Consider the following 139,367-nt stretch of genomic DNA (forward strand, 5'->3'; position numbering starts at 1 on the left):
CATAGGGGACAGCAGGGGGGCTCCTAGGAGTTGGGGTGGCTCCCCAGCGCTGACCACCTGGCCCACGGGGGGAGCCGCACTGTGGGAGGAGGGTGGCCACACAGGCCCCACAGCTGGGGGGTGGCACTGGGCGGGTCCCCAGCCCCCATCTGGCTGGGAGCAGCCTTGCCTGGTCCTGGGGGGCGCAGGTACTGGGCCAGGTCACAGGCTCCTGCGGGGGGGGGGGGGCTGGCCCTGTGGCCGGTATCTAATTAGGGCCTCCTAGCTCCTGGCCACTGGACGCCGTGTCCCTCCCCTTCCCTCTGCCTTCAGCCCCAGGGCTCGGCAGCCCCGAGTCATCTGGTCACAACCTGCCCTGCTCCTGGTTAATGTCATTTTTTGCAAATTAAATCATAACGCGCGATTAGCAGGACCAAAGGAGGCGGCCACGTCCATCTGCGGCCACCGACAGGGACAGGCGGACGCCTGCTCCTCCTGGACATCTCGGGAGGCTTTGTGCCCCCCCAGTTGGTCCCACAGGCCACCCTTGGCTGAGTCTCCGACCTTTTAGACGAGGCCCTGAGTGGCTGAGGCTGGCCTCCACCTTGCCATCCTCCTGCCTCAGCCTCCCGAGCCACGGGGCCCGGCCTCCTAGAGATTCTTGAAAGTCCCCTTGGAACAGAGCCGGGAGGGGTGGGGACACTCCTTGAGATCACACAGACTGAGACAGACAGACAGACAGACAGACAGACCAGCAGCTGGGCTGGGGCCATGCGGTGTTTATTCACAGCTTCCAAGTGCCGTCCACCTGGGCAGGGGCTGGGCCACCGGGCAGGTGCCAGCTCTGGCCACAGCCCTTTCCTAGGCGGGGGTGGCCGCTGTCCCAGCCCTGGTCCTGTCCCTGTGCCGCAGCCCCGTGGGGTCGGGGGCAGCCCGGGAGGCGGAGGCACGTCTGGTTTGGCACACGGTGGCCTGGCCAGCGGAGGGGCCTGCGGGTCACCGGGTCCCTCAGGGGGCCTGGACCATGCGTTTCTGGGTGTCGAAGACGTAGCGCTTGAAGGACAGGCTGAGGGTCACGTGTGGCGGGGGCTCGGGCCGCTCGGGGCCCTCCTCCTGGCGGGCGGCCTCCCCTGGTCCCCCGCGTCCCCTCTTCTTGAGGGCAGGCGTCAGGATCCTCTTGGCCTCGGGGCTCAGGCCACCTGCAAGCACAGAAAAGGCTGGTCACCGCCACCCCCAGAAGTCCCCTTCCCTGGCCGGCTGCACCCCGCGTCCCCCGGGCAGGGCCAGGCTCTCGGTGCCACCAGAGGCCACCAGAGGCCCCGGGAGGGATGGAGGGGAAGAGGTGGAGGACACGGCGGAGGCCAGAGCACGGTCCCCTGGAAACCTGGGGTGCCCTGGGGGGTGGGCACTGTCCTGCGTACCCGGGTGGCATCGGCAGCCCTCTGTGACCCAGGTTGGTGACACATCCCCCCGGCCCACAGGAGCTGGCCCCGGAGGTGGCCGGACCCTGGACTGGCCTGGGCCCAGTGTCCCCCCTCACAGAGGCCTGGCACCCACCAAGTGGCCACCACCCGTGGGTGACAAGAGTGGCCGTGTCCCTGACGGCCGGACGCGCTGAGTGGCCTTGGTCCCCGGGAGCCACTCGGCCTGGCCCACCTGGAGCCGTGCCCTGTGTGCACCCAGGTCCCCTCCTGGTCCCTCAGGTCCCCGAGGGACCACACCAGGGCCCCATGGGGGGAGCCCACCGCGGGCCCCGGCTCTGGCCTGGCTGGTGGCTGCTGTGACCCGACGGGGACCTCACCCCCCTGCTGTCACTCGGCTAAGGAACAAGGCGGCTCCCCAGGCCACAGCGCAGTCCCTGGGGTCACTGTCACACACCCCAGTGTCCCGGGGTCTGCTCCCAGGCCACCGCGTCACGGGGCCCAGGAAAGCGCGTCCTGCCATCTCAGAGCAGTGACCGGTGGCCCGGTGTCCTGGTGCCAGGTGGAGGGACAGGAATGCGCCCAGGTGACCGGAGCCCCACAGGGACGCGCCTGTCCCCCCTGTAGACCTCCTGGCTCCGGGGACCGCGTCCTCGGGCCTGGTGCCACCCCCCGCCCTGCACAGGAGGGACAGGCTCTGACTCGGGGACTCGGGGACCTGCCCTGCGCCGCCCCAAGAGGCCAGCGGCCCACAGTGGGCCACTCTCCTCACGTCAGGCACCCAGAGTCCCCCACAGCAGCCCCGGGTCCCCAGCCTTCCCAGGTGACAGGGGGACAGCAGTGACCGTCCCCCTGCCCCCAGAAACGGGACCCTGTGTGAGGAGCAGGTCACCCCTGGCCCCGAAGGTGCCCGTCACCTGGCGCCCCTGCCCACTCCCGTCCCCCTCAGGCCCAGGATGCAGGGGTGGGGACGGGCTGCATGACCCGGGGTGACACTGCTTCCTGTGACTTCCCTTGGGGACACTCTCCCAGGGCCGGTGGCCTTTTCTCCCGGTGACCAGCTGGACACAACGGCCCGCGGGGTCCTGGCTGGGGCAGGACAATGAGGGGACGCCACTGGTTCCCAAGCCCTGGCCTCGGGTGCCACCCGCCACGGCCACCAAAGGCCAGCAAATTGTCTGGCGTCCCCGCTTTCATGTTGGGGACAGCCGGGGGGCGGCTGGCACCTCCCAGTGGGAACCGGACCCTGGTGAGCAGCTGGGGGTCACCGGCCCCCTCGGTGGCCCCACAGGGACAGGGCTGTGGTGCACTTCCTGTGCCGTCACAGCCGTGGTGACAGGGACAGAGAGCTGGGGCAGCCTCAGTGGCCGATAGGGGTCATGTGCCTGCAGGGCTGGTGGCTGGGCCCAGGCTGCACAGCTACAAGGGACCAGAATGTGGCCGAGCAGGACAGGAGGAACCTGGGGACAGTCGGCCAGGCACGAGTGGCCCTACACAGGGCCACTAGAGGCTGCGTGTCCCAACCTAGAGGCTGCCGTGGACAGCCTGGTCTCGCAGGTGACCAGCTGGGGAGCATCCTGGGCAGGGACTGGCCCACGGCCCTACAGCAGTGTGTGAGGCTGGGCGTCGAGGACAGGCACAGGGCAGAGGCTCGGGGACACCGGCCTGGCTCCTGACCCAGCAGCTGGGCTGCCACACTTTTCTTTTTTGGTCCCAGGAATTGAACCTGGGGACACTCGACCCCTGAGCCCCGTCCCCAGCCCTATTTTGCATTTTATTGAGAGACAGGGTCTCGCTGAGTCGCTCACGGCCTTGCTAAGTGGCTGAGGCTGGCCTCCACCTGGCGATCCTCCTGCCTCAGCCTCCCGAGCCCCTGGGATGACAGATGAGCGTCACCGCGCTTGGCTTCCAGCTGGGGGACCGAGAGGCGAGGAGGGTGGTGCTTAGCAGGTCCCCTGGAGCCAGCCAGGTCCTTCGGGGTGCTTCTGAACCCCTCTGGGAGGAGCCACAGCAGGTCTGGACCGTCCCAGCCCCTGGGTCAGGCTGAAGTCTCCTGAGGTCGCCTTTGGGAGCCACCGTCTTTAACGTCCTCGTCCCTGCCTCTCTGGCTGGGTGTGGGTGGCCCCCCAAGATTCCTCCCCTCCTTTGCGGCGAGGGACCCCGTGTGTAAACAAAGATGCAGTTTGCTGTGACAAGATAAGGTGATCAGGCCTTATCAGACCTGGGCGACACTGTCCCCAAGACAAAGGAAATCAGGGAGCCGGCGGCGGGCGGCCCACGCACCCCTTTGATTGGGAGGAAGCGGAGGCTGGGGCGCCCGCACCCCCATTTTGATGTCTTAATGTTGTTTAAATCCCCCTTTAATTTCTATTAAGCCTCTTAGCACAATGGAGGAGTCTTCAAAAACACAAAAGGCCCTTTGCTGAATCCTTCCCGCCCCACGGAAACCGAAATGGGGACGCGGGGCTTTGGAGATTGGGGGGCGCGTGGGGAGGAGAACGGGGGTGCGGAGAGGAAAGGATTGTTATTTTTTTAAGGCAAAAAGAAAAGCATTCTGGGCCGGGCAGGAAGGGGCCAGTCTGCAGAACCTGGGCTCCATTTGCAGAAGCCAGGGCGGCCTCCAAGGAGGACATCTGCGCCCTAAAAATTTTTGGGGGGTACCAGGGATTGAGCTAGGGGGCCCTTGACCCCTGAGCCCCGTCCCCAGCCCTATTTTGGATTTTATTTAGAGACAGGGTCTCCCTGAGTGGCTCATGGGCCTCGATTTGGCTGAGGCTGCATTTGAACTCATGATCCTCCTGCCTCAGCCTCCCCAGTTGCTGGGATGCCAGGCGAGTGTCACCGTGCCCGGCGACGGGGCCCTCAATTTTGAGTCCTTCTGTGACTAGCCTCTGGGAGGGGCAGCTGGTGGCCGCTGGCCAGGGCTCTGATCAACTGAACACAATCAAAGGTCAGTTTCACACTGTCACCCGCCTGGAATGGCGTCACACCCACCTGACGCTCCCAGCATGCTCATCCCCGGGACGTCACCCTGTGTCTGGTGGGAGCCCAACCAGCCGGCAGGCATAGGTGCACGGACAGACAGATGAACAGACAGACGGACCCCACCCCACGGCCCCCGGGGTCACACGAGGAACCTGGTGGCCGTGAGAGTGGACGCTCACCACGTCCTGACTGGGCACCGGGAGCCACCCTGAGTGCCCGTGGCCAGCAGCACTTTGGTCCCACAGCCACCCCTGGCGGGGGCAGGGATCACCATCCATACACCAGGAACCAGGCACAGAGACGCTCAGGAACTTGCCCAGGGACACACAGCAAGGACAAGTGGGTCGGAGCGCCAAGGTCCCCGAGGCACCACTGCCCTGTGCCTCCGGGAGTTGACTGATCCTGGCTCCCGGTGGCTGTGAGGTGGGCCCCGGGGACGTGTGAGCACAGACAGGGGATCTGCGGGTGCAGAGGCACAGAGACAGTGGGTGACGTGTCCCCAGGGCCTGGTGCAGCCTCCCCAGGAAGGAGCAGCAGGTCACTCTGTGCCTCTGTTTATGTCAGGAAGGCAGGGGACCCCGCCGTCGGGCAGGGGGGAAAACGGAGGACCAGAGACTCGGACAGACTGCTCAGTGGCTGAGGCTGGCCTCCAAATCACAGTCCTCCTGCCTCAGCCTCCCGAGCCACTGGGGGGACAGGCGTGTGCCCTGGTCCCCGGCTGGGTGTGGGCATCTAGAAGACCTGTGTGTACACGGCAGCGCCTCGCCTGCTCAGGCCTGTCCCCACACAGCTGCCACGCCACTGTCACACAGGTGGTGGGGGGGGGGGCCGCCCCGGCTGCTCCTCGGAGGGAGGGGATGGTGGCTGTCCTCGCCCAATGGCCTTGAAGGCCACCTTCCTACCTGCACGATGGTGAGCTCAGGTCGGCCGCTGACGTGCCAGGGCTCATGCAGACAGACGGACAGACGGACAGACACACGCCTCTGGAATGAGGACCCTCCTGGGGCCAGGGGCCGTCTGGCCAGCCTTAGGTCATTGCTACAGGAATGTGACCAGGCCCGGGGACTGTCCTAGAGGTGGCCCCGTGCAGGTAGGGTGCTGGGGGTGCCGGCGGAGAGGGCCTTCACGTCCACAGCTGGAGAAGGGTCACCAGGCCCAGGGACACGGCCAGGTGACCCGGCTCTGGGTTCTGGTTTTTCGCTCAGTCCCCGTGGGGGGCTCTGGGGGTCACAAGAGCAGCCATTCTGGTGACGGAGTGGCAGGTGTGCAGGGGGCGGGCCTGGCACACACAGGTGTTTTAAATGCCCACACCCAGCCGGGCGCCATGGCGCACGCCTCTCCTCCCAGCAGCTGGGGAGGCCGAGGCAGGAGGATCGCAAGGTGGAGGCCAGACTCAGCCACTCAGCCAGGCCCTGAGCAACCACCTGTGGCCCTGTCCTGTTGATAGAAGTGGGGACCACTGGCCTGGTGCTGCCCAGGGCCCTGAGCACAAGGTCAGGTACCAGCCACACCCCTCTGTGTGTCCAGGGGCTGCTCTGGCCCCAGTCCCAAGGCCGAGGCCACACAGAACGTCCTGTGGAGGACAAGCCACGGACCCCAGCGCTGTCCCCTGCTCCTGGGGCCTGCCCTGTCCCCTGCCCTGGAAACCAAAGCTGGGACCAGAGGCAGCCCCGGGGAGCGGGCAGGGGAGGGCTGTCTTGTGGCCTCACGAGAGAGACAGCACTGTCCCCCTCCCCAGGGAGCCGAATCTTAATGTCCCCGCCGCTCCCTCCCCAGGCGCGTCCCCTCTTTAGCAGCAGTTAATCTTCAATTAAAATACCTAGAGCCGAGGCGCAGAGCGCGGTTGAAAAGGCAGGGCTTAGTGACAATAAAAGAGAGAAGGAGATTCCACATATGAAAAATGTCACTTTCATGAGTTGGGAAGAAAAAAGAACCATCCAGAATAATGTGGCTGAACAAAAGCTCGGAGCTGTCATTTCCCAGGGCCCATGTGTGGCCTCCTGATTACTGCGTCGGGCCTCTTCCCGCGCACAGGGAGAAGCGGTGACCGGGGCAGGCCGATGGGGAACGCAGGGTGGCACTTGGCTGGTCCCCACGCGCCTTCCTGAAAGCGGCACATTTTTTTTTTTGGGTGTTGGGGATTGAACTCAGGGGCCCTCAACCCCAGAGCCCCGTCCCCAGCCCTGTTTTGGGTTTTATTGAGAGACAGGGTCTCACTGAGTCGCTCAGGGCCTCAATGTTGCTGAGGCTGGCCTCCACCTTTCGATCCTCCTGCCTCAGCCTCCCCAGCCATGGCGCCCGGCTGAAGCTGCAGAGGTCCTGTCTGCCTGGTGGCTGTCCACCCTGACCCCAGCCCACGTGGCCCAGCGGGTGTCCAGTTCCCAGCACCAGGCCGGGGAGAGGAGGTGACTCCAGTGACCACGTCCTGCTGCCTGCTGACACAGGCCGGCTGTGTCACAGGGGACATGTGGCCCTGAAGGACCTACGGAGGGTGGGCACTGAGTTCTGTAGCTCCCCCGGGTACTGGGGAGGCCGCTGCAGGCCCTTGGTGGGGGGCTGAGGTGCCAGGGTGGGAAGGGGTGGGTCTGGCCTGGCGCCGGGCAGAGTGGCCGGGTGTGGGGCCCGACGCGTGGAGCTCCTCATCCGAAGGACGCCCCACTGGACACGCCACGCGTCCAGGGCAGCCAGCGAGGGGCACCTGGGTGGGTTAGGCCCCCTGGACTCCAGGCTCCGCGTGGCTCCCAGGCCCTCAGAGTCCAGCCGAAAAGGAGCGGCAGGTCCTGGAGGACCCCAGCACCTGGGCGTGGCTGGGGGCTATTCGCAGGCCAAAGGCTGACTATTGATCTCTGATCATTTAATCACAGGTTAAATATACTAAATCACCCTGATAAATCATGTTTTATTATTTAGAAGAATCAAGGTCATCGAATAAACTGAACAACTAGATAGTGAATGAGTTTAACCAGAGATTAGAGAATAATACGATTATCCATAGTGGAACCTGATCGGATGATGTGATCACATCACCCCACACATTTAATGAGGTGTCACATATTAATGATATATTGACGACCATTAATCTCTATTAATAATAATCATTGTCATTAATAATGATTTTTATTAATCATGTATTCAAGGTAGCTCTGATCTAAATGCATTTGATTCTATAATCAATATATTCATAACGTCATTGATCACGTGGGGCATTACTATATTATTAATGCATTTAAATAATAGTTAAGATAAATGATTTATTATTTATTAATGAATTATTTATTTATTATTCCCTGTTTAGCTACGTGAGAGCGCCCAACGTCGGTCCTGTCTGCTCCCCTGGGTGCCGTGGGGACAGACCCAGTGACCCCCAGGCACGGGACAGGGCTCCGCATCAGGGCCACGTCCGATCAATGATATTGATTGATCAAACATGTTGACATGTGAAGGACCCTATTTCTACTTAGAATATTATTTGATCATAAATGAGCTCTTCAAGTGCCCACGTGGGTTGTTTAAATGTCACCTGAATGATGGGGACAGTCCCTGGGGACAGTGTGCGGGGCCTGTGGCTGGGCCACCTCTGTCCCCGGTGCCCAAGGCCAGTCCCACGACAACCCGAGGCCCTGGCCTGGGGTCTGGAGGGCTCCAGGTGCCGGTCCCCTGCCCTCTCTGGTGGCCTGGGGGCTCAGGTCACAGGGGTGGCTGTCTGAGGGGCTGAGGGTCCTCCCAGGGGACCCTGGGCTCAGGGCGCCTGCAGGGGTCACCACAGGGACCAGAGACGCCCTGGGGCAGCGTCAGGTGGCCAGGTCAAGAGGGCTGCAGGCGCCCTGTGCGGGTGGCCCCTGCTCTGCCGGCCCACGGCGAGGTGTGGCTTGTCCCTGAGCGGGCCACCCCCAGGGACGGGGACACTCCAGGTCACGAGGGCCAGCCCATGGCACACAGGGCGGTGTGGTCACCTCTCCCGGCCCCAGGGAGGAGCAGCCCCATCGGCCACCGCAGCCCAGAGGGACGAGCCCTGGGGTCAGGCCAAGGCCACCCCCGCGTGGTGGCTCCCCAGCAGGGCGCGGCGTGAAGCCACTGTGTCCAATGCAAACCAGACCCTCCGTCCCCCCCAGAGCCACCCAGTCCCCACCACAGCCTCCCCTATTCCGTCACTAGGCCATGTTCATAAACTGGGGCTTGGTGGCCAGGCCACCAACCCCACCCAGCAGCGTGAGGTTGGGGCGGTTGGGGGCTGTTCCAAGGACCCAGGGCCAATCCCTCCCAGGGACACCGAGAGAGACCCGGGCTCTGGGCCTGGGTCCCCTGCGGACGGGCGGGGCAGGCTGCTACATGCTGACAACACCCGCTCCTTGGGAGGCTGAGGCAGGAGGATCGCCAGGTAGAGGCCAGCCTCAGCAACTTAGCGAGGCCCCGTCTCAGAATATAAAATGAAAAGGGCTGGGGACGGGGCTCCGTGGGGCAGTGGCCCTGGCTCCCATCCCCAGCCCAATTAAAAAAGTTGCCAGGTGGCCCTGAGGACCCCCAGGAGACCAGCAGCTGGGACCGTCCGCCTTTACTCAGGACAGTAAGATGGCCGCCCGTCCACCCCCGTCTTCTGAACCAGGTTTCCGGAAAGGGCTCAGGGACAGAGCTGGCAGAGTGGCCTCTCCCCGTGTGGTGTGGGAGACTGGGGGGGCCACATGGCTCAACAGAGTGTCCCAGGCAAGGGGACACTCATAGGGCAGGGAGGCCTGGCCAGGCCGGTCCGTTCCTGGAGGGCAGCCAGCCTGTGGTGTGTGACTGGGTGGGGACGTGGCAGCCTGGGCCAACACCGGGAGACGCATGCGTGACATCACAGGCACAGAGTGGCCCTGGGAAGTCCTGCTCACTGTAGCCAGAGCTGCCCCAGAGCAGGGCGTGGGGTTTGGTTATTTTAAACTGGGGATTAAACCTGGGGTGCTGACCCCTGAGCCCCGTCCCCAGCCCTTTTTAACATTTTATTTAGAGACAGGGTCTCGCTGAGCTGCTCAGGGCTTTGCTAAGTGGCAGAGGCTGGCCTCCACCTTGCGATCCTCCTGCCTCAGCCTCCTTAGCCACTGAGATTGGAGGCAACCTTGCCGGGCCAAGGTACCTCTAGGGATTGAACCCAGGGGTGCTGACCCCTGAGCCCCGTCCCCAGCCCCTTTTTCTATTTTATTTAGAGACAGGGTCTCGCTGAGCTGCTCAGGGCTTTGCTAAGTGGCAGAGGCTGGCCTCCACCTTGCGATCCTCCTGCCTCAGCCTCCCAAACTGCCAGGATGACAGGCGGGCGCCACTGCACCCGGCTTAAAGCACAAAGTTCCAAGGCACACTAAGGGTCAGGGAGAAGAGGCACAGAGTGACCCCCGGGTGGTCAGGGGACCTGGGGAATCCAGGCTAACTGGAAACGCAGGCTTCAGAAGCAGGAGATGGCAGGAGGGTGGGGGCGTGGCTTCCCTCAGGGCCTCTGGGGAGTCCAGGGGGCCTTGTGCAGACCTCCTCCTGGCCTGGGCAGCCTGGCCTCTCAGGCAGGCAGGAGGGACTGTCCCCCTGTGGGCCCCTCTGCTCCTTCTCCCACTGACCCTGGGCAGGCCCTCTGCGGGGAGAAGGCTGGGTCCCTCCCTCTCCCTCCTCCCTGCACAGGCTCCTCCTGCGGCTGGACCCAGGGAGAGGGCAGGAGTTGAGAGAGTGACCAGGATTTATGGGCCGGGCCTGGGGGGCTGGGGGGCTGGGGGGCGGGGAGCGGGGGCGCCTTTGGCCAAAACAATATTTAATATTTTTTTTCAGGGCAGCTACAAAGCCAGGATGAGGCTCTGGGCCCTCAAACAAGCCCATAAAATCGAAAAATATTTATCTGGAAGGGTGGCAAGTCCCATAAAAGTTTTATGAAGGTTTTACGGTCACCCCTCAGGAAGCTGGCCGCTCGGTCACCTCCCTCCTACCCCGGGGGAGCGGGCAGCCCAGGCGCAGGCGCACCCACGTCCACACACAGGTGGACACGCAGGCCGGCCACAGGGAGGGCCCCTGCCCAGGTGACCTTGGGGCCTCAGCTCTGCGTGGCCTCCCCCTCTGCCAGGGCCCAGGGTCACAGGCTGGCTGTCCTGTCGGGGTTCTTTACCGGGCAGCCTGGGAGGGTTTGGGGGGAAGCCAAAGATGACCAGGGCTTTGCTCAGCTCCGGGTGAGGATCCCCAGTTGGTGGGCACAGTGGCCCACGCCTGTCCTCCCAGGGGCTGGGGAGGCTGAGGCAGGAGGATCGCAGGGTGGAGGCCAGCCTCAGCCAAAGCAAGGTCCCGAGCCACTCAGGGAGACCCTGTCCCTAAATAAAATGCAAAACTGGGCTGGGGAGGGGGCTCAGGGGTCGAGGGTCCCTGGGTTCAATCCCTGGTACCAAAAAAATAAAAATAATAAAACAACAATCTCCATTTTAGAGAGAAAGAGGCGGCCTCAGGGGCGAGGCCTGCCCGGGCGGCCCAGGAAGTGGCTGAGGGAGCGGCAGGCCCAGGCCTGTCTTCTGTGCTTGGTCGTGTCCTGAGGTGGTGGACAGAGTCCTCCAGGCCTCTCCCAACAGGGCCCACTAAGCCCGTGACGTCCCCCACGACCTGAGCCCAGCCACAGGCCGTCTTTGCCTTTCCACTCCATTCCTTTCCTACCCCAGGGCCTTTGCACAGACGCCTGCCCCTAACGCCCTCCCTGTCCTGTGGGTGAGTTCTGAATCGCACTCCATCTCTGGGTGGACACTGCCTGCCAGGAGGGTTCCGTACTCCCACAGGCCCAGGAGCCATCTTGTCTTGCCACCCTGTCCCCTGCCTGTCACACTCGGGTGCCTGGAAGCACGTGCTCTGTGGCACCGACCCCACCGCCGTGGGAGTCCCAGTCAGGGCTGGAGCACTTTCTCTATTTTATTGAGAGACAGGGTCTCGCTGAGTGGCTCAGGGCCTCGCTAAGTGGCTGAGGCTGGCCTCTATCTTGCGATCCTCCTGCCTCAGCCTCCTGAGCTGCTGATAGGACAGGCACGCATCAGACAGCCTCTCTCTGGGGACCCTGAAGCCACGGTGGCCGCGTTTCTCAGGGGCTAGTGCAGGCCCTGCCCAGGGTGAGGCCGCTGGCAGATGGTTCCCGTCCTGGGTGCTGTGCTGATGCTGACGGCAGATATTCCTGACGCATTGTCTTACTCCATCCATCTTGGTGAACGCTCTGTCTCGTAAAATTGCTTTAATTATGTGATTTTTTCGGGTCTATCTTCCTCATCTGAGTTATTTACAGTGTCATTGTCCCCCTTGCGAGTACCACGTCTAAACATTGTTCTAACTGGGCCTTCGATGGGCTTTGTATAATTTTTACAATCGCTTTGAAAAGCTTCGATGGCCCGGGAGGAGGCTGGTCCCTGGTGGGGGGACAGGACACCCCAAAGTGCTCTGTCTGGGCTCAGGGACTCCTCCCCCAGGGTGGCCTCTGGGAGAGGCTGGTCCTGCTCTGGGGGCGGGGTGGCTGCTGGATCGGGTTTCAGAGCTGCCGTCCCCACAGACCCCAGGGCCAGCCCCACCCAGGGCCAGCGGGTGGGCAGGACGCCTGGGACGGACGGGGTTTGTTTGGCTTTTTGGAGGGATTTTGGAAATGTCACCTTTCACCCCTCACCGAGTTCTTCTGCAGGGTCCCCGTGGGAGCTGGGGCCAGCTGTGGGGACACGGTCCTGGGAGTGACCCGGGGGTGGATCCACAGTGACCCTCCCCAAGTCCACCTTGGACCTCCCTGTGACGTTGGCTGGGGACAGGGGTCGGGGGGAAATCTGGCCAGCAGCTGAGGACCCCTGATGGGGAGGGAGGCTTCAGGCTCGAGTGGGCTCTGGGGGGACGCGTTTGTCCTGTGGGGATCTGTGGGTCGGGGGAACTCTGGGCAGTCAGAGGCCAGGCCCTGACCTGTCCTGAATGTCGCTAAGGAAACATGGACATGGCCAAACGGTCCTGGACTCGTTACCAAAGAAATACAAATAAAAGCCACGTGCAGTGGTGCATGCCTGTCATCCCAGCGCTGGGGAGGCTGAGGCAGGAGGATTGCCAGGTAGAGGCCAGCCTCAGCCATTTAGTGAGGCCCTGAGCCACTCAGCGAGACCCTGTCTCTAAAGAAAATAGAAAAAGGGCTGGGGACGGGGCTCAGGGGTGAGCGCCCCTGGGTTCAATCTCCAGGACCAAAAAAATAAAAATAAAAAAATAGAAACAGAGAGGCCATTTTCCGTGTATTAAATTACAGGGACAGACACCACAGGGGCGGCCTGCGGACAGAAGTACAAGACGACGTGACACTTTGGGGACTCTGTGGCAGGCATTCTCCGGCAACTTTTAAATGACTGTGGTTATTTTCTTTGTCAAAATCAGAACAATCTGCCTGCTGAGAATCTGTCTTCAGAAAACCCCCGACGTATTAAAAAGGAGATCGACAGACAAAATGTCCCCAGTGACGCCGCCACAGCAGTGACAATGACCGAGGCTGGGGGTCGCAGGGGCGGGAACCCTCAGGCCCTGGGGCACCGCACAAGCCCATTTCACAGATGAGGATACGAGGCTCAGTGAGGCCCAGTGTCAGGGTGCTACCCTGTGGGGCGCCCTCCCTAGAGACCCACAGCGTGGGGCAGTAAGAGGAAATGTTCACAGGGACATTCACTGAAAGGGACGAGGACGTCACCCCAGAGGATCCAGCCACCCAGAAGAAGTCTCTGCAAAGCAAGGTCAGAGGAAGGGGGAGGCTCTTTCCATTTCTCTAACATGGACAGAGGAGAGATGGGGACGAAGGGACGTCACTTCCCATGTCACAGAGGAATGCACGACCAGGGACACCCCACAGCAGGTCCACCCCCAGGAATGGGAAGTCACACCTGCGTGTGCACCCTATTGCCACAGACAGCTTAGGAAGAAAAAGTGAGAAAAGAAAAAAAAAAATGTTCTTGAATGAGCATCACGGCTGCTTTCAGGTTTTAAAACAAGAGTTTGTGGTTGCTTTTCTTTTTTCCCCCAAACTACCTGAAACATCTCATTTGGAGACAGATGCTGAGGCCAGGCCCTGACCCCACTGTGGGAGGTTGTGCCTCTGTGGCCAAAAGCTACCCCAAGACTGAGTTCAGACCAAACTGGGACTTTTGGATTTCATATTGGGCTTGGCAAGACAATAGGGAGAACTGTCAGAGGCAGAGGATGGAGGGCTAACAGCGTGGGCTCTGGGGCTCCATAGCTGTGTGACTTTAGGTCTCTGTTTCTTTGTTTCTAAAATGGAAATTTCACTCATTAGTACTATGGTACCCGCCTGTCATTCCAGTGGCTCAGGAGGCTGAGGCAGGAGGATCGCAAGTTGGAAGCCAGCCTCAGCCACTTAGCAAGATCCTGTCTCTAAGTAAGATATAAAAAGGGCTGGGGACAGGGCTCAGGGTTAAGTGTCCCTGGTTCAATCCCCAGTATAAAAAAAAGGGGGGACATCAAGCTCAGGAGGCCTCCTGTGAGTGGTTGTGGTTGGGAGCGACATGTTCTGGATTTGCATCCCAGCCCTGCTGCTCACTGGGGACGCTCTGGGTGCCTCTCTGAGCCTCGGTCTCCTCATCTGGAGAATGGGCCCACCTGCTGGGGGGCTGCGGGGGCCAGGCAGGTCTGTGGAATCGTCCATCTCGTGAGGACGTGAGGTTCTTCTCTGCCTGGGGACAGGCCCCTCCCTGCAGGGCGCAAAGCGAAGTCCCTCTGTGTTGTCACCTCTGAGTCTGTCTCCCGGAGCCCACGGAGTTGTGGTCAGTGACGGAGAAGCTCATTCTAGGTCACCAAAGTGGTCACGTGGGGTCCCCTGGACTGTGCCTGTGGCTCCGCCGTGCGCAGTGTGGGGCGGGGCCTGGAGCCTCCTGGGTCAGCTGGACGCACTGTGTGTCCCCTGTTGCTAAAGGAGGGCCCATGCCAGCCTCCCAGGTGGCTGCTCCAGGAGCCCTTGGGCCTGGCAGAGCCGGCCACACCCCAGCGGGTCCTCGCATGGTGGAGCTGTGTGGCCCATTGTCCCAGAGAAGCAGGTGACGCAGAGCGACTGCGGGGGGCCTTCAGCTTCTGCCCTGATTGTCTCCAGGGGCTGGTCACCAAGGTGTTCCCCCCACGCACTGTGGCTACTGGAGCTACTGTCCCACCCATCCCTCGGCTGCTGGCCAAGGTGACCCCGAGGCTGGGCCACTGAGCTTTTTCCTGGTCCCAGGGACTGAACCCAGGGGTGCTAACCCCTGAGCCCCGTCCCCAGCCCTTTTTATATTTTATTTAGAGACAGGGTCTCGCTGAGTCGCTTGGGGCTAAGCTGCTGAGGCTGGCCTCCACCTTGCGATCCTCCTGCCTCAGCCTCTTGAGCTGCTGGGATTGCGGGTATGTGCCATGGTGCCCGGCCAGTTTGTTTTTAATTGGGAGGTTTTATATAAAAACCAAATAAGATAGAACTGAGGCCAGACATGGTGGCACATACATGTCATTCCAGTGGTTAGGGAGGCTGAGGCAGGAGGATTAAAAATTGGAGGCCAGCCTCAGCCACTTAGCGAGGCCCTAAGCACCTCAGCGAGACCCTGTCTGTAAATAAAATATAAAAAGGGCTAGGGACGGGGCTCAGGGGTGAAGCACCCCTGAGTTCCATCCCTGGTACCCCTCCAAAAATAAAAAAAAAAAAAACAACAGAGGATGAGGCTGGAGGACAGACTCCGTTTCTCCTCCATCCTGGCCTCCACCATACCTGCTCAGCCTCCCAGGCATCTGGCCTCCCAACCCAAAGAAAGAGGCCACTGACAGGAAACCCGAGGGCCCTTTGCCTGTCCCCAGCCTGCCCTCCTGAGCCAGCGCTGGGGCCACTGGTGCCCGAGCCTCTCCTGGCTCCTCCCAGTCCGGAGGCCGCAGCTCCAGCACCTGGACTCCGCGCCCCACTTTCCAGCCTGCGGCTCCCCACGCTCCCCCGCCCTCCCTCCGTCACCTGGCACCGGGTGACTCCGGCTTCCTGAGGATTCTTTCCCAATTAAGGCGCCTCCAACAAGGTCAGAAGGAGGATGGGGCTGGGGGTGGAGGCTGGGGCTGGGGGTGTTGGCTGGTGGCAGGAGGAATCCAGAGTGATATTAACAAAGAGCTCGGGGCCACCCGAGGCCACACGCTGCAGGGGCAGCTGCCCGGGAGGAATGTGCGCTCCAGAGCTCGGGCTGTCCCCGCGCGCCCCGTGCCCGGGCCCCCACGCAGCGCTGGGGGCCTCCTCCAGGACCTCCCTGCTGGAGTCTGCCCGAGGCTGGGGAAGGGGAAGCCTCCCTCCCTGGCCACGCCACGCTCGCCCTGGGGACTGTCCTTCGGGGGAGCTGGCCCGGGAGGAATCGCGGAGTCCCCTGGAAGGCGCAGGCTTGGGGTCCTTGGAACCTGAGGACCCGGCCCCCGCCCCAGCTCCCAGGGAGGTGCAGAGGGTTCTCAGGCCGAGAGCCACCCGCCCTCGCGGGGACAGCTCTGTCCCCAGCTCCCACCCAAGCTCACAGAGGCCCAGGGCCGTGGAGCCAGGGGTCACCGTGGAATGCATCGACCTGCTCCGTGTTTGTGGCTGTCCCTGTCTGGGAGCTGGACCTCGCTGTTGCTGGGACGGCCTTGAACTTCAGGGTGTGAGTGATCCCCTCGCCTCAGTGGGGGACAACAGGCAGATGCCAGCACATCCGGGCTTTTGTTCTCTATGTTTAAAATTTAATAACATAAACTTCACTTTGGGGGATAAAACACTGGGTGACCCACGCTTGTCACCCCAGCAGCTCAGGAGGCTGAGGCAGGAGGACCACAAGTTGGAGGCCAGCCTCAGCAACTCGGCGAGATCCTGTGTCTAAATAAAAAGACAAAAAGCGCTGGGGACGGGGCTCAGGGGTTAGCGCCTGGGGGTTCCATCTTTGGTACCAAAAATCAAAACAAAGGACCAGGGAGCTAGCTCACTGGACATTCAGGTGAAGGGCCCTTTGGTCCCTCCCATGCCATCGAGAGCTGTGGTGCCACCCCCTGCAGCCGTGGCCACCAGGGCACTCCTGCCCCAAACAACTCCCAGCCCTCAAACACACCAAGCCCACTGTCCCCTCTGGACCCATGAGCTGGCCCCGCTGTCCACAGAACGTCCTTTCCCAGGCGGTCCGCGCGGCTCCGCCCTCCCCGCGGCTCCGCCCTCCCCGCGGCTCCGCCCTCCCCGCGGCTCCGCCCTCCCCGCGGCTCCGCCCTCCCCGCGGCTCCGCCCTCCCCGCGGCTCCGCCCTCCCCGCGGCTCCGCCCTCCCCGCGGCTCCGCCCTCCCCGCGGCTCCGCCCTCCCCGCGGCTCCGCCCTCCCCGCGGCTCCGCCCTCCCCGCGGCTCCGCCCTCCCCGCGGCTCCGCCCTCCCCGCGGCTCCGCCCTCCCCGCGGCTCCGCCCTCCCCGCGGCTCCGCCCTCCCCGCGGCTCCGCCCTCCCCGCGGCTCCGCCCTCCCCGCGGCTCCGCCCTCCCCGCGGCTCCGCCCTCCCCGCGGCTCCGCCCTCCCCGCGGCGCTATGGAGCCAACCTGGTGCCTTTCTCAGGTGGATGGATTAGGAAACACAGTGGAATATTACGCAGCCTTAAAGAAGACTGAAATGATGGCATTTGCAGGCGAACGGATGGAGCTGGAGACGATCATGCTACACGAAATAACCCAATCCCCCCAAACCAAAGCCAAATGTCCTCTCTGATGTGCACATAAGGGTGGGTGGGGGGCACAGCAGTTCACTGGATTAGGCAGAGAGGAAGGGAGGGGAGGGGACCGGGAGAGACACGGGAATGAATGGACGTCCCTTTCCCATGTTCACAGAGGAAAACAAGACCAGGGACACCCCATAGCAAGTTCAGCCACAGGAATGGGATGTCACACCCCGTATGTGTGTGACATCTCAGAATGCACACCATGGTCCCAAATAAGTAAGAACAACAAGTTAAAAAAAAATGAGCAGTATGCAGGGAAAGAGCCATCACCCCGGCCACCCCTACACAGAGAAGGGGCCAAGGTCGGGTGGAGTGGGAATTTGAACTCTGACCTCAACCTTGACCTTGTTTAGACCACGCCCAACTTGGCCAAGGTGGGGTAGAGTGGGAACTTGACCTCTGACCTTGTTCAGACCACCCTGACCCCTGACCCCTCCCAGGCCCCACCAGGGTGTCGCGGCCTCCGGCTCTGGCTCTGCCCCCCCCCCAGGGTCGGGAAGCTGAGCCCAGCCCTGGCGCCCTCTGGGTGGCCCCCCTGTGCCCTGGGCGCCCTGGTGCCGGAGGGACGGCCCACTCACCCGGGACGTGGACCTTGAACTTGCCACTCTGGCCGAAGGCGCTGTCGATGACGCCCAGCTCCCCGGTGGACAGCTGGACCCGGAGCCCCACGAAGAGCTGGATGTTGGTCTCCTTCTTGAACAGGGAGCGGCCGATCACGCTGCAGTCGTCCATCGCCTGTCCCCCACCGCCCCAGAGAGGGCGTCAGGACAGGCCCCAGACAGCGGCCTGAGGAGCTGAGCCCACCCTACAGGTGGCGACACCCACCCAAGTAGGGCAGAAACCCCAGCGGGGAGCCACAGAGTCCCTGTCACGGCCACTCCCTCGACATGAGCATGCTGTGGGCAGGGATCAACACGGCCGTGCCCAGGGCAACAGCTGAGGACAGCAGGTATGGCTCGATCAAGGTATCCAGGGCCACCTGACTTCCTGCTGTGCTCTCCCCCTGAGCCTGTCCCCACCTTGGGGACCCGAGGTTGACTCCCGTCCCCGGACCTGTTCTGGGTTTCATTTAGAGACAGGGTCTCGCTGAGTGGCTCAGGGCCTGGCTAAGTTACTGAGGCTGGCCTCCACCTGGCGATCCTCCTGCTTCAGCCTCCCCAGCTGCTGGGATGACAGGCGTGCCCTATGGCACCCGGCTCCCCAACCTTTAAAAAATTGTTTATTTTCTTCTTCCTCGTGCCTTTATTGTGTGCCACAGGTTTACAGCATCATGGGTTCACTCTGACATGTTCATGAGCGCTCCATTCCCATTCCCCGCCGGCCTCTGGGCTGCGGCCTCTACCCCACTGGTCTTTCTTTTACTGATTTAGTTTGTAAGCGGGTACATTAGTGTCCCCTCTTTTCTTTGGGTTATAAAACATGCACTTAGCAAAGCCAAATGCCGGGGATGTCCCCTCCTGCCCGGGGACCTGCTGGGACACGCTCAGTGTGCCGACTTCAGGGAGTCAGGACAGAGACCCCAGGTTGGTCTCAGTGCCTCTTAAACAGGCGCCAGGGCTGGGGACACAGGGCGCCCGCTGTCGTTCTATGTCCCCAGCTGTCCCTGCCGTCCCATGGTGGTGGCAGGGTGGCCCCTGACCTGTGCCACCACGAGATTCTGGAAGCGTCTGGGGTCAGGTGAGGAGCGAGGGGCTTCCTGGTGACCTCCTGGGGGATTGGAAGGGCCACTCTGTCCGGTGGCCACGGGGCAGGGGGTGGCCGTTCAGAACAAGCTCAGGTTCAAAGGCAGCGTCCTCCACCCCTGAGCCCCGGCCAGGGGACACCATAGTGCCCAGCGCACGAGGACCTGCTGCCACCTTCTGTGCCTGCATTTCCACTGGGGACGTCAGGTGGGTGAGCAGGCCCCCGTGTGGGCGTCCCCTGCCTGCGAAGGCCCCCACTGTCCCTTAACAGCAGCTGACAGCATCTCTGCACTGTGTCAGCCCCACAGAGGGGACCGAGGGTGGCCATGGGTGTGGTCACCCCTGGGGAGGAGCTGAGGGGTCCCCCAGGCAGATGTGTCCCTCTGGGGCCCTGCTGGCCCTCGGCACCCAGTCTCCTAACTCCTGCCCTGGGGCAGAGGAAAGGTGGCCAGTGTCCTCAGCCGTGTCACCATGGGGTGCCCCGGGGCGCTGCTGAATCTTTAGAGAAGCCCCCTGGGGTCTGGAGACTCGCAGGTGTCACACAGCCAGGGAGTGTGACAACACCACGTTCTCTTTTTTCTATCCCAGGGACGCTTACCCCTGAGCCCTGTCCCCAGCCCTTTTTATGTTTTGAGACAGGGTCTCGCTAAGTGGCTGAGGCTGGCCTCCAACTTGTGGTCCTCCTGCCTCGGCCTCCTGAGCTGCTGGGATGGCAGGCGTGTGTGCCGGTGCCTGGTGCAATACCGCGTTCTAATTCAGGCTGAGAGGAGGGGACCTCTTCTGCGGCTTAGGTCACAGCGATGCCCGTCGTGCCCAGAGTGGCTTTCTCTGTCTTTGGACTCCCTTGAGCTGGGAGGAGGAGGAAGATGAAGAGGAGGAGGAGGAGGAGGAGGACGAGGACGACCTGGTGCTGAGAAGACAGGGCTTAGAAGCTCTTAAGAGGTCCTCTCTGGACCTCAGTGTCTTCCTCTGAGAAAGGCCGTCACAGAATCAGGGCTGCGGAGGTCGGTCGGGACACCAAGACCCGGTGACAGAGTGGCCTCAGGGGCGTCCAACTCGGGGAGAGGCTGATGTGAAGAGCCAGGTCCCCTCTGGGCGGATCTGAAAGGTGCCCAGCGTCCCCTGGTGTGCGGAGCCAGGCAGGGGACGGTCACGTGCTCGGTGCCCTGTGCCCCGCGCTGCCCACGGTTCTTGGGCCCGCTGCTCAGTGACCACTTGTCACCAACCACAGAGTCCTCCTGGGGTCAGACCCGTGGTCCTCTGGAGCAGGGTGGCGGGGGGTGCCGGGGTCGAGGATGAGCCCTGTGTCATGCGGTGACTCTTCCAGGTCACCTGAAAGTCACCGGAACTGGAAGATTCAGAAGCTCTGTGGTGACGTTTGGCATCCTCAGAACATTCGCTGCCTCCTCCCTCCCAGGGCAGGGCCGAGGCCTGGCGGAAAACAGAGGCCCGGGGCAGCCCCAGCACAGGGCTGGCTTCTGGGTCCAGCTGCTGGGATCCTGGGAGAGCCGCTTCACGCCTCTGAACCTCAGTATCCTCTTCTGAAAAATCAGGCAGCCCGGTGCAGTGGGGCCCACGCCTGTCATCCCAGTGACTTGGGAGGCTGAGGCAGGAGGATCGCAAGGTGGAGGCCAGCCTCAGCAATTTAGTGAGGCCCTGAGCAACTCAGCGAGACGCTGTCTCTAAATCCAAAATAGGGCTGGGGACGGGGCTCAGGGGCCCCTGAGTTCAATTCCACCCGCTGCCCCTGCCCAGGTTGGGCAGGGCCTCTGTCCACAGCGGGCCTCCAGGGCCAGCCTCCGCTCCCCACTCCGCCCTCCGCGTGGCCATCAGCAGGCCCCACAGAGGCACATCCCCCATCAGGGGCAGGTCAAGAGCCTGAGGGACAGTGGCCAGGCGGCTGGCCTTCCAGGGAGAAAGGGAGATGACATCTCCCGAGCACCTGCTGGGCCAGTTGGGCCACCAACGCGTCTTAGAGGAGAAACCGGTTCTGGGGACAGTGGCCATCTTCTCCAGAGCTGGCTCTTCCCACCGCCCAGCGGCCTGACCCGGGTCCATGTGAGCGAAGCCATTTCCACAGGAGGCAGGACCGCAGCTTGTGACCAGCTGGACACCAGGACAGGCCACGGCTGGGCCTGGGCCAAGACACCAGGTGGGTCTGACCTCCCCGGGAAGGAGAGGCCGTTGTGACGTGCTTCAGGGGGACCTCGGCTTGCTCAAGTGACCTGGGAGGCCACCAACCTTCAGGCTGCTTGCAAGGAGCCCAGGGCCAGGGGCAGCAGGACAGGCCACAACGGGCCGTCCCCTGGGGCTGGGCGCAGCTCAGGAGGAGGCCGGAGGCTGGCTCAGGAGGAGGCCCGAGGCCGGCCCAGCCAGGGGCAGCCAGGGGCAGGTTGCCTGCGGCCAGCGCCCTGGGCACCTGGGCCAGGCCATCACCAGCGGAGCGGCCAGAGCCGGGAGCCAGGCGGCGGGGGGACAGCGGACTTCAAAGACACCAGGGCTCTGGGTGGCGTCAGCGCGTCCACACTCAGTTGGGCCCCGCCGCGGGCTCCTGCCGCCCAGCCCTGGGGCCCTCCCGAGTGGCGCCAACGAGAGGTGGCCGTGCCTGGCCTGACCCCGGGGGGGACGACAGCCTGTTGTCCCCACCCAGCCAGGAGCCCTGGTGTCTGGGCCCCGAGGAAAGTTCTAGAAAACAGTCCTGTGCTACCCACCGGTGATCAAGGGTCCCTCTGGGCAGGGACACTTCAGGGCCTTACATGGTGTCCCTGTCCCACCCCACCCCACAGGGGGACGTCCCCATTTTTCTAATAAGGAAGCTGTGGTGGCCCGGCTGTCCCCGGCCCTGGCAGCTGCTCTGGCCGTGTTCCCAGAGCCCTGGCCACGGCTCCGCCGCGCGGGTCCTGTCACCAGCTCAGTCTCCTGCCACACCTCCTGGTGCCCGCCACCCCCTGGGCCAGCCTCCCAGCCGGTGGCACCACAGCCAGGTGAGGCAGAGCCACGGGACCAAGTGGGGCAGGGAGGGAGGGGGGGCATGCAGCCCAGCGTAGCAGGCCACCTGCTGTCCCTCTCTTTGTCCGCTCCTAACAATCCTATGGAAAACAGAGGCCGGTGGCCCGCGCCTGTCATCCCAGTGGCTGGGGAGGCTGAGGCAGGAGGATGGCAAGGTGGAGGACAGCCTCAGTCACTCAGCAAGGCCCTCAGCAGGTCTTTTAAATACCCCCAACCAGCCCCAGGGCACCACGGCGCACGCCTGTCCTCCAGCAGCCATGGAGGCTGAGGCAGGAGGATGGCAAAGTGGAGGCCAGCCTCAGCCACAAAGCAAGACCCTGACTCTAAATCAAACATTAAGGGGCTGGGAGGTGGCTCTGTGGTCAGCGCCCCTGGGCTCCATCCCTGGGACCTTCCTGGCCGCTGACACCGTTGGGGCCCCGTGGACCCGACCGCCCTGCCCGAGGAGGCCCAGACTGGAGGCTGTGCTCACCCGCTCCACGAGGCCTTGCTTGTGCTTGAGCTTGTAGACCCTGAGGGCGGGCAGCGCGCTCTCCGCGTAGCCCTTGTCCTGTAGCCCGTGCAGCAGGCGACCGTGGAAGGCCAGGCGACACGAGTTGGCGTGGATGTCCGCGTCCAGCCGGGAGCCGATGACCAGGCACAGGCGAGGGCAGGTGACCGGCCTCTCGAACTCCACCAGGGCCCACTGCTGCCGTGGACAGCGGCCCTCGGGGGCCTGGCCGGCCCTGTCATCCGCCTGGTCGCCCTCGGTGGCCAGGTCCCTGCTCAGGTAGCGCTCCTGGAAGAGGTACTCCTGAGAGAGGTCGAAGGAGTCCACCTGGGGCTCCTGGTCGAAGCGCTGAGGCTCGGGGCTGAAGAAGAGCAGGCGGCCCATGACCGTCTCGTGGCCCAGCGTGATGTGGAACTTGGCCTTGGTCAGCAGCGGCCCCCGGAAGTAGGGGATCTTCTCCACGGAGATGATGGCCGCGTGCAGGGTGGGCAGCGACTCGGGGGTGCACACCAGCCCGCGCTCCAGCAGCTTGGGGTCGAACTGGGTGACGCAGATGCCCAGGCGGTCACCCTGCATGGCCGAGGTGACGGGCGTGTGGAACATCTGCATGGACTTGACCTTCTTCACCACCTGGCGGGGGAGGCAAGAGGGGTGTGAGACCAACAGGGCTGCGTGGGGGGACCCCGTCCCGACATCCATGATCCCAGAGGAGGCCGAGGCAGGAGGATCACAAAGTGGAGGCCAGCCTCGACAACTTAGCAAAACTGTGTCTCAAAATAAAATTAGGACGGGGGCAGGAAAGAGGGTCAATGACAGGAGGTGATCGGACAAGGAGGCCACCAGGGACACAGCTCAGGTGGCCGGGGAGTCACATCTCACGAGAGGCACCCTCTGCCATGGTCACCAGGTCAGCTGCCTCCTGCCCCCGGCTGCCCACACTCCTCTGAGCATTTTTATTTTGGGTGCCAGGGATTGAACCCAGGGGCCCTCCACCCCTGAGCCCTGTCCCCAGCCCCTTTTTCTATTTTATTTAGAGACAGGGTCTCCCTGAGTGGCTCAGGGCCTTGCTCAGTGGCTGAGGCTGGCCTCCACCTTGCGATCCTCCTGCCTCAGCCTCCCCAGCTGCTGAGATCAGTTGTGCACCACCATAATGCCCAGCCTGTTCCCAGTTTGTGTGATATTTTATGTTTTAGTTGTAGTTGACACAAAACCTTTATTTTATATATTTATTTTTGTGTGGTGCTGAGGATCCCACCCCAGGCCTCACACGTGCCAGGTGAGCCTCTACCCTGAGCCCCAGCCTAGTCCAGTTTTCAATTTTTGGCTGGAAGATCACGGAGTGGATTCCATCTCTCACAAAGACCCCTCCCCGTGTCTGTGTAGAGGGTGGGGAGGGGACAGTCTCAGGGTCACCGCCCTGGAGGAGAACAGCAGGGTTGGTGGAAAGGCGAGCTCAGTTTTACCACATAAATTAAAAGCTCTATCATCAGGCCTCAGACCTCAGGTGTGGGACATCCCCCCCGGCCGTTGGTGCCATCTGATTGTTTGACTTCTGCCCATCAGATTTGGGTCTTTTGCTTGGAAATCCTGAGACGGGGATCTGGCTAAAAACCCAGCCCAGCCAGGCTCAGTGGCCCACGCCTGTCCTCCCAGCAGCTCGGGAGGCTGAGGCAGGAGGATCGCAAGGTGGAGGCCACTCTCTACAATTTAGCGAGGCCCTCAGCCACTCAGCGAGACCCTGTCTCTAAATAAAATCTAAAAAGGGCTGGGGACGGGGCTCAGGGGTGAAGCATCCCTGGGTTCAATCCCTGGTATGCCCCAAAAAGTCACCATGACAAAGTGTACATGTCACTTTGCACACAGCAATTTCTCCGATGTAGACCCTGGGAGGGGACCCACTTGTGGTGGGCACGGTCTACTCTTCCTAGAGGCCACTGGTGGTTACTGGTGGCTCTCTGCAGAGGCTGGTTATGCCTCCTCAGGGCCTCGCTAAGTGGCTGAGGCTGGCCTCCCACTTGCGATCCTCCTGCCTCAGCCTCCGGAGCCGCTTGGGAGGCCCAAGTTCTCCAGGAGCCTTCTTTCTGTGACCAAGGGACAGTCCAACAAGCATCACCGCACTCTGCACAGGGTCAGCCGTGCTGGGCACCCTCTGGGATCAGCAGACGGACGCCTGGGTGAGTCGGCCTTGTGTGTCGCAGCCTCGAGATGCTGGCGATAAGGGTGCTGGCCGTAATGAGATTGGGCCTCTATGATCTATTTTTCATTCCATTAATGAGCCTGGAAGCCCCTGGCTGGGCCAAAGGCGAGGGCCGGGGCCTGGCAGGTTCCTCATTACTTAATAGAATGTAAATCGAAGGGGAAAAGACACACGAGGTTGACACTAACGAGCTGATGGGGGATCAGTTACTGGACTCCGGGAGGCTCAGGCTGGAGGCGGGGAGAAATGAGCTCTGAGAGCCCGTCTGGCCGGGCTCATCAGCCCTGGCCCATCTCCCTTAATAAGGTTTCAATTTAACCTCCTGATCCCCCTCCTTGGAGCTGGGCCTACAGATAAGACCCTGATGCATCTAATCGCATCTCGCACAAAAATGCAAACCCGGGCTCTGGGCCTCCAAGGAGGCCGCTTGGGTATGGGGGTCCTGGGGGCTGCCAGGGCCCCCCATGCTGGGCCAGAGCCCAGGTTCCCTGGCAGGTCCCCCTGGGGCTGCAGTCAGACGTGGGTGGACCCCCCCCCCACAGACTCGGATTTTGGGAGGACTTTGAGTCATTTCAAGAGGTTCAATGACATCGTGGTCACCCCCGATGCCAGCATCTGGGGGTGACTCTCAGAGTCTGTCCCTGACACTTTAAGTCTTTTTTTTTTTTTTCCTTTTTGGCAACTGAAGTCTTGACATTGAGTTGAAGACCCATAATCCTATTTCCTTCCTTTGACACCTCTGGAGTAATTACCTTCAGGAGTTCATTTTTTGGGGGCTGGGGACGGGTGGTACCAGGAATTGAACCCAGGGACCCTCCACCCCTGAGCCCTGTCCCCAGCCCTTTTCATATTTTATTTAGAGACAGGGTCTCCCTGAGTTGCTTACGGCCTCACTAAGTGGCTGAGGCTGGCCTCCACCTTGCGATCCTCCTGCCTCAGCCTCCAAAGCTGCTGGAATGACAGGCTTGTGACACCTATGAATTCCTATGTCCCCTTCATCCTCATACACAGTATACCCATGGCGTGTCCTTGAATAGCATATGTACTCCATTGTGTATACAATGGTACCACATTATTGTTTAATTCTCCTCTCTCTGACATCTGTTCACATGTGTGTACGTATTTTTGACTTCCGTATAGTATTGCTTTCTATGAAGACCCCACCTGTCTTTTACCCATGTCCTTACTGATATGTATGAAGTTTGCTGATTTTCGCTATGAAAAATGTCACCATGCTGATGTGTTGGCCCACGCCTGTCATCCCAGCATCTTGGGAGGCTGAGGCAGGAGGATCGCAAGGTGGAGGCCAGCCTCAGCCACTTAGTGAGGCCGTAAGCAACTCAGGGAGACCCTGTCTCTAAATAAAATGTAAAAAGGGCTGGGGACGGGGCTCAGGGCTCAAGTGCCTCTGGTTCCATCCCTGGTACCCTCCTCCCCCATCAAAAAGTGGCCATGGCTGTCTCTACTGCTCCCTGCTCACATCAAGGTGACACTGCGTGGCAGCTGTGTGCGTGGCACCTTGTGGTCTCACTGGGTCTCCCCGATGGCTCTCTGCAGAGCCAAACAGGCCGCTCCCCACCCGACCTGGCGCTGAGGGTCTGTCGGCTGTTGGACTGGGGTGGCCTTTTCCTGTCTCCACGCGTGTCACCTGAGGACCAGGGGCCAGTCCCTCCTAGGTGGGGTCTCTGGAGACTGAGGCCTCCCAAGTCCCAGGGCGGACCCCCCTGGGAGCCAGGCTCGGCTGTGCCCACTCGGCTCTGGAGGCCGACACCAGACACCGGGCCAAGCAGGGAGCCGACCAGTCCCCGCCGCAGCCTCTCCCGGCTCAGCTGTCCCCGGGCACCGGGCCAGGGAAGGGGTCTGGCAGCTCTCAGCAGCCCTCCCTCCCACCTGGCCTCTCCCCACGCCTCCGAGACAGGAGTCATGTGGCCAAGGTGGAACGAGGGCTTGTTCTGCACAAAATTCCATCAGGCCCCAGACAAAGGGCCAATTGTCCCCTGGGAGGGAGCCAGGGGGACCCGTTCTCAGAGATCCCCGTGTAGATGCCAAAAAATGACACCCCCCCCCCTAAGATCCGCTCTATGGAGTTCTGTCTGTCTGCTGAAAAATGTCACCATGCTGGGCACGGTGGCACGCACTGGTCAAGCCAGCGGCATGGGAGGCCGAGGCAGGAGGATCGCAAGGTGGAGGCCAGCCTCAGCCACTTAGCCAGGCCCTGAGCAACTCAGCGGGACCCTGTCTCTCAATAAGAGGCCCCACCCCCAGGGACTCGGGGAGCACTTGAACGTCCTTTTTTGGCAGGGGCCTGGTCACAGTGGGACGGGTACTGCCCACAGACCTGCAGCTACTCCGGCCTCTCCTGGGCCCTGTACCCGGCTCGCCTGCCCCTCGGGGGCCCCAGACAGCCCAGGTGACCTGGCCGCGAGGCCCACACCCCAGGTGGCCCTTCTTAGACCCCACAGGGGCCCTGTGTGGGGCTGGTTTCTGGGGTCTCCGGCGCCAGCCCCCATGATCCCCAGCCCGGTGGCTGCCACATGGTACCCCCCTGGGACGGAGGGAGGGAGGGGACCTGGCAATGTCCCGTGGAAGGCCCCCTCCATGGCAACCTCACAAACAAACCCTGGCCGCTAGCCTCCCAGCCGTTGCAACAATAGGAGGCCGTAAAAGTGACAGGAGCTGCCAGGGAGCTACACGTCCCCCCCAGCCACCCTCTGCGATTTGTCCCCCATAAAACTCCAAACTGAATCACGCCAACGTGGCTCCGCGGGCTCCTCACAAGGGGCCTCGATTGTCTTAACGACCCTGGGCTTTTTGGGGGTAAGGAATCTGTGGGGGGACCAGAGAGCACTGTGTCCCCAGGGCTGGGCCCAGAGGAGCCTCTGGGGCAGCGGGGACACGGCAGGACCCCACCTGGGGCCCCCAGAGGCTTGGCTGGGAAGCCACGGGGGTCTGGGTCTCCAAGGAACAGAGAGGCCCCCTTCCCAGCCCCCAAGAGACCCCCTGCACCCAGTTCCCCACTCAGCACAGGACCCGACAGGCCTCCCGCTGGGCGGCCAGCTCCTAGCTACGTCAGCAAGGCCCCCAGCAGCCTCTGGCTGTGGTCTTGGTGCTGGGGAGGCCGGGGCAGGAGGACCGTCAGTGGAGGTCGGGAAAGACGGGGTCAGGGGTCGGGAAGATAGGGGGTTGGCTCAGGGGAACAGAACGCTGATCCCTCCAGAGCACGTCCGCCTCCTCTAACCTGTTGCCAAGGTTACCCACCCCGGGAGCTGTTGTTAATGAGCGTCCCCCGGGGCCTCCTTCCTGCCCGGACCCCGGATCTCTGTCCCCTCTGGTCACTAGGCAGGATGGCAGCAGCAGGCAGGAGAAGAGAGGAACCCCAAATCTATAGATGGGCAGGACACCCCCTCCAGGGGACCAGCTCTGGGCCCCCGTCTCTGGGGAGGGGTTTCCTCTCTCTGTTCTTTTGTTTGGTCCCAAGTATTGAACCCAGGGTCACTTAACCCGTGAGCCCCGTCCCCTGAGCCCCGTCCCCAGCCCTTTATATATTTTATTTAGAGACAGGGTCTCGCGGAGTTGCTCAGGGCCTCGCTAAGTGGCTGAGGCTGGCCTCCACCTTGCAGTCCTCCTGCCTCAGCCTCCTGAGCCACTGAGATTGCAGGCAACCTTGCCTGGCCAAGATACCTACGGGGATTGAACCCAGGGGTGCTGAATCACTGAGCCCCGTCCCCAGCCCTTTATATATTTTATTTAGAGACAGGGTCTCGCTGAGTTGCTCAGGGCCTGGCTAAGTGGCCAAGGCTGGCCTCTACCTTGCGATCCTCCTGCCTCGGCCTCCCGAGCCCCTGGGACTCCAGGCACATGCTAACTAAGCCTCTTTCTAATCCTAAAGTCAAAACCATCCTAAGGTCTGTCCAGGGGGCCGGGGTGGCCTCTGGGCTGAGAACCTGAGACAGGGACACGCAGGGAACTGGGTGCTGAAAGGTGTGTCTTTCCGTTTTTCTGTCTGTCCCTCTCTGGTTTCCAAGTTCAGCCTTTAGTATCAGAACAAAGAAAAACGACTTGGAGGAAATGTTTCGGGCCTGAGCTTCAAGCTCACATAAATCACCTGCAGTGAGTTCCACCAACAATGGAAGGCGGCCTCTCACGCCCGGGCCTCCAGGGGCCAGCAGGCAGGTGGCCAGGGCGAGTGTCCAGTGGGGCAGGGAGAGGAGGGCCCAGAGTTGGTATCAGAAAGAAAAAGAGCGACTGTTCCCTGCTGGGTGGCCTCCCCTCCTCCCCGGGGACCCCCCGGGACAGCTCAGCTCCACAGAGAACCACAGAAGCGTGCACTTCTCACCCGATGGAATCTTCTAGAACAAAAGGACAGGAGTAACACAGTCGCAGGGTGTGGCTACTGACTGCCCGCTGCAAGCGCGAAGCTGCTCAAAGTCCCAGGTTGGGGGTTTAAAGATTCAGGACCCCTGTGTGCCCTGTGCCTCCGTCGCTCAGGATTATTTTCCTGTCACAATCAGGTCTGGGCTCCGCGGCTCCTGGGGACAGGGAGGCATCCAGTTCCGGGGAAGGTGGTGGCCTCTATCCCCTGGCCCAGACCCCAAAGGGTTTGCTGGGACCTATTCAGGGGAAGGGGTGCGGGCACTCCCAGGTCAGAGAAGGGCCCAGGACGGTCTGAGCAGCACGTCCCAGCCCCTGCCTTACAGAGGGTGACGTTATGAATGAGGGCCACTAGGACCTTCGGACTCCTCATCCTCTGCTCTCTGAGGAACGTGGCTGCTCCAACAGGGGCTGGCCTCCAACAGGGCTCCTGCCCAAGGGGGTTCCCAGAGTGACCTTCACTCTCTATGTTCTAGCACGGGTGACGGGGGGCATGGTTTCAGCAAGAAACCCCGCATCAGGTGTGGCTCCAGGGGTCTCTAGTAACCCAAGGGGTGGAATTAAGACTGGTCGGGGGGCAGCGGGAGCTACGGGGGGGGGATGTTTTTTTTGTTTTTTCTTTTTGGTCCCAGGGACTAAACCTAGGGGTGCTTAACCCCTGAGCCCCGTCCCCAGCCCTTTTTTATTTTATTTAGAGACAGGGTCTCACTGATTTGCTTAGGATCTCACTAACTGGCTGAGGCTGGCCTCCAACTTGCGATCCTCCTGCCTCAGCCTCCCGCATTGCTGAGGTGACAGCGCCTCTGAGGCTGGGGAGGCTACAGACCGCTCGCCATCACAGGGACCCTGGGCAGGGCCTGCCCCCTCCACAGCTCCCATATGTCCATCAGGACAGTGAGAGTCCTGGTGTAGTCGGGCAGGTGGCCCCCAAGAGATGACAGGAGGTGACACAGGTGGCTGGAGGGCCCTTCTGGGGGCAGGCAGGCAGGGACAGGCCAGCACACTCACATGCAGCAGCTCAGAGCATGGGCCCTGAGGCTGGAGGGGGACCTGCAGGGACAGGCTGGGACAGGCAGGGCCTACACAGGCAGCAGGGCTCTGACCAGGCCAGTGGCCTGTCCAACAGGAGAAGCCCAGGCTGGCTGACTTAGGACTGTTCCCGAGAGTGAATAATGGGACAGAGGCCCAGAAAGGGAAAGGGACAGGCCATCAAAGCGATATCCTTTCAGAAAGAAGAGAAATGACCCAAGCATGGTGGCCCACGCCTGTCATCCCAGCGACTGGGGAGGCTGAGGCAGGAGGGTCACAAGTTGGAGGCCAGCCTCAGCAAAAACAAGTTGCTAAGCAACTCAGTGAGACCCTGTCTCTAAATAAAATATGAAAAAGGGCTGGGATGGGGCTCAGGGGTTAAGTGCCCCTGGGTTCAATCCCTAGAACTCTCCCCTGCACAAAAGGTGACAGTGACTAGTTCAGGTTTTGCAGGCCACACAGCCTCTGTGACCTGCAATCAGAGGACTTTATTTAAAACCAACCAAAACAATCAGGCAGTTGGCTGAGCTTTGTGACCTCCTGCTACCTACTGAGGCCCCGGGACAGCAGCTCACCTGTACCTGTGTCAGCCAGATGCACCTGACCATCCTGACCAATCAGGAGCCAGACTGTGTCACCCAACCTTGGTGGCAGCCGCAGAGCCAGGTGCCCCTGCAGAGGAGGCCTGAGGGATGGCAGTCATTTCCTAAGCACCTGTCATCTTCTGGGTCCCCTGGCAGAGGTCGGTGGGGGGCAGACATTTAGATTCAGTCTCCGCATCTGTAACCTGGATGGGGCAGTGGGAGCCGGGTCCTGCCCAGGAGGAGGACACCTGGGCAGCCCTGGTCGGCTGGGCTGCGGGGATTATTGTGCTCTGTCTCCTAGGAGCCGAGGACAGGGCAGGGCCACTTGAGATGACTTTCAGAAGCTTAGGAGCCTAAGCCCCGTGGAGCTGCCAGGGGCCGGGCGCACAGAGTGGGTCCTATCTGGAGTCAGGATCGGCCCATGAATATACATAATCCCCAGGTAATTCCCGCAATCTCAGCGCCGTAATGGAGCCACCTTGGCTCACTGAGGCATGAATATTTACTGTCCCCTGGCTTTACTGCTCTCGATCTGGGTTCAATTTTGCAAATTAAAATGAAGGCCGTGTGGATAGAGAGATTAGAGGGCAGCCTCAGAAGGCTGCTGTCCCCCACCAAGACAAAGCTGGCTTCTGCCCGCTGGCCCGGGGCTCTGCCTAGAGGGGGCAGGAGTCACAGAAAGTGGGACAAAGGATCTGGGGGGGTGTCAGGTGTCAGGATTTTGGAAAATACAGCAGGAAGAGGAACAGGCGGGGATGTCCCCAGGGCTTCCCCATCTGGCCACTGAGGACAGGTCCTGAGGATCCACAAGATCAGGGACTGTCCACGCAGAGGTCTAGGCCTGGGCTTGAGCCCAGGGCAGGCGCCCTTCACCTGGCCGGCCTCGGTTTCCTCGTCTGTTAAATGGGGGCGCACGCCTCCTCCTCCCCTCCCCAGGCGGGTGTCGCTGGGCTGCCTGGCCCTGGACACTCGGTCGGTCAGCTGCCACTGCTGGCCACGACAGCCACCAATCAGCGCCTGGGGTGGGGCAGTCTCTGGGCCGAGGTCGGGGGCAGACTTGCCAGGTCCTGGGATGAGGCGGGGGAGGGGCGGCGGCCCGGGGTCCCGGGAGGGAGGGCCCCAGACAGCGGCCGAGAAGAGCCGCAGCCCGGGGACACCCTGGACACCCGGGCCATCCGCCCGCCCCACGAAACCAGCTCCTGGGAAGCCGGACCCGGAGACGGGAAGGGCCACTTGATCTGCTGCAGCCAAGACACCAACTGGAACCAGGCCGCCCAAGCTCGGCCCAGCCCGGCTCTGCAGAGGACAGCGCTGGCCCCTGATGAGGTCCCCAGGCGGGTCACGGTCCCCTGGCTGGAAGCGCCCGCTCCCACAAGCACAGGCCGGCCGGGCACACCCTCCTGTCCCCTGCAGGGCCCGTGTGCCGTGTGGCCAGGGCTGTCCCAGCCTCCAGCCGGCGAGGCGCGGAGTGGGCGCGGTGGCCCGGGAGGGTGCGCCCCGGCCAGCAGCCGGTGACAGCAGAGCGTGCGCGGAGGGACGTGCAGCAGAGGCCGGTGCCCCTGCAGGGCCCGCCGCGAGCTCCAAGTGTCACCTGCTACCAGGACAAGGCCACCACGAGACGGTACACAGGGCTGGGCTGGGCCCTGTCACCCCGATCCCATCGGGATCCCACGTGGAAGAGGGGGACCGAGGGGGAAAGAGGCTCCAGCCAACTGTCCTGGGCAGGCGGGGGACACCAGCCCTGGAGGGCGGAGCCTTGTGTGGCTCAGAGAAGCCCGCATCAGGCACACTCAGCCAATCAGAAGAGGGAACGCGGGAAATAGCAAGTACACAACCAATGAGAGCCTGGGATGCAGCGAGTCTTCAGCCAATGAGATGCAGGAATGCGGCACCGGGGAGCCCTCAGCCAATGAGAGGCAGGAATGTGGGCACCAGCAAGCGCTCAACCAATAAGAGGCTGGACTCCAGCAAGTACTCAACCAATGAGAGCCAGGAACGCAGTGAGTACTCAGCCAATGAGAGGCAGGAATGCAGCGAGTACTCAGCCAATGAGAGACAGGAACATGGGCACCAGAGAGCGCTCAGCCAATAAGAGGCTGGAACGTAGGCACTAGTGAGCACTCAACCAATAAGAGGCTGGAGTCCAGCAAGTACTCAACCAATGAGAGCCAGGAACGCAGTGAGTACTCAGCCAATGAGCGGCAGGAATGCAGCGAGTACTCAGCCAATGAGAGACAGGAACATGGGCACCAGAGAGCGCTCAGCCAATAAAAGTCCAGCAAGTACTCAGCCAATGAGAGATGGGAATGCGGGCACCAGCAAGTACTCAACCAAGGAGAGCCTGGAATACAGTGAGTGCTCAGCCAATGAGAGACAGGAACATGGGCACCCGTGAGTGCTCAACCAATGAGACAGGAATGTGAGCATGCGCGAGCGCTCAACCAATAAGAGGCTGGAATCCAGCGAGGACTCAGCCAATGAGAGGTGGGAATGCAGGCACCAGGAAGTAGTCAACCGATGAGAGGCAGGAATGAGGGCACCAGCCAGCGTTGAGCCAATGAGAGGCAGGAATTTGGGTACCAGCGAGCGATCAGCCAATGAGAGGCGAGAAAGCGGGTCGAGGAGCATCAGGGTGGAGAAGCGACGAGGTCCTCGATCGGGGGCTGTCACTCCCCTGGGGCGCGCAGGAGGGCCACCCTAGCGGCCCCACCCAGCACCGGGGACCCCTGTGCCAGGGCTGGCGCCGAGCAGGGAGCCTGGTACCAAAGGGTTACAGGCTGCGCTCGCTCGTGGGCGGCCGTCCCTCCTCCTCCCGGGCCCAGATGTGCCCCGCACTTCAAAAGGGAGCGACTTGTAAAGTCAGACTCAATCGCGGCCTGGTCGGGGGCGGCCCGCGCGGCTAATCATTCCTGCATGTGGCTGACGGGCGGCGGGCGATCGGCGGCTCTGACTTACGGGGAGGGTCGGGGCGGCCGCCGTAAATCTGACCGCTCCTCGGCGGAGATGAAACGCGCTCCCCGCTCCCCGCTGTCGAGGGCCGCGGGAGGGAGAGTGATGGCACCGAGCGCTCGAGGGAGGCTGGCCCCTGGGACGGATGGAGGCCGGTGTGGGGGCCCCCAGCCTGCTGGCTCGCGCCCCGGGTCCGTGCAGGCTCAGGGCGGGCTCCCGGCCCCCACATGCCCCGCTCCCCAGACCTGCAGGCCCGCGAGACAGCCCTCTCGACCGCCAAGAGGCGCCCAGACTAGGCTGGGCACCCAGGATGCTGCCCCGAGCTGGTTCCATAGCCAGAAACAAGACAGGCGTGGACCCTGAGGCAGGGGCACAGGGTGGTGGTCCCTTCTGTGGGGACAGAACGCAGGAGGTAAACAGGGGAGTGGAGCCGGGCAGGTGGCCTATGCCCGGAATCCCCACAGATCGGGAGGCTGAGGCAGGAGGATCGCAAGGTGGAGGCCAGCCTCAACAACTCGGCGAGACCCTGTCTCTAAATAAAATATCAAAAGGGCTGGGGACGGGGCTCGGGGGTTAAGCGCCCCTGGGCTCAATACCTGGGACCAAAAGCAAAAGTTAAGGTTGCAGGAGTTAGGAAGTGAAGGCCCCAGTATGTTCACCATGAAAATACTAACATGACCTTTACATAGGAGAGGCTCTCTATGTGTTTACTTCCTAAGTATGTGTCTGAGGATGTGTAGACATGCTCCATTTATGGGCACAACAAGAATCTGAAAAGACAATCTAGCATGTTCCTATTGGTGAGAATTTTAGGGAACTGTGGCCTTTAACTTGAGGTACCAGTGTATTCATTTATCACAACAAGCATGTGATGTTGCTGTAACTGAATGAAACAATTAAAAAAAATCAGGTTGTTTTTCTTCTTCTTTTTTTTTGAACCAGGGATTGAACCCAGGGGTGCTCAGTATTACTGAGCCCCATCCCCAGCATTTTTTATATATCATTTTTAGAGACAGGATCTTGCTGAGTTGCTTAGGGCCTTGATAATTTGCTGAGGCGAGCTTTGAACTTCAGATTCTCCTGTCTCAGCCTTCTGAGCTGCTGGGATTACAGGTGTACACCACTGTGTGCAGCTAGAAAAATCTTAAAAAAAAAAAAAAAAATATATATATATATATATATATATATATATATATATATATATATATATATATATAAATTATGCACCAGGTGTTATGGCCCACACCTGGCATTCCAGTGGCTCAGGAGGCTGAGGCAGGAGGATCAGGAGTTCAAGGCCAGCCTCAGTGAAAGTGAGGCTCTAAGCAACTCAGGGAGACCTGTCTCTAAATAAAATACAAAACACGGCTGGGGATGGGGCTCAGGGGTGGAGTGCCCCTGAGTTCAATCCCAGGTTTCCAAGGAAAAGAAGCAACCAATAAAATGTCAATTTGCTGACACACGATCAAAGGCACAAGAATGGGAGACAGTGGTGCTAACTACCATCATAAACGGGAATATAATACTAAGTAAAAATCAAATACAGTGACTTCTCACTGAGCAACTATGTGACACTGTCATAGGAAGGTGAATTCAGACAAATTCATACCTGAACCACTGAAATTATGGCCAACATTTTCCCGGTTAGGTAGGTAGGCCTCGCTTTTTTATTTTAAATTTTTATTTTTTTTTTTTAGGGGTTGGGTAATCAGTTTGAACTCAGTGACACTCAGCCACTGAGCCACACCCCCAGCCCCTTTTTCTATTTTATTGAGAGACAGGGTCTCGCTGAGCTGCTCAGGGCCTCACTAAGTGGCTGAGCCTGGCCTCCAACTTGCGATCCTCCTGCCTCAGCCTCCTGAGCTGCTGGGATGGCAGGCGTGCGCCACCGAGCCCGGCTTGCATTGCTTTTTTAAAAAGATATATTCATTTTTTCGCCGCAGTTGGACACACAACTTTTATTTTATTTCTTTACGTGGAGCCGAAGATGGAGCCCAGGGCCTGGTCGGTGCTAGGAGAGCGCCCCGCCCTGAGTCCCCGACCGGCCCTTGCATTGCTTTTATTATCAGAAAATAAAAAAGGGCCTGGGGGTGGCAGGAGCTGGCCATCACTGACTGGTCGGGTGGCCCCAAGGTCCCCGAGAGCACCCCCCCCCCGCGCCCTGCCCTCCATGACAGCAATGGGGACCTGGGCCGCAGGGGACTTGGACAGACCACGGGCTGCACCAGGTGTCACCGCGGCTCCTCCTCCTCCAGGACTCAGTCCCCTCTTGGGAACCCGGCAAGATCCTCGCAGCCCGCGGCCATGGAGGGGCCACCGCGCGCCCACTTCCCAGATTGGCAAACTGAGTCCCTGAAGCGGTCTCTTAGCCCGAGTCACACAGCGAGGCAGGGGTGGCTTCCCAGCGACCCAGCACACGCCACAGGGCTCTGTCCCCGTCCCAGCCCCGGGCCTCGCTGCCTCGTCCACGTCCAGGGGGGTCCAGGGAGTCCAGCTGGGACTGCGCGTGCGCAGGAGCCTCCGCCAGCCACGCCCCTGAAGGGCACCGAGAGCCTCCGCCAGCCACGCCCCTGAAGGGCACCGAGAGCCCCGCCAGCCACGCCCCTGAAGGGCACCGAGAGCCTCCGCCAGCCACGCCCCTGAAGGGCACCGAGAGCCCCGCCTTCCCGGCCACCGGCCCAGGACACCAGCCCAGGGCGGAGCCTCGGTGCCCGGTCCTCACCCATGCTGGGGTCGCCCAGGGCCGGGGAGGGACTTGGGGACACCACGTCCCAGACGCCCAGGGCCACCCTCGCAGGAAGGAACCACCGGGTCCAGCGCCCAAAGCCTTGGACTTGAGAACCCGCCTGAGGCGGAGGAAGAGGAGGCCAGGACCTGGAGCCCAGGAGCTTGGAGCAGACGGGAGGCCCACGACAGGCCCTTAGCGGACACCCACCCCATGGGGGACACACGAGCCAGCACCCAGCACGTCCGCACCAATCCCATTCTTACCCAGCGGTTACACAGTGGGCAGCCTGTGACCCCAGTGACTCCGGAGGCCGAGGCAGGAGGATCGCAAGATGCAGGCCAGGCCGCACAACTCGGTGAGACCCTGTCTCAAAAGCCTAAAGGCTGGGAGCAGCACCAGTGGTGGGGCAGCCCTGGGCCCCAGGCCCAGGATTGTGGAAAATACATAAATAAATGAAAGAAAGGAGAAACCACTCTGTGTTCTACACCCAAAAAACTTAAAATCACGACAGGGACACGGCCACATCAGTGTTCATAGCAGCTCCACTCACAATAGCTGAGCTGTGGAGCCAGCCTAGGTGCCCTTTAGCAGATGGACGACGGATAGAGAAACTGTGGTCTATATACACAATGGAATATTACGCAGCCATCAAGAAGGATGAAGTGATGGCATTTGCTGGTCAATGGATGGAGCTGGAGACGATCACGCTGAGTGAAATAAGCCAGTCCCCAAACTAAAGGTTGAGTGTCCTCTCTGATGTACAGATGCTGACCCCCAACAAGGCTGGGGAGGGGACAGTTGAAATCCATGGGATGAGATGAAGGGAAGGGGGGTGGTTATAGGAAAGTCAGTGGATGGACGTCACTTTCTTCGCCCTGTGACCTGAGCAGAGCCACGTCACTACGACCAGAGGAGTGGGTAGCTCGGTGCAGGTACGTGCCACCCAAGTTGGTTCCACGTCACATGGAACTGGACAGTTTTAAGAAGCGGTGACCCCAAAATGTCAGCCGAGGGCTGTGGGAGCCCAGAGCTCAGCTCACCCCAGACCAGGCCCAGGGGCCAGTTCTCCGCCCAGGGGACTCGCAGGGCAGGTGTCCTCTGGCTGCTCGGGGTCCCCCGCCCCGGGCCTGGCTGGTGGTGCCCAGCGTCTGTAGGACAAGCAGGTCAGGACGCGAGGATGGTGGCCGCCCGTCTCTCAACTGCTTCTCATTAGCTGGGACATTCCTCCTGTCAACAAGGGGGACGCCTGTCCTCTGGGGAGGCCCCGGGTGGGTGCCCGCCACAGACAAAGGCTCCCCTATCCCCCGGGCGGGCAGCAGGGTCCCTCTGCCCCACCCTCCGCCTGTGGAAGTGGCCAGGACTCCAGAGAGGGGACCTGGCCAGCTCTGGGGACACCCGGGGGCGCCCGCCCGTCTGTGGCACCCACTGACACGTCATGGTGGCACCCGGGTCCCTCCTCAGAGTGACCAGGACAGCGCCCACTTCAGGGGGATGAAGAAGAGGCACCGGAGGCCGCCCACCCTGCCACTCGGGGGACGGGTCCTCTGGTCTCTGGAGTTCGCTCCAGAAGCTTCTGCACCCACAGCCGACGGAGCAGAGAGGGGGATGAGGTCCCCAGGGCGCTGGACAGTGAGGGACGGCCACCAGCCAGGGGTCTGTGAGGAGCTGGGGGCTCTGGGTAGAAAGTTCTAGAACGTCCTCTGGAGAGGCCCCAGTGAGCAGGAGGAGCTCACAGGGTGATGAGAAGGAGCAGGGCCAAGTCTGTCCTTAGGAAAGGGACGGGGGGGGGACAGGAGGGGACAGGTGGGGACAGGAGGGGACAGGGGAACAGGAGGGGACAGGAGGGGGCAGCACGGGGCAGGACGGGGCAGGACACACGACCCCACACCCCCCAACACTGGCCTGTGAGGGATCGGTTTAGTCTTAGAACATTCTAGAAGGAAATAGAAGCACAGAAGGTGAAGTCCCCAACACAAGGTCACAAGAGGAAGAGCGCTGCCAAGGCCCAGGGCAGTGGGTGGCGGCTGGGAACAGAGACCAAGGCTGGTCCGGGGGCCGGGGCCTTCCCATGGGGTGGCCAGAGGCACGTGTGGCCACCAGGGCACTGGGCCTGCAGGACCAGGCCCCAAGGTCAGGGGAGCCCTGTGGGCTGTGAGTGGGACAGGACGGTGACGCTAGAGGTCCCCCTGAGAGGGACCAAGAGAGGCAGAGGGAGGACCCGTCATTCCCCACGGGCCACTTCAGCGACCACAGGACGACCCCGGGCAGGACCCGCGGGCGGCCTTGAGCATCTGCCCAGACCTTGGCATCGAGGGGACAGTGCAATTAGGGGACGCTCACGGCTGACCCCCTTCCAGACACATGAGCACCCTCTCAGGCCAACCTGCCCGCCGTCCAGACCTCACCTAAAACCTGCCACGGGGCTCGCTGCGACACCCGAGTCACCGCTTGTTGACTTGGTCTTATAGTCAGGTCCCATTCCTGTGCAGCGTGTCCCCAACTGAGACTCGTTTCAGAAACCCGGGCACAGTGCTGCACACCTGTCCTCCCAGACTCGGGAGGCTGAGGCAGGAGGATGGTCAAGTTTGAGGCCAGCCTCAGCAACGTAGTGAGACCCTGCGTCGAAATAAAAAAGTAAAAAAGACGGGATTTCACTGCAGGGTGAAATGTCCCTCGGCCCAATCCCCAGCTCCAAAGAATAAAAAATAAATATAAAACACAAGCAGCTAAGCTAGGCACAGGGGGCGCACAGCTATCATCCCAGCGGCTCAGGAGGCTGAGGCAGGAGGATCGCAAGGTGGAGGCCAGCCTCAACCACTGAGCCAGGCCCTGAGCCACTCAGGGAGACTCTGTCTCTCAATAAAATCTGAAATTGGGCTGGGGGCGGGGCTCAGTGCTCTGTAAAGACCACTGATCTGGGCCTGCTGGAGCCGGGACTTAGCTTCCAGAAGGTTCTCATTCCAGCTGATGTCCCCCCTGCCCCGCCTCCTGATGTCCCCAGACACAATCCCCCAAAGAGAAGTGCCAAGAAACTGCCGCCCTCCGTTCCGCTCAGTGCCGGGTGTCGGCCCAGCAGACTGGACTCTGAACTGGGTGTCCCTCTTCCCCAGGTCTCTGGCTCCATCTGGTGTCTCCAAGTGTCACCAGGAGCCGAATCTGCAGACGGCGTCCACAGGGTGCCTGGGAGCCCCCAGGAAGGCCCGGGAGGGCAGGGCAGGGAGGGCTGCGGGTGGCCTGCCCCACACCTCGCAGCCAGGCTGCCCCCGCTCTGGGAGGACACCCGGGCGGGAGGCGCTGGGCAGGAGGCTGTTTGCTTGACCCCTGAGCCCACCTCGGTCTGGATCCAATTAAGTACAAAAGGGAACCGAGTTACCAGGTCACCCTGCCGGCTGCAAGTCATCTTAAAAGCCAGAAATCATTTCATGCAGGGTGACCTGGGTTTCCATGGTGACGTACCTGGTGAGGGGCTGAGTCAAAAGGATAAGGAGATTGGAGTCAGAAAGCCCTGGACCAAGCCAGGAGGCTGAGGCAGGAGGATCGCAAGGTGGAGGCCAGCCTCAGCCACTTAGTGAAAAATATATATATAGAGAGAGAGAGCGAGCGAGCGAGAGAATGTTTACATACCCCAAAGCAGGACAATAAAAACACACAGGGCACAAATGGCAGACAAGGCAGAGAAACATTTTTCTAACAGAATAAATGATGAGTTTGAACTGAGTGGTCCCCACACATAAGCAACTTTCGATCTTGATAACAGAGAGATTCTTCTTGAAGAGGCCCTGGGGCTTTTCCAGAACCATATATTAAGCTGTGGAGGAAAAGTCTATAAACCGAGCAGCTGACAAAGACCATATTCATCCTGCAAAGCAATAAAAACCAAACTCACGACAAAACCCGGCGGCAGAGAGAGACCCAGGACTTGGAAATGAAGGTTTCCTTGTGACCAAGCCCTTGAGTCCGAGAAGGAGCCCAACAGCAGTTGGAGAATATCTGGGATGGAACTGTCTGCAGGGGACAGCAGCAGGATGGACCTGGGGGGACAGCCTCCTTCGACACGGTGGACGCCCTGAGCACCCCTTGGGCAGGGAGCTAGTGAACAGCACAGACGACCCCCCAGAGGAGCGTGGAACAAAGCCAAATGTGCAGCTCATTCAGAGAGAAATAGAAAATACCAGAATGGACAGACACAGCAGGAAGCAAGTCCTTAAAAGAGAGGGAAGTAGTGAGTCGGAGGGTGCGTGGCTGTAATGCCAGTGAGTCTGGAGGCTGAGGCAGGAGGATCGCAAGGTGGAGGCCAGCCTCAGCCACTTAGCAAGGCCCTGTCTCTAAGTCCACATTGGCCAGGTTCTGGAAGTGGCCCAGGTGCCCCTCGGGACAGGGGGATGAAGGGAACGTGCTCTGTACCCACGATGGAGTTTGACGCAGCCATAAAGAATGGAATCCTGTCATCTGCTGGTCAGTGGGTGAGGCCGGGCGACACGACGTTCAGTGAGACAAGCCAGACCCAGAAGGTCAAGGGTCAGATGTTTTCTTTTATGTGTGGGAGCCACAGAGGAAGGCAGAGGAACCCAGGGCTCAGTGGTGCAGCACTCGCCTGGCAGGTGTGGGGCACTGGGTTCGAGTCTCAGCACCGCATCTAATCCTGTGTCCGTCTAGAACTTAAAACTTTAAAGGAGAAATAGGAGAGGTGTGGAGGTACATAGGAAAAAGCACTCAGAATGAGATGGATGTGAGTGGACACACGGAAAAATACCTCTAAGATCACGATGATAAATAAAAGACGAGCGTTGCTTCTGAGTTTGATTTTTACAAAATAAAATTGCTTCTGGGAAAACTTAGAAACACGATTTATTTTGGTCCCAGGGATTGAACCCAGAGGTGCTCAACCCCTGACCCCCATCCCCAGCCCTTTTTAGATTTTATTTAGAGACAGGGGCTCACTGAGTTGCTCAGGGCCTTGCTCAGTGGCTGAGGCTGGCCTCCACCTTGTGATCCTCCTGCCTCAGCCTCCTGAGCCCCTGGGATGACAGGTATAGAAACACTTTAACTGTGGTTACCAGGAATGGATTCAGGGTGCAGGAGGAGAGACTTCCCCTTTCCTTTTGTAATTTTTGTGCTGCTTGAATCTCTGAATTATATACATGATGAATCTCTATTTTAAAAAGATCAATGTGAATGTGAAGAGTGAGATTTGGGATCATTTTTCCCTGTTTTGTATGAAAACGAATAAATGATTTTAGATATTTTGTTTCCAAGCCAAGCACCTTTTTTTAGTTCCTTATTTGAGAATATTTATTTTTAAAATTTCATGACTAAGATCTGAAAACTAGGCTCAGAATCAGAGTCCTCCATCCGTCTGCCGGGGTGACCTCTCTCACGATTTACAACTCTTAGACAAGAGGCCATAACCCAACTTACCCCTCCACCTGCCCTCAGGAAAATGACCACTGGTTTTGGTTCTGCCTTGAAACTAGAGACACAGTTCCAGCTCCACGGGCACCACCACAGGTCATCATAAAAAGTCAATTTTAGTAAAACGGTGGTGATACCTGTGATCTCTTGGATTACAGGAGGCTGAGGCAGGAGGATCACAAGGTGGAGGCCAGCTTCAACAACTTAGGGAGGCCTTAAACAACTCAGGGAGACCCTGTCTCTAAATAAAATGTAAAAAGGGCTGGGGATGGGGCTCAGGGGTTGAGTGCCCTGGGTTCAATGCCTGGGACCAAAAAATAAATAAAATGGACATTATTGGAACAGCCTCTTGCTACCACCGAGGAACAGGGCCCTATCTCTCTGCAGCACCGTCCCGCCCTCCCCCACCGCGCCTGCCCCCTCTCTGTGCCTTTGGACCCAGATGATAAATGTCGCAGAAAGAAAGTCATCATTAAAACCAATCCACTAGGGAGTGGGGGGAATGATTTGATTCTGACAACGGATGAGCTTTGACAAATGACTTAACTCACACTCCAACCAACTGGCTGATAAAAGTCAGGCCGTGTTTCCACGTCCATGAGAAGACTCCATCTTCACCCCATGATGTAGGGAGAGCAGCCCACCCAGGACCAGGGGGCGGCCTGGCCACACAGGTCTAGGCTACTTTGTCCCCACCCCCGGGGACTTTTCCCCCAGGGACCCTGGGGCCTCTCTGCTCATCTCCTTATTAAACAAGGCCCCTATGGGTAGCAGGCCCTGCCCAGGCCACTCCCACCCTAACCCTAACCCTAACCCTAACCCTAACCCTAACCCTAGAGCTGTCACGAATTCACTCTGCAGACGGAAGGTAGAGACAGAGGAGGCTGAGGCAGGAGGATCGCAAGGTGGAGGCCAGCCTCAGCAACTCAATGAGATCCTGCGTCAAAATAAAATACTAAAAGGGCTGGGGATGGGGCTCCATGGATGAGGGCCCCTGTACCCCCCCTCAAAAACTAAAACAAAAAACCACAACCCCTCAGGATTGTTTTCCCGCACGGAGTCATAGGGAGTGAGGCTCCCAACCAGAGCCGGGGACCTGGATGGTCCACCAAACTCAGAACTCGCATGGAATCCTCCTTCAAGGAATCAGGGAACATTCTGGAAGGTCCAGGGCACAGGGAGCAATTGCAGAGTCTGGTTGGCCCGAGAGACCAGAGACGGCGGGTCTGATGGCCCTAGTGGAGTTGGTGGAACTTTCTAGATCACGAGCGACCTTCCTGTCCAAGGTGTCCGCCCGCAGGGAGCCTGAAGGGCCTTCAACTGTCCTCCATGGAAGGAACTAGAAAGGCGTGGCTCACAGCCAGCTCTGGGCGGTTGTCCCCCACCGCTAGTCACCAAGTGGGGACCACAGTGTCCCCGGGAGGCCCCTGCAGTGGCCTGTGGCCTTCCTCCCCGTGAGGTGACCATGGGCACGGCTTCTCCTGAGGTGCCAGGCGTCTGGTGGGCAGCTGTGACTCCCAGGAGGACAGAGCCAGGGCCACCAGCTTCTTCGTGTGCCCTCCACAGGGGACTGCAGGGGTCTGGCAGCTCTGGGGGCCGGGGCCCTGGGGGGGTGAGCCGTGCAGACGGGGTGACGGTGGCCCCCGGGAGGCACCGCGTGTCCCCTCCAGGGGCCTTTCAGCCAGTGGGACCCACAGAGCAGACTGAGCCTGGCCCTGTGCCACCCGCGCCAGAGCCCAGCCCTGCTCCTCGAGCTCCCAGGGGCCACAGAGGCCAGCAGATGACCACAGACAGGTACAACGGCCATCAGACACCTTTCAGAGGGACAGGTGGGGTGCCCATGTGCAGGTGGAGGGGACAAGAGGGAAGGAGGAGGGGACCTGAGGCTGCTCAGTGTCTGCACAGATGCAGGCCAGGGAGGCCCAGGGAGTCCCAGGGAGGCCGGGGAGGCCGGGGAGGCCCAGGCCCTTCGAGGCAACAGGATAAGTGGAGGCCAGCAGCCCAGAGGAGACAGGAAGGTATAAAGGGCTCTGTCAGAGCAGCGAAGGCCACACCGGACCATTCCCCACCTCCCTCCAATCAGAACAGCAATGACCAAGTCCACAGGTGGCAGCAAGTGCTGGCCAGGTGTGGAGCAAGGCCACTCACACAGGCTGGGGCTCAACATTGCTGCCACCACTCTGGAGAGCAGGGTGGAGATTCCTTGGAAAACTGGGAATGAAACCACCATGGGACCCAGCCGTCCCACTCCTCAGTTTATACCCAAAGGACTGAAAATCAGCACACGACAGGGACACAGCCACATGGATTGCTACAGCAGCTCAATTCACAAAAGCTAAACCTAGGTGTCCCTCAGCAGATGGACGGATAAAGAAACTGTGGTCCATATACACAGAGGAATATTACTCAGCCATCAAGAAGGATGAAGTGATGGCATTTGCAGGTCAATGGGTGGAGCTGGAGACGATCACGCTGAGTGGAATAAGCTAGTCCCCAAAACCAAAGACCGAATGTTCTCTCTGATATGGGGACGGTGACCCACAATAAGGGAGGGTAGCAGTTCACTGGATGAGACGCAGAGGAGTGGAGGGAAGGGAGGGGAGGGGACTGGGAGAGACAGGGAATGAATGGACGTCACTTTCCCACGTTCACAGAGGAACCCACGACCAGGGACACCCCACAGCAGGTCCAGCCACAGGGATGGGACATCACACCCGTGTAGCTGGGACATGGCAGGATGCATGCTGCTGTCACAGAGCGTGGTAATGCACACCTGTCATCCCAGAGGCTTGGGAGGCTGAGGCAGGAGGATCACAAGTTGGAGGCCAGCCTCGGCAACTTGGCAAGGCCCTGTTTCTAAATAAAATCTAAAAAGAGCTGGGGATGGGGCTCAGGGGTTAAGTGCCCCTGGGTTTAATCCTGATACCAAAAAAAAAGAGAGAATGTTCTGGGTTCCCATCCCCCTAGTGAGACCCTCACGCAGCGGGAAGGCCGGGCCAGGGACCAGTTGGGCCTCACATGTGGAGGTCTCTGGCTCCCCAGCTGATGGCTGGTCAGCTGCCTGGGCCTGGGCCAGGAGCCAGGCACGGAACTGCGTGACTCCCTCAGGCCTGGGTCCTTCTCTGGCTTCCCACCCCAACCCCAGCCCCAAGGAGAATCTGAAAAATAATAAAGTAGAGGGGGCCCGGCGGTGGCAGGCCACGTAACGGGTGTGGAATTGTTTATTCTACAAACAAACCAACAAATGGTGCTGAACTTTCGATAGGACATCAGGCCTGTCCTGGTGCCAAGGTGGGGGGCAGGAGGGCCGCCTGGGGACAGAGCGCGGGGGCTTCCTGTTATGAGATACGGATGCAGATCCCTGAGCAGAAGCAGGCTGATCAAAATGCCAAATCAGAAATCCCCAAACTACAAACAGGTGACAGATGGGAGCTTGATTCCTCTCCTGCTCCAACCCCAGGCCGCAGCCAGGGGCCAGCCCTGCTCCTGTGGTTGGCCACTGAGGGGACACGGCACTGCCTCCAGGGCTGGGCAGGGAGCACCTGGGAGGAGTCTGGGATTCACTGGGGCTTCAAGAATCAGCCCCTTCCTTTCTTTTTGGTTCTGGGGATTGAACTCAGGGGCCCTCCACCCCTGAGCCCCGTCCCCAGCCCTTTTTCTATTTTATTGAGAGACAGGGTCTCGCTGAGTGGCTCAGGGCCTTGCTGAGTGGCTGAGGCTGGCCTCCACCTTGTGATCCTCCTGCCTCAGCCTCCTGAGCCCCTGGGATGACAGGCGTGCGCCACTGAGCCTGGCCTTGCTTGTGAGGTTTGATGGCTTCCAGCTAGGTCCCTGCCACTCAGCCCAGGAGACACCAGCCCAGCTGGTGAAGGCCCCTCCTCACCCTCTGTGACTGGGACAGCAGGAGGCCACTTTGAGGCGCCCAGCAGTTGACACCGGCTGTGTTCAGGTACGACAGGGCTCCATCTGCTCCTCCCGTCTAAGTGGCCCTGTTTCTGCCCGTCCTCAGGGGTGCGAGGGACAGAGGGCCACCTAGCTGGCCGGGGACATGGCCGCTGTGACCCCCCGCCCCCACCAGCACTCAGGGGGCCCAGAGCCCAGGGCTGCCATCCCCTTGATGTCCCTCGGGCGGCGGGGACGGCCACCGCAGAGAGGAGCCTCCTGCCCTGAGCCCAGTGCACATGGCGGTGGCCGTGGGTGACACGGGCTTCCCCAAACTCCCTGAGCACTGCAGCCACGGAGAATGTCACCCACAGGGCGAGGTCTGGGCGCGGGACTTTGCCCACGTCTCCTTTCACCTCTGTGACAGTCCCAGGGACAGTCAGAGGCCCAGAGCTGGCAGGCCCTGTCCAAGGTCACGAGCAGATGCCTCGGGTGGCACTTGGGGGCAGGGCTTTTGGACCCTGGAGCTTGGGTCGCGGTTCCTACAGGGAAGGTTCCAGGTCAGTGCGACCAGCAGGGGACGGAAGAAGGAGGGGACGGCCTCCCAGGAGGCTCCCCTGCTCTCTGGCCTTCCTGAGTCCTCCAGGCCATGCCCAGGCCACCGTCACCGCTGTCATCCGCCCACAGGAATCTTCAGCGTCACCCGGCTCATCTGCGTTCTTGCTGAGTTTTGCAGGAGGGACCATAAAGGGTCACCAACGGACTCCAGAGCAGGGACACGGCAGGACGCCTGTCCTGTGGCCACCAACACGTGGAAACCAACACGGCGGCCAGAGAGCCCCTGAGCTGGGGACCAGACAGCCCTGAGACGCTGCCTGGGGGTCGAGGGAGGAGCCGCGACCACACCCCGAGACAGTTTCCCCCAGGGACTTCAGGTGGGGCCCGCACCAGGGGGACGCTGGGGAGGACGCACGGGGGACGGCAGGGGGTCCGTCAGCAAGGGGACCACCCCAGCTCTGGCCTCCGTGGAGGAGCTGGATAAAGACCCCCTGATTGTCCCCGAGAAAGACGGGGACAACGGGGAGGGGGACTCAGTGGGCCAGGAAGCCCAAGGACAGAAAGAAAGGGGCCAGGCCTCAGCGGAGGGCTGGACAGGTCAAGGGGACGGACAGACACCAAGGGTCGGGGGGGTCGTTGGTATCAGGAAGAAACCATGGGACTGCCGTGGGGTCTGAGACCAGAGAGGTGACAAAGGTGTCACGGTCACATCCATGATCAGCTTCTCCTAAAGACACAACAACGAAAGACGAGAGAGGGGAGAACGGGAAGAACTGAGTGTGGATGGGCGTGTGCACACGGGTGTGTCGGGGTGTGTCGGGGTGTGTGCGCGGGGGGTGCGAGTCCTAGTTGTCAAAGCTACAAACCAGGCCCCGGCCCTCGGGGAGACCCCCCTGCATTGACACAGGTGACCAAATGCCACATGGAGTTTAGAGAGGAGGGTCGTCAGGCCACAGAGAAACACGGAGAAACACGACCCGACACAGGAGCAGGCTGCTGTCTGTCCCCGAGCACCAGTGAGTGAAAGTGAGAGATGTCACCAACAGCCGGAACCCGACACTTAGAGACAAGTGACCATGAAACTGCACTTAAGGGCTGGAGATGTGGCTCAAGCGGTAGCGCGCTGGCCTGGCATGCGTGCGGCCCGGGTTCGATCCTCAGCACCACATACCAACAAAGATGTTGTGTCCGCCGAGAAGTAAAAAATAAATATTAAAAATTCTCTCTCTCTCTCTCTCTCACTCTCTCTCCTCTCAAAAACAAAGATATTGTGTCCACCTAAAGCTAAAAATTAAAAAATCAAAAACAAAACGTGCACGTAAAACCAGGGAGCAGGGCTGGGGGGAGCCGAGGCCCCGACCGGTGGAAGGTGTACCATGTTCATGGACTGCTGGGCCAACGCCGATGTCGATTGTCCCCACCACGTTTTATAGATTCCACCCAATGTCAACCAGAATCCCCACAAGCTTTTGCTTTTAAACAAAAATTAAGTAGATTTGAAAATTTCTGTGGATGCAGAGAAACCAGACAAACAAAACCAGTGTTTGAAAGGAACAAAGTTCACAGACTCACTGCCTGATCTGACCTCTACTGTGAAGGTACAGTGACCAGACGGCCTGAGGTCACAGCCAAAGGAGACGTGCAAGTCAACAGCACCGAACGGACTCCAGAAATAGACCCACAAATATTGTCATTCAATTTTTTTTTTAAATAAAAATGCCAAAGATATTCAATGGGGAAAGGCAAATCTTCTCAACTAAAAGGCACCCAAACAGGACTGGGGGTTGGGGCTCAGGGGAGAGTGCTCCCCTAACATGGGCAAGGCCCTGAGTTCGATCCTCAGCTCCACATAAAAATAAATTCATTAACAATATTGTTTTTTTTAAAAAGCACCAAAACAATGACATAAACATATTTACAAAAACACCCGCCCTTGCTTCACACTATGCAAGAAATCAACTGGAAACAGAACCCAGACCTAGATATAAAGCCACACCCACAAAGCTTCCAGAAGGGCACACGGGAGGTCACCCTCCCAGCCTTGGGGGAGACAGATGCAAATTTTCTTAGGACACAAAAGCATAAGCCCCATAAAAAAATGCCTGAAGTTCATCAAAACTAAGACCCTTCCCAAAATATCATTAATTAACAGAATGAGAAGACAACCCACAGCTCAGAGGAATGACCTCAGTAAGTGTTTTCTGGTAACAGCCTTGTGCCCCAGACGTTAGAACTCTTATACAACAGCAAGACAGACAAGCTGACGTGCAAAGGAACTGAGTGCTTATGGACAGACTGTCCAGAGAGGAAAACAAGGCTCAGGGAGGCCAGGTGCAGTGGCCCATGCCCGTTGTCCCAGCAACTCGGGAGGCTGAGGCAGGAGGATCGCAAGGTGGAGGCCAGCCTCAGCCACTGAGCAAGGCCCTGAGCCACTCAGGGAGACCCTGTCTCTAAATAAAATAGAAAAAGGGGCTGGGGACGGGGCTCAGGGGTTGGGGGACCCTGGGTTCAATCCCTGGTGCTACTACCTCCCCACACCGGGGTTAAGTGACAGGGGGACATGCTCCGATGTGCAAGAATTGTTTTTGCAAAGAAACCAGAAATGGTCCTGGGTGGGAACGTATTTTACATCTTTTACATAATTCAGATCTTTTTCCTGTTGTGAGAACCCACTGCCTATTTTTTTTAACAATTAAAAAATTAAGCTAAACGTTATCGTTGCTGCATTCCGCACCGGCTGTGACCCAAGATGGACCCTCTCCTCAGGGCACTTTGGTGACCCTGCCCAGCCCTGGGACAGAGGGCGTCTGGGGTCTCTCGAAGTCCAGCTCAGCGCACCAGGCTCCCCGGCCCCTGCCAGCCCGGCTTCCCCATGTGGGGCGTCCAGTGTCACAGAGGCCTCCGTGAAGCCAAGGCCACCAAGGAGAGGTGTCATTGCTAAGTGGTTCCCCCCTTCATCGGTCCCCTTGGCTCTGACTCAGGTCACAGATCACGTGGAGACTCCGGCTACCCAGGGTCCTGGACATCCCTCCACGTCTCCCTCCCTCATCTGTGCCCTGCACCTTTTCCCACGGTAGCTACTGTTCTTTATGAGCCCATGTCCCAGTGGCCTAATGGCAAGAAGGCCACCAAGTCATGTTCCAACATGCAGAGGGACATTTCACCATGTTAAGGGCCACATTTGCTCCCAGGGTTTACTCTTCCAAATGCCTGTCTGCACAGCAGCACTCTATTCCCACAGGAGGTGGACTTAGAGGCCTGTAGGGGACCCATGTCCAAAGCAACCTCTGCTGACCCATTGCTGTGGCCCACGCCTGTCCTCCCAGCAGCTCAGGAGGCTGATGCAGGAGGATCGCAAGTTGGAGGCCAGCCTCCATAACTAACTAGCGAGACCCTGAGCAACTCAGCGAGACCCTGTCTCTAAATAAAATAGAAAAAGGGCTGGGGACGGGGCTCAGGGGCTCAGCACCCCTGGGTTCAATCCCTGGGACCAAAAAGAAAAATAACCCTAATATTGAATGAAACGAGCAAGCCTAGAGTAGGGTACACAGAGCCCGTCACCATACAGCTTGAGAACATAGAAAACCGTGCCACGTATTCGTGACTACAAACATGTGGGGGAAATGTTTACATCAAATTCCAGATAGAAAAAAAAAAAAAAACCTAACCAGCAGAGCAAATTGATGAGTGTAGAGTTATTGTCGAGTAACAAGAGATGGTTGAAGTTAAGCTTTGCCGTGTGTGTTGTTAAAAGCCCTGAGAACCGCCAACGTGCTGCAGAGACTCAGGAAAGCCAGGAAGAGGCTGGGGAGGGGCCAGGCTCTAGGTGCCTGCAAGACCTAGAAGCTGGTCCCAGAGGTGGGACAAGGGCAGGGTGAGGGAGCACGTAGTCTTCACTGCATTGGTGACTACAGGGGCAGCACGAAGAAGGGAACTAGGGCCTTATGGTGGCGCACACCTGTGATCCCAGTGGCTCTGGAGGCTGAGGCAGGAGGATCGCAAGGTGGAGGCCAGCCTCTGCAAAAGTGAGATCCTGAGCAGCTCAGGGAGACCCTGTGTCTAAATAAAACACAAAATAGGGCTGGGGACAGGGCTCAGAGGTCAAGGGCCCCTGAGTTCAATCCCTGGGGTCCCCCCAAAAAGATGCCAACTGGGAAGACCCGAAGGCAGATGTTCCTACAGGCAGGACCCAGGCACTTGATGGGGCCCGGCAGTATGTGGCCCTGGCTCTGCAGCCACACTGTCAGCGATGCCCAGAGGCCCGGGTGACCAGGCCTCTGGAAGTGCCTGTACCGTGCACGGTCCATCTGGAGCCTCCCCAGGGGCCGCACAACCCCTCACCCCCCCGCACCTCTGCTGGGTCCATGTGTGGGGGGCCCACGGCACCCCGGGTCTCTTCCCACCCAGACGGTTCTCGTTCTTTCTCCAAACGCCACCGGAGGCCACATGCAGCCACTGCCAGGCGGGGCCAGCTCCCCACATCCACGCAGAGCCCCTCAATCCCTCCTGCTGGGAACCCCTCCATATCTGGGGCCCCCAAAGCCCATCAGACCCGTGGCTCGTGCCCAGGCCACCTGGGGTCTCCTATGGAGGTCCACACGGGGCCGGGGTCCCCTGCCACTGGCCAGGCCATCAGCACCTACAGGGCCGTCTCATGGGCATTTCCTCTGCCCTGACCTCCCAGCACCGGCTGCTCTTTCCAAGGTGCTGAGTCATCAGGAAGGAGGCTCCTGGCCTCTTCTAGGAAGGACGAGACCATCCGAGCGGCCTCCCAGATGCAGATGACACACGATGACTGTGCGCTCTGCTGGCAGCTCCGTGAGTACTTGATCTCCGTTTGTGCAGAGGAAGGATGCCCAGGTTGTGTGGGGGAGGCCGGGACAGGAGGCCCCACAGCGGGGTGGCCACGGGACTGCAGGGTCCCATGGTGAGGCCACACTGTGCGCTCTGTAGGGCTGAGCAGGGAGATGACCACGCGCACATGTGATCACAAGGGGACAGGAGACCATTCGTCTGTCCTTGGAGTAGGGTGGAAACTTTGGTGGTGAGCAACTCTAGCTTTTAAAAACCTGAGTAAAATATGAAAATGAGTCCTCCTCCCACTTGGGGTGCAAGTGAAGCTGTTCCCCAGTCTCCAGGGTGGACACCTTTGTGGGTCTTAGAAATGGACCATGTGGAAATGAACAGGTGACAGCAGCATCACCCAGGTGTCACCACCCACCAGGACACCCTGTTCTGCCAAGGTGTGGGCCACCCTGTGAGCCAGCAGGGCCCTTGCCTAGGTCCTGACTCCCAGGGGAGACAGTGGGGACACACCCTGGCCAATGAGCCCTGGCTCGGAAGCACTGCTGGGCAGAGGGAGCTCAAGGGCAGCCCGAGCACCCAGGAGGCAGTTTTTATGGTGCTTAACCCCTGTACCCCATCCCCACCCCTTTTTAAAAAATTGAGACAGGGCCTCACTGAGTTGCTGAGGCTGGCCTCCAATTTGCGATCCTCCGGCCTCAGCCTCCAAGTCCCTGGGGTTACAAGGCCCCACGCCCGGAGGCCTTGACCTTCCAGTTACAGAAGCAAATCAATTTCCCTTCCTTTGCTCTGCGCATCTGGGCCGGTTCCTCTCCCTGGACCTGTCCTTCCAGACACCAACCGAACGGCTGCCCTGGCTGCCCTGCGGGGCTGCCCGGGACAGGAACGAGGCTAAGCCCTGAGGCCTCCAGGCTCCGTGGGTCCCGGCGACAGCGCGGGCTCCAGGTGCCCCACAGTTCTGCAGCGGCCCAGCGGCCCCCAGGGGCGGAGCAGGGGACAGGACCCCGGCAGCGGCCTTGCACACGAGGCTCGCTACGGGGAAGGAGGAGCCTTCAGAACGGCACGGCAGGTCTCGGACAGAAAGCACGGCCTGTCCCCCAAAGAAGCCTCTCATTTAGGAGATGCCTAGCCACACAGCCCCAGCGTCCCACTCCATGGCCCATGGCCGACTTCCGCACAGCCCCAGCTTTCACTTCCGGGCCCATGGCTGACTTCCGGTTAAGCACCACAGTCCCACTTCCTGGCCCATGGCCGACTTCCGGCTTGGCCACAGCATCCGGTTCATGGCCTAAGGCCGACTTCAATTACAGTCCCAGCATCCCATTCCCTACCCCATGGCCAACTTTCAGCACAACCCCAACATCCCACTTCCGGACCCATGGCTGACTTCCGGTTACAACTTAGCGTCCCAGTTCCGGGCCCATGGCCGACTTCTGGTTCCGTCCACAAGTCCCACTTCCGGGCCCATGGTCGACTTCCGGTTATGCCCCAGGGTCCCTCTTCCGGGTCCATGGCTAACTTCCGGGTTACGCCCCAAGGTCCCACTCCCTGGCCTATGGCCGACTTTCAGTTAGGCTCCAAAGTCCTACTTCCTGGCCCAAGGCCGACTTCCGGTTAGCCCCCAAGGTCCCAGTTCCTGGCCTATGGCTGACTTCCGGCTCAGCCCCAGTGTCCCACTCCCTGGCCCATGGCTGACTTCCGGCTGGGCCCCAGCATTCCACTCCCTGGCCCATGGCTGACTTCCGGCTGGGCCCCAGCATCCCACTCCCTGGCCCATGGCCAACTTTCGGCACAACCTCAAAGTTCCACTGTCTGGCCCATGGCCGACTTCCATGACAGTCCCAGCGTCCCACTTCCGGGCCCATATCCGACTTCCAGCGTGGCCCCCGCGCTCCACTTCCTGCCAGCCCTGCTGGCTTCCCACAGGCTCTCAGGCCCCGCCTGGCCTGGATCCCGCACAGCCGCCTGAGAAACGGATGGAGCCAGTCGTGGCCAAGGGGGCTCCGGCCCAGAGCAGGGAGGCCCGCAGCAGAGCCGATCAGGGCTGCACCCACGATCAGGGCTGCACCCACGAGCCAGGCCGCCTCTCCAGGAGGGGACAGTCCCCCGTGTCACCCCACCTGGCGATCGGCTGCTGCCAGCCCTCACCGGGAGCCACCCCGGCCCGCGCCCAGGGCCCGCTGTGCGTGCAGCGCCGGCTGCGCGTGGCCCTGCGGGTCTGCTTCCAATTGCGCTGGAACCGTCTACCTGATAAACAAAAGCAGATCCAAAACAACCTTTGGCGAGCGGCATATTTTTAAAAGAAAGACGGTCCAGCGAGCTGGCAGGGGGACAGCCTGAGCAAACAAACGCGGTCAAGGCAAACATCCGTGGTGCACATCAAACGTCCCCCAAAGGGCTGCCCGTGAACCGCGACCGGCAGCGGGAAGGGGGAAGGGGGCTGAGCCTGGCGCACCCCGGGCCCGGTCAGATCGGCCTCCTGCTTCCCCCACGCTGGGAGGCTGGCATTTCGTAGGGGTCACAGGGTGAGGTCCTGGCTGCAGCCAGGAGGCCACGTGTCTGCTCAGCAGGGAGAGGGCCAGGTGGTCTGATGGCCCTGGGGAGGTGGCAGCCGGGGCCTGTGGGAGTCAGATTCCAGAGACAGGCTGGGTGGTGGCCTCTGGGTCTCCTGGTGGAACTTCGTCCAAGGCTGATCGGGGCAGTCCAAGGTCTGCCCCTGCCTGCCTGGGTTCTCACGGCCACCACCGCTCCGTCTACTGCCCACCCGTCCTCTGTGACAGAACGCAGGGGACCAGAGTGTAGGGGCTGCTGGCCCAGGACCCAGGGCCACCTTAGAGGCCGCTGGCCTCGCAACTACAACTTTATCAACCGGCTCTGGAAAGCTCTGGAGCTGGGGGATCCTAGTGCTGACCAGAGGGTCCCAGAGGGCCCGCTGGCCCTGCCGCAGTCCCCTGGGACACAGCTGCACTGCCCCACGCGCCCCTCCAGCACCCTCCACGGTGGGGACCCTCTAGGACTCCTGGCACCGAGCCCTCGCCCCCTTCCTGCCCGGCTTCCTGGGGCTCTTGAGCCTCCTTGGCCGCCCCACCCCCAACACACAGCTTCCCCCTGTGCACAGAAGTTTCTGGAACACCATTGCTAGAAGTGGGCTGGAGGAGGCCACAGCACACAAGACCCCTCCTCTCTCAACCCCAAGTGTCAGCTACAAGGGAGAGGGACCTGAAGGAACTGCAGAGCCCAAGGTCAAGCAGCACTAGCAAGCCAGGGTCACTCCCAGGACTCAACAGAGGCTGGAGACAGGCGGGACACAGAGAGGCCAAACCCGGGGACCATGCCAAGGATATTACTAACCATCACAAGCTCACAGGACACAGGGGCAGGGGGAGGGACCAGACCCACACATCAAACAGGGTCTCCCTGAGATGCTTAGGACCTCACTAAGCTGCTGAGGCTGGCCTCCACCTTGCAATCCTCCTGCCTCAGCCTCCCAAGTCACTGGGATGACAAGCGTAGGCCACTTGCTCATGCAGCGCCATTCTTGAAGGGTGGGGCCAGGTTATCCTGCCTGGCAGGCCTGGGGCCAAGGACCTGAAGGGACTGCCAGGTAAGAGCACGCTTCTGATAAACAGAAGTTTGTCACTGTCACCACCAACAGGCAGAGACTCCTTGGCCTGGCCTGTGGAGAGCTGGAGTGGAAGGGTGTGGCTGGTCTTCCATAAAGAGAGCAGTCCCTGCAGAAGGGACAAAAGTATTTGTATATGCTAATGTGCAGGAGGCAGGAGACAGCAGGGGACAAGCACAAAACAACAGGTCTTCTGTGCTTTTCTGAGGAGGGGAAGAGAAGAAAAGGGAGGGGGAGGGGCTGAGAGCCTGAGAGAGAGCCTGGAGACAGCTGGGGGAGGGGCGGGGAGGGACTGCAGCTGCCCCCACTGAGCAGGCCCCAAAGAGGGGACCCAGGAGGCTAGAGGGGTGCATGTCAAGGGGAACACAGGGCAAGGCAGGCCAAGGAGCTGTGCCGGGGCCACGGGGGGCCAGGGCAAGCAGCATGGCAGCCACATATACGCACAGGGTGGCACAGGCCTGTGATCCCAGCAGCTGGGGAGGCTGAGGCAGGAGGATCGCAAGGTGGAGGCCAGCCTCAGCAGCTTAGCGAGGCCCTAAGCCACTCAGCGAGACCCTGTCTCTAAATAAAATAGAAAAAGGGCTGGGGACGGGGCTCAGGGGCGAAGCACCCCTGGGGTCAATCCCTGGAATCAAAAAAATAAAACCAAAAATGGGCACTGGGTGACCCTGAGCCCACCCAGAGGCAGGGAGGCAGGCCTTCTCCAGCCTCCCGAGGAGCGGCCCTGGGAATCCCCACCCAGCAGCCTCCCCAGCAGAGCTCAGCTTTCCAGGCCAAGGCCGGTGAGAAGGAGGCGGGCGGGCGAGCAGAACAAAAGTTGTTCTTTCTCTGGTCCTTTGTGTTTTTTTTCCCTTTCAGCAAAGCCACACAAGACACAGATGAATACCAGCTTGTTGTCAGCCGCGCACCAGTGACGTGGGCGAACATGAAAACCTCCTTCAGTCCCCTGGATTCCAGTGACTCGGGCTCCCCCAGGACGCGGCCGGGTTCCCAGTGGGCTGGGCCTCCTTCCAGATCTTTCTGGATGCACCAGCCCACAGAAGTGCGCACACGCGCCGGCTCTCCTGTCGAGTGGGACCGAGTCCCCCGGGTGTCCCAAGAGTGGCTGGGCACTCAGTGTTGCATTTGTCATGCTGATTCGCAGGGCACCCTGGCCCTCCCATGAGGCGGTCCTTGGGGTTGTCTTCCTGCAGGGATTTACATCACTGCAAAATCGCCAACGTTCTAGAACTTTCTAGAACTTTCCAGAACTTTCTAGAACTTGCTGAATCTCCTCCACATGGGACCTCGGGGTCTATATAAGCAGTCCCCTGTCGCTGTGTGCTGTGCTGGTCGCAGTGAACACCTCGGTGGTGACACTCTTGTGTTCCTTTGAATAGGCAGAGAAGAGACTTCGGAATGCAGCCCTGTTGGTGGCCAGAGGAGCCCATGTGGGCGCTGACCAGCAGTGGATCACAGTTCAGGGTCCAGCTGGCCCTGCACCCTGGGGCCATCTGGTGTCCCCTGACTCTTGTGGCTGCTCCACTTCATGCTCAGCCCAGGTCATGCTTCCATCCAGGAAGCTGCCTGGTGGGTCCCTCAGGGGACACTGGCCTGGGCATGTTTTTGTTTTTCTTGGTCCCAGGGACTGAACCCAGGGGCCCTCCACCCCTGAGCCCCGTCCCCAGCCCTGTTTTGCATTTTATTTAGAGACAGGGTCTCGCTGAGTTGCTCAGGGCCTTGCTAAGTGGCTGAGGCTGGCCTCCACCTTGTGATCCTCCTGCCTCAGCCTCCTGAGTCCCTGGGATGACAGGTGAGCTACCGCTCCCAGCCCCTGGGACATCATTGTCATGATAATTCTGGCAATTGTTGGGACAGAGACTTCTTGGGCACAGAAGGCAAATGCCAAAGCAGAGAAGCCCGACTTTGGGTTCAGCACCCACAGGGTTAAGCGGCTCACTGTCCGGGCCTCCTTCCTGCCCGCCTGCCTGCTTCAAGGACTGCATTAAGCGGCCAGGAGACGGCCCTGCCCGCGCACCGTCTGGTTTGCATTAGCGGCGCTGTGCTGGCCCCTGTCCCTCTGGCGGCCTGCCTCCCTCCTGCCCCTCACTCCGCCCCAGCGCAAAAGAAAATACCAGGTCCACGTTCAAACCCGCTCCCCGGCTCAGCTCAACTCCTGACCTTCCGCCCGCTCACCCCGTGGGGCTTTTTCTCGGTGGCAGCAGCAGCAGCAGCGCAGTGGGCAGCCTGGGGGAGCAGGGCCCTGCCCTCTGTGACCAGCTGCCCTCCCAGGGTGTCCCCGGAAGCACCCTGCCCTCTACCCAAGAATGTCACAGCTAGTGCCACCCACACCAGGACATCTCCTGAGTCCCTTAGGAGCCTGTGAGGCAGGTGGGGCCACCGAGGGCTCGCAAGCCTGTTTCACCCCAGACTTGTCTTAGGTCGGCTTACTCTAGAGCTGGCCAACGTTCTGGAACTTTCCAGAACTTTCTAGAATGTTCTAGAACTTGCTAAATCTCCCCCAACGTACTGAAACCCCACCCAGGATCCCAGCTATATCCACGCTCAGCTCCAGACTGCTTGGACATGGAGTCATTGGCTGGCTGCTCCTCGAGCCAGAGATGGGGGGCCTCCTGCCATGTCCCCCCCCCACCGGGGCCTGCCAACCCACCTCCTCAGTGGCAAGGCCTGGGCCACCACCTCAGTCTCCCCGTGCTACGGCCTCCTGCCTCCAGTCCCCAGGAAGTGACGCTCCCCACAAGCCCATCCTCCACACCGCCTGTCTCCCCTCGCACACCAGCACCCCCTACATCACCCACACCACGCCACCCACCTCGACCTGCAGCTGGCCCACCTGGGGAGTCTGGGCCCACCTTCCTCTCCGGTGCCTCTAGCCCACCTCTCCGAGCTCAGCCAAACCCCTTACCCAGCCTTCACACTCACTGAGCTATCTCCCACCACAGGGCCTTGGCACTTGCTAGAATTTTCTATTTGGACCAGGGATTGAACCCAGGGGTGCTTAACCCATGAGTCCCGTCCCCAGCCCTTTTATATTTTACTTAGACACAGGGTCTCGCTGAGTTGCTCAGGGCCTTGCCATGGCTGAGGCTGGCCTCCACCTTATGATCCTCCTGCCTCAGCCTCCCGACCTGTTGGATGACAGATGTGTGCCTCCATACCCAGCTAGAACGTCCTCTGACCCACACTCCCTCCTCCTACAGACTGGGCGAGCCTGCTCTGACAGTGGCCTAGGTCAGGTCCCCTGTCCTCTGCTCAGGCCAGTCTTCCTGTCCCTGGAAGGCCCTCCCTCGGGCTCACACTGGGAAGGGGCTGCTGCCCCCACGTCTGATGATAGTGTCCTCCACAGCCAGCCAGGGAGGTGGCTTATCGCCTGGGGGCGGGGGACTGCAGTGATGTCCTTAGCAGCCCTGTCCAGCCCTGGCCCAGAATCAGCTCATTTAAATACTTGGGAAAAGAAAAAAAAATCTGGGCACTCTGAGTGGCAGGAATCTGTTTTCCAACAAGAACAAGTTGTAAGGCAGCATTTTAGGGCGACTTCAAACAAGAGCAGCAGCAGCCCCTCCCCGCCCCATGACAGGCCACAGCCTGGGGGCCATGAGAGCAGTGTTCACGGGGTTTTTATTAAAAGAAGGAATCGGAAATATTCTGCTGAAGTGGCTCATGGGCTTCATGCACACCCAGGGGACACCCCGCTTTCCTTCAAGGAGAAAAAGAAAGGTCGCAGCAGAGGTCCCCACTGCAGCCAAGGCAGGAGGGGCCAGGTCAGGGGGCTGCAGGGGCCAACTGGGGAAGGACAGGGACAGTGGAGCCCGCGTCCCTGAGGGGAGCCACCAGCGGTGCAGGGGGGCACTTCCCGGATATTCCTGAAGCACATCCTGGGTGCTTCTTAGAGCACTTCCTGGAGTGCTTTCTGGATACTTCTTGGGGCTAGCCAACGTTCTGGAACTTTCTGGAACTTTCTGAGGATTTCCTGGATACTTCCTGGAGCTAGCCAACGTTCTGGAACTTTCTGGAACTTTCTAGAACTTTCTGAGGATTTCCTGGATACTTCCTGGAGCTAGCCAACGTTCTGGAACTTTCTGGAACTTTCTAGAACTTTCTGAGGATTTCCTGGATACTTCCTGGAGCTAGCCAACGTTCTGGAACTTTCTAGAACTTTCTGAGGATTTCCTGGATACTTCCTGGAGCTAGCCAACGTTCTGGAACTTTCTGGAACTTTCTGAGGATTTCCTGGATACTTCCTGGAGCTAGCCAACATTCTGGAACTTTCTGGAACTTTCTAGAACTTTCTGAGGATTTCCTGGATACTTCCTGGAGCTAGCCAACGTTCTGGAACTTTCTGGAACTTTCTGAGGATTTCCTGGATACTTCCTGGAGCTAGCCAACGTTCTGGAACTTTCTAGAACTTTCTGAGGATTTCCTGGATACTTCCTGGAGCTAGCCAACGTTCTGGAACTTTCTGGAACTTTCTGAGGATTTCCTGGATACTTCCTGGAGCTAGCCAACGTTCTGGAACTTTCTGGAACTTTCTAGAACTTTCTGAGGATTTCCTGGATACTTCCTGGAGCTAGCCAACGTTCTGGAACTTTCTAGAACTTGCTGTGGATTTCCTGGGAACTTCCTGGGTACCTCTTGGAGCTCTTCCTGGAGGATTTCCTCAAGCGCTCCCTGTGCCCCACCCTGGCTGCTGCCCTGACCCGGGCCTCGGTCCCCACCTGCTCCCCGCCCTCTCCCCTCCTCAGCCCAGCTCGCCCCAGGCTCCTCCCCTAGATGTCTGAGTGGCCAGGTCCCTTTGTCACACAGTCTCCCCGGGAAGTGCTCCAGACCCTCAGAGACCCTCTGGCTCTCAGCCCCTCACCATAGAGACAGCCCTGATGCTAAAGACCCGTTCGGCAAGGGCCGATGGTGGCCTGCCTCACCTGCCCTGTCCCCTGTGGCCTGGCCAGGCCTGCACGTGGCAGGAGCTCTGTGGCGACTGCTGACTGAGCCAGCTGCACGCGTCATGTGAAGCCGTCACCTCCTTTTACCCCAACACCCCTCAGAGCGGACACGTTCTACTGTTTCCTCATTTTGCAGACTTGGGAGCTCAGAGAGGTCAAGTCACCAAGGCTGCACAGCAAATCAGACATCAGAGCCCAAGGCTGCCCCCAAACTGTCCGAGAAAAAGACTCGCTTCAGGTGATCTGCTTATCGGGAGCCCAGGGACCCGACTGTTATGAAAATTAATTCCCTGGCTTCAGCTGACTGCGACTTGGGGACTGCTGAGGGACAGAGAGTTTTGTTTAATTTTTTATTTGTTCTTCTTAGCCCTCTGTGACGGCAGCGAGCATCCTGCCATGTCCCACCTACACGGGGTGTGACGTCCCACTCCTGTGGCTGGACCTGCTGCGGGGTGTCCCTGGTCGTGGGTTCCTCTGTGAACATGGGAAAGGGACGTCCATCCATTCCCCTGTCTCTCCCAGTCCCTCCCCTCCCTTCCCTGTGTCTCATCCAGTGAACTTCTACTCTCCCCTCTTATTGTGGGTCAGTATCTGCATGTCAGAGAGGACACTCAGCCTTTGGAATTTGGGGACTGGCGGATTTCACTCAGCGTGATCGTCTTCAGCTCCACCCATTTACCCGCAAAAATCATAAAGCCATTCTTTTTCATGGCTGAGTAATATTCCATTGGGATCAAGACTGTTCGGTAAGCACTAGTTGTTCCAGGCCCACTTTCCGCCCAACACCTGAGAGTTAAAGAGCGACGGGTCGGACCCCATTACCCCCAAACCCAAGAGCAGAGGCTGCTTATGGGATTAATTCCACATGGGGCAAGCATCAGGGCCTTGACCTGGGGTCCAAGGCAGGAGGGACAGGGGACGACTGGAGGACGGGGCAGGGCCATAGGCCAGAGTGAGTCAGGAGGAGGCTGCGGTGCTCAGGACACCCCAGGGGGCCCCTGATTTATGAGCCAGCAGGGCCACTGCACAGACTGCAGACCTGGGTGCCAGGCCACACAGCCCAGGACCCCCCACCCTGCGCTGGGAGACCTGCTGAGCTCCCCAGGCCCCAGACCCCTCAGCTGCAGGGCACCTTTGTAGTGTCCCTGTCACCCCTTGTCCGAGAAGCAGGCTGGAAGCCACTGTACCCAGCACCCTGCCCGCATGAGGGGACAGGGACAGCCAGCCCTGTGTGCACACACCCCCAGTCTGGGCTGGGACATGTGCTCAGTGCTTTGGACACTTTCTGATGTCACAACCCCCAGAGCCACACCACAGCGCGGAGCATTGCCAGCCCCAGGTCTTGAGGCCGCGTCTTCCCCGGGTGGAGGCTGGGAGAGCAGAAGGCCGGGCAGAGGCTGGCGGCCTCCCTGGGCTGCGGGGCGCCCTCCCTGCCTCGCTGGCCTGCTCCCCCACTTCTGGCTCCTGTAATGAGCCCCAGCTGGGATGGACGGGGGCAGCCGCGGGACCGTGGCCAGGGGAAGAAGGCCACTGTTTATTTGGACTGGCCGCGCCCCGCCCCCACGGGAGTTCACACGGTCAGAAGTGTCCGAGTCGATTAGGGAAATCTGACAGGGACGTCCCTGGGCCCGGGGAGAGGGCCGTGGCCTGCGGTGGCCTCTTACGCACAGGCGCGGGTCACCAGTCCTGCCAGGCGAGGATGGGCAGGGTGAGGGGTCAGGAGTCCCTGGACCCGGGCCTCTAAAGTGGGCCTCACCCTGGAGCCTGGGAAGGGCCAGGCCACCCCCAGGCTGGTAGCTGCCCAGGGCCTGAGACCCTGCCTAGGACCATGGGGGACCCGAGGCCTTCTCTGGCTTCAGTCGGGTCATTTCCTAGGAGTGTCGCGACACAGGACACCAGGCCCCAGCTTCGGACCAGGCACGGTTCCCACAGTTCTGGAGGCCGGAAGTCCCCATGCGCCTGTTGGGTCAGTCCCCGAGGCTGTGAGGGACCCTGGCCCTGCACCCCACCACCTCGCCCCTTCTCCACAGGGACGGCCTGCTGAGAACCACTGCGTCACCTCTTCTGTCTCCTATAAGGTCACCTGTCACCAGAATCAATGTCCACCCCTGTTGTGGTCAGCTATCTTGCCACAGTGACTCCAGGACCCTCCAGCACCACTGCAGAGGGGGACGGTGGACGTGGGGCCCAGGGTGTCCCAGGTCCCAGTCCACAGACGGCGGCTCCACTCCTGGCCGAGGGGAGGCAGGACACCATGGAGGAAGAGTGTGGGGAGGGAGCAGCTCCCATGGGGACCAGGGAGCAGGGACTCCACTCTCCAGGGACAAATAGAGACCCCAAGCCACAGCCCCAGGGCCACCTCCTCCCCACACCCCACCAGGGGCCACCAGGGGTCCCCAGGGAGCCATTCACTGCTGGGGTTCAAGCCTCACACCCCTCACTCCTCCTCTGGACCCTCCTGCATCACCTCCCAGGGTGGCTCTGGGGACACCCACACCAGGACAACTGGCAATGGCTTTGCAGATTAAAGGTGCTCACGACCCTCCTCTTCCTCCAGAGGCACCCTGACATCTTGGGGAGCGGCCAGGACCTTCCCTTGGTCACACACAGCGGTCTGTCTGCATGATCTTCCGTCGTGTTTTCTAGGATCTGCTCACGGCTGAGAGCGGCTGGTGGACAGGGCTGTCCTGGGTCTCAGGAGGAGGGGCCCGGACCCAGCATTGGGGACAGGCCGGGCCACGCCCTCTGGCTCCTGCTGCCACGTCCCCCGAGTCGGGGGCCCTCACCCCTGAAGGAGGCGTCGGCCTCAACACCATCAAAGGGGACTGGGGTGACCCCCGAGGTCCCTTCACCTGGTGCAGCCGGCTCACTCCTGTCCCCCTCCCTGTCCCGACCGCGCTGCCCCAGACCAGGACGGCTCACGCTGTGTCATTCTGTGACCACGTGGGGGGACCATGGTGCCCTGTGAGGTGCTCAGACACGACTCTGGACCACTCAGAGCTGTTTCACCCCAGACTTCTCTTAGGTCCACTTACTTTCTAGAGCTGGCCAACGTTCTAGAACTTTCTAGAACTTTCTGACCTCCCCAGCATACTGAAACCCCAGCCGGGAGGGTGATTTTTCATTCAGACAACTAACCCTGACATTGGCAGCCGTGGGGCAGAGCAGGGTCTCCGGGAACTCAAGAACCCAGAGACAGCCGTGGCCACGCCTGTCACCCCAGCAGCCTGGAGGCTGAGGCCGGAGGATCGCCAGTTGGAGGCCAGCCTCAGCAACTCAGCGCGACCCTGTCTCTAAATAAAAAGGGCTGGGATGTGGCTCTGTGACCGAGCGTCCCTGGCAGGTGCGAGGCCCTGGGCTCACCTCCTGGGGACCCCCGCTGGGGACCTCACAGGCCTCGTGCTGTTAGGGGGACAGGGCGAGCAGTCGGTCTGGAATCCAAGGCAGGACGGGTGGGAGCCAGGGAGGGGCCAGGCCCAGGAGGCCCTCGGGGGCACACCCGGCCAAGGACGGTCCCCTCCCCTGCTGCTGGAGGGGACACCAGACAGACGGCAGTCCTGACTGACCTTGAGGGCGGGGATCTCCACGCTGTCGCCGAGGCTGATGGAGCCTGAGAGGACGGTCCCCGTCAGGACGGTACCTTGGCCCTTGATGGAGAAGCAGTGGTCCACGGACATGAGGAACGGGCCCGAGGGGTCTCTCGTCGGGATGGAGATCTGCGACCTCAGGAGCTGCAGAAGAGACCCTGCTGCCACAGCCTGTCGGCAAGGGCCAGGGGCCAAGGGCCAGGGGCGCAGTGGGGGAGGGAGGGGGCCTACAGAAACTCGGGAATCCAGGGACACGGTGGTCACCCCAGGAGCCCGGAGGCTGAGGCAGGAGGATCGCAAGTTGGAGGCCAGCCTCAGCCACTTAGTGCAACCAGGGTCAGGGCATGTCCAAGGCAAGGCGAGGACTGGCCAGGCACCAGGCCCTGTGAGCTGCCCAGGTCAGAGGGACCCCCAGAAGCAGGCCAGGCTGCTGCTGTGTGTCCAGCAGCTTCTGCTCAGTAAGGAGGAAGGGGGCACTGGGCTGGGGACCCCCTCACACTCTCCTGGGGTCGCTCAGCTAGGACCCCTGCCTGTGGCCCCCACCTCCCAAGGCCTGCAGGACCTGGTAAGCCCCGGGTGCCAGGCAGGCCGCGTCTCCCCCCTGTCATCTCGGGTTCCTGCCACTGTGAGCCCAGAGCCCCAGGTGGCCCAGTCTCAGCTGCCCCCTGACCACACCCTGGAGGGCCACCCCTACACAACCAGGCACCAGAGGTCACACGCTGTCCTGGGGATTTTTTTTTTTCTTGATCCTGGGGATTGAACCCAGGGACACTTAACCCCGGAGCCCTGTCCCCAGCCCTTTTTATATCTTATCTAGAGACGGGGTCTCGCTGAGTGGCTGAGGCTGGCCTCCACCTTGCAATCCTCCTGCCTCAGCCTCCAGAGCCATTGGGATTGCAGGTGTGGGCCACCGCGCCTGGCCATACACTGTTTTGGTCATCTATCTCATGGGCTCTGAGGACCTCAAGAGTGTCTAGAAGCTGGTGCCATATCTGGGGGACAGTCACATGAAGAGCAGAGAGGGCAGGAGGAGGGAAGGCCTGTGTGTGGAGGTCACAGGACAAGAGCGGTCAGTGGGCAACCCCGTGGCCACTTCTCCAGGGCCCGACAGAGACAGAGGGGGTCTGGCTCGTGGCCAGCACAGCCCCCACGCTCTGTCCGTCTGTTTGGCCCCGCTGGCCCGCTTTCCATGTGCCACCTACATGCTCCGAGATGCTGTCGGGGCCGATGACCAATCAACACACGAGCATCGGCACCACGTCCCTCCCTCCGGTTTGCTCCCTCCGGCTTCCCGAGGGGGCAGGTTGTCACACAAGTATTCAGCGGGGAGCGTTCCAAAGTTTGAGTTTTGTGATAACAATTCCTTTGGAAAAGCAGGGAAATTCAAAACAGGCTTGGCCTGAGATTTGAGGAGAGGTTCTTAAAGGAATGTACAGGCCTCTCCGAGCCACATTCTGGTGGGTTTTCCTTGAATCAAAACAACTGTCCCTGCCTGTCACCCCAGGGCCCTGGGAGGCTGAGACAGGAGGATCACGGGTTCAAGGCCAGCCTCCGCCAAAGCGAGGCCCTGAGCAACCCAGTGAGACCCTGTCTCTAAATAAAATACAAAACAGGGCTGGGGACGGGGCTCAGAGGTCCAGGGCCCCTGGAGGCAGGGGACCACAGAGCTGAGCCCCAGCAACCAGCCTGGGTCTGAACCTCAGCTTTCCGATGCACTTGCTGAGCCACCCTGGGCAAGTCACTTAACCTCTCTGAACCCCAGCCCCCTCCTGGGGAACACAGAAGCCTCCCAGGGTTGCTGAGAACGTTGGCCACCATGGACGGAACCGCAGTCCTGCCCCAGGGCCAGGCGCAGGATCCCTCTGCCCAGAGTGGCCCTGAGTGGCCCAGAGTGCCCAGCAGTGGGGCCCTGCCACCTTCCTGGATACCAGGGCCCATGCAGGACTGCCCCCTCCTGCCTGTTACTGGAGGGATGGAGGTGAAGCTTCTAGAATAGCCAACGTGGCCCAGGTCCCAGGCTGTGGGCCACTTGGTGGGGGTGGTCAGAGGAGGGGCGGCCAGATGGAGGCCAGGGTGAGGAGGCCCGTGGAGTCTTGGGCTGGGGGTAGAGGCCTGAGGCCGGGCAGGCCCGAGGGTGGTGGCTGAGGTCTCTCCCTGGGAAGGAGCCGCAGGGTGTGACAGGGCGGAGGGTCGGCCACAGGGGCTCGGGCAGCCGGGGTCTGGGTACCTGGATGAGCTCTGGGATCCCCTGAGGAGCCTCCGTTTCGGGGGCCTCCGGGCCCCCAGGCTTGGCCGCCACGGGAATGATGGGTGCACCCCGGAACCTGCAACCAAGGGACAGCAGCATTAGGGGACAAGGCGGTCAGCAGGCCGCGGAGCAGCAGGCGGACTAGCAGGCACGACAGGGGACACGTGCCACCCACTGTCGGGGGACACCAGGAGACACCTCGCGTGGGGGCACCGGAAGGAAGGGGCCCCCCTGGGCCCTGAGGTCCTCCTCAGAGGCCACCCAGGAATCCACAGGGACCCCCGGCCCCCGCCTGTGGCCCCCCAAGGACAAGAGACCGTCGTCCCAGATTCCCCAGAGACGGGACCCTGGGTGGCTCCGTGGGACCCTGAACAGGGCTGGGGAGGGGGCTCGGTGGCTCACACCCTGGTCCAGTCCCTGCACCAGACAATAAAACAGGAGGCTGGAGGCCAGGAGGGGCCACCCGCACCTCTGTCACCTTGCTCCCGGCCAGCGGGGACCCTGGGGTGGCCGGACCCCCACCCCGCATCCTGAGGGACCCCGCCACTGTCACATGACAGACCCCAGCGGCTGGACCAGGAGGGCTGTGAGCCTGGGGCCTGAGCCCTGGCCCCGGGGGCTGGGTCCCCAGAGTGTCCCCCACACGCCTGCCCAGTGACACAGATCCCGGGCCTCGGGAGACTGCGGCAGCATGAAGACCCCTGGGCAGACCCCGACCTGCCACCGAGTCAGAGAGACGTCAGGCCTGTCCCTCGGAGGAGCAGGCAGGAGCCTGTTGAGGGGACAGGAAAGGGGACACTCTCGGGGGACAGAGTGGGTCCTCTCAGAGAGGACAGGGACCAGGGCCTCTCCTGCTCCCCAGTGTTATTGGGGGTCCCAGAGAAGTGTCCCTCCCAGGTCCCCTCTTGACTCTGACTGACAGCAGGTGACATCAGACAATCAGGTCCCCACTGCCGTGGCAGCTCTGGGTCCCCTGGGCCATGGTGACAGCTCTAACTGAACTTCATGGTCAGGAGGAGCCACCTTCTCTCCCAGAGTTGCAGGACCTGGTCACAGAAGTGTCCCCTTCAGGGTGACCTGGTCCCTCTTGCCCATGTCACTTGGGTCTGCATTGCTCCCACAGTGAGCAGGCCGTTTGCTGAGGACGGTGACACACCCTGTCACTGAGGCCAGGTGGAGCTCAGGTTAGTGGCCTCTTGGGAGTCACAGGGGTTGGGGACAGCACCGAGGACCTGCCTCACAGCCTCATGTCCCTCCATCGTCGTCCCCTGTCCCCTGACCACGGTGGCCGCTGGTCTCTGGAAACCAGACCAGAAGGCGGAGCCTAGTGCGGCCACCCGGCCCCCAACCCAGGCACCAGGAGGGGACGACAAAGCCCCACAGTGCCCCGCTCCTGTCCCCTCCTGTCAGTGCGACCTGTGACCCTGGCCGGCCACCGCCCCTCCCACAGCCTCCCACCCGCTGCCCCCAGGACGCTCCCGCACCCACTGTCTCATCAGGGGACCCTAACTGAGAAGTGCAGTCTCCTGTCACGACCTAAATGGCAGACCTCGGCCACTTGTCACCCCCAAGGTGGCACAGACGCCCCCCCCAGGGGCTCCACCTCCCAGGTGGCCAGGAGCTGTGCCTCCCGCCCACAGGGAGTCCCGGGCCTGGCACCCGGGAGCAGAGCACCCAGACTGGGCAGCACCTGCGGGTCACAGGCCGGGGCAGCGGGTGCCTCCTGGGCTTCTGTCCCACCAGCCGACCTGTGCGCTGAAGGCCACGGGTGCTGCCGCTGAGTTGGAAATGCCAGTCCCCAGTGTCACTTTAACAACATGATTCAATGCAGCATCACGAAAAAGCAGCGTAAAAAAAGAGATAAGGCCTGTCGTCCCAGCCGCTGGGGAGGCTGAGGCAGGAGGATCGCCAGGTGGAGGCCAGCCTCAGCCACTGAGTGAGGCCCTGAGCCGCTCAGGGAGACCCTGTCTCTCAATAAAATCCAAAACAGGGCTGGGGACGGGGCTCAGGGGTCGAGGACCCTGGTGCAGTCCCAAGCCCCCAAGAAAAGAGGGAACAGGCCCAGATTCAAACAGGAGGCCCACCCCGGGGACACCACGGCCAGCAACGCTGTCCTGACAGCAAGGGGCGGCGCCACACGGCCCCCAGCTCCTCTGTCACAAGTCACCTGTCGCCGTCACCAAGCAGAAACGCACGTGTGTGTCAAGATGTTCTGTCCGAGGTCCGCACGTGTCACTTTTTGACAATCTTGGCTCCCAGGGACTTGTCTGATCACCCTGCAGCCCCCCCCCAGGGGACAAGAGGCCCACCCCTGCAGCCACCCAGAGGGACATGAGGGGACCCGGGGCTGCTCCACGCTCGGCAGGCCCGACTCACGCGGGCAAGGCCTGTTCAGACGCTGGGGACACTCTGAAGACAATAGTGGCCCAACTGGGGACATTGGCTGGACCCAAGGCGCTAACGGACAACCAGGCAGGACGGTCCCTCCTGTGACCTTCAGCCACGCGGGCTGCTGCCCCTCGCTCTGCGCCCCTCAGACCCACCTGCCCAAGACCCTCCGGGCCACGTGCCCAGACTTCAGCAGGACACAGGAGCCACCCAGAAGGGACAACTGAACAGACGAGTCCCTCCAAGAACCCGCTGCCCCCAGGTCTCACCCCCGGGCCAGAAAGAACCTTCTAGAAGCCCGTCCCCAGACCCAGTCCTGCCAGTTTCCCCCGGGGACCCGGGTCACTGTCCCTGCCGTCCCCCGCTTCTCTAAGAGAACTCGGATGCAGGCCGTGTGACGGGACGTCTCCCACCTGCCACTAGAGCTGACAGCCCACGTCCCCTGCCAAAGAGACGACGCTGTGTGACAGGAGAGGAGAGGGCCACCGACCCACAGGACCATCACGGGCCCAAGTCCCACAGCCCCTGCGGCTCCCCTGACCGTCCCCTCAAAAGGTCACTTCTACCCAGGGTCTTGCAGAAGGCCTGTCCCCAAGGTGGCCCTGAGAGCCCGCTGTCCCCAACCCTCCAGGCCAGGTCCCACCTGCGCTGCTCCCCGGCTCACGGTCTGGGAAGGAGCCCTCGGCCTGAGCCACCTGTCTGCTGTGTGGACGTCCCTGTCCCTCCTCGGTCCCCGCATCTTATCGTGACTCCGACCCATTCCCCCGAGCGTCACTGGAGTTCTGCCCTGGATGGCCCTTGTCACCCAGGTGCCCAAATGCTCTCCAAAAACTGGACACAGCCCTGTCCCAGCCCCTGACTGTGACGACCTACCAGGACTCGGGGCCACCAGGCCCTCCCTCCCGACCTCAGGACCGTGACGCCCAGGAAGCAGCCGACACCCGGGCCGGTGCCAAGGCCCCTGACGGTCTGTCCCAGCCTCTCCTGCTCGGCCTCCCCAGGCCCGCGGGTGTTTGGAGGAGCCCAAGCCTCGCCCAGGGCCCGTCTCGGCTCACACGGCTACTGCCACCTCTTTGACCCAATCAGGCCACCACAGCCCAGGCCAGCTGTGCCACTGGGCAGCCTTGCAAAGGGGACACCAGAGTCAGAAAAGAGAATTTAAAGAGGACAGAGAAGGAAAAAGAATTAAGCCAGGTGCAGTGAGGCCCACCTGTCATCCCAGCAGCTGGGGAGGCTGAGGCAGGAGGATCGCAAGGTGGAGGCCAGCCTCAGCAACTCAGCGAGGCCCTGAGCCACTCAGGGAGACCCTGTCTCTAAATAAAACGCAAAATAGGGCTGGGGACGGGGCTCAGGGGTCAAGGGCCCCTGAGATCCATCCCGGGTACCCCTACCACCCCCCCAAAAGTGTCTTCAAAGCCAGAAACACGTGTCTGGGGGGAAGATGGGCCAAGGGTGGTGTCAGATGATAACATTTAGCGGAAAAAAATAAACAGAAAAGTCCAGAACGCCGAATCGTGTCAACGTGGTGATAACAACCACCTCGAATTGTGTACCTGTGGGGAAGCCGGCCGGGGAGACGGGAGGAAACATTTTAATTTGATGCATTGGGAAGATTGGGGTGCGTGTGGATGTCCCATTTTGATTTCCGCGAACATTGATAAATGCTTATGCGCGAGTCATTTTAAATGCTTTCAGAGATAAAGAAATCACAAAGAAAAACAATCAAAGAGCGAGGCGACGTGCAAATCAGGAACTTCTATGTGTCCAAAAAAAAAAAGGAACCCGGATGGAGGGACCCACAGCTGGGGGGATGGCCAGGTGGGCAGGAGGCTGGCAGCACCTTGGTGGATATTAGACACACAGATATTAAAATGACCAGAGGCCAACAGACCAAGTATATGTGCCCAGGTCACAGACACACAAGCACACGAGTCTGAGGCCCTTAGGGGAGATGTGCCATGTCCCCACTGATTCAAGAGTCCTATGTCAAAAATGAGAATAAAATGACATTTCCATTTTAAAGTTTCAAATATATTTTGAAGGCAGATATATTTTCAACATATGAACCCAAGTTAGTTGTTCAGTCATGTGTAAACAGGAGAACCCGTTTAGAAAATAACATGGCAGGCCGGGCACCATGGTGTACACCTGTCGTCCCCAACAGCTCAGGAGGCTGAGGCAGGAGGATCGTAAAGTGGAGGCCAGCCTCAGTAACTTAGCAAGGCCCTAAGCCACTCAGGAAGACCCTGTCGGTAATTAAATTTTTAAAAGGCTGGGGATGGGGCTCAGTGGGTAAGTGCCCCCTGGGTTCAATCCCTGGTACAAAAAAAAAAAAAAAAGAACTTTTGTATATGAGAGGACCCTGCCAAGAAATCAAAATGACAATCTACGGACTCCTCGAGAAGAATCACAAATCCTACCTATGGCAGGGGTCAGTGTATAAATCTGCAATTCAACAACAATCCAATTAAAATGGGCAAACAATATAAATATTTTTTCCATGAAGTTATACAAATGGCCAATAATCCCCCCTGGGATCTCGACGTCACTAGTCATTAAAAACAACAGCCTCATTTCGTAGCTCCTGGGGCTGTTTTTGGAGGGTGACGGTGGCAGGGACTGCACCCATGGCACTTCACCACTGAGCTACACCGCAGCCTTTTCTTTACTCAGCTATTGAATCATGTTATTTTTTTTTTCAGATAGGATCTTGTCAAGTTGCTGACAGCCTCACTAAGTTACCGAGGCTGGCCTCCAACGTGCAATCCTCCTGTCTCAGCCTCCCCAGCTGCTGGGACGACAGGCGCGTGCCACAGCACCCAGCTAGATATTTTATATAAATCTATCAGTGTATGTATAAATGCCATATTACATATATCTGTGTATCTATCGGGGTGTACGGGGTAGAACATGTTGGGCAAACACTCGAGCCTGGAGCCGCCACCTAGCCCCACTAAGAGTATATATTCAAAGGACTTGAAATGAGGGACTTAAACAGATATCTATCTCTACCCCCAAATTCGCAGCACGATCATTCATAACAGACAGGGAACGACACCAGTGTCCATTAAGAGAAGGATGGATCAACAATACAGGGCCCAGTTACCCCACAGAATACTATACAGCCACAAAAAAGAAGCCAAGTTCTGAAACCCGGTACAATATAAATAGAATTTCTTGAAAACTTTATGGTCTGTGACATGCAGGATTCCCCTCAGCTCAGGGACCTAGAACAGGTGAAATTCACAGACAGAAAGCAGAACAAAGGTTCCTAGAGGAACAGGAAGAATTGCTTCATGGGTATTGAACTGACTTGGGAGACTGTGAAAAGGTTTTGGGAGATGAGTAGAAAGTATCGTGACTGTATTTGAGGTCACTGGATCGCACAGTTACAAGTGTTGAAAATGATAAATATTGTGTCTATTTTACCACAATAAAAAAAAAAATAAGTGACAGGGTGCAGTGGCTCACCCCTGTCATCCCAGCAGCTTGGGAGGCTGAGGCAGGAGGATCGCAAGGTAGAGGCCAGCCTCAGCAACTCAGCGAGACCCTGTCTCTGAATAAAATAGAAAAAGGGCTGGGGACGGGGCTCAGGGACCCCTGGGACATCAAATCATGTTAAAAAAGATTGAAAGTCCCCACCAAGGGACCGTCCCCTTTGGTCTGTCATGAAATCTGTCATTTGACCTTCAACTACTTGACATTCCAACAGGAAGAGCCAGCTCAGCCTGCCAATGAGGGTCTCCCTTCACTGTCACTCATCGACGTGGCCAAGGACGCACTGACCCTCCAGAGTCCCTCCGCCCTTCCCAGAAGGTCCCATTCCTGGAGTCAATGACGGCGACACTGGACGGCGCTTTCTGTGCAGGGTCCCCGAGACCTGTTCTGCGCTCTGTGACAAGTAAATAAAGCGGCAGGGAGATCAAATAACTCACTCCAAAGGAGATATGATTTTTTATCTCCCTTTTCACAGCCCCAGGCCCACTTCCGCCGGGAGCCGCCGCTCTGCATGCTCCTGCGACACTTATCTAAACGTGTCGATCGTATCGGATTGATGAATTTTGGTCACAAAAGGCAGCGCAGGAAAATCTTTTATGACATATTTGGTGCCTTCACGGGGCTGGGGCTTTAATTTAAGCAACTGGAGGATTCTGCGGAAGAGCTGCAGGTGGGAGATTCTGGAAATAAAAAAAAAACAACATCATAAATGGAGAAGCAGATCCATCTCTGCGACAAGGACACAAAGAGCCTCTCCTGGCGGCTTCCACGGGCAGAGGCAGGAGGTGGACGGGGCAGGATATTGTCCCTGGCTGCATAGCCAAGGGGAGGCCTCCCTGTCGCCCGGTGACCGCTGTTTAGTATGGATCACCAGGGACACGGGCCCCGCAGAGGAGGAGGCTGGGGACAATGAGGCTGTGGGGACAGGGACATGGGCTGAGTTGCTGGGCCTCATCAGAATCGGTGATTGGGACTGAGCGACCGGCCTGAGCGACCAGGTGGCTCTGGGTCCCCGGAGGCCCACCTGCCTCTCGCTCCCTGGTCCAGCACAGGGACGCGGCCACCTTCCTGGGCCCCCTGAGTGTCGTCAGGAGCAAGTGCTGTGGGGGGTCCTGCTACAGGTCCCCCCAGGTGGCCTCCTTCGCTCTACACAGCCTCAACCCAGGAAGGTGCCTGTCCTCCCTGGGCACACGCTCAGCCCAGACGCCTCGGCCTCCCCCCTGCTCACCCTGGGTCCTTCGCACGAGTCCAGCCTCCCACCTGCGGACGGTGATCCGATGGTGACCTCCCTCAGTCACCGCGTCCCTGCACAAACGTCTCCAATGACTTCCCACTCTATTTTTTTTAAAAACTAAAGATTGAACCCCAAGGTGCTGATCACTGACTGATCCCCGTCCCCAGCCCTTTTTCTATTTTATTGAGAGACAGGGCCTCACTCAGTGGCTGAGGCTGGCCTCCACCTGGCGATCCTCCTGCCTCAGCCTCCTGAGTCGCTGGGACACAGGTATGTGCCACCGCACCCGCACGACTTCCTACCGTCTACAAAATAAAACTGTCAGCTCCTAGGCAGGAAAAGCCACCGAGGTCCCTTGTCACACAGGTTAGCATTTCCAAATGTGGTCTCCAGCAGCAACGTCCGTCGGTCTGTCCTCCTACCCAACTTGACAAACCTCTGTGACAAAAACAGTCACCCACCCAAATTCCTAGCCCGGTGTTGATGGTCCAGTTGTAGAGACGCAGACGCAGACAGAGCAGGATTCTAGGTCTCCCTGGAGCTGAGGTCTGCTGGGAAACACGGGCGGGACTCTGTCCCCACCCAGGGAATTCGAGAGGACGGGACCTACGTCCACAGGCCCAGGCCCTGCACGCGGGGGAACCCAGGGGCGCTTCACCCCTGAGCCCGTCCCCAGCCCTTTTTCTATTTTATTTTGAGACAGGGTCTTTCTGATTGGCTGAGGGTCTTGCTGAGTGGCTGAGGCTGGCCTCCAACTTGCGATCCTCCTGCCTCAGCCTCCTGAGTCTCTAGGATTCCAGGCCTGCACCACGGCAGCCACAATTTGGGGCTTCTTTTGAGCAGCACCTTCACATTCACCCGACTCAATGTGGCCCTTGATGTGGCCAGGGCCTGCCCAGTCCCTGTCGATGACAAGCAGCGCCCCAGACGGCCTCTCCCATGGGACCGTGTCTCGAGGGCAGACCTACTTGGTGCTCTCCAGGGTCTTCTGCATCTTCCTCGTCATCTTGTCGATGGCCGCCTGCCTCTTCCCTTCGGGTAACAGGTCTATCTTGTTCAGCACCACGACCAGCTTCTCGCAGGCGATCTGACCGATGACGAGGCACTCCGCCGACTGGGTCTGCATCCCCTTGGTCACATCGATGACCAGCATCATCAGATCAATGATCTGGGCCCCTGGGACAGAGAAGAGCAGGTTAGAAAGGGAAAAGAGGGCCGGCGGGGTGGCGCACGCCTGATGTCCCAGCAGCTCGGGAGGCTGAGGCAGGAGGATCGCCAGGTGGAGGCCAGCCTCAACCACTCAGCAAGACCCTCAGCAAGATCTCAAAATAAAAAATGAAAAAGGAAAGAAGAGTCACTAGACATTTTGCTGCCTCTGTCATTTCCAAGCAGGACATCTAGAAACCATTCCGAACAGATTCACATTGAATTGTGCACGGACACAGCACCTGTGTGTTATTTTTATTTATTTTTACGTGGGGGGAACCCAGGGCCCCACAGATGCCCTGGTGACGGGGCAGGAAGTAAAGGACACAGCTACAAACCAGGGGAGACCAAGCACCTCAAGCAACTCCAAGAAGCTGCGAGGAAAGAGGGACCGTGGCCCTATCAACACCTACCAATGCCGGAGGCTGAGGCAGGAGGACCAATGCGGAGACCACTGAGCCTCCACCCCGGCCCCACAGAGTCATGTTCTAATGCATCAATCGATCCATCGATGGACCCATCCCCCGCAGACCTGGCGGGGTGACTTCCTGGTGACAGCCCCCAGTGTCCCCTGGATAAGCAGGTGTGGCCTCACAGTCCCCTCCTCTTGTGACCGCCAGCTGCTTCACACTCAAGTGGGCCACGCAGGTGACTTCCCAGGGGGCAGACCCCGTCCTGGGCTCCTCCCTGGCCCCGGGGCCCTGCCCTATTCAAGGGGAAGCTGAGCCCACCTGGCCCAGAACATGCGATCCCCACAGCCTCCCACACGGCAGGGCGGGGGCAGGTGGCAGGTGAGGACGGAGGCTGCGGGGTCCCAGCCTGTGTGACGGCCCACACCTGCTCTGGTGGGTGAGGGGACCCACAGAGCCAAGGCTGCACTGCCTGGTGGGTTCTTTAAGGGACTGTCAAGAGCAACTCCACCGGTGAGCTCAGCGTTGCCGGAGGCTGAGGCAGGAGGATGGCAAGGTGGAGGCCAGCCTCACTTAGGGAGGCCCTAAGCCACTCAGCGAGACCCTGCCTCTAAATAAAATAGAAAAAGGGCTGGGGACGGGGCTCAGGGGTGGAGTTCCCCTGGGTTAATAAGACTAATTCCAACGCTCCAGGTCCCCTCCCGAGCCGAGACACCACCTGCGACCTTCCTGGAGAGGAAATGAGGGCCCAGGAGGGGTCCCATGACGACCCAGTGACACAGCACACAGGGGTCAGCAGGGATGGAACCCAGGGGACCTAGACCCCTGGGCCCTGTCCCCAGCCCTTTTTCTATTTTATTTAGAGACAGGGTCTCGCTGAGTGGCTCAGGGCCTCACTAAGTGGCTGAGGCTGGCCTCCACCTTGCCATCCTCCTGCCTCAGCCTCCCGAGCTGCTGGGATGACGGCTGGGTACCACCAGGCCCAGCCAGGACAGAGATCTTACCCCACGCGGAGGCTCCTGACCACCTTGCCCCACGGCCTGCCCTGACCAGGAGGGACCCGGGCTGCATGCCAGCTTCCTGTCCTCCAACCTTTACCCCCCTCCACTTCCCGTTTAGGAATCAAGGCACGTGTCCCATCTGTGTGCCCCGTGTCCCTCCTCATCCCTGCTCCCTGTGCCTGCACACGTGCGCCCTCTCCGCTCACCCCAGCCTGAGCGCTCACAGCAAGGCCTGGGGCTGTGATCCGTTGTCACAGCACAAAACCCGGCCAGGGCCCCACAACATAGATCTTTGTTGAGCTGACCAGAGCCGAGGTCAGCGCCTGAGCCTCTTCCACTTTATTTACCAGGAACGTGTCCCTTTCCTCCTCCGGGGCTGAGTGCCACCAGGCGCCTCGTCTTGCCACTTGTTAGGACCCTGTGATGGGAAAGGAGCGGACGGACACACTCGGAGCTTTAAGTGCACACAGAGCCCTTGGTGGCCTCCTGGGTCCACAGACGCCTTTGTTCCCACCAGCACACAGCTCTGCCCCAGGGACACTTCTAAGGGGGTCAGAGGCCACGGGGACTTGTCGGGCCACACTGAGAACCAGGGCACCGCGGGAAGCCGGGGTCAGCTGCGGGCCTGCTGCCGGGCAGCGGTCTCCTCATCCGACTTTTGATCAGGCCCCAGGAAGGGACAGGGCTGGGCCGCCCGGGCGCCCGGGGTCCTTCATCTCGGCATGGAATGAATCCGGGTTCCCACGAGCCGGGGTCGGGAAATGGCTCTGGGACGAGTGGGTGGGAGCCAGACAAAGACCCGCAGCTCACAAACGGCCCTCTGTGCCTCCCGGGTATCAGGGCTGTCATCTGCTGGGGACCACGGGGACCTTGGAGGGTGCGCAGAGCCATTCAAGGCTCTTGGGACTGTTCCAAATGACAATTTCCAACTCTACAGATTCTATATCTTCATCGTTTCAAAAATAAAAATAATGACAAACTCACAAAAGGTCGGCGTTGGGCACAGCCTCGGGGATCTGGGACATGTCATTTTCCTCGTGGGACAGAGGAGGGAAGTATGTGTCCAGGGAAAAGGAACATCAGATTTTGAATATAGTCGAGAAACCTGGAAAGTCAGATATTTGAAAAAATCCAAAGGTATTCTAAGGAGCAGAAAGAATGCTGGAGTTAAAATCAGGAGCTGGGGCACACACCTGTCACTCCAGCAGCTCGGGAGGCTGAGGCAGGAGGATCGCAAGGTGGAGGCCAGCCTCGGCCACTTAGTGAGGCCCTGAGCCACTCAGGGAGACCCTGTCTCTAAATAAAATAGAAAAAGGGCTGGGGACGGGGCTCAGTGGTTAAGCCACTTCAGTTCCCAGGACCAAAGAAAATGAAAAGTGAAACAAAATCACAATAAAATTAAAATTACATTAAATTAAAAGTAAAATAAAATCAGGGGAAAAAATCGTGCTCAACTGGTGATTCTTTAAATTGTGCCCCTGAGAACACAAAGCCACAGCAGGGACCTGCAGCCTGTGACGGTCACCACCACTTGCCACACACACCCACCCGATGCCCACCCTGGTCACAGCAGGACGGCACGACACAGCCCAGGAGGGGTCCAGAGTGTGGCCACGGGCTCACCACGGACAGCCCACGGGGTCCACCTGGGCAGCTGTGCCATGGACACAGCACGTCGGCCATCACCCTCTGGGGACAGTGATGTGGGTGCTACAGACGAGAACAAGGTCGCAGACGTGCGGTGGCCGCCTCAAGGTCAAGGAGCCGGGATTGAGACAGACTGGAGCTCAGACCACGGACCTGTCTCCACGGCAGCACCCCACGTCCCCGAGGGCAGGATCCACGTCCACAAGACCGTCGCTCTGTCCCTGGGCGGGAGGGGTGCACGCAGGAGCCCGTGAGTGCTCCAGGACAGGTCCTGGGAGGGCCCAGAAGGTTCCTTCCAGGAAGATTCCAGAAGGTTCCTTCCAGGAAGGTTCTAGATGGTTCCAGAAGGTTCTTTCCAAGAAGGTTCCTTCCAGGAAGGTTCTAGATGGTTCCAGAAGGTTCTTTCCAAGAAGGTTCCTTCCAGGAAGGTTCTAGAAGGTTCATTCTGCAAAGGTTACTTCCAAGAAAGTTCTACAAGGTTCTTTCTAAGGTGGTTCTGGAAGGTTCCTTCCAGGAGGGTTCCAGAAGTCCCTGCGTGGGGAGGAAGTGCTGGCCACTCTGCAGCTCAGGCCACCTGCATTAGGGCGGTGTCTTGATTCACTGTCCAACGTGTCCCTCCCCATTGCAAGGCCCACACAGGTGTGGTCAGTGGCTCCAGCAGCCCCCACCCTGAAGGGCTGAATGCTGTCCCCCTAGTCCAGGCGGCCCCTGGGCTCACAGATGTGGACAAAGGACTCGGGTGAGTCAGGAAGTGTGGGCGAGGGGGTGGCCCACTCAGCCACAGCTGGGGGACTGGAACTCGGTGCCACCACTGTGGAGAGCAGGGTGGACGGGCTTCAGGAAACTGGGAATGGAGCCACCATGGGACCCAGCCGTCCCACTCCTCGGTTTATACACAAAGGACTTAAAATCAGCACACGACAGGGACACAGCCACATCAGTGTTTATAGCAGCTCAGTTCCCAATAGCTAAACTGTGGAGCCAACCTAGGTGCCCTTCAACAGGGGATGGATAAAGAAACTGTGATCTATATACACAGTGGAATATTATGCAGCCATAAACAAGGATGAAATGACGGCATTCGCTGGTCAATGGATGGAGCTGGAGACGATCACGCTGAGTGGAATCAGCCAGTCCCCAGAAACCAAAGGCTGAGTGTCCTCTCTGATATGGGGACGCTGACTCACAATAGGGGGGCAGAGAATAGCAGTTCACTGGATGAGACTCAGGAGAGTGGAGGGAAGGGAGGGGAGGGGACTGGGAGAGACAGGGGAATGAATGGACGTCCCTTTCCCATGTTCACAGAGGAACCCACGACCAGGGACACCCAATAGCAGGTCCAGCCACGGGAGTGGGACGTCACACCCCATGTGGGTGGGACATGGCAGGATGCACGCTGCCGTCACGGGGAGCTAAGGAGAAGAAATAAATTTAAAAAGCAGCAGGCATTAATATAGAAGTCGGGCCAGGCATGGAGTGGGCAGGCCGGGCACCCGCGGGCACCCGCACACACAGCTCTGGCCCTCCTCCTTGGCCCCGTCCCCCACTCTGCCCACCTCCAGGCCACTCCATCACCAGGGTGCGCTGGGGCTCAGCTGGGGGCCTCTGCCACCTTCAGAGGGACCAGGAGGCCAACAGAGGTCCTGCCCCTGGAGGAGGCCCTGGGGACCCCGTCCTTTGTCCTCACAGACAGTCACCTTCACCCACCCACGGCGTCCAAGGCGGGGGAGGGGACAGAGTGCCTCGTCCATGAACCAGGGACAGGACTCCCCAGCCCCTGTGCTGCTCCTGCCGGGTCTCTGGTCGCTGGGCTCTCAGATGGCACCCAGGCAGCTCAGAGGGAGGGTCTGTCTGCTCTGGGACACAACAGGAAGTCCACCTGACTCCCAAGGCAGAGTCCTAAGGATGGAGGCAGAGGATTGGAGGCCCGGCAGGCCCCGCCCCTCACCCACTGCGCAGCTCAGGCAAAGGCACATCTTTTTTGGAGGGAGGGGTGCCAAGGATGGAACTGAGGGGACTCGACCCCTGAGCGCCGTCCCCAGCCCTGTTTGTATTTCATTTAGAGACAGGGTCTCACTGAGCTGCTGAGCGCCTCACTAAATCGCAGAGGCTGGCCTCCACCTGGCGATCCTCCTGCCTCAGCCTCCCGAGCTGCTGGGATGACAGGCGTGGGCCACCCCCTGACTGCATTTCCCTCTCCTTCTGTCCCCAGCTCAGCCCTCAAGCTAGAACCTTCTCCATGAGCCCAATCCCCACAAAGCCCAAGAGGAGCCTCCAGAGAGACGGGACGTGCACAGAAATAAATATTGGAGGCCAAGATGGACGCAAGAGCCGGTTCAGCGTCTGCCCTCCCCCTGCCCGCATTCCTGAGCCCTCTGGGGACCCTGAGGCCTCTGAGCAGCAGGTGGGCCAGGCCCGCAGGTGGCAGAGGAAGGAGAGCAGACCATGCCAGGGCAGCCTGCCAGCATCCTTCAGGACACACGTGCCACCTGAGGCCCGTGCCATAGGAGGTGGGGGGACTTTCATCAGCACCTCGGCAGCCAAAGGAGAACAATGGGAGCATGTCAGCAGCCCAGGAACAGGAGCGGTGACAAAGAGTGGCCCCGAGAGATCGGGGGAACGAGCAGCCAGATGCCAGACAGAGGTGCGGCCCGGGGGACCAGCCAGAAAGGCTGGGGATGCCTCAGAGGACCACAGGGACACAGGGACGGGGCAAAGCCAGGGCCGAGGACAGGACACCTGCGGGCTGCGCAGTCTTGGGTCAGGAGCTGTCCTCCTTGGAGCCACATCTGTACCAGGACAATCACCCAACTGTGACCCAGGCACAGGGGGAAGCCATCAAGACACAAATAGAAGTAGATCTCTACCTTACAGGGGACGCCAACATCAGTGACAACTACATCAAAGGTTCAAGTGTAAAAACAGAAAATCTAGAGAGAAGCTGGGGCACGGTGGCACACGCCTGTCATCCCAGCGGTTTGTGGGAGGCCAAGGCAGGAGGATCGCAAGTTGGAGGCCAGAGCTGGTTCCTTTCAGAATGTCTGCCCAGAGGTGGAAATAACTGTGGGAATGTTTTGGTACCTGAGATTGACCCCAGGGGTACTCAACCCCTGAGCCCCGTCCCCAGCCCTTTTCATATTTTATTTAGAGACAGGGTCTCGCTGAGTTGCTTAGGGCCTCATTTTTGCTGAGGCTGGCCTTGAACTCATGATCCTCCTGCCTCAGCCTCTCAGCTGGGGACACCCATGTGTACCACTGCCCCTGGTTACAAAGTGAGTTTGTTTGTTTGGTTTTTGTTGGTTTGTTTCCGTGCTGGAGCCCAAACCCAGGGCCCTGCAGATGCTGGACAGGTGCACCAGGCTGCACCCCAGCTCACGAGTCATTTTTATAACTCGTGCGTTTATGTAAAAAACTTGCTGGGCACCATGGGGCACACCTGTCATCCCAGCGACTCAGAAGGCTGAGGCAAGGAGGATGGCAAGTTCATGGTCACATCTGGAAACTCAGCAAAACCCTGTCTCAAAATAAAAAAAATTAAAAACAGTCTGAGCATGTAGCTCAGGGGAGCCCCCTATGTTCGGTCCCTGGTGCTGCACAACAAAAAGACCATGAATGAAACATATTAAGCCTGTTGCCACGAGCACAAACTAACTACAAAGAGCAATCTTTTTTGCAAACCTAAGAATGAATGTTTAGCCAGACGCCGTGGCGCACGCCTGTCATCCCAGCCGCTCGGGAGGCTGAGGCAGGAGGATCGCAAGGTGGAGGCCAGCCTCAGCCAAAGCAAGGCCCTGAGCAACTCAGCGAGACCCTGTCTCTAAATGAAATAGAAAAAGGGCTGGGGACGGGGCTCAGGGGTGGTAGGGACAGAGCCAGGCTGGTGTTCCCAGCCTGGGAGCAGGCCCGGGGTGCCTGGACTCTGAGGTTCCCAGAGTCCCGTGCCAGGGTCTCTCTGGGGTCCTCTGGGTTTTCTGCTGACTGCGCACAGGGGTCCACGTCCTGCTGGGGCGAGAGGTAGTCAAGGAAGGAGTCTGAAATGTAGGAATAAAATAATGGTGGGCCGCGGGCTCTAATTTGATTTCATGCTTTGGGAGGAAATGAATGGAGGCTGCTTTCAAAGGTCTGCTCACTGGGCGCCCCCAGCCCCCCATCGGGGGCCCCCCCACCGCCCTGGACGTTTCTGAGGATTTCCTCCAGCACCAAAGAGAAAATAGGATTGTGGCAAAGGCTCCGTTCTCAAGTGTCACGGGGACTCGGGGCAGGCTGGGTCCTAATGTGCACTTCCCATTTTGGGGAAGAGGAAATTCTTCAATTAATAAACCGGGGGTGCACAGGGCCAGGCCTTAGGTCCTAATCAACTGCATCTGTACTTAGGATAAAAAGACTCACTATTCTGGTTTTTTTTCCTCCCTCCCTCCCTCCCTCTCTCTCTCTCTCTCTCTCATTTTGCTTCTTGCAAAAAAAAAAAAAAAAAAAGAAAGAAATAATAAAATGAATGTTTTATTTGAAATTCTTTGAGGTTCATATCTCCTGTTTCAGGAAATATTGTCTATTTCATGCAATGGATGCAGCTCGGTCCCCCCGCCCCCTGCTGCCCTGACTATTTCCTTCTTTAAACTTCTGCTAAGAATCTGGAGTCCACCCCCCCCCAATAAATAAATAAATAAATAAATAGCTGGATTCTTCTCTGCCCCCCTCCACTGGGAGATGAAATGAATTGGCCCGGATTTTGGCAGACACCTTGGGGGTTGGGGGAGGGAGGGGAGGAAGACACATGGCCAAATATGGATGTAAGAACTTCTTCTGGACACAACGGTAAAGGGGTGGCCGCGGGAATGGGGACTGGGAGGAGGACCTGGGTTCAGCTGGCCTGGGTGAAGTTCACAGCCAGTGCTGAGACCCAGCCCCGGGGAAGGGGACCCTGCCCAGACATCTCTGTGGCACTCAGCCAGGGGCGGCCCAAGAAGAGGTCTTAGCATCTCAGGAGAAAACCAGGTTGGCCCGCGCCTGTCATCCCAGCGGCTCGGGAGGCTGAGGCAGGAGGATCACCAGGTGGAGGCCAGCCTCAGCCAAAGCAAGGTGCTGAGCCACTCGGCGAGACCCTGTCTCTAAATAAAATAGAAAAAGGGCTGGGGACGGGGCTCAGGGGTTGAGGGCCCCTGGGTTCAACATTTGGTATCATAAAATAAATAAATAAAAAGTTAGAAATACCTGAGCACATAGACAGCACCTGCTCAGTGGAGAAGGAGGGAGGTGAGGCAGGAAGAGCAGACCCTGTCTGTCTGACCTGGGGCCCATTCTTTTTTTTTTTTTTTTTTTTTGCTTAGTGCCAGGGATGGAACCCAGGGGCCCTCAACCCCTCAGCCTCCATCCCCAGCCCTTTTTATATTTTATTTAGAGACCAGGTCTCGCCTCACCTGCCTGGGCCTCAGCCTCTCCCATCTGCAGAGGAAGACCGTCTATTATTGACAGGGCCCATGGGATTTGTAGAAGAGGGCTGCAAACCTTACCCAGGGCACAGAACACTCCAGTCCCATGTTCTAGGATATGAGGTCCCATCCTCCCTGCTCAATTCTAGAAAGAAAAGGATAAATGTTGCTATAATCCCAGCAACTCGGGAGGCTGAGGCAGGAGGACCAGGAATTAGAGGCCAGCCTCAGCCACTCAGCAAGACCCTGTCTGTAACTAAAATCTAAGAAGGGCTGGGGACGGGGCTCAGGGGTTAAACCCCCCTGGGTTCCATCCCTGGGACCAAAAAGGAAAAACAAAGACAGAAGGGGTGTCCGGGGCCAGTGGGCACCTCGAGGTGTAACGAGGCCCAGGCCCAGGGTGCAGGGTGAGTCTGCAGGAACCTGGAGCCCCTGAGCCCCATCTGGACGGGCAGGGTCTCCCCGCTGCAGTGGGTCGGCAGGAATGCAGGCCTGGAGCTGCAAGATCTTCCGGTTTTTCAAGAGAAGCCAAAAATGCAGACTATTAGATGTGATTTGCCAAATTTTAAATGTTGACAACCGATTCGAAAAATGTTTAAACTGCGGGGCCCAAAGAAAATATGTCCGAGGGCCAGGGCTGGCCTGCTGCTGCCTCGTGGAGAAGTTCTGGGGTGAGTTTTCTCTAGAAACTTGGAAGGCGCAGGACAAACAGCCCGCTCCCTTGGCCCTCGCCCATTGGAGCCAGAACAGAACTCAGGAGTCCGTGTCCTGAGCCCCGCGGGTGACAGATGGCACAGCACAGCCCTCAGACTCCAGGGACCTACATTTCTTTGGGGGGTGGTACCAAGGATGGAACTCTGGGGCCCTCAACCCCTGAGCCCCAGCCCCAGCCCCTTTTTGTATTTTAGAAACAGGGTCTTGCTATATGGCTGAGGCTGGCCTCCAACTTGCGATCCTCCTGCCTCAGCCTCCCCAGCCATTGGGATTATAGGCATGGGCCACGGCACCCGGCCATATTTTGTCTTTGAAGACGGTCGGGAAGCTGGGTGCCAGGAGGGTTGTCCTGGAGGTACTGGGTGCTGGGTTCTCTGGTGGGGATCAGACAAACCACAGCTCAGACCCCGACCCTTCAGCTAGGCCACCAGAGGCAAGCACTGACCCTCTCTGGCCTGAGTGTCACCCGAGGCTGGTGAAGGGGTAGCAGCAGGCTGCCCCAGACCCACGGCCCCCAGGGTCAGGACCTAGTTCCCCTGGAAACAGGGCTGATCCACACAGGTTCTCCTCCACACGGCAGGACGCAGGGCTTCATGTCACCAAGGTGCCATGTCACCAAGGCACGTGACCTTCTCTCTGGCGCCTCCAGCACAGGTTTCCTTGCTCACCTCCAGGTGACCTAGGACAACGGAACTGGAAACCTCAGAGACAGGGGGCTGGCATTTCCTTGGGGACAGAAGTGGCCCTCACCAGGTCCTTGGAAAGTGCCCTGTCCACAGGATCCTAGGGCCCGGGCTCAGGGGACACTCGGAGCCAGGCTGGCCCTCTGTGTCTTCCTGCCCAGCCCACGGGGTCGTCGCACCCCACGCTGCAGGCGGACGCAGAAAGGCCCAGGGAGGGGACACTAGAGGCTGCTCTCCTTGCCCAAGGCCACAGAGCTCGGGAGTAGCAGGGACAGAGCTGGACCCCAGGCACTCTGTGGAAACAGAGAGGAGGTCACAGTCCCCTCCCCGCCTAAGGAACAAAAAGAGGGGCAAGTCGGGTGTGGGGGCGCATGCATGGAACCTCAGCTCCTGGGGAGGCTGAGGCAGGAGGATCGTGAGTTGGAGGCCACTTGGCAAGATCGGTCTCAGAATCAAAAATAAAGGGCAGGGTGTGCGGCTCGGGGGCAGAGCACCCGCGGTTCAGTCCCTGGTGAGAGAGGGAAATGGGGGCCAGGTCCCCAGCTGCACCCCGACCTTCCCAGGCTGAGCCGCGCTCGCTGTGCCCTGGCCAGGCTGAGGGCCTCCCACGGCCTCCCCAAGGCCTGCATGCCCTCCCCGCACCCCAACCCTTCACCCTTCAGCTTAGATGTCACCCCCATTTCCCAGGCACTTTCTGATCTGGAGGTGGCCTTCCCTCAGGGTCCCACGGCACTGGGGGGTACCCTGTGTTGATCCCCTGCCTCTCCTGCAGCCTCACCCCATGGGGACAGGGGCCCAAGCTGCCACCTTCCCACAGACCCCCTTCCCCCCAGGAGGACAGAGCAGGTGAACTTTATGGAGATAACAGAAACAGCTAGGTGGCCGGGCACACGCCTGTCATTCCAGAGGCTCTGGAGGCTGAGGCAGGAGGACCGCCAGGTGGAGGCCAGCCTCCAACTCAGTGAGACCCTGTCTCTAATAAAATATAACAAGGGCTGGGGACGGGGCTCAGGGTTAAGCACCCCTGGGTTCAGTCCCCGGTGCAAAAAAACAGTCACCCAGGTGACACTGGCCAAGGCAGAACTAGGGGTGGGACTTCACACCTCCTGGCCTCCACCATGGAAGCCAGGTCCAGCCTCCCAAGCCGCCTGACTCCGTCTGGTCCTGAGAAACCACAGTTGTCCTGTGCTCTCTGTCACCGACACATCCAGAGCCTGCCATGTCCCGTGTGGGCCACCTGAGGGACAGGACGCAATGGAGACCAGCCAGGGGCGAGCCAGGAAGGTCCCCTGGAGGAGGTGCCAGGCCCGTGTCCCCAGGCGGGGCTGCCCCCCTTGGCAACGCTCCCTGTGCCCTGGTGAAGTGCCCAAGGTGCTCCACGTGGCTCCCACACCAGCCACCCAGGCCCCAGACACTGAGGCTGTCATTGAGACCCTGGGACGTGGAGGAAAGGGAAGCTGGCTTGTGTTCCACTCTGAACACCCGTATCGTTGTCCCCTGGGCTGGGTCCCAGGCTTTAGGGATGAATGTAACCAGTCTCTGCCCAGAAGGAGCTCGCAGTCTGACGTCCAGGACACACACCCGCACACAACATCAACACAAGGACATAAAAGTGAACCGGGCTGGACGTGGTGGCGCAGGCCTGTTATCGCAGATGCACGGAAGGCCAAGGCAGGAGGATCGCAAGGTCGAGGCCAGCCTTGGCAACTGAGGGAGGCCCTGTCTCTAAATAAAATACAAAAAAAAAAAAGGGCTGGGGACGGGGCTCCATGGTGAAGCACCCCTGGGCTCAATCCCTGCACCACAAAAAGGTGAACCGAGAAGCTCTGCCCAGCAAGACAGGAGGCGGGGATCCGACACCTGGAAGATGAGGAGGCCGGAAGGCCAGGGAGGAGGCCGTTCCGGGTGGAGGACGCAGCAGGGGGCGACGGAAGCCAGGCTGCCAGCGCCCGGAGGATGCTGAGCAGGCAGATCCCTGGAGTCTCGTTCAGAAGGGACGGAAGGACCAGAGGCGCCCAGCACTGGCCCGGGGACCAGCCCCGACTCAGGGCCCGCTCACGACAGCTGTTCCCAATCTTCTCGGGAGTGGAGCACATGTGGCCCACCCAGGGGACGGCCCATGCCGGGTCCCCGCGAGGGTCCACGATTTATTAGGCCTCTCCACCCCAACAGGCCCCGATGTCCCAGAACCACAGCGTCTCCCCTGCGTCCTCAGTGCACACGCTGCTCACGGGGACGCCCGGCTGCAAGGTCCTGCCCCGGTTCAAAGCCAGGCCTGGCCCTCCCGCCGATCCCGAGTGGGGACAGTCTGCGGTCTCCAGCCTCCAGGAGGCAGCACATCTCAATTAAAACCAGACACAGTCGGACACAAAGACGCAGGAAAAAATGGGGCTTCGCACACCCTGACCGCCACCTGTGGGCATGGTGACAGGACCCGGGCTAGATCCTGGGGGACTTTCTCCTGTCCCCAGCCTGCCGGTGAACAGATCTGGTGTCCCCTCGGCTCCAGAGCCCTTCTTCCCTTTAGAGGCTGGAGGGCTGCGGAGCATGAAGGCCCACACCTGTACTCTCAGGGGCTCTGGAGGCTGAGGCAGGAGGATCGCAAGGTGGAGGCCAGCCTCAGCAACTCAGCGAGACCCTGTCTCTCAATAAAATACTAAAGGGCTGGGGACAGGGCTCAGGGGTTAGCACCCCTGGGTTCCATTCCTGGTACCAAAAAGATAGGAGGGGGTTGTGTTTTAAGCAGAGAAAACAGGAGGCCTGAGACAGGAGGCCCAAGTGGGGACATAGCACACAGGGGGGTAGGTGGGTCATGATGATCCTTGCAGAGACGGTGATCAGTTTGGACTGTATACTCCTTTGGGGGGTACCAGGGACTGAACCCAGGGTGCTTACCTACGGAGCCCCGTCCCCAGCCCTATTTTGTATTTTATTTAGAGACAGGGTCTCCCTGAGTAGCTGAGGCTGGCCTCCACCTTGCGATCCTCCTGCCTCAGCCTCCCCAGCTGCTGGGAGGACAGGGGTGTGCCCCCAGCCCAGCTGGATTGTGTCTTTACACACAAGAAAAGGTCAGATGCAGTTTAAGTTGGGGAGTGGGGTGACCTGACGCCTCTTTCGACAGTGTGTTTGGGCTGTCTGCGGACAGTGAGATCCTGAGGGCAACTGGGAGGCTCTTTGGGATGTGGCCGTCACCGTGGCAGTGGGTGAGGATGGTGGCTGGGGGCACGGTCCTGCTGTGCTCCAGAGCAAGGAACGAGCTGGGCCACGGAGGGCGCACCGGCCACAGAGGACTGGGCCCTGGGCTCCCCGGGTCCTCGGACAGGGCGGTCCTCCACCAGGCCCCGGTGCAGCCTCCTCTTTTCTGTGTCAGCTCCCTCGTCCCCGGGGCCAGGTGCTTGTGACAGCAGGCTCTGGATTTCATCTGCACAGAACAGGGAAGCCTCCTTTTGAACGTCCCGAAAAGCTGGAGCCAGGCCTACCCACAGCGCAGGAGGCGGAGGCGGAGGGGAGAAGTCTTACCCTCCTTATTAGGAACTCTACGGAGGATGTCTAAACCCAGCTTCACTCAAAAAGCCGCACAACAAACATGTTTTCAAAATTACATAAAAAGGATCAACTAAGCCAGGGTGGTGGGGAGGCTGAGGCAGGAGGATCGCCAGGTGGAGGCCAGCCTCAGCCACTTAGCAAAGCCCTGAGCAGCTCAGCGAGACCCTGTCTCTCAATAAAATCTAAAAAGGGCTGGGGCTGGGGCTCAGGGGTTGAGGGCCCTGGGTTCAGTCCCGGGGACCAAAAAATAGCCTCAGCTGGGGGAGGCTGTCCCCTCCACTGTCACGGTGCCTGGCGCCGGGTGCCCGTTTGGGAAGCGCTGATACAACACAGAACAGACAGACAGCCCCCAGCCCCCAGCCTCTGGCCATGTGCCCAGAGGAGGCCCGAGAACAGCTCCCACCCAGAGCCACCGCCCGGGGAGGCCCCTGCAGCCGGAGGCCGGCCCAGGAAGGCGGCCTCATCTGCGGGTTTCAAGCGACTCAAAGCCAATCTGTTTCAAGTCCCAGCTGGTGTCTGGCCGCTCCGCGGAGCACTTAAGATCTAGAGCTGATTATTTTTCTGGCAATGACAAAGGCAGGCGGGAGAGGGGGTGTCCTGTTTCCAGCTGTTTCCGGAACCTTCTGGAAAGGTCTGGCGGGAGCCGGAGCCAAGCTGGGAGGGGGCTGCGCGGGCCTCAGGGCTTGGGCTTCCTTTCCTCCCGGAGACCTGCTCACCTGGGTCAGGAGGGCACAGCCGGGGGACAGGCCCGTCCCCTCGCCCCTGCACACGGGCACTGAAGCCCTCAGACAGGACCCGTCCACCAGCCTCTCTGGCTCCCTGGGGTTTGGGGGTGGACCCAAGGCCAGGTCCTTGTGGCCCTGCAGGGTGGCCTGGAGCTGGGGTCCTCATCCAGGGACCTGGGTGGTGGAATGCGCCTGTGGGACGCAGTGGACATCACAGGACACAGTAGGTGCTCACTAAACGGAGGAGGCTCCGGATTTGGCTGGTTCTCCACAGGGACAGGGTCCCCTGCCTGGGGTGCTGCGCTTCCTCCTGCAACCTGCCTCCAGGACGAGGACCATGCAGCCAGAGTGAGGCCTGGTGCACCCTGGGGGCGGGGACCTGTCACCTGTCACTCTCCCGGAGTCACCTCATTCGGACAAACACCTCCAGGCTGCCCTCGTACAGCCACGAGTCCCCTTCTGTGGAGAGCAGGAGGGACGCGACACCTCTGTTGACTTCTGCTGTGACAGTGACACAGGGTGGTGGCCAGGATGCCACTTGGACCCCAGGAGGATCCCACACAGGTGACCCTGGGTGACACGTACATCGGGGCTTTACGGCACCCGCCTCACGGGCCAGGTGCCCTTTCATGCCCTCCCTGGCCACTGCCACCTGCCTTCTGTCCCAAGGAGATGGGGACTGTGTCACAGGAGTCCAGCCGGGTGTGTGGGAAGCCCTCAGAGAGCAGGGGACGGGAAGCAGAGGCCACCGGAATGCCAGCTCTTGTCACTGAGATCTGTGGAGACGACGCTGTGGTCATTTCTATGTCGTGCTTTCTCACTTCTGTCCTCTTGGTTTCCCTGGTCCAGGGGGTCAGACCTGAGGGCGCTGAGCCCCTTTTCCATTTTATTTAGAGACGGGTCTCACTGAGTGGCTGGGGGCCTCGCTAAGTGGCTGGGGCTGGCTTTGAACTCGCGATTCTCAGCCACAGCAACGTGCACAGCAGCTCAATTCACAACAGCACGACACCTAAGTGACGGAGCCAGCCGAGGTGCCCTTCAACTGATAAGTGGAGAAAGAAACTGGCGTCCGTATACACAGTGGAATATTACTCAGCCATCAAGAAGGATGAAATGATGGCATTTGCTGGTCAATGGATGGAGCCAGTCCCCCAAAACCAAAGGCGGAGTGTCCTCTCTGATATGGGGACGCTGACCCACAATAAGGGGGGGGTGGCAGTTCACTGGATGAGACGCAGGGGAGTAGAGGGAAGGGAGGGGACTGGGAGAGACAGGGGAATGAATGTACGTCCCTTTCCCATGTTCACAGAGGAACCCACGACCAGGGACACCCCACAGCAGGTCCAGCCACGGGAGTGGGACGTCACACCCCGTGTAGGTGGGACATGGCAGGATGTTCACTGTTGTCACGGATAATTAAAAAAGAACAAATATAAAACGAAGAAAAGAGATTAAATTTTTTAAAATAAAAGAACTCACAATCCTCCTGCCTCAGCCTCCCCGGCCAGCTCCCCTCTGTCTGTTATCTTCCCAACTGGACTGAGACGGTTACTCGACGACAGATTGAAAAACTCCATAATAAGAACCATCGTCTCCTAAAATACTCAGGTAGGAAGCCTGCAGAAGTTTCGGCCCCCAGTTCAGTGTCTCAAACCACCTCGAAGATGAGCCTCGCCTGGTGACCAAAGAGTGTCCCCATCGGCCCCTGAGAGGAAAGGTCCCCACTGCCTGCCACCAGTCACAACTGATGTGACGACACGGGGCTGTCCCCAAGGGTGGCCTGCTGAGAAACTAGCCACAGGATGGTGACTCTGTGAGCTGGTGACCAGGCTCCCTGAGGGTCTGGGGAGTGATTTCATGGGAAACCGGACCAGCGGGCTGGGCACTGGGGTGCAGGGTGCGACCCCAACATCTGGGGAGTCCTGGGGGCCAGCTGCAGGTGCGAGTGGGCGGGTCCAAGAGGACACATGGAGGGGGTCACATGTCCAGGACAAAGCCAGGCGCAGTGGTCCACGCCTGTCATCCAGAGGTTTGGGAGGCTGAGGCAGGAGGATCGCAAGGTGGAGGCCAGCCTCAGCCAAAGTGAGGCCCTGAGCAACTCAGGGAGACCCTGTCTCTCAATAAAACGCAAAATAGGGCTGGGGTGGGTTCAATCCTTGGCTCAGGCTGAGGCAGGTGGGAGGTTCACGGCCAGGGTGGCCTGGTGTGGCCAGCCACCTGCTCCACCGGTCCCCGCACGCCTCTGGCCTCTTTCCAGGTCCTCTGAACACAGCCACCCTGAGCTCCGCCTGCTTCCCATCACGGAGGGAGCCTGAACTTGAACTTGAGGGCTGCACAACTGCTAGCAGCCACGAAGCCACCCCAGAGCCAGCGGAGCTTGGGGACAGGCCAACCTTTGATGCTCCTCCATCCCCTGACGGGCCCGTCTCGGCCGTGTTTATTTTTCCTGGGGAACTTTTGCAATGTTCCAACTAAACAGCGCGGCTTCGTCAACAAGTTTTGGAGCAAGAGAAATGGCAACAGGCTGTGTGTGCAGGGCCGCTGGGCGACGGCGGGAAGCGCCCCTCCTGGGTCTGAGAGGCCGGCCAGCTCTGCCTCCTGCCACCAGGCCCCCCAAGTCTCCCTTCTCTCAGGACCACCTTTCACCCCGTTTTTTTTGGGGGGGGGTACTGGGGATTGAACTCAGGGGCATTCAATCACTGAGCCCCATCTCCAGCCCTATTTTGTATTTTATTTTATTTGAGTGGCTGAGGCTGGCCTCCAACTTGCGATCCTCCTGCCTCGGCCTCCTGAGCCACCGGGTACTAAAAAAAAAAAAAAATGCAGACAGAAGTGGGCGAGAGAGGAGTCCAGAGCCACCCCACTGACCTGATGCCTGAGCACTGGATCAGGAGCAGGAGGGTCTCCTGCCCGGGGACCCAGGTCACCAGTCACCTGAGACATACTGAGCCCACTCTCCTTCCACTGCGGGGGGACACACAGGACTCTCGCTCTCCTGGGCACCAGCAGGGACCTTGAACAGACTCCCCTGGTTCCTGGGCTCTGCTGTGCACCCGACTGTCCCAGCAGCCCCCCCCAGCAGCCTGGAGATGACCCTCACTTCGCCAACAAGCAGTGAGCTCCCGGGGACAAGGGGTGAAGCCGGAGTCCCCCCTGGATCTCGGTGGCCCTGAACCACTGCTCTCCCCTTTGGCAGGGATCTGGGGACACAGACAGGCGTGTCCCTGGGTGCCTCTGTGCAGACTTGGGCGGAAGCCCCCAAGCACGAGCTGACGGATGCCGTGCGCCTCTGCCCAGCCAGGAGACCCCACGACCCCCCGGGGTCCCCTCTGCCTGAACGTCCCCAAGTCCTGCCACTCTCTCTGCTGCACTGTGGAGGGACAGAAAAGGAACTCAAGCCCTGAGGAGCAGCCGGGCTGTGGCTGTGTGTGACACACGGCAGGTCCCCTTAGGGACAGTTCACCCTAGAGGCCGGCAGCGGCTGACAGATCAGCTCAGGAGCAGAAGGAGGGGACCAAGCAGCGGACCCAGAACAACCAAGAGCCCAGAGTCCCCAGGCTGTTGACGAGCTTGTCCCCACATGAGGAATGCAGAAGGGGCCCCCAGAACATGGCCTCCACCGTCTCCCGGCCTCTATGGACCCCATGCCCAGCAGCTCTGGAGGCTGAGGCAGGAGGATGGCAAGTTGGAGGCCAGCCTCAGCCACTCAGTGAGGCCCTGAGCAACTCATGGGGAAAAGAATAAGCCGGGCTACGCTCGGGGCTTGGACTTTGGAGCTCCTCCTCTGGGTGCTCCTGTTCCAAACCTGCAGTTCCCGCTGCCAGGAATGACGGTCCCAAGTGGCAGGAGTCTGGTGGCACGCTGTGGCACTGCCTGGTAAGGAAATCATTAACTTTCTGGTTCTCTTTCAAAGCCTCAGACTGAACAATGCACAAGTCCCATTTGGGGCACAATTGGAATGAACGCCTTTGTAAACCACTCTAATCTCCCTTTGTGACAAAGGCAAGGCATGGCACAGGTTCACAGCCGGTGGCAGGCTGGAATCTGGCCCGGGACTGGTTTTCGGTGTCTGCGCCTGCGCACCCCACTGTGTATCTATTCCACTTGCAGAAAGGACGCTGGATTCCAACTGCCTTAGTGATTCCAAATTTCCTTATTATGGAAAATTTTAAAGTGGATTATAAAATTGCATTGAATCAGGACACTCATGATACAGTCCTGTGCGGTGGCCCAAACCCGTCATCCCAGCAGCTCAGGAGGCTGAGGCAGGAGGATCGCAAGGTGGAGGCCAGCCTCAGCAACTCAGCGAGGCCCTAAGCAACTCAGGGAGACCCTGTCTCTAAATAAAATAGAAAAATGGCTGGGGACGGGGCTCAGAGGCTGAGTGCCCCTCGTTCAATCCCTGGTACCTAATAATAATAATAATAATCCACATATTCATCATCCAAACAAAGAACTATCTCCCCAAAGGAAATGCTATGAGGTCCCTGGGAGACACGAGCCTTATTAAGTTGACCAAGTGACTCGGTGACAGAACTAGACCCCAATTTCGAAATGGACAGAGAATGGTCCCTGAGCTCCAGGGCCACCATCAAATGAAATGGTTGTTACAAAGTCCAAAAGGTGGCTGGAGGCAGGGAGGCCTGGCCTCTACTTCTCCACCGGCCTCCCCTGCAAAATAGCAGGGCTCAGGGCTCCCACATGCAGTAGCTGTCGCGTGCGGGGGTGACAATAGCTCTAGACACTCTTGTGCCCACCCACCCGGGAGCTCAGAACCGCAGGAACAAAAGGTTGGGAGGAGGGGAGGCGGCGAGAGAAGAAAAGCTTCAAGATTAAAGTCCCAGGCAGGGACAGACGGCTCCGTTTTTTAATAACTGAAAACACGAGTTGGGTCTGAATGTGGCCATTGTTTAGCAGAGGGGGGCAGTGGACGCGGGCAGGACTGGCTGGCGACAGGGCTGCCTTCCCATCAGAAATAAGATTTACCAAAAAAGGGGGAGAGGCCCGGCGGCCTCCACCCCCAGCTGCCTTTACTCTAAGGACGCAGGGCCAGGCGGCCAGGTGGGCATCGGCTGCAGATCGGTGCCACCTTCCACAGGCCACCTGACTCAGAGGAGAGCAATGCACCCGCCCGCCCTTTGATCCCGAGATGCCACTCCTAAGACTCGAGTCTGGGGACATCACGCAGCCCAGGAGAGATACTGGATGCACCAAGATATTGTGAGCAGCATCGTCTGCAAGAGCAAGGATTCGGAAACCAGCTGAGTGTGCAACACTAGCACGTGCGTGTTTATTTATTTATAAACTGTCATACTGCAGAGAGGATGTAGGGAGGCTTAGCAAAATACACAGAGCAAGGGAGAAAATGTCAGAGGAGGAATCGCAACGTGGGAGAAAATTATTCTTTTAAAAAAAAAATTAAACAATCCAGGGCTGAGTGCAAATTTTTAACCTCCTGGGATCACTGAAATGCTTCCTCCACCTCTCTGGGCCTGTTATCCCAAAGGAGGCTGAGGCAGGAGGATCGCAAGGTGGAGGCCAGCCTCAGCAACTTATTGAGGCCTTAAGCAGCTCAGGGAGACCCCATCTCTAAATAAAGTACAAAAAGGGGCTGGGGACGGGGCTCAGGGGTCGGGGGCCCCTGGGTTCTATCCCCAGTGCTACAAACCCTACCACCTCTACCACCATTAATAATGGCAGCTACTACTTGTTAAGTATCTGTATGTGCCTCTCACCAATAAGAGGTTCTTGTCAGGAATCTGGACAAGGTACCTGTCATTTTGTCCCCATTTTATAGGTAAGGAGGTCTCAGCTCCCAGGACCACCCAAAGCTGGGAATACAGGTGTAGATTTTGAACACAGGTTTCTCTTAGGTTCATATTTTCCAAACTCCTTGATACGTAGATGAACTGTGTGTTCGTATAACAGAATTCCTGGAGGCAGGGAGGTCTGGCCTCTACTTTTCCTCCGGCCTCCCGTGCAGTAGCACAGAAATGACAGTGACAGAAAGTAATTAATGGTGTGGGGGGAAATGCTAGAGATGTAACATTGAATTTAAATAATAGCATAAAATGGCATGAAATGTAATAACTGCGACCATGTCAACCACAGAGGATGATTTTCCTATAGTTTTGCTTATTATCCAAATTTTGCAAAATAGTTCTGCATTAGTTTTGTGGGTTTTTTTTTTTTTTTTTATAACAGGAATTGAACTCAGGGGCACTTAACCACTAAGCCACATTCTCAGCCCCTTTTTAATATTTTATTGAGATACAAGGTCTCACAAAGTTGCTGAGGCTGGCCTCGAACTCACGATCCTCCTGCCTCAGCCTCCAAGCCACTGGGATGACAGGCGTGTGTACTGCACCCGCTTTCTGCATTTGTTTTATAACCAAAAAAAAAAAAAAAAAAAAGACGTCGTACTGAAAGACTAAAAGGTCACTGTGATTGCGTGCCACCCATATGCACACCAACTCACTTTTGTTTAAAATAAGTCTCTATAGACGTAGTAAACCAGAAAATATACACCCAGAGTCATGCAAAACAAAGTCCTGTGCTTGCCTGTCGCCCTGCTGATCACTGCAACGGAACAATCCCATCTGGCTGGAACTCTGTCTTTGCACAGTTATTTGGGAGTGCATATGTCAGAAGAGGAGTATTACAATCAATTTATTTCCTTTCTCTTTTCTCTTCAGAGAGACTCTCACAAACACATCAGCAGACAGCTTCCCCACACATTCCTCCTAGCTACCCTCCCACACCACAAGGATAAGGGCCCCATGTTCCAGCCTCCCCTGCAGAATGGCCAGGAAGGCCACCCCCCAAGGTCACCCCTCCCCAGGTCTGCCCAGGTCACCCATGTTCTGGAAGGGGGGGGGGTCTTTGTCTGGGGCCCGACCATGGGAAACAGTCAAGTGCATTCTCCTGGGGACAGGGCGCGCACTTTCTCACATTTAGACACGCGCGTCCCAGTCGTGCCGGGAACTGTGGGACCAACCCTTGGCTTTGCCATCCTGACCCTGTGCCCCAGCCCCAGCCTCTCTTCCAAGGAGGCTGGGGGAGAGTAGCCTTGGAAACTGGTAGAAGGACACGTGGGAGCCAGGGTCGTTCCAGGAGACCTGCCTAGGCCCATCAGAGACGGAGGGACGGAGGCCGGGGGAGGCCCAGCACAGCCGGGCCCCTCGCCCCAGCTAAATCAGACCTTGTCAGGGCCTTGGCTCCGAGGTGGACTTTGGAGTGTCCACTTCTGGCTGGTCACCAAACACGGCGCTCAGCTCCAAGGCACAGGCTGGGTTCTCCAGTGTCCCGAGGGCCGCTGAGGCTTCTGTGCCCGCCACCTGCTGGGCTCTGAGCTGAAGGGAGCGCGGTTCAGTTCCAGATGCTGTGACACTAAGCAAACAGAAGGCCGCTGCTGCTTCATGTCCCCTAACTCCAAACGCCACCGGACAGTCTGGCCCCCAAACTTGGAAATGACTTTAGATTAAAGGAAGCGTCTCTGATGCCGACAGACCCTGGACGACCAGGGTCCCAACCGCTCACTGGACGGCTGGGACGTCCACAAGGGGTGGCAGCGGAGGAAGCCTGTCCGCAGGGCGCAGGCGCCTGGAAAGGGGACGGGCTTTGGGCAAGGGGCGGGGCTTGGGAGGGGCGGGGCTCACGCACAGGGCGGGCTGAGGGGCGGGGCTCAGGCAAGGGGAGGTGCTAAGGAGGGGCGGGGTTAAGGCAAGGGGAGGTGCTGAGAGGCGGGGCTCAGGCAAGGGGAGGTGCCAGAGAGGGGCGGGGCTCAGGCAAGGGGAGGTGCTGAGGAGGGGCGGGGCTCAGGCAAGGGGAAGTGCTGAGGAGGGGCGGGGCTCAGGCAAGGGGAGGTGCTGAGGAGGGGCGGGGCTCGGGCAAGGGGAGGTGCTGAGGGGGGCGGGGCCCGGGCAAGGGGAGGTGCTGAATAGGGGCGGGGCTCAGGCAAGGGGAGGTGCTGAGGAGGGGCGGGGCTAGGGCAAGGGGAAGTGCTGAATAGGGGCGGGGCTCAGGCGAGGGGAGGTGCTGAGGAGGGGCGGGGCTCAGGCAAGGGGAGGTGCTGAATAGGGGCGGGGCTCGGGCAAGGGGAGGTACTGAGGGGCGGGGCTCGGGCAAGGGGAGGTGCTGAGGAGGGGCGGGGCCCGGGCAAGGGGAGGTGCTGAATAGGGGCGGGGCTCGGGCAAGGGGAGGTGCTGAATAGGGGCGGGGCCCGGGCAAGGGGAGGTGCTGAGGAGGGGCGGGGCCCGGGCAAGGGGAGGTGCTGAGGAGGGGCGGGGCTGGGGCCCAGGGCAGCCTCCTGCCTGGCCTGTGCAGGCCCTGGGCTCTCTCAGCACCGCACAGAAACATGTGAAACACATAAACATCTACTGACAACTAAAAAAAATATTTTTAAAAAAGACCCCACATTCCTACTCCTTAAGTGGAGCTCACCTTTTTTTTTGGTGGGGGGGGGGCGCTGTGGATCGCACTCAGGGGCCCTCGCCCCTGGGCCCCAGCCCCAGCCCAATTGTGAACTGTATTCAGAGACAGGGTCTCACTGAGCTGCTCAGGGCGTCACTTTGGCTGAGGCTGGCCTCCAACTTGCAATCCTCCTGCCTCAGCCTCCTGAGCCTCTGGGATGATGGGCCTGAGCCACCGTGCCCAGCTTGGTCACCCACTCTTAACACTGGTGTCTTCCTACTCTTTCCTGTGCCTGTGTATTTCTTCTATTATGGAATCAAGCTGAAATAGCATTCCTGGCCCTGACGGTGCACCTAGGATTACATTTAACGTGATTTTTCGTATTTAAATGGTTGGGGAGAGATCACCCGAAGGAAGAGTGGCACAGAGTGCCTCCAACTGCTTCCTGGGTGGCTCCCGATCTTTTGCTCTTGTAAGAAATGCTGTAAAGAACATCTCTGTGCAGACACAGCCCTGGCTCATTTCAGATGACTTCCTAGAAGATGAATTACAGAATCACAAAGTAGAACTTATTTAAGGATTCGGAGAGATTTTCCACAAATCCCCTGAAAATCTGGGCCAAGCCGAAGCTTTCTAGTAACTTCTGGTTACAACAGCAGGCCACGCCCACCCAGCCACCCAGAGGCAGCTGATGGCTAAGGTCTCCTGGAAGAGGTTTTTCTATCCCCTGCCAGGAAAAGGAACAGCCTTGGGACAAGGCGGATACTGAGCCCAGGCAGGAGCTGAGCAGCCTCCCAGGAGGACAGGGCTTGGCGTCTGAGTTTGCTAGGAAACCACGAGGCTCAGCTACCGTGGAGGCCAGGTAAAGGGGAGCTCACTCGCAATTCCAGAGACTGGGGAGGCTGAGGCAGGAGGATCGCAAGGTGGAGGCCAGCCTCAGCCACTTAGTGAGGCCCTATCTCCAGGTGTTGGCGCAGGGGTGAGAGGGAGCAGGGAGACACCGGGCAAAGGTCCAGAGTCTGGAGGCCTCTACAGGACACCCCTACTGAGCCCGCAGCCCAGCAGACAGCCACTGACCGCAGCCTTGGGACAGGTGGCGGGAACCAGACAAGGGGACACTAAGTCACCAAGGCAAGAGCCACCAGGCTTCCCACGCACGGCCACGTCTGATTCTTATATAGAGAAATGAGGCAGCCCCGGTGGTCACAGAGACACAGGCTGTCTCAGAGGTGACAGTAACTGAGCAGCCAGAGGTCTGCCAGAGGCCACTCAAGGCATCTCCACTGTCACCAACCCACACACGCCATTACTGCATATTTGTCTTTAAAGAACTCACTTTGCTTGTTCTTTGAAACCCACTTTTTTCCCCTTTAGAGCAAAACTGACAGCACACTGTCCACCAATCTCACTCTGAGATACCCGCACAGGAGTGAGAACAGGACCCCGAGGTCCACACGCAGTGTCCTGGAGGCCACCCGAGTGCCCATCGAGACGTGAATAAGCAGACACTCACTCTGGAAGGGCGATCAGTCTGCACAAGGAGGGAGATCCATAGGGCTGGGGCTCAGTGAGTGGTACAGCGCTCGCCTAGCAAGTGCGAGGCACTGGGTTGGATCCTCAGCACCACATAAAATTACAGAAATGAAATAAAGGCATTGACTCATCTATAACTAAAAGCGTTTAAAAAAAAAAAAAACAGGAGATTCTGCCAGGCGCAGTGGCGCACGCCTGTCATCCTAGCAGCTCAGGAGGCTGAGGCAGGAGGATCACAAGGTGGAGGCCAGCCTCAGCCACTTAGCAAGGCCCTGAGCAACTCAGCGAGACCCTGTGTCTAAATAAGATATAAAAGGGCTGGGGATGGGGCTCAGGGGTGAGCAACTCAGTTCATTTCTCAATACCAAAACAAAAAAAAAAAAAAATCAAGAAAGTCTACAGCCTCCAGAAAAACTTTCAATATTTTCACCCAAGATCCAAGGTCTGTCATCGTCGGCTTCCGCCAGGTCCAGCAGCTCAGCCCGGCTGCGTCCCGAGCCCCCTTGCACCTGAACGGCTCCAACTCTCCCATCAGGACCCCACACCTCACTGAGGTGTTCTCTGGTCCCTGGCTGAGGCCCAGCACCTGACACTCAGCACATGGGCTTCTGGAGTCTGACTCCTAGCGAGAGGAACAGAGGCCAGGCACCTCGCAGAAGCTCCGTGAAACACAGCAGCAGAGGGTTCTGGAGACCCGGCACCTTCTCTCCATGCAGTAAATGATTTCCATCAATGTGCTGGCCTCCAGAACCTCCATTTCCCTGCCTCCTTCTCCCAGATTTCAAATTCCGCAGGGAAGAACTTTTTTTTTTTGGACTAGGGATTGAACTCAGGGCACTCGACCCCTGAGCCCCGTCCCCAGCCCTATTTTGTATTTTATTTAGAGACAGGGTCTCCCTGAGTGGCTCAGAACCTTACTAAGTGGCTGAGGCCGGCCTCCAACTTGCGATCCTCCTGCCTCAGCCTCCCGAGCTGCTGGGATGACAGGCGTGCGCCACAGAGTCTGGCTAAGACATCCTTTAATTCATGTTGGCTCAGGAGTCCATCCCTGGACAAATCAAATATGGATGGAGCCAGGGGATCTGGTGGGCATCTGGAAGAAACAGCGCCCTCCCCTGGCTCAAGAGCAGCCTCTTACCTTGTCCCCAATACCAAAAAAAAAAAAAATGTACAGTCGAGGGGTGGGGACAGAGGTGACCCCGCCACAGCTCAGCAAGGCGAGCTACAGAGCGCGAGCAGGCACACTCCCCCACCGTCTCCCCAGCGACTCTCTGAGGTAGGTATCACCGACACCCACCCCGACTGACCTGAGATAAGTCCTACAGCTCAGAAGAGTTTTCTAAGTGGCTTAAGATCACTCTTCGCAAAATTCAAGCCCGGGGTTAGCAGGATTCCAATGAGGAACAAGATCACAGGGTGCAGAAGAAGAGAAACTGAGAGAAGGTGCACGTCTGTCAGCCCAGGGCCTCGGGAGGCTGAGGCAGGAGGATCGCAAGTGGGAGGCCAGCCTCAGCCACTTAGCGAGATGTTGTCTCAAAATCACAAAATTCAAAAGGGCTGGGGATGTAGCTCAGCGGCATTCCCGTGTCTGTTTTGGTTTGGAGTCTCCCCGCTGAACCTGGCATGAGGGTGACAGCGGGCAGGGTCCCTGGAGATCTGAGGACCCAGGACGGAAACCCAAAAAGTGCTCAGGACACCCGCCCACGTGCTCACGGCTTGTGACCTGTCCCCAAGAACACGGCCCGACCAGGGGTCTCGATGGGTGGACAGGAAACAAACAGGGGACCTCAGAGCTGCTCCACACAGAGGGGACTTGGGGACAGGAACAATGAGTGCTTATCCTCCATCTGAAACAGAGACTGTCACGCGGGCTGGGCGGGCGTGGCCCCACAGGAGCCTTGGAGGCCCTGGACCAGGGAGCCAGCCACACGCCCACGCCCCCCAGGCTCAGTCCCCCTTGTCACTTGGCCGTGCGTCCCCAGGCCATGTCCTGAAGTGGCCCCTGAAGCAGACCAGGCCCTGCTGCTTTTAAAGGGTGACCATGGCCCCAGCCAAAGGGCAGAGGCTCCACGAAACAGATTTCTGGAACGAGGCAGGGGGTCAGATGGAAACCTCCAGAAGGACAGAATCTCCATAGAAATGCAGAAAAGGCTCCACCACCCAGGAGCCTGCGGGGCCTTATTTACCTATTTATTTATTAATTCATTCAAATTCATTCAAATTTATTCGCTCATTCATTCATTGGTCCCAGGGACTGAACCCAGAGGCGCTAACCACTGGGCCCCGTCCCTAGCCCTTTTTTGTATTTTATTTAGAGACAGGGTCTCGCTGAGTGGCTTAGGAATTTGCTAAGTGGCTGAGGCTGGCCTCCACCTTGCCATCCTCCTGCCTCAGCCTCCCGAGTTCCTGGATGACAGGCGTGCGTCCCTGCACCTGGTCCTTTTTCATTTTTAAGGCGCATCTGATTCTCCAAGACTGAGCTCTCCTGCCACAGGAGAGTCCCTGCCTTCTGCAGTGACCCTGCCAGGCCCTGGGCCCACTGGCTCCCAGGAGAAAGGGCTGGGCTCTGGCATCCATCAAGGGCAGAGGAGGCTGGTCTCACTACGCTGTGCACAAGCTCCTCCTGGGCCGGCTTCAGAGCCCAGGCAACAGCATGAAGCGCCCGCCCTCCCCTCTGCACCACTGCAAAGCCACAATGTCGCACAATGAAAACACACACGAATCCCGCCAGGTGGAAAAACAGGTGTAAGGTCCCCCGAGCTGTGAAGGGGAGGGGTTTGCTGAAAGGAACTGAGGCCCCACCCCCAGGTCACCATGGTCAGGAAGCCGGCCGGCAGCTGGGACGGAGCACATCTGGATTCATAAAACACGGGAGCGCCAAGCCCCAGAGCCCGCTCCTTCTCTGTTTTGTCTTTTAAAGTCCTCAAGCTGACGGGACGAAAACTCCTTCACAGTGGAAGAGAGTGGAAACATTTGACAAATCTTTTAGATTTTTTAAGAAGACCAACAAGAACCTGAGAACCGAGGGTCTCTTCCATACTGTGCATAATGCAAAGAACAGATCAAAATAATTTTTTTAGCCGGATGTGGTGGTGCGCGTGTCTTATCCCAGCAGCTGGGGAGGCTGAGGCAGGAGGATCGAAGGTGGAGGCCAGCCTCAGCCAAAGTGAGGCCCTGAGCAACTCGGCGAGACCCTGTCTCTAAATAAAAAAAAAAAAAGGGCTGGGGATGGGGCTCACAGGTCAAGGGCCCCTAAGTTCCATCCCTGGTACCCCCAAAAGTATTAATTTTTAAATGCAATTATTCTCCCTTGTGTGTTTTGGGGTGGTTAAAACAGGGCAGAGTCGGGTGATTACTCTGCAACATGAAAATCTCCAACAATGGGATTTTATCTACTTCCAGAAAAGTATGGATCTTGGGGAAAGGCTTCTCTGTGCCCTGATAAGACAGCAATCTCCAGCTGCTGACTCAAACGTACCTGCATAGTAATTGCTGCAGACCCCCGAAATCCCTGCTGAAGCGGCTGAATCATGGGCCAAGTTCAATAATCTAGCCAGTCCCATTCAATGCGGCACCGAGATAACTTTGCATGTTTAATTTAAAAGTACTGATCGCTTGGAAATGAAATGCTAACGCAAGGCCCTCGGCCTCAGCCGCAGCCTGGAGGAGTCTTGTTGGACAGGCTGGAAGTTAGAGGCTCAGCAGCCTCCACACAGGGAGAACTCAGCTGCTGTCTCTCGGCCCAACGATCGCTGTTCCCCCAAATCAAACTTTTCCAACCTGCCCCTGATGCAGAGGCCAAAGATCCAGCCTCAGATTCTCCAGCAGCATCGACTCGGATGGAATCTGATTAGTAAGAAACACAGCAGCCTCCGCCAGCCTCCAGTGACCTGGGGCATTTCTTTCTGTCTCTCTTGCAACCGTGTTCCGGGTTTGACCCCTGAGATTTATTTTAAGTACTTTTGCAAACAGTCTCCTCCTGCACAGAGCTGGAAGCTCACGTTTCTGGCTCACAGAGCGGGTTTTGTCCACCCTGGGAAGTGGCGCTGGGGACCACGGAGGGAGACTGACTCCTTGGGTCCAAATCACAATCAGAAATAGGGCCCGATCGGTCCCAGGGCGAAGCTTTTTCTTGGACAGGGACACGGGGGAAGGGGAGCTATGACCGAGCATAAAACACAAGCCCCTTCCTCCTGCGATCAGAGTCAAGACAGGGACAGGAGACGAGGTCCCCAGTCCCCAGCCGCCCTAGCTACTCGCCGGCGGGAATGAATGGGCAGCGCCAAAGACTCTTTTGCAACCCAATGTCTTGCAGCTTGTGCGACGCTGGGGACCGCTGGGGACCGAGATCCCTAGTGCAGCCAAGGACAATTCCGGATCCCAGTCACGGGGAGGGACAGAGGCAGGGACTGCACATAGGATCGGCAGCGAGCAGAGAGGGACCGGCAGTCCAGGGAAAGAGCTGACCACCCAGATGCGTTTTTGGATTCTGGGCTTCAAGGATCAGAAATGTCCCCTTGGAACGATCCAGTGTGAATTTTGTAAAGTGTTTAAAAGAAAATGAGTTTAAAGAGGAACAAAAAGAGAAAAGTGTCGCTGTGTGTGTGGCTGGGCCTCCTCCCCATGAGCCTGCGCCCCCAAACCTGCGTGCAGTTGGTCTCCCCTCCAAACCTCACTTGGGAACCAAGCTGGGGTCTAAACACTCCAACTGCAACATCTGATCATGACCCTGACCAGGTCCCTGTCCGTGGGGATCTGCCTGGTGGCAGCTGACCCCCCAGAGCCAAGCCACCCTCCCTGGGAGCCAGATCTCGCAGTGCGACTCCCCAGTCCCAGGATCCAGGGGACTCAGAGTGACTTCCGGTTTCACTTTAGAGACCAGGAATTTTCCAGGGAACAAAGGTCTTTTCAGTGGTTTGTTTTAGAGGAAAAGAAGATGATTTTTTCCTCGTTCAAATTGTCCCCCCAAGAAATGGGGCTTTGGGGCCGTTCCAAAGACTGATTGCAGAATCCAACAGACTGTTCCCCAAGTTGTGCATTTTGCATTCACTGGGCCCCGAGCTGCTGTGAGCATGTGTGACGGTCTCTTATTTTGAATTTCCACCTTCAAGTTCAGGGTCTGGGTCAAACCAGCCCTTTCTGGAGGAGCCAGAGGGCCCTCCCTTTGACATCCAGGACGGGCGACCTCCCCAGTCCCATCCTGCATGTGCCCCACCGTATCTCCTGCCTGCTCTGCGTTCCTCTCTGCAAATCAGTTTTCCTGTTTAAAACAAAACAAAACAAAAACATATATATTCTAAGCCTGCTCCTCTAGGTCCGAATGCACAAGAAACGAGTGGGTCTGTGTTTTGAAAACTCTGCACCGATTTCCAGAAACTTCTAGAAATCGAAGCTTCCAGAAATCGAAAGTTCTAGAAATCTCAGAGATTTGCAACTATGGGGGAAGCGGAAAGGGATCAAGATCTTTCCAAAACCCCTACCATCGTCCCACGCCTGGGGACAGTGTGAGACGGCAGAAAGTGTCACTCAAGGCCGGGGCTCAGGGGTCCAGCGCCTGCCTGGCTCAGAGAGGCCCTGGGTTCCCTCCCCAGCGGCTCAGAATAAGGAAAGGAAATAAAGATGTGTCCATCTGCAACTAAAAAATCATTTTTGAAAAATAGATCATATGGAAAATTTACATTTCATTCACCTAGAAATGCACAAGCCCCAGAAATCAAAAGTCGATTCAAGGGAGATTTTTTCCCCTCATGCAAAGACATGCACCCTGCAAAGTCTAGGAGAAACTCAAGTTTGTTTCTGTTTTTTCTTTTTTTTTGATTTTAAATATTCCTCTTTCCTTCCCAGGACTTATGCACAGGCCTAACTCAGCTTTTTTTTTTCTTTTTAATATTAAGCTGTTAAGGGCTTGTTGGGATCTGTTTTTTAAAACAAATATCAACAAAAGGCAGATTTCCAAAATTCTGCTCCTGTGCGTTCATTTATAACCCTCTGACATTGGTAAAGTGCAGACGAGCTGAATCAATGCTCCTAGTACAGGGGGAAAAACTTTTTTAAAAAATTAATATTTCAGGGAAGTCCAGAGAGTCTGGGAGCCGCTGTGATGAGTGGCCGGTGTTGGTGACAAGGCGACAGTGTTTGCTAAGAGCTGATCACGGCCTGATACACTTTTCTTTTCATTTTCACAACAGTTTTTTCTGTGTTTTGCCCAAAGAAGTTGAGGCCCAGAGAAGTGCAGTCAGCAGCCAGCTCCTGGCTCCCGGCAGCTTTAGAGCCCAACTCAGCCTCCACCCTTGGCCTCCAGCCCCCACGATCACCCGTGTCCCCTTTCATGCTCTCCTCTGCTGTTGGGTGGGATTTTTTTTTTTTTTTTTTTTTTGGACATTGATGCATGAATTAGTTCAAGAATAGTGCCGTTCCTTGACCACGGATTTGGGGCACTGAGTGGTGACAGATGCCTATGAGCTTTCAGACCAAAACACACCATCCGCATTGGAGGCCCATCCACGGCGGCCTCCCCCTTCTGACCCCAGCTGCCCTCAGGACCCCAGGGCCACATCGGCACGACTGAGCTCTCGCAGGCTGACGGCCTCAAGTGGGTCACGTGGTTTGTACCCAGATGCAGCTTTACCCACTGAGGAGCAGAGAGAAAGTCGTGTATGAACCCGGTATCAGACCTATCCATCCAGCACACGCTCCCCGCCAACACCAGGAAAGCGACGTTCCTAACAACTGACTTATATTTATTTGAACGGTCTGGTGAGAATTTTAAAAATTAGCTGGGCGCACTGGTGCACACTTGTCATCCCAGGGACTCGGGAGGCTGAGGCAGGAGGATCGCAAGCTGGAGGCCAGCCTCAGCCACTCAGCGAGACCCTATCTCTAAATAAAATATAAAAAGGGCTGGGGATGGGGCTCACTGGCTAAGCACCCCTGGGTTTATTTCCCAGTACAAAAAGCAAAAAGAAAAAATTTAAAAATTAAACTGCATTTGGGGCTGAGGTTATAACTCAGCAGTAGAGCGCTTGCCTCGCACTTGGGAGGCACAGGGTTCGATCCTCTGCACCACATAAAAATAAAGACATAAAACAAATAAATATATTGTGTCCATGTTTTAAAAAAACTTAAAAAAAAAACAATTAAACTATATTTAGGGACTGGGATAGTGGCTCAGTGGTGGAGCACTTGCGTACCAATAGAACTGGGTTCGAGTCTCAGCACCACATATGAATAAATAAAGTCCACTGACAACTAAAAAATATTTTAAAAAAGTTAAACCGTATTTAATTATAAGCACAACGGGTAGCACTGTTCCCTGAGCACGTCAGAGGTCCCACACACTGAGATGAGCAATGTTCATACCTTGTCTCATCTGATTCTCACCCCCAAAATTGCAAGGTTATTGTACCCATTTAAAAGAAGAAGAAACTGAGCCTCAGAGCAGAGCACGTCCCAAGCTGCCCCGGGGGATGGGGTCTGAGCCCTCAGTGGCACACTGAGGCCTCACTCCTTCTAGAACCTTCTAACAGGCTCAGCTGCAGGAGTTGGGAGCCAGGCAGAGCAGGGAAGGGGCAGATCCAGGCCAGCAGTACCCAGAGGTCAGGCCACTTGTTCCATCCATGCACGGCTTCCCCATGCCCTTGCTCACTCCGAAGTCACCCTGTCCCCACCCACTGCCCTGGCTGCACTGCCAGGGCACCCTCCAAGAACAGCCCCCATCCCAGCAACTGTGGAGGCTGAGGCAGGAGGATCGCAAGTTGGAGGCCGGCCTCAGCCACTTAGCAAGGGCTTGTGCAATTTAGTGAGACCCTGTCTCTAAATAAAATACGAAATAGGGCTGGGGACGGGGCTCAGGGGTGAAGCAGCCCTGGACTCAATCCCCAGCACCCCCACACCCCCAAAAAGGCCCCCAGCCCAGCCCCAGGAGCAGCACCTGTGGCTCCCAAAGAAAGAACAGGAAATGCTGGAGAGGCACCCGGGGTGACAGGAGAAGGGTCCCCAGCATCAGAGAATGTCCAGAGCTGGGCTGGGCCTGCAGGCTGCAGGCCCAGGAATGAGCCCAGGAGGAGGAGGAGGAGGAGGAGGGGGAGGAGGGGGAGGAGGGGGAGGGGGAGGAGGGGGAGGGAGGAGGGAAGGAAGGAAGGGGAAAGAGGAGGCCCATGAAGACACTGGGCAGGAGAGAGGCCGCCTTTGTCCGCATCTGTGGCTCCGCCAAGCAAAACAATGAGGCTATTTTTTTCCCTCCTCTCTAGTGCTTTAAAAAAAAAAATTCAAGAATTTCCTTTCCTCCTGTGAAACACAGCTCTTGCATAATTTTCATGCTTCCCCGCAGTCTGAACTGCGGAGGGAAGGGGACATCAGACTGTCCCAAGGACCTCAGAAGTGGAAAGAGCCCAGGGGCTGACCCTGGGGCACTCGGTGGCCCTGGAGTCTGCCCGGAGGCTCCTGGTGTCTCCCAAGCACCCAGGGAGAGGCTCACGTACCCCAGATGCTTCTGCTGATCCTCCCGGTGAACCCACAAGCACTCGAGAATCGGTCCTTCCCTTTCTGAAACCCTAAGGCTCAGACATAGCCGATGTCACACCAAACCCAGGAGGAGAACCACCAGGAGGCTCGGGAGGCTGAGGCAGGAGGATCGCCAGGTGGAGGCCAGCCTCAGCCACTGAGTGAGGCCCTGAGCCACTCAGCGAGACCCTGTCTCTCAATAAAATAGAAAAAGGGGCTGAGGACGGGGCTCAGGGGTTGGGAGACCCTGGGTTCAATCCCTGGGACCAAAAATAAAAACAGAACCAGGATTTCATTCTGAACCTGCCTGGCGTCAGAGCCCAGGCCGACTGCACTGCAGCTCCGTAGCTCTCTGGAATGTTCTAGAAGCAGAGGCTGAAACCCGCTCTGCATCTCCCAGAGGCAGCAATTCACCAGGCCCCACAAGCCACGACCCAGGCTCCCAGGGGGGTCTGCAGACGGAAGAGCAAAGCCAACCTGGGACCTGACGTCTCCCCAAGTTCAAGTCTGTGGCTGGGGAACAGCACCCACGGGCACTCGGGGTCCCTGCTCTGAGCCCTCCCGCAGTCGGGGGACAGCTGTCCCTCCTGCTCCTGTCCACCCAGTCTGCAGGCTCTGGGCAGGGCTCAGGTGGCCCCAGAGAGCCAGGCAGGACCCAAGAGTGTCCCTGACAGGGGGTGGCAGGAAGGACCTGCCCAGAAACCGTCCCAGGAGACCAGTGTGGCTGGCTCCCCAGGGTTCCTTGGTGGCCTGGCAGCAGCTGTGTGGAGGCTGGAGCTGGGCAGATGGGCCAGGGACCCCAAAGTCCCCCACGACCTGGCTGCTCTTGACACATGTCCCCCATCCCGCTCGGTGGTGGCACTGGTGACTGCTGATGGTCGCCTCCAAATGCAAAAGTGCTGGGCGACAGGCTCATCCTCCACCCGGGAAGCTGACACGTGCATCTGACGTTCCCTGGAAAAGACCGACTAGAATTTGCTGGAACATTCTAGAAGGGGGGACCGATAAGGAGAAATGAGAGCCCCTGCTGTTTCCCGGGGTCCCTGTGCTGGTAGAAGGGGACTCTTTAAAAAGGGGGCCACTTCAGAATGTGGCTGCCACCCGACTTTCCCAGACAGCACAGGGATGTCGCCTGGCGGGACGCGCCTATCACGGCCGCCATCTCCCTCCATGATGAGCCGGGGTGACCCGGTGCCCCCAAGGCAGCCAGGAGTCTGCCTGTGGATGACGACCACGGAACATTGTCCCCAGGTGGGGGAGGAGGGACACCCCGGCCTGCACAGGCCACTCTCCAGCCCCCTCACCACCCAGGTGGCTGGGGAAATGGGGGGTCCCTGTATTTGCAGAAATCGCATTCCTGGGACATCAGCCTGCAGCTCTGTGGGGACAGCCCTTGGGGACAGCCAGGCCCCGGGCCTCAGGGGGCAGCGCTCCAAGAAGCCACCCAGGGCCCCTCTCCTGTGCGCTGGCCAACGCAGATTTTGTATCAAATGTCACAGATCAATTAGAAGTCGTGTGATGTCACACCCACTCATCTGTCCCACAGCCTCTGTGACATCCATCTCAGAGACGCTTCCTTTGGAAGATCTGTGCTGTGATCCTGGGAGATCAGAGGACGACACCTGATTTCACAGGGGCTCCGCCTGGGGACCGCTCTGTCCCTGCAGGGAAGGCCACCGCGAGGTCCAGACAGCAGCCTGTCTCTGTGTCACTGCACTGTGCCGTGGTGCTCAGAGGAACCAGGCACAACCTGTCAGTGAACCAAGTGATGAGCGACCTAGACAGACATGATTCGTCCTCAGCAAAAACTGCCCACCTGTCATTCCAGCGGCTCAGGAGGCTGAGGCAGGAGGATCGCCAGGTGGAGGCCAGCCTCAGCCACTTAGTGAAGTCCTGAGCAACTCAGCGAGACCCTGTCTCTCAATAAAATAGAAAATAGGGCTGGGGTCGGGGCTGAGGAGTTCAATCCCTGGGACCAAAAGAAAAAAAGTCTTCACAGAGAAAAACCATAGAATATCTGAAAACAGGAGGCCGGGAGGCAGGGAGGCCGGGAGGCCAGGAGGCCACCTTTTTTTTTTCTCCCCCCTGTGAGCAATTCTTTGTGTTTGGTTGATGAACTTCTAGAAAAAGAAGTCTGGGTGTGGAGGCCGTTGGCTGGGGGCCTCAGCTTCGACTGCTGTGAGGGTTAAGGGGGTAATCTTGACACTGATGTGAGAGGGGCCTCCAAATACAGCGGCCTCTGACTTCAAGCCCACGTCTCTCCATCTGGTTTGGGATCAGAAAGCCGCTGTTTGGCTTCTGTGATCCTTTTTAACCTCTGCCGTTTAGGTACAAGCCTGCAAAGTGTATTTTCCCTGATTAAAGAGAAAAAAAATGAAAAAGAAATGTTGGAAGAAACAATATTTTCTTTTTCAAGGAAAAAAAAAAGGACAGTGGCCGCCAGTCTCCGGCAAGGTCAGGGTCTTAAAGGCGCAGAGGACAGGCCTGCGCACCTCTGGCTGCCCTGTTTATTTAGTCTTGAGAGAGCTCACTGTGCGGACCGGGAGCCTCCACGTGCATCGCCCAAGTGCAAGTCCCTGAGCAAACACTGCCCCCTGCTGCACCAGATGGCTTCTGCAGGGGACAGTGCCACCCACCGCCCCTGGGTCTCTGGGCTTGCAGGAGAGGGTCAGGAAACAGAGGACACACATGTGCTAGGAAGTGCCTGCAAGGACGTCCCCACACTGCCCTGGGAGGCAGATCAGACAGGAGGAGGACGGGAGACTCCACTCCAAAAAGGAGGCCCAGAGGACTGGCTCTTAGCCTCCCTGAAAATATTCTTTCCTCAATAAAAAACCAATTTCCTGGGGACTTTTATGACCATGTACTTTTTTTAAAAGTTGAGAGATGATCAAAAGAACCCATGATAATGAGTTAATATTACCATTTTTTAAGCCCAGAAATCTCTGCCACGAAGAGGTTCTATTTGATTCTAGAAAGAGAATAAAGGGGCCTGGGGGAACTGACACTCTCTCCTCCAGCCTGTGGGTAGGGTTCTGTCCCCACCAACCCATGTGGATCTCAACAGGGCGTCAAAGTTCGAGTGCAGTGGTGCATGCCTACATTTCCACAGGTCCGGGAGGCTGAGGCAGGAGGATCGCCAGGTGGAGGCCAGCCTCAGCCAGTTAGTGAAGTCCTAAGCCACTCAGGGAGACCCTGTCTCTAAACAAAATAGAAAAAGGGCTGGGGACGGGGCTCAGGGGTTCAACACCCCTGGGGTCACTCCTCATTGACCCCTCCTCTCATGACCTTCATCCCAAGAAACACGGGGGCAGGAAAGGGGACAGAGGACATATTCAGGAGCATGTCCCATCAAAGTGCGCAGGGAAATAGCACCGACCAAAAAATCAAAGGTGGGCTAGTGGCCGGCGACACTTTGCCCCCTTCCTAGCTCTGTGACTCAGACCCCTGCTCGACACCTCTCAGGTCTAATTCTTGCTTTAGGCTTCAGGAGCCTCCTCAGCCTCCACAGAGGCCATTAGCCACGGAACCATGACCAAACAGTCGCAGAGTCGGGAACACGTCCCACTCCCTCCACAGCATGACGTCTGCCGGCCCCGGCTCCACCCCAGCCCGGCCTCTACCATGGGGAAGAGGAGGGGGACGTGCACCAGAAACAGACTGAGCATGGAGGCCAGCGCACAGGTCAGCCAGCCTGGGGCCACCCACGTCCTGAGGGCTGGCTCATCTTCTCCCATTTTTCTTTCTTTTGTGTGTGCGCTGGGGACTGAATCCAGGGGCCCTCGATCCCTGAGCCCCGTCCCCAGCCCCTTTTTCTATTTTATTTAGAGACAGGGTCTCGCTGAGTGGCTCAGGGCCTTGGTTTGGTTGAGGCTGGCCTCCACCTTGCGATCCTCCTGCCTCAGCCTCCTGAGCCTCTGGGATGACATGGATGTGCCACTGCACCCTGCCTGTCTTCTGAGTCTTTTGGTCCTCAGATGAGAACACAAGGTGCCATTGCTAATCCCCCAGTAAAACCAGGGCTGACAGAGAGGCCAAGCGCACACGGTTCTCCAAAGATCTCTCCAACTGCCCAACGCCAGGCCTTTCCACAGAAGCTGGCCCTGCTGAGTCCTGCCCCAGGGCCTTTGCATATGCCCCTCCTCTGGTCTGGAGCACCCCACCCCCAACACTCCGTGGCTGGCCTCCCCTCCTCCTGTGGATTGTGGCTTTCAGCCACGGCCACAGAAAGGTCTTCCCTGGCCTCCATCCGCAGGTGGGTGCCCCATCCCCCAGCCCCTCCTGAGTGGAACCACTCTGCCTTGCTGGCCACGGAAACCCAGCCCCTGGCTGCACCAGGTTGCTCAGGGTTTGCTGGGTGCGTGAGGCGACCCGCAGTCCCTTCTGCATCATGCAGGGCTTAAGGCACAAGGTCACCTAGCCACAGCTTTAAGACACTAACAATCCTGGGGGATGCCGGGCGCAGTGGCCCACGCCTGTTATCCCAGCAGCTGGGGAGGCTGAGGCAGGAGGATTGCAAGGTGGAGGCCAGCCTCAGCCACTTAGCAAGGCCCTGAGCAACTCAGGGAGGCCCTGTCTCTAAATAAAATGCAAAAAGGGCTGGGGACGGGGCTCCGGGGTCGAGGGCCCCCGAGTTCAATCCCTGGTACAAAAAAAAAGGAAAAAAAATCCCGTCCTGTCTCAGGATCAGGTCTGAATTAATCCCCTTCCTCCAAAGAGCTGCAGGAGCAAAGTGAAAACAGACCGCACGGTGCCCTTTGAGAGCCCCAGCAGGGGTGACGGGCCCAGGCCGCCCCTGGCTCTCAAAGGACCCCTCAGGTTAAAGGTTCACGGAGGCAGGAGAATTACCAAAGGACAAGTTTGTTCGAATTTCCTGCAGCAGATCCAAGCAGCCGGGGTCAAGCCAGAGCCGGCCCCAGCCCCCAGCGACGGCTAGTCGCGCAGGGAAAGGGCACTGTGGGCCACGAGGGTCTGTGTCAGGGCTTTTAAAAGCCATCGTGAAAGGGCCACCCCCCTGTCACCTGTGGAGGTGCAGGGAGATGGTCTCCCTAAACCACAGGGATCCACCACCCGGGCCTCAAGGAGACGGTGGGGACACGGAGCAGAGGCGTGAGGGCCTCAGATGAAGGGCACCTCATCCAGCCTCAGGGGGCAGAAAAGTGGGCCTCCCAGAAAAAATGTACAGATCCAGCCAGGCCTGTCACCCAGGAGCTCCGGAGGCTGAGGCAGGAGGACCGCAAGGTGGAGGCCAGCCTCAGCCAAAGCAAGGCCCTGAGCAACTCAGCGAGACCCTGTCTCTAAAGGGCTGGGGACGGGGCTCAGGGGTTAAGGGTCCCTGGGTTCAATTCTTGGGACCAAAACAACCAATTCTGCGGTCCCCAAGATCAGGCCAGGGAGGCTCCACAGGCCGAGCCGGGTAACGCGAAGCAACTTCAAGAAGTGATTTTCAAAAGAAGAAAAGTCAGGTTTATCTTTAGGTAGCACCTGTGCCCGCCACCAAATAAATATCCTCGGGAAGTAGGTTAGAGACAAAGCAAATGATTTGAGTCTTCCTGGAGGCCCCAGACTGGAGAGGCGAGATCACAACACGACAGATACGACGGGGAGAGAGAAAGTCACTGGGTCCCCACAGCCTGGCTGTTTTTTCTCCTGCCAAGAGAGGATCCCCCCAATCCCAGAGTCCTCCCTACCCGCCCAACCAGGGCCACTTCAAAGCGGCAGGAGCCTAATCGCACAGCACAAGAAAATAAAAGACCTAATTAACCAAAACAAAAAGTCAAATAATCTGGGGGAGAAGGGAAACAGAAATCCCTATTTGCGACCATTCCATTTCCTGTATGTGTATAAACTGTTCCTCACCAGGGACACTTTTCTTCCAGTGCAGGTATGGCTCAGGCTGGGCAAGGCCGTGGCTTCTAGAAGGAGAAGTGAGGCAAAGGTGGGCAGGGTGGCCCGCATCTGTCATTCCAGCCATTTGGGAGGCCGAGGCAGGAGGATCGCAAGGTGGAGGCCGGCCTCAACCACTTAGTGAAACTGTCTCTAAATAAAATACAAAATAGGGCTGGAAAGGGGACTCAGGGATTAAGGGCCTGTGGGTTCAATTCCCCCCAAATCCTCAAGGCCAAGAGAAATATGGCCATCAAGCCCCAAGGCAAGGGAGCCTCAGGCCCAGGGCTTCAACTATGGGCTGTTTGGGGGACACCTGCCCAGATCCTCCTCCCACCTGCATGGAGTGCTCTTGGGAAACCCAGGGGACACACGGATGGCAGACCAAGGAGCTGCTGGGGGAAAAGTTGGAAAAAAATTAATTTTAGATGATCCCAGCTTTGCCCCAAGTTGGGCCCACGGCTTCTGACTTTGAACCTGACCTTCCAGCCAAGGGGGGCCTCCACCGTGGAGGCTGGGCGTTCTTTTCGATTCCTAGCAGGACTCCGAGAAAATTCTTTGATTGAACATTTGATATGCTCTGTTCTCAAGGGCGAAGCCCCGGGAGAAGAAAAATAGGCCGCAACACGATGAAATATGACTCCCTGCGTCCATTTGTCTTTCCGGTGGCTTCCTGTTCAAATATTCTGCATGAATTGAGACTCAAGGCTGCGGCGGCGGGGATGTGGGGCTCCTCCCACACTGTCACCCAAAGCAAAGCAAAGTCACCTGCTGTCCAGCGCCTGGAGAAAGTGCTGCCCAGGAAAGTCGACTGCAGCCTCCTAGGGACAGTGGAGGCCACTGCATTTTGGAAGGGCGGCAGGGGGTGGGCGGAGTGTAATCAGGTGCCTGTTTGGAGGGGCAACTGCAGGAGGCTGCCTCCCGGACAGGGAGGCCCTGGAGGAAGTGACTGCAGGGTCAGGCCCTGTGACGCTTGGTGGTGGAGGACGTTGCAGAAATGATACTGCAGAAAAGAAGGTTCTGGAAAGTGCCTTTTTAAGATATTTTTTGTACCAGGGATGGAACCCAGGGGTGCTTAACCCTGGCGCCCTGTCCCCAGCCCTGTTTTGGATTTTATGGAGAGACAGGGTCTCCCTGAGTGGCTTGGGGCCTGGCTAAGTGGCTGAGGCTGGCCTCCACCTTGCGATCCTCCTGCCTCGGCCTCCCAAGTCACTGGGGTGACAGGTGTGTGCCTTTTAATGAAGAAAAGGCAACAAGTGTCCCTCACTGGGTCTGCTCACAGGGACAGGGAACTCACGCCTGCACACAGGAGCCAAAGACACTCGGATGAACAAGGCACTTACCCTGGACACACACACCTTTCAGTGGGCCTCAATATCTCAGGACAAACACGTGGTCAGCACAATGTGCTCCTGCAGCCGGGGGCAGTGGCGCACCCTGGAATCCCGGACTGGGGAGGCTGAGGCAGGAGGATTACAAGTGGGAGGCCAGCCTCAACAATTTAGTGAGATCCTGTCTCTAAAAAAGGGGCTGGGGCTGGGGCTTGGTGGTGATGCATCTCTGGGCTCAATCCCTGGTACCAGAGAGAGAGAGAGAGAGAGAGAGAGCGAGCCCAAAGCAGCTCAAGCGTTGCCAAGGACATGCTGTCCAGGCTGCAAAGACAGACCCCTCCAGGCCCCTGCTGAGTTCCCTCCAGTCCCACCCACGAGCTGACCACTCTAGGCAGGGCAGGCCCAGGCCAAGAGGAGCCAGCACTTGCAGCCTGGGCACAGAAGGGAGCGATGGGGTGACAAGCCGGGAGAGGAGACCCCTGTTCATTAAGCACCCGGACAAAAGACCCGGAGCTGCAGCGCCGTTCATCCTGGCGGCCACCAGAGCAGGATGAATGGCCAGACCTCGATGGCAGCATTTTTCAGATCCCTGTCCCCCAGAGAGAGATGGAGGACGTGTCGGCCTCACCCCACGGGTCTCCAGACACACGTCACTGCATCTTCCTGGAGCTCCCACCCGAGAGATGGAGGGTGGAAAACGGATTCGAGGAGATGTCCCGCCCCGACACAGCGTGACAGGGGACGGGGACAGAGGGGACACGTCGCCCTCCACACTGAGGGGGCCACAGTGGGGTGGGGACATCAGATCCACTGGGTGGCAGCTCACACTGGTGTGTCCCAGGAGCCCCGTGCACTCTGAGCCACAGTCACAAGACGGGAAGTGGCCCTCCACCCCCCGGGCTGCTCGGCAGTGACACGGGACAGGGCAGGGGTGGGGGTGACCCCAAGAAATCACTGAGTAACTGCTAAGGGCTGTTGCCACTGCTGACCCCACAGGCCCACGGGTCAAGGGAGATGAAGCCCAATGTTCAGCTGGGCACCGTGGCCCACGCCTGTCATCCCAGCAGGTGGGAGGCTGAGGCAGGAGGATTGCAAAATGGAGGCCAGCCTCAGCCACTCAGCGAGACCCTGTCTCTCAATAAAATATAAAAAGGGCTGGGGACGGGGCTCAGGGGTGAGGCACCCCTGGGTTCAATCCCTGGGACCAAAAAAAAAGGAGAGAGAGAAGCCCGTGTGGTCACCAGGACCGGCCTCTGACGGAGGCCCACAGTTGAGGTCAGAGGTCGGCCTGGTTCTAAAAGCAGAGCGCTTCTTGACTTAATAAGGTCACCAAATGCTGAGGACAGTCAGACGAGACGCGTTTCCTATTAAGGACCGTCACAGCTCAGCGAGGCAGCACACCACGGAGCCTGGGCTGTGTTCCTTGGTGATCTTGTGGTCCACTGGGAGCCCCAGCTCGCTGTCACTGAGCAGCATCTCAAGGGAGTGTGTACTGCACGTGGCTCACCCGGGCAGATCACAAGTGGGGTCTCCACTGACGTCATATCCTGTCCACACCATCGTCGTCAAAAATCCTAAGTAGAATCACTGTACGTTGGCTTCCCTCTGTGGGTACTAGAAAAGGCCACGGAGGGTTGAACCCAGGGGCCCTCGACCCCTGAGCCCTGTCCCCAGCCCTTTTTCTATTTTATTGAGAGACAGGGTCTCGCTGAGTTGCTCAGGGCCTTCCTAAGTTGCTGAGGCTGGCCTCCACCTTTCGATCCTCCTGCCTCAGCCTCCAACTTGCTGGGATGACAGGGCTGCGCACTGTGCCGGACACCTCCTCAGGTTTTTAACCTGGGTCTCCCACTTCCACCCAGACCAGCCTAAAGTCATCACTGGTTCAATCTGAGACAGTGACTAAGGGCAGGCAGATCATCGGGAGGAAAGGTGGAGGCTGATTCAAAGAAAAGGAAACACTTTTAACCCTCCAGAGCTGTCCCCAAGGTCTCCACCTCTGGGGAGGCCCTCCTCCAACACAGCAGGGGCTCTTCCTGCCAGGGGCAGGTGTGGAGGGGCAGAGGCACCCCTGGCTGGCTCAGTCCCTGCCTTTTGGTCCAGCAGGCAACACGGGAAGACGGGGTTTGGGAGAAAAGAAACCTGGAGTCCACAGAGGGCCACACGCACACCCTCCCAGGGGCACAGCTCCCTGTTCTGCTCCATCCCCTCAATAAAACCTGCTTCCTGCCCTGGCCTGGGCCCTCAGGAGTTTAGTCTCCAACCCCAGGGGACAAGGACCCGTCCCAATTTCCAAGACCAGCACCAAAGCCCCCCAGGACGGGGCGGATGACCCACAGCAGCGAGCGCAGGGGGCAAGAAGGGATCAAAGCCCTCCAACTGTCACTGAGCCTGGGACCCAGGACACCACCCAGCAATCCCCCCCTGCCCAGGACGCACGTCCCCGGCACCTGCGGGCCCACAGAGGATTTCTAGAAGAAAACACACCAGAATCAAGGCAGGGGACCAGGTCAGCAGTAAGACGCAGACTCCTCTTACGTACGCACCCTTTGGGGCCAGAGGCTTATATTATCATTTTTTCCAACAGAAAAACACATTTTAGAGTTCTGCCCCTCGATTCAAGTGTCCTTACATGGGCTTGAAAAATAATCTACCAACACAAAAGAGTGGCCTGGGTTTGGTGGCCCAGGCCTGTCATCCCAGCAGCTTGGGAGGCTGAGGCAGGAGGATCACAAGGTGGAGGCCAGCCTCAATAACTCAGCAAGGCCCTGAGCAACTCAGCGAGACCCTGTCTCTAAAGAAAATATATAAAAGGGCTGGGGCTGGGGCTCAGACGTCCCAGGTGTGGCTGGAGCTCATCGCCTGGGGAACACAGCCCACACGCCAAGGACCTCTGTTCTAGAATATTCGATCAGTGAACACTGGCTCCCACACAGTGGCTCACCATCCAGAGGCTGGTGGGGACTGTTGGCCCAGTGGGCACTGGACACGGGTCTGCTCTGGTTTGGTTGGTTTGCTTGACTTTGAGGCAATGCTGGGGACAGGACCCGGTGTCCCTCTATGCCACTAAGCTCCACCCCCGGCCCTATTTTTATTTATTTATTTTGACTTGGGAGGATCTCACAGAATTGCCCACTTGTAATCCTCCTGCCTCAGCCTCCCTGGTCTCTGGGAGGACAGGGGTTCAGCCTCAGACCCGGCTTTAGGTGACCTTTACAGAGAATGAGGCCCTTTGAATGTGAGGGTATGGGGCACTCTCCAGGGACCAGGAAGCCAAGTGACCAAGGGACAGATGAGGGGTGACTTGAACTGTTCTTTTTCTTGGCTCTGGGGACTCAACCTGGGGGATGTCAACCCCTTCTATGCCTGTCTGTCTCTGTTTCCTGGGGACAGGGCCTTGCTCACTGGCTTAGGGCCTTGCTCAGTGGTGGAGGCCGGCCTCTATTCTCCATCCTCCTGCGTCAGCCTCCCTAGTCTCTGGGAGGACAGGGGTTCAGCCTCAGACCTGGCTTTAGGTGACCTTTACAGAGAATGAGGCCCTTTGAATGTGAGGGTATGGGGCACTCTCCAGGGACCAGGAAGCCAAGCGACCAAGGGACAGATGAGGGGTGACTTGAACTGTTCTTTTTCTTGGCTCTGGGGACTCAACCTGGGGGATGTCAACCCCTTCTATGTCTGTCTGTCTCTGTTTTCTGGGGACAGGGCCTTGCTCAGTGGTGGAGGCCAGCCTCCACTCTCCATCCTCCGGCCTTGGCCTCCCGCCACCGGGCTACTACTGTTCAATGCAGACCCTCCCCGCAGGTTGGTGCGCAGCGGAACCCGGAGGCGCTGGGTCCCGGCCCCCGGGGGGGCGGGTCTGGGCGGCGCACCGCAGCGTCGGACCGACAGCGCCCCCTGCCGGCGTCCCTCCCCTTCCGCCCGCGCTCACCGCCGATGATGGTCCGGATGAGGGAGGCGTGGCCCGGGCAGTCGACCAGCGTCACCTGCAGCTCGGGCGCGCCGGCCTCGGGCAGCGGCACCGCGAAGCACGAGAAGCCCAGGTCGAGCGTGATGCCGCGCTCGCGGCTCTGCGGCTGCCGGTCGAAGGCGGCGGTGGAGGCCGTGGTGCTGAGCGCGCGCGCCAGCGCCGTCTTGCCGCTGTCGATGTGGCCCAGCACGCCCACGTTCACGTTCCGCCGCGCCGCCATTGCCGGTCCGCCGCCGGACGGCCCCCCCACGCGCCCCGAGCCGCGTGCGCGCGCGTTCCGCCCCCCCCCCCCCCCGGAGCTTCCGCCCGGCGCACCTCGTCGGGCGGGGCCGCTCGCCGCCCCCAACCACTGCCCAGACCAGACCGGAAGGGGATCCCGCGGGCCCCGCCGCGTGCTCCTAGTTGGCGCCTACTGGGTTCCACCTGCAGGGAGCGGGGACAAACTACACCGAGGGACCCAGGAGGGGACCCTGCCGCGTCGGAGAGCGACGGACCCCCGGAGAAAATGACAGCACAGAGAAATGGCGGGGCGCACGCCTGTCATCCCTGCAGCAGGGGAGGCTGAGGCAGGAGGATGGCAAGGTGGAGGCCAGCCTCAGCCACTTAGCGAGGCCCTGTCTCTAAATAAAATATAGAAAGGGCTGGGGACGGGGCTCAGGGAAGCACCCCTGGGTTCAATCCCTGGTGGAAAAAAAAAGTGACAATGTAGGCAAGGATTGGGGGAAAGGGGACACTCATCCATGTCTGGTGGGACTGCAAATGGGTGCAGCCACTCTGGAAAGCAGGACGGAGATTCCTCAGGAAACTGGGAATGGGACCACCATGGGACCCAGCTGACCCACTCCTCAGTCTACACCCAGAGAACTTACAATCAGCACACGACAGGGACACAGACATGTCAATATTTACAGCAGCTCAATTGACAATACCTAAGCTTAGTGAACCCAGGTAGGTGCCTTTCGGCAGATGAGTGAAAGAAGAAAACGTGGCATACATGCACGCACGCACGCACGCGCACACACGCACGCACACACAATGGAATATTACTCAGCCATGAAAAATAATGGCTTTAAGGGCTGGGGATATAGTTCAGTTGGTAAGGTGCTTGCCTAGCCGCACAAAGCCCTAAGGTTGGATCCCCAGTACCAGTAATAATCATCATAATTAATAATAATAATAACAATGGATGGAATGGAGACTATCATGCTAAGTGAAATAAGCCAATTCCCCCAAAACAAAGACTAAATGTCCTCTGTGATATGCAGATGCTGACCCACAATAAGTGGGGGACAGCAGTTCACTGGATGAGACGCAGGGGAGTGGAGGGAAGGGACTGGGAGAGACAGGGGAATGGATGGGCGTCCCTTTCCCATGTTCACAGAGGAACCCACAACCAGGGACACCCCGCAGCAGGTCCAGCCCCAGGAGTGGATCCCAATTAGAACAAGTCGCACCCCTTGTACATATAGTGTGTCCAGATTCACGCTGAGCTGCACCCCCAGCCTTGCGGTGGCCACAGGATGGGAAACAGGGACACCCCCTACAGTGTGGTATTTCTGAGCTGAGGGAGGCAGGTTCTCAGGGAGGGTGAGCGGTGTCCCGGGACGTGCCATCAAGAGGCTTCTGGGGGCGGTGACCCCTGATCTCCATGAGGGCTGGGGGTGAGGCTCAGAGGTGGAGCCCTTGCCTGGCGCCTGTGAAGCTCTGGAGTCACTCCACGGTGAGCTGGCACCCAGCGGAGGGCCACCTGATCCGGCAGAGATCTGGAGGCTTGACCTGGGACAGGGTCACTGAACATGGCAGAGCAGAAAGGGACAGGAGGAGGGCTAAGAATGAAATCCATTGTTTTTTCTTTTAGTACCACGGATGGAACCCAGGGGTGCTTCACCCCTGAGCCCCTTCCCCAGCCCCTTTTCTATTTTATTTAGAGACAGGGTCTCCCTGAATGGCTCAGGGCCTCGCTCAGTGGCCGAGGCTGGCCTCCACCTTGCGATCCTCCTGCCTCAGCCTCCTGAGCTGCTGGGATAACAGGCGTGGGCCATGGCGCCTGGACACCTGTAAATGTACCATGACCCCAACTTGAACGGGACTCACCCCCAAAGCACTAGCCCAAATGGACATCTCCCTCCACAGCAGACTCCCCGGGTCCCATACAGTCCCCATGGCTGGGGACATGGCTGCCTGCAGAACTGTGATGATTTGGAATGTGTCCCTAATGGTAATGGGACGCCGGCTTGTGTCTGTGTCTTCAATGCCATTTTTGAAACAAAGGTGGTTCACAGTTCTTCACGATCAGCCCCGTAATGAATGCAACTTCATCAAGGCGCATTAATCCAGGATTAATTATAAATTGGCCCAGAGGAAGTTATTAGACTTTCCTCTTTGATTTGAATTTGGCCTTTAAAGATGCTTTCAGGAGGGAAATGGAAATTTCTCTTTTCTCGGAGGGGCCCTACCTTGCCGAGCGATTGCAGATTAACCCTGTGTGTTCCTCAGCGGGTCCTACATCCACCAGCCTCACAGGACACTGTCCCCCAGGCCTCCACCTGAGCTCCCCGCCATTCCCAGAACTGAACAGATCCGCTCAGGCCACACTGAATCGGAGGTGGGGGAAGTCTGACGCAGTGGCAGCAGCTCACTCCAGCCGGGCACAGTGGTATCCAGTCGCCTGGCATCCAGGTTGGCTCGGGAGGCTGAGGCAGGAGGATGGCAAGCGGGTGTGAGGCCGGCCTCCACAACTTAGTGAGACAGTGACTCAAAATAAAAACACCAAAGAGAGCGAGGGATACAGCACCATGGTACAGCCTCCCTGGGCTCCATCCCTAATAGCACAATAAATGAGAAAAACTGCTGCTGAATTTGGTTTACAAATATCAGATTTTTGGGGGGAGGAATTTTGTATCTATGTTCACGGGGGATATTGACCTCGGTTTTTTCTCTTTTTTTTCTTTTTGTTTTTTATTCCTTGTAGAATCTTTACCTGATGCTGTCATTAAGATAATTCTGGCTTCATAGAACATATTAAAAAAACATTTCTTCCTTTTTAATTTTTTTTTTTTTTTGGTAAGAGTTTGAGATGCATTTGGTTTCATTGTTTTGGCACCAAGATTTGAACCCAGGGGCACTTACCCACTGAGCCCCATCCCCAGCCCTTTTTATATTTTATTTAGAGACAGGGTCTCCCTGACTTGCTCAGGGCCTCACTAAATTGCCGAGGCTGGAGATCCTCCTGCCTCAGCCTCCCGAGCCCCTGGGACGACAGGCGTGGGCCACTGTGCCCAACGGAGAAAAATCAATGACTTCTGTTTTGCTTTATTCACTATTGTCTCGAGTCTCTCCGTTAATGCAGCTGTACTAATATTCTAACTAATACAACACGAGATCATCCCGGGCCCAGCTGTGAGTGTTCAGCTGAGGTCGGAGGCCGTGACGACACAAGGGCTCCCGGGGAACCCTGGGTGACTTTCTCCTTCTGAGCAGCAGTACAGAAGGCAAGGTTGGCTTGACCCCCAGCTTGGGGGTTCAAAAGTCAGATGGGACAGAGGTCAAGGCAGGCAGGGAGCAAAAGAGTTGGGACCCAAGTGACTGAGGGCATCCGTCTTGGGCTGGAGAGAGGACATGTGGAAGGACTTCAGGTGAAAGGAGATGGGAGTGAGAAACTGAGACACGACACGGCAGAAATGGGACTGTCCAGTGCACGGTTCCCGAATGCACTTCTCCATATGATTACTTGTGTACGTTTCATCGCATTGGTCTGGCTTTTTAGTACCTATTAGTGGACAAAAACATAATTGAAGCCAGGCATGGTGGCATATGCCTGTCATTCCGGTGGCTTGGGAGGCTGATGCAGGAGGATCGCAAGGTGGAGACCAGCCTCAGCAACTTAGTGACACCCTGAGCAACTCATCGAGACCCTGTCTCTAAATAAAATATCAAAAAGCGCTGGGGACGGGGCTCAGGGGTTAAGTGCCCCTAGGTTCAATCCATAGTATAAAAATAAAGAGCATGAATTCAACAGTGTGTGTGTGTGTGGGGGGGGTGTTTTCTAGAACCTTCTTTGAATTCATAAGAAGTCTTATCTACAAGCTGGTTTGTAGACTGTGTACCAGGTTCCAAAATTAAAATTAAAATGGTAAATATGTGTTCTCCACCTTCATCATGTAAAGCAGTCGAGGGAAAGAGGCAACCATCAACTCAATAATTATGTCAATAATCAGAGTAAAATAATTATATTTAAAAGTCAGACTAGAGAGGACAAAGAAATCATAGGGGAAGCAGAAACACCCACAGCCGGACTGGATCTCAGGCGGTGTCTTAGCCCTCATGTAAGCTCGCTTATCTCTGGCGCACACCTCTAATACCAGCGCTTTGGAGGCTGAGGCAGGAGGATCACAAGGTGGAGGCCAGCCTCAGCCACTTAGCAAGGCCCTGAGCAACTCAGCAAGACCCTGTGTCTCAATAAAATACAAAAATGGTCTGGGGATGGGGCTCAGTGCTTTAGAGCCCCTGGTTTCAATCCCCGGTACCAAACACCCCCCAAAAATGCTACTCGGGGCCACCCACCACCTGGGCTCAGCTCCTGAGCGAGGGAGCAAAACCCAGGGTTCCGTCCTTCTGCGCTCACACCCCTCTAGAGGGAGCCGGAAGCACCTGTTGCCGGGGAAGCCAACGCAGTGACACAGCCGGAAGTGTGTGGGCGGAGCTCTACCGGCAGCTGGCGATGAGCGCATGCCTGAGCCAATGGAGAGCGGCGGCGCTCCGATATCCTCCAATGGGGCGCCGACGGAGGCGGGCTCTTGCGAGCCGCCCTAGTAACGGCCGCATGGTAACCCCGGGGCCGCCGGGGGCGCGGGGTAGCGGCGGCTCGTGGCTCGGCGGCGGGTTGGGCTCGCGGGCGGCACCATGAAGATCGAGGAGGTGAAGAGCACCACGAAGACGCAGCGCATCGCCTCGCACAGCCACGTGAAGGGGCTGGGGCTCGACGAGAGCGGCCTGGCCAAGCAGGCGGCCTCGGGGCTCGTGGGCCAGGAGAACGCGCGGGAGGTGCGGCCCGGGGCGCGGGGACCGGGCGGGGGGACCGTCCCGGGGGCTGGTCCCCGACTCCCCGATCGTCAGTGTCACCTTGGTGCCCGGGGTTGCCCGCGGAGCCACATCGCGGCCCTTTTTTTCTTGATTCCCAGACATGGTCAGGCTGAGCTGTTGAGGCTGGCCTCCACTTGCAGTCCTCCTGCCTCAGCCTCCAGGTGCCCTGGGGTGACAGGCCGGCGCCACCGCGTCCCGACCAAGCATCCTTTTTCCCATCAGGTCGACTTTGGTTCAGTGACAATGGTACCAAGTCCCTGGAATCCCGTTATTTATTATTACTATTATTATTATTTTTGCACAAGAAAAGAATTGAGACGGGAGAGGTCACCCCGCCCATCCATTGGCCACCCAGTTTAGTAATGGTGGCCGGGGGTTTGCACTCCACCTCCTCTAAGCTGCTGGACCCTAGAGTCATGGCCTGTGGTCTCCCTGGAGGCTGAGCAGCTACAGAAACCTGCAATTTATATGAGGTTGTGACTGTCGCCTTGGAGCCTCCTATTAACAGAAAGGGTCTCTGTCTCTTTTTTTGGGGGGTGTGGGGGGTGCCAGGGATTAAACTCGGGGGCCCTGAACCCCTGAGCCCGTCCCCAGCCCTATTTTGTATTTGATTTAGAGACAGGGTCTCCCTGAGTTGCTGAGGGCCTCGCTAAGTTGCTGAGGCTGACCTCCAACTGGTGATCCTCCTGCCTCGGCCTCCCGAGCCGCTGGGATCACAGGTGTGGGCCACTGTGCCCGGCAGACTTTTCTCTCTTGCCTCCACTGTTGGGGCATCCAGTGCCTGGAGGGTGCTGGTGCCCAGGATTGGTTGGACGAGTCTATGAATCAATCGTGTGGATCAGAGACTGCGTTGTTTTTCCCGCTGACACACAGTAATAGTGAGCATCTCTTCTCTCTGTGCTGCAGGCATGTGGCGTCATCGTGGAGTTAATCAAAAGCAAGAAGATGGCGGGAAGAGCCGTGCTGTTGGCGGGACCTCCGGGAACTGGCAAGGTACCCGTGTTCTCTCTTATTTCCGCTGCCCAAGAGGACAACCTCCTGTCGAAGTCCAAATGGAATTCCCGTCTGAACTAGTCTTTGTTTAGCGACATGGGTCCTATGTGTGTTTCAAGGAGGAGTCTGATCTCAAACTCAGGCTTCTAGAATTAAAATCATCCTGGCCAGAGGGACAGGGGTCTGGTTGCTAGGATTGTCCTTTAACTCTTTCAAGTGTCATTTGCTTTTCGAAATGCATCTTTTTTCTTTTTTTTTTTTTTTGTACCTGTGATTGAACTTGGGGGCACTGAGCCACATCCCTTTTTTTTTGTATTTGATTTAGAGACAGGGTCTCACTAAAGTTGCTGAGGGCCTTGCTAAGTGGCTGAGGCTGGCCTCCACCTTGCGATCCTCCTGCCTCAGCCTCCTGAGTGGCTGGGATTATAGGCGTGCACCAGCGTCCCCAGATGGAAATGCATTTCTGTTGGTCCAGGGCCTTGTAAAGATCTGTGACGGGCTGTGGCTGTGACTCAGTGGTAGAGCGCTTGCGCTGAATGTGGGAGGCCCTGGGTTTGATCCTCAGCACCACGTAAAAAATTAAAATAAAGATGTTGTGTCCATCTACAATTAAAAAACTATTTAAAAATCTCCTGTGGCATCTGATTTGAGAGGGGGAATGAGTCAGCCTGCATTTTCCTAATGCTAACTGTGCCCACCACTATTTTGGCTATGCGTGTGATTGAAAAATATTAGAAATGTGGTTTTGATCTTAAAAGAGGCGTCTAGTCTTTTCCAGGCAGTGAAACAGGAAGTCTCCTGATGCCACAAAATGTCTCAGTCGAGGTCTGAGCTTCTAACTGCTGACTGATTTTAGATGCTGGAATTGGACAGAGGGTTTGATGATTCCCCTTCAGAGTCGGGCTTTCCAGGGGGACAGGAGCCTTCTAGGAACGACACGTGGAGTAGCTTGTTGGGATCTGCAAGGGGGTGGCCAGATCCTCAGGCTTCCCAGAGCTCCTGGTCTGGGCATGGCTTGTTCTCTGGAAGGGCCTCTTGGCCCAGGAGAGTCGGGGCCTGTGCTCTTGTATGTAAAGAAGTGGCTCTTACCAGGGGCGGTGGCCCACGCCTGTCATCTCAGTGACTCTGGAGGCTGAGACAGGAGGATCACATGGTGGAGGCCAGCCTCAGCAGTTTCGCCAGGCTCTAAGCCACTTAATGTGACCCTGTTCAAAAATAAAAAATATAAAGGTCTGGGCTGCGGCTTGGTGGGGATTGACTTATCAGCTGGGAGGCCTGGGGCAGGCTCCTGACCTTTCAGAAGCAGAAATAGAATCCGTTGTGAACTGAAGGTTTGAATTCTAATTTTGAAGTTGTGCATATGGAGTTGCCGGGGGGTGTGTTGTGTGGTGTCTGATGGTGGATGAAGAAGTCCTGGGTCTGGGGGAAGTTTTTTGAGGCTGGAATGCCGTATGGTGTGCACTTACAGGAACATTAACTCGTCCAAGTCGTTTTCATTTTTTTGGGGGGGGTTACCAAGAATTGAACCCCAAGAATTGAACCCAGGGGCTCTCGACCCCTGAGCCCCGTCCCCAGCCCTGTTTTCTATGTTATTCAGAGACAGGGTCTCGCTGAGTTGCTCAGGGCCTCGCTCAGTGGCTGAGGCTGGCCTCCACCTTGCGATCCTCCTGCCTCAGCCTCCAGACCTGCTGGGATGACAGGGGTGCACCCCCACACCCAGCTCTCAGTTTCTTTACCCATAAAATTTGGAAAGATCAGTGAGATCATAGGAAAGGGTAGGTCTATGTGCCTTTCTTCAGTGACTGTTTTTGATATTTTTACATATATATAATAATTTTTAGTTGTAGTTGGACACAAAACCTTTGTTTTATTTATTTGTTACTGTGCGGTGCTGAGGATCAGACCCAGGGCCCCGCACATGCCAGGCAACTGCTCTACCACTGAACCCCAGCCCAGCCCCTTCCATCAGCTTTTAATTGGAGACATGAAGCCATTCTTAACCCAGTATTCATCCTATTTAGATGGAAATGTAATGGTCACCCCTTCTCTATTAGGTGGAGGGAGTTGGGGATGCTGTTCAGTGGGACGTGGTCACCGTTTTTGACACTGGAAACTGAGAGCTGGGAGTTGGGGGTTGTGAAAGAACAGGGAAGAGACATTCTGGGTAGAAGGTGGGCATGAACACCAGGTTCCATGGCTCACACCTGCAAACCAGCAACTCGGGAGGCTGAGGCAGGAGGATCGCAAGGTGGAGGCCAGCCTCAGCCACTTAGTGAGGCCCTCAGCTCTCAGGCGGCTCCCCGTGGCCCACACACCTGGGGTCTGACCTCACTCTTGGTCTCGATGAGGAGGATCGCAAGTTGGAGGCCAGCCTCAGCCATTCATCGAGGCCCTAAGTAACTGAGTGAGACCCTGTCTCTAAATAAATGCAAAATGGGGCTGGGGACAGGAGGGAGGGTGGAATGGCACTCAGAGGCCGTGGCTTGTCCCAGTCCTGGGCCCACTTGAGAGCATGTGTGTTCCATAACTTGGCATTTGACGAGGCGCCTGTGACATTGGTTCTCTTTAGCGTGTGCCAACCAGAGTTAGGTCACCGGGCATCAATTTGTAGTTGACCACAGGGTAAGGTCAGGGGGGCTTGTGCTGACCGACCCATGGCTTCCAGATTCGGCCTCACGAATCATCCAGTATTTGCCACCCTTTTAACATGAATTGAAGGTTACGGAATGAACCCTTCCTGATTTATTAATATTATTTTTTTTTTGGTCCCAGGGATGGAACTCAGGGGTGCTTAACCCCTGAGCCCCGTCCCCAGCCCTTTTTCTATTTTATTTAGAGACAGGGTCTCGCTGAGTGGCTCAGGGCCTCGCTAAGTGGCTGAGGCTGGCCTCTACCTGGCGATCCTCCTGCCTCAGCCTCCCGAGTCTCAGGGATCTCCAGCATGCAACACCATGTTCAGACTCTTGAATAAAATTTTTTATAGATGGGTTTGGATTATGTTTTCAGGACTGTAAAATGAAAGCCTTTCTTTTCTTCCTCTGTAGACAGCTCTGGCCCTGGCGATTGCTCAGGAGCTGGGGAGTAAGGTGCCTTTCTGCCCCATGGTGGGGAGCGAAGTCTACTCCACGGAGATCAAGAAGACGGAGGTGCTGATGGAGAACTTCCGCAGGGCCATCGGTGAGTGTCACGTCGGAGTGAGACATGGCTGTGGCTTCTCTGGTGCTTTGGATCCTTTTGTCTTGAAAATGCTTCTGTGATGAGCTGATTGTTCTGCTGGGTTCTTTTGGTGCCGTTGACAAGACAGGAAAGAGCAGCCCAGGCATCCCAGTGTCTCGGGAGGCCGAGGCAGGAGGATCGCAAGGTGGAGGCCAGCCTCAGCCACTTAGTGAGGCCCTGAGCCGCTCAGCGAGACCCTGTCTCTAAATAAAATAGAAAAAGGGCTGGGGACGGGGCTCAGGGGTGAAGCGCCCCTGAATTGAATCCCTGGTACCAAAAAGAACCCCAAAAAAATGTGACCAATAAGATATCACAATCTTTCAAATACCTGAATATCAATATTTTCTACAACTTAAATTTAAAAAAAAGACATTTTGGGGGCTGGGGCAGGGACTCAGTGGTAGTAGCATGTGCCGGGTCCTGGGTCTGATCCTCAGCACCACATAATAGTAAATAAATAAAACAAAGGTGCTGTGTCCATCTACGACTAAAAAAAAAAAAAATCAAAATCAAAATCATTTCTGTGAGACAAAAACCTGATAAATCTGGGCTGGGGATGTGGCTCAAGCGGTAGCGCGCTCACCTGGCATGCGTGCGGCCCGGGTTCGATCCTCAGCACCACATACCAACAAAGATGTTGTGTCCGCCGAGAACTAGAAAATAAATATTAAAAATTCTCTCATTGTCTCTCCTCTCTCTCTCTCTCTCTCTCTCTCTCTCTCTTTAAAAAAACAAAACAAAAAAAACCTGATAAATGTGGTCTGCACACAGTTGCTTGTGTTTCAATGAAAATGCTTCAAAATTTGAAGAAAGTGGAGGTCACCAGGCTCCTTGGTTGGGAGTGGCCCCTGGGGTGGGGTGCGGTGGGGGACACAGCAGGGGCTTTTGATGGCAGCAGGTGAAGAGAAACCTCCAGATCCTGCCACAGAAGGAAAGGGCAGCTGGGACGCCCCTCAGACAGGAGCCTGCTGTCCCCGCACCTTTGAATTCCTGCGAGGCTGGGGGGGGCGGTCATCTGTCCCCGTCTGGGCCGCTTCCTTGACGTGATGAAGGTGCCTGTCAGGGACTCAGAAACCCGAGCCAGCAGATGAAACCCGTGTCATTTGTGCTGTCGTGGCCAGAGATAGCGCCCGCGGCCCCTCTCCTGGCCAACAGCCGGCCCATTGTCCCCCGGGCCTTCCCCTGTCCGCTTGTCACCACCGAGAAACTTCTAAACAAATAGGAGCGGCTGAGAGACGTGGGGCTCTGTTCCCCTCCTGGAGGAATTCCATGTCACTGTCCCCTGACGGTGAGTCGGGGCCGGCATTCCATTTGCAGGAATTTTCTCCCTGCAGAATAGAAAAGGTTCTGTTAAAAAATCAAAGTCGACTTAAGAGCCCAGAATCTTCCAAGCTTGACAAGAGTTTCCTGATCACCTTCCTGTTGTTTGAGAAATTTCTTTATTTTTTTGTACCAAGGATTGAACCCAGGGGCCCTCGACCCCTGAGCCCCGTCCCCAGCCCCTTTTAAGATTTTATTGAGACACAGGGCCTCACTCAGTGGCTGAGGCTGGCCTCCACCTGGCGATCCTCCTGCCTCGGCCTCCGGAGCTGGGATGACAGGCATGGGCCTCTGCTCCCCGTAGCGTAGCCCTGTACCCAGGATGGTGTCTCCGGGTTGTCCTGTAAGGTGACTTGTCACTTCTTGTGCTGTGGCAGTTTTGAGGAACCAAGGTTGTGGGTGGGGAGGGGACGGATGTGGAGAGAAGGATGGTCCCGCTTCGCTTCTCACCGTGGCCCTGTCTGCTGTCCCCTCCCAGGGCTGCGGATAAAGGAGACCAAGGAGGTGTACGAGGGGGAGGTGACCGAGCTGACGCCGTGTGAGACCGAGAACCCGATGGGCGGCTACGGCAAGACCATCAGCCACGTGATCATAGGGCTCAAGACGGCCAAGGGCACCAAGCAGCTCAAGGTGAGTCCCCCTGAGCCCTGTCCTCAGCACTGTGGCACCGGGCAGGTGATGTGACCTCTGTGTCCCCCTTTCCTTGGCCCTGCACTGTTGGTGCCACATGGGACACTCGGGTTAACACCGTGTGGCATACAGGGACACTGGGTAGAGGGCTTGCACGGAGGTCCCTTCATGAAGATAGCTCTTCCTTTTCTCGTTCCTCCTGGGAGTCGTGCGGTTAAGTCCAGAAATTGCTTCTGCCATCTCGTCCCCCACATGATGACCATTGGCCAGCGGGGCATGGTGGCCCAGGCCTGTCCTCCCAGGGGCTCAGGAGGCTGAGGCAGGAGGATCGCAAGGTGGAGGCCAGCCTCAGCCACTTGGCCAGGCCCTGAGCAATTCAGGAAGACCCTGTGTCTAAATAAAATCTAAAAAGGGCTGGAGATGGGCTCAGGGCTAAGTCACCCCTGGGTTCAATTCCCAGGACTGTCCCCCACCTCCCCAAAAAAGTCAAAGTGCAGAATTTTGTTTTCTTTTTTCTTTTTCATCATGTTTTTATTCGTGCACTGTTGTCATTAGTGAGTCACACTAGCTCTGCACCTGTCCCCTGCTGTGTGGCCAGGTCCCCTGCCGCAGGCCTGGGGAGGTACTTCCCCTGTGGCTCCTCACAGCTGGGTGCCCCCGGGGTGCGCATGCGCCGCCTCAGGCTCATAAAGAGGCTCAACAGTCGTCCTGCGCCACACGCTGGCTGAGGGGCACGGTGACTGTGTGTCCCCTGGGAGTCACCTGAGCTCTCTGGGACTCAGATCCTCATCTCTGAACCACACTCCATCCACCCTAGAGTCTCTGCACCTTTTCTCTGTTCTCTAATTTCCTGGTGGTTTGATTCTCTAAGGTTGTCTCTTGGTCACTGCTTTATGGAGATCATAAAAATGTCACTTCTTCCAAGGGCCATTTTTCTTTTTCTTAACGGGGCCTCCATCTCAGGAGCTGGGCTCCGCCAACCTCTCTCTCTCTCTTTAATACGTTGCCTCATCCTGTCCGTCCTGTGTCAATGAGTTTCTGAGGAGGTGGCCCCTTCTCAGGAACGACATCTCGAGCCAGTTCATCTGGAAAATCAACCGTAGGAAGCGCCTGAGACGGAAAGAGAAAAATTGTCCTCCTCCACGCAGGACAGAGGACGTAGGAACACAGTGGGAATTTGAGTCATCCATCGGTCTGCTTCCTACAGCTTCTCCAAGAAAAGAGCACAACAGAGAAGGGGAACAATTTCTTCCAAATAAATATCTCTGAGCTGAGGGCGGTGGCCCACATCTCTGATCCCAGCAGCTCCGGAGGCTGAGGCAGGAGGATCGCAAGGTGGAGGCCAGCCTCAGCCACTTGGCAAGGCCCTGAGCAACTCAGCGAGACCCTGTCTCTCAATAAAATAGAAAAAGGGCTGGGGACGGGGCTCAGGGGTTAAGCGCCCCTGGGTTCAATCCCTGGTCCCTCCACATGTTTTCCCACAGGTGTGACATGTTGGGACAGAGGACCTCAGGCACGTTGTGCAGTTTTCGAGTGTCCTAGTTTGAAGGAGGCTTACAAATCTTGGCCTGGGGACTCCCCAGCCCTGGTCCTGTGTGTGTGGCCCACGGGGTTTTTATGCGTGACCCAGTTTGCACCCCCCCATCTTAATTCTAGCACATGAGGGACCTCATTCCCACGAATGGCCACCTGCTGACCCTCCTTCTGGCCTTTGGCCACCACACATCGACTTTGTTTCTGGATTGGCCTTTTGGGGGCCACCCCCCGCTGACGGGGCCTGGCAGGGAGCCTTACTCCGCGTCATGTCCCCCGCCATCCCCCTTTGACTCTGGACTCTGTCTGGGACAGAGCTCAGGTGTGTGTCCCCAGGGTGGCCCTCTGTAGCAGCTGCCCCAGAAGCTCAACCTCGGGACCTGTCCGGCAGCTGGGTCCCTGCAGAGGCTGCTGTCCCTGCCCAGTGCACACCTCGTGAGGGAGAGCCAGGCCCCGGGGATTGGAGGCCGCTGGGATCCTCTTTTTTGTGGTCCCGGGGCTCGAACCCAGGGCCCTGGCCATAGTGAACCAGCACCCTGCCCCTGAGCTGCCCCAGCCCCAGGGCCTAGCTGCATGGTCGAGACTGGCCTCCACCTTGGTGACCCTCCGTCCTCAGCCTCCGACCCAGACAGTGTGGGGGGATTCCAGCTTATGTTCCCCTCTGAGCTGGAGGCCTCTGTGGGGGCTTCTGGGCGCTGTCACCTAGAGGAGGAGCCCGAGGCCCAGAGCCGGGATCACGGGCCACGTCAAATGCAGCCTCAGGTGGCGAGGCAGGAAGCTCTGGGGCCCCCAGCCCAAGGAGTGGAGCTGCGGTGGCGATCCTGGGGGTACCGTGGGGTGGCCCTGGACAGGTCCCCTCTGAGGACAGCCGGGTCCCTGTGAGAATGCTCCTCCCCCTTTGCAATCCCTGAAGTCAAGGCCAAGAGGAGCAGTGGTGACCGTCTCTTGTCCCCTGCAGGCAGACACGGTCACCCTCAGGTTCTCCTCCTGGTGGGCAGAGCCCCCAGTCCAGGCTGTGGTACCCTGTCACATACCCTCACACCCACCGCTCCTAGGGTCGCTGGCCACCTGGGGTGTCTGTCTGTCTGTCTGTTTAGTCCTGTGAATTGAACTCGGGAGGGCTGAAGCCGAGAGCCAGGTGCCTGCTCTTTTTATTCTGCTTTGTATCGTTTTGAAAGAACTCTCCCCTCGCTGAGTGGCTGAGGCTGGCCTCCACCTTGCGATCCTCCTGCCTCAGCCTCCTGACTCCCTGGGATGACAGGTGTGCGCCACTGCGCCTGGCCCCTCAGGTCTCTTAGGGCAAGGTGCCTTCCCTTGGGGTCAGAAGGAACGGGAACATGTGTGACAGTCCCCTGAGTCCCCCTTTGTCTGGTTGGCTTTGGTTTTAGCTGGACCCCAGCATTTTTGAAAGTCTCCAGAAGGAGCGAGTGGAGGCCGGGGACGTCATCTACATCGAGGCCAACAGCGGGGCCGTGAAGGTACGTCTGCTCCCCGGGGACAGCGCCGCGCCTGAGGGTCTGCCAGGGGGGCCTGGGGGACCAGGGTGTCACTTTCCTCAGTGTGCATGGGTGGGGGGCCAGCAGCTGTCCCTTGGCCTAAGTCAGCTTGGCTTCTCTGATTCCTGTCCTGGTGACCTCAGCAGGCAGCGTGTTAAGACCCAGACCCTGTGGGGGACAGGGACCAGGCAGCCTTCCTCCCTTCCTTTATGTCCCTGGTGTCCCTCCCCGAGTCCTGAGCCTGGGGACCGCCAGGCGGCTCCTCCTCTATCTGATGCTGTGTCCCCGTTAATGGATGAGCCTCAGGCCTCGAGTCACCCATAAATCACCACCTGGAGGAGCCCGCCCCAGCCCCAGTGAGTCCCCTGGAGGCTCCTTTATCAGGAGTAAAAAGAAAGGGCAGAGAATGTTCTAGAAAGTCTCGGGTGTCGTCTGGGTGGGTCTGGGAGCCCAGCCAGGCGCAGGCGGAGGGCACCTCGGGGGCGTCGGTGGGCAGGGGCCTCTGCCCTGAGCCCGTGTGCTCAGGTGCCCGGGGCCTGTTGGCAGAGGCAGGGCCGCTGCGACACCTACGCCACGGAGTTCGACCTGGAGGCCGAGGAGTACGTGCCCCTGCCCAAGGGCGACGTGCACAAGAAGAAGGAGATCATCCAGGACGTGACGCTGCACGACCTGGACGTGGCCAACGCCAGGCCCCAGGTACGGCCCCGGGAACAAGGGCCTCCCTCCTGGAGGCCACCACGGCTGTTCCCTGTGGGAGGTTGAGCAACGAGCACACAGCAGCTTCCGCCCCTTTGTCCCGGTGCCCAGGCGCTGTCACAGCCCCGTCCCCAGCCCCTTTTTCTATTTTATTGAGAGACAGGGTCTCTCTGAGTGGCTCAGGGCCTCGCTCAGTGGCTGAGGCTGGCCTCCACCTTGCCATCCTCCTGCCTCAGCCTCCCGAATTGCCAGGATTTTCACAGACACGTGCCACTGCGCACAGCTCTGCTTCACTCTTGCGGGTCAGGGGAGACCTCCAGGATCCCTCTGTGCTTAGGAGCCCCTCATCCTTCCCAGGGGAGCTGTGCTGGGCCTGTCCACCTCAGGATTCCAAGTGCAGTGACATCAGGGACCCACAGGACACAGGAGGATGGGCTTTGGTAGCTGCCTTAGAAAGTCCTCTCTCCTACAGGGGGGACAAGACATCCTGTCCATGATGGGTCAGTTGATGAAGCCAAAGAAGACAGAGATCACAGGTAGGACACGTGGCAAGGCCTCCCCAGCCCCTTTTTCTATTTCATTTAGAGACAGGGCCTTGCTCAGTGGCTGAGGCTGGCCTCCACCTGGCGATCCTCCTGCCTCGGCCTCCCAAGCTGCTGGGATGACAGGCCTAGGCTACGGTACCCGCCCGGCTCTTCCCCAATTTTATGTCCTTGTTGGATCCATTACCTCTTTACTCCCTGAAAACATAAGTTAAACATTAATCCACTGTCGCCTTGAGGCCTTGCGGCAGTCTAAGCTCCTCTGTGAGTGGCCAAGAGCAGATTCCATCTCCTAACTCGGTTTTGACAGCCCCGCGTAATGGCTCTGGGCGAGGACAGGCCTCAGATCCTGGTTCTTTGTGAGCAGCTCCATCCCAGTGACAGCAGGCGCTGGTTTGGAAGATGAGGGCTGTGACCTGAGGCGGGCCTGCCGTTCCGCAGGGGCTGATGGTTCTGGGGCCGAGGCTGGACTCCTGCTCCGACCCTCAGAGGTCAGGTTTCCCGGTGCACAGGGTTGTCTCTGCACTTGATTGAAAGTTAATTAACCTGAGCATTGTCACCGCAGGGCCCCCAAAAAGGGCTCGCGCAGCAGAGGAGAATTTGCATATAAAAACGCATCTCCCTGGGGCTCCCAAGTGGATAGCTCCAAGGAAGGTTTTTTGTAGCATTTGGGTGCAATGATGCCTGTTTCTTTAGGGTGGGGGTACAGGGATTGAACCCAGGGGCTCTTAACCCCTGAGCCCCGTCCTCAGCCCTTTTTACATTATATTTAGAGACAGGGTCTCACTGAGTTGCTTAGGGCCTTGCTAAGTGGCTGAGGCTGGCCTCCAATCTGCGATCCTCCTGCCTCAGCCTCCCAGGCTGCTGGGGTGACAGGCCTGCGCCACTGCACCTGGCCTGATTCCTATTTTCAAATGATGATACCAAAACTGGGATGGGTCAGTACCCAGGCAGGGTCAGAGCCAGGAGGAGCAGCAGGCTGCAGGGTTGGGTTGGAGGGAATCGAGGTGGGGGGAAGAGAGGGGTGACATGTCCCCCGCCGGCTGTCACCTTCCCCGTCTCCGTCTCCTAGACAAACTCCGAGGCGAGATCAACAAGGTGGTGAACAAGTACATCGACCAGGGCGTGGCCGAGCTGGTCCCTGGCGTGCTGTTCGTGGACGAGGTGCACATGCTGGACATCGAGTGCTTCACCTACCTGCACCGAGCTCTGGAATCTTCCATCGCTCCCATCGTGATTTTTGCCTCCAACCGAGGCAACTGTGTTATCAGGTAGGTGCTGTGCCAACCCACCACGTCACAAGTCAGGATGGGAGCGCACGTTGACCCTGACAGGAGACAGCAGGGGAACTGAAGGCCACAGCTGCCCTGTCCCTGATGGGCAGGGTTTCCACGGGTCTCTGAGGCCCTAGGAGGCAGGGCCACTCTGGTGACCTGAGCCCGCTTCATCATCTCACTCAGCCTGATGGTCTCCAGCTCTGTCCATTGACCTGCAAATGCCATCATTTCATCCTTCTTTAAGGCTGCGTAATATTCCCCTGTGTATATGGGCCCCAGTTTCTTTATCCGTCCATCTGCTGAGGGGCACCTAGGCTGGCTCCACAGCTCGGCTACTGTGAGTTGACCTCTGTGCACATTGGGAAGGACGCAGGTCTCTCCAGTCACAAAACCAGTAAGGACAGTCGTGCCTTTGTCCCAAGCCTTCCCTGGGCCCCTGCGCTAGGGGCCTCCCCGCCAGCAGCCGAGGGCCGTGGGGACGAGCCCTGAGAATGCATGCTGGGGTGGGAGTTAGAAAAGGATCCCGTGGTCCAAGTGTCTCAGGACGGCTAGAGCCGGAAGTGCCCCCCCATGGGCCCAGACTGGCTGCTGGGAATTTGGTGGCTCTCCGTGGAGAAGCCCCGTCTCAGGAGCTAGAGGGCCACAGCACCAGGCCACCCATGGGTCCCTGCCACCAGTGGCTGTTCCCCTGCCCTTGGGATCTGAGCGAGTGACCCCGGCTCCTGGGCCTGGGTCACTCGCTCAGTTGTGTGGTCTGGTCCCCAAGTCCCCTGACACCAGCTGGACAGGATCAGCTCAGACGTGCCTCCTGCAGCCTGGTGTCAGCCCAGCCGGCTGCTGGGGGAGCGCAGGGCACCCTGGGTGGCGTTGGGGGCCGGAGGCCCTGCAGCCACCACCTGATACTGCGGGAGTCCCCTGGCTGGGTCCCCTCACTGGGTCCCGCCTGGCTGGCCGAGGGCTCCACATGGGTACATGGCGCCCCCTGCTGGGGAGCCCTGCTCACAGCCCCCCAGGGTCCTGCTGAGCTGCTTATTTAGCACCTTGCTTTTGCTGAGGCTGGCCTCCAGCTACGATCCTCCTGCCTCAGCCTCCCAAGTCGCTGGGAGGCACTTGAACTTCTGGTGGCTGAGGAGCGCCCACCGCGTGGCACATTCACCAGCTCATGGATCTGTGCACTCGTCACCCGGAGCCCGTCGGGGGGTTTGGCTGTGGGAGTGGTGCCACCGCAGATGTGTGGGGACTGCCGTCTCTTTTGGGTCTGTGTGGAGGGGGAGCTGCTGGTCACACGGCACCTCTGACCTTCCAAGGACCAGCTAGAGGACGGCTTTAGTGCCACACTCCTTCCGGGAACGTCTGAGGGTCTTGGTTTTTCCACGTGCCACTCGACGTCTGTTACTGTCCCACTGGAGAAGTCCTGGTGGGTGTGCGGTGGCCTCTCACTTGATTTGCATTTCCCGAGGACCAGTGACACTGTGCTTTTTGTGTCTTATTGGCTATTTGTATATCTTTGTAAAAATATCTTGCCCCCTTTTTATTCATGTTATCTTTTTATTGTCGAATTGTAAGAGCTCTTTATATATTGTGGATACTAGACATTGATCATGTGTGTGATTTGTATTTTTTATTTATCCTCAGGGTAGTCTTTTCAGTGTTTGAACAGGGTCTTTGACATAAACGAGTTTTGAATTTTGATTTAAAGCCCCAGTTGATTGTGCTGAGGGTGTCGGTGGCTCCGTGGTGGAGTGCTTGCCCAGTGTGCCCAAGGCCCTGGGCTCCAGCCCCAGCATCACATACACATACAAAAAAACAGAATTGCAGTTTATCTGCTTTTTCTTTTGTATTTTTGGCCTCGTATTTAAGAAATCATTGTCCAGCCCAGAGCAGTGGCGCACACCTGTAATTCCAGCGGCTCAGGAGGCTGAGGCAGGAGGATCACGAGTTGGAGGCCAGCCTCAGTGCGGCCCCAAGCAACTCGGCGAGACCCTGTCTCTAAACAAAAATTTAAAAAGACTGGGGACGGGGCTCCGTGGTGGAGCTGCCCAGCACCAAACAAAATCAGCAAAAAGGAGGTTCCCTGGGGCCACCTGAGGGTCAGCGTGTCACCTGTCCCTGGCTCGGCTTCCCTTGGGTCACCACCTGGCTCTCTGTGGCTGTCAGTGTCCCCTTCCCAGTTCGCAGTGTCCAGCGTCTTGTCTCACACAAGACGGGACTCCGCTTGGCCTTCACAGGGGCACCGAGGACGTCACCTCTCCCCACGGGATTCCCCTGGACCTCCTGGACCGGGTCATGATCATCCGCACCATGCTCTACTCGCCGCAGGAGATGAAGCAGGTGCCCGTCGCTGTCCCCTCCCGCCTTCCCTGCGGGCCCCCGACCACCCTGGGCAGCTCCTGTGACCCAGAGGCTCTGTCCCCTCGTCTGCAGGGTGGGTGGGTTACGGGGACATTGTCCAGTGTCCCAGAGCCTCTGTTCCCCTGGTCTTGCCTGTTCTCACCTTTAACCCCCTTTGGCCAAGTTTCAGGGACAGAAGGGACCCAACCAGGGCCCTCAACCCTGAGCCCCGTCCCCAGCTCTTTGTGCATTTTATTGAGAGACAGGGTCTCGCTGAGTGGCTCAGGGCCTTGCTGTTGCTGAGGCTGGCCTCCACCTGGCGATCCTCCTGCCTCGGCCTCCCCAGCTGCTGGGATGACAGGCCGGTCACACCCTGAGCCCCGTTGAAGGGCTCTGCTGGGGCACCTTGCAGCAGCGGTGGCCTGCATGGGGGTCGCATCCTGGGGTGCATCCTGGCCTGGTCACCTGGACCCCACCCGGCTGCTCTCACAGGGCCTCTACTGTGTGCAGGCCCCAGCAGGCTCAGCCTCTGTGGGTCCCTGGCTCTGTCCCTCTGGACAGCCGGCGGACAGGCTTGGACACAGCTGTCCCTCTTGTGAAGTCTGCAGGGAAGACTGGTGTCCCTAGTCCCTGGGCTTCCACCCGGGAGTGTGTTTCTGGCTTTAATTGAAGCCTGGGCTCCTGGAGACCTTGTTTACGAAAGCTGCCAGAGTGACAAATCCCCGTGCGTATGGGGCGCCAGGACCCGGTTATCTCGGTCGAGCCACACGCCACCTCATCACCGCCCCTTATCACCCAGCGCCCGCGGGACCCCGCGCACTGAGCCTGGCCTCCCGCCGCGGCCACCCCGCAGCTCCCCAGGACCCTGCGACAGGCGTCACCGCCTGACAGATGACATGGCCCCCTGATGCTGTGCGGGCTGCCGGATCCTGGGGACACTTTCTGATTTATTGGACCCTCGTGTTCCCCTCGCAAATAAAAATGGCTCCTCTCAGTCCCAGGCTGCAGAGGGAGGCTGGAGCCTCGGGGGTTGGGGTGCAGGGACAGAGGGGGACACCAGGCACTCTTTAGTCAGTGAGCAGGACAACGGCCATGCAGGTGTCCCGGGTCCCCTGGAGATTGTGGACAGCCTCCCAGTCCCCAATCCAGCAGCATGAGACGCTGCACAGGGTCATTTTAAAGCACTGGATAAATGGGACATTTGGGCACTGCCACTTATTTATTTGGTATCAGGGATTGACCCCAGGGGCCTTCAACCCCTGAGCCCCGTCTCCAGCCCTTTGTATATAGAGACAGGGTCTCGCTGAGTCACTCGGGGCATTGCTAAGTGGTGGAGGCTGGCCTCTACCTTGCGATCCTCCTGCCTCAGCCTCCTAATGCTGAGATGACATGTGTGGGCCGCTGCTCCTGGGGCCCGGACACTGTTGATTGTGTTTTTTTTTCTTTCTCCTCTGAAAGATCATTAAGATCCGAGCCCAGACGGAGGGGATCAACATCAGTGAGGAGGCGCTCAACCACCTGGGGGAGATCGGCACCAAGACCACTCTGAGGTGAGGCCGTGGCCTCCTGGGCCCAGGTGGAGGCTGTCCAGGGCTCAGGCTGTGATTGCCGAGAGAGGTCCCCCTTGTACTGCAGCTGACACTCTCTCTGTGGGAGGTCACTGACCTCTGGGACAGGAGATGGACAGAGCCAGAGCCTGGGTTCTGTGGGGGCCTCGCCAGCCCAGCCTCTCCCCTGGCCTCTGGCTCCTGTCCAGGTGGGCGAGGACAGTGGGCTCTGCAGACCAGGGACGGTGTCCCCGACAGTCCGCAAGGCCCTGTGACCAGTTTCCTCAACTTCCGCGTGTTCCTGGGGTCTGGCTGAGCCCACAGCTGCAGGCCGCCTTGGGTGGGTGGTGACTTTTAAAGACCTTCTTAGCTGGAGACGCACGATGCCTTTATTTTTGATTTGTCTATTTTTATGTGGGGCTGAGGCGCAAACCCAGGGCCTCGCAAGTGCTAGGCAGGTGCCCTGCCCCTGAGCCCCGTCCCCAGCCCTATTCAGTACTTTATTCAGAGACAGGGTCTCGCTGAGCTGCTCAGGGCCTCGCTAAGTGGCTGAGGCTGGCCTCCACCTTGCAATCCTCCTGCCTCAGCCTCCTGAGCCCTTGGGAAGCCACTGTGCCCGGCTTGGGGAGTTTCTAGAGGAGGGTTAAGGTGTGAGGACCAGCTGGTGGCCTCTCTGTTGGGGCTGTGACTGTGATGTTCCCAGTCACGGAAGCTCTGTCCTTTGCTGACCCCTGGCCCGATGGTCCGTGGCAGGTACTCGGTGCAGCTGCTGACCCCAGCCAACCTGCTGGCCAAGATCAACGGGAAGGACAGCATCGAGAAGGAGCACGTGGAGGAGATCAGCGAGCTCTTCTACGACGCCAAGTCCTCGGCCAAGATCCTGGCTGACCAGCAGGACAAGTACATGAAGTGACCCGGATGACTCCACGGGAGACTGCGGCCCCCCGAGGGCAGTGTGCACGGCCTGGGCCCGGCCTGCCCCGCTCACGTGAGGTCTGTGCCGTGGTTAGTTGTGTCTGAAGAGCATTTTGTTGTTGTTGTTGTTGTTGTAAATTATAACTTTTGCGATTGCTTTGGTAGAATCCTCCCTCCCTGCGGTGTTTTGAAATAAAATCTTAAATGTCCCTTGGGTGTCACCTCCCCTCCCCCTCCCTCCTCTGAACTTTTTTTGGTGGGGGGTACCTGGGATTCAACCCTAGGACATTTTTATTGAGAGACAGGGTCTCCCTGAGTTGCTCAGGGCCTTGCTAAGTGGCTGAGGCTGGCCTCCACCTTGCCATCCTCCTGCCTCAGCCTCCCAAGTCTCAAGGATGACAGGTCGTACCTTAATGATCTGTTATTGTGATATTTCTTCCAACATGGCCTGGGCTCGAGGCCAAAGGTGTGGGTTCTGGGCCCTGTCCCCAGGAGGG

The 139,367-nt window shown here is 58.5% G+C and overlaps 2 protein-coding genes and 1 long non-coding RNA gene across 4 annotated transcripts; 1 reads left to right on the forward strand and 2 right to left on the reverse strand.

Moving 5' to 3' along the window:
* Positions 1–912: 912 nt before the first annotated feature.
* Positions 913–117,583, reverse strand: EEFSEC (eukaryotic elongation factor, selenocysteine-tRNA specific). 2 transcript variants are annotated; one of them, XM_081276099.1, is made up of 7 exons: positions 117,254–117,583; positions 73,272–73,479; positions 65,163–65,259; positions 62,915–63,079; positions 22,256–22,903; positions 17,671–17,827; positions 913–1,178 (listed from the first exon to the last, which is right to left on the reverse strand). In XM_081276099.1, exons 1-7 carry the CDS (start codon positions 117,510–117,512, stop codon positions 988–990), a joined length of 1,725 nt encoding a protein of 574 aa, XP_081132225.1. In that variant the 5' UTR covers positions 117,513–117,583; the 3' UTR covers positions 913–987. The 2 variants fall into 2 exon arrangements, with proteins under 2 accessions (XP_081132225.1, XP_081132226.1); XM_081276100.1 differs by lacking the exon at positions 17,671–17,827 and having other exon boundaries at positions 1,036–1,178; positions 117,254–117,582.
* Positions 4,602–5,892, reverse strand: LOC308638508. Its single transcript, XR_014019859.1, has 3 exons — positions 5,353–5,892; positions 5,194–5,302; positions 4,602–5,092 (listed from the first exon to the last, which is right to left on the reverse strand). It is a non-coding gene; the product is annotated as an uncharacterized lncRNA (long non-coding RNA).
* A 4,509-nt stretch (positions 117,584–122,092) lies between the features above and the next one.
* On the forward strand, positions 122,093–139,079 carry RUVBL1 (RuvB like AAA ATPase 1). Its single transcript, XM_081276106.1, has 11 exons — positions 122,093–122,335; positions 123,281–123,367; positions 126,412–126,544; positions 128,382–128,533; positions 131,455–131,544; positions 132,109–132,258; positions 132,731–132,794; positions 133,873–134,071; positions 136,306–136,408; positions 137,867–137,958; positions 138,709–139,079. Exons 1-11 carry the CDS (start codon positions 122,195–122,197, stop codon positions 138,866–138,868), a joined length of 1,371 nt encoding a protein of 456 aa, XP_081132232.1. The 5' UTR covers positions 122,093–122,194; the 3' UTR covers positions 138,869–139,079.
* The last annotated feature ends 288 nt before the right edge of the window (positions 139,080–139,367 follow it).

Source organism: Spermophilus citellus (genome assembly GCF_964194105.1).
Source record: "Spermophilus citellus genome assembly, chromosome: 19".
NCBI classification, from domain to species: Eukaryota; Metazoa; Chordata; class Mammalia; order Rodentia; family Sciuridae; genus Spermophilus; species Spermophilus citellus.

Coding starts and splice junctions, on each gene's coding strand:
- EEFSEC (XM_081276099.1), bottom strand. CDS start 117,512: ATGGCGGCGCGGCGGAACGTGAACGTGGGCGTGCTGGGCCACATCGAC. Junction 22,904..62,914: donor TGGAGATCCCCGCCCTCAAG/GTCAGTCAGGAC, acceptor CTCCCCCGCCAG/GTGGTGAAGAAGGTCAAGTC. Junction 17,828..22,255: donor AGCAAGGCCTCGTGGAGCGG/GTGAGCACAGCC, acceptor GGTGGGGGACAG/GCGATGGACGACTGCAGCGT.
- RUVBL1 (XM_081276106.1), top strand. CDS start 122,195: ATGAAGATCGAGGAGGTGAAGAGCACCACGAAGACGCAGCGCATCGCC. Junction 128,534..131,454: donor AGGGCACCAAGCAGCTCAAG/GTGAGTCCCCCT, acceptor CTTTGGTTTTAG/CTGGACCCCAGCATTTTTGA. Junction 131,545..132,108: donor CCAACAGCGGGGCCGTGAAG/GTACGTCTGCTC, acceptor GCCTGTTGGCAG/AGGCAGGGCCGCTGCGACAC.